This window comes from Sorex fumeus, unplaced genomic scaffold, assembly GCF_029834395.1.
Source record: "Sorex fumeus unplaced genomic scaffold, SorFum_2.1 ptg000009l, whole genome shotgun sequence".
Lineage (NCBI taxonomy): Eukaryota > Metazoa > Chordata > Mammalia > Eulipotyphla > Soricidae > Sorex > Sorex fumeus.
The window spans coordinates 32,190,470-32,334,648 of NW_026606066.1; the positions used below are offsets into that span (position 1 = coordinate 32,190,470).

The window sequence follows — 144,179 nt, forward strand, 5'->3', positions numbered from 1 at the left end:
AGTTGTACAGTTTTTGTAATTAGACACTTCAGGATTTATTTAGCTTCTTTTATGACAAGTTAGATTTTGTTAACAATTGCAATCTGAGTTCCAGGAATATCACTCTGATACCAGGGATTATACTGCCTAATGATGTACACCTTCTTCTCTAACACTTCTCCCCATGAAAACAAAATTTTGACATTATTTTCAAGGTGAAGAAGAGAACAATTAGAATTAGTATTCCATTATTCACAAGTTCTTAAAGATCTAACTTGTTTTTTACAATTACTTTTCATAATAAAACATGCTTAATTATTCTATATACATGCTTACATATAAATTTTCTGGCTAAGATACATGCAACCAACATGAAAAAACAAATATACCATCTTCACAATTCTAAGAATGCCCTTTTAAGTAAGGCACTCATATATGAAAATAGGATATAATCACCAAATTAAATAAAGATGTTTAAAAGAAACCTTTTATTAAGCACAACCAACTTTTAACACATTATCAATACAAATAGAAAAATGTCTTTTAGTGAATATATCAAAGATCTGAAGGGATTTCTTCATATGGACACAATAAAAATAATAAAATTTAAAGAAAAATTATAAAATAAAAAAATGAGGACATCATTGTCTACTAGTAACAGGTTAAGTTCAATCTAAATTTACTATATCACCTGGGGAAGAAGGGCAACCACTTTTTAAAGAGAATTCCTAAACTCTTATTAGCACCAATCAAAGCTTATGATCAGTTGTTCATCTACAAACTGACAGGTCAGATAAAGCTTTAAATCAAATTTTCAGTGCAATGTTTACAGTTCCTTCTTTTAAAATACTTGGAGTCTATGGTCTCAAAGCATATTAAAGAATGATGCCTTGGTAGCTTCAAGGTGTTAACATGGAGAGAAATGTGTATGGAAACAAATGAGGCTTATCCTGACTGTGAAATGCATCTGAAGGTATGGAGGCGGCCGTAGGATGCTGACGACATGCGGGAATATGAGCTGCAGGTCTGGGAAGTGGGCAGTTATTAGCTCTCTGTGGCCATCATCTCAGGATGTCTCAGCTGCTGCCTTTTCAGACTAACCAGTTTCATCCTGTCTCTGATATGTTCTGCAGTAGAAGCCATGTCACTTGGACTCCCAAAATACTGTTCAGTTCTAAAATCCAAACAGGAAAACCAAGTCAAGTTAAATAGAAATCTGGCTATACATCCATTGTCAAATGAAAAGGAAGCAAAATACAACCATTTAAGAATATTTAAGTGGTACAGACTTTGAGAAGAAATTATTTTATCTCAAGTAATTACTGTTTTAGTAGTAAACAGCAAAAGCATCCTTTTTCATGACAAAAAAACTTAAGAAATGCAGAGGAATGTCTATACATGCTAGAAGTATATGATGTATATTTATAATAACTTCAATAAAATAAAATGGAACACTGGAGACATTCTGCTGATCAATTTTTGTTCTACAAGCATACACAAACATGAAGTTTGAATATGTACTTCAGTGCTAACTGTCTGATTGTCACATCAATTGTCTAATACATCTGGCAAGTAAAATGTCCACTTAATGTAAAGATTTAATTTGGGAAATACATAAAAATCATTTAATTTTACCTTATTTGGAAATGAACTATATTGAGAATCACAGAATCTTTTAGGGCAGAAAGGGTTCTTGGAAACTACTTAATAAAAAACTCATTTTTTTCAGATCAGAAAACTAAGGACTAAAAAAATTAAATGACTTGACTAAAGTCACAGAGTAGAAAAAGCAGCATTTGAACCTAAGTCTTCAAGCAGAAAATCCAGAGTGATGATCCATTTCATTTATTTTACTAGGAGAGTATTACAAAGAAAAAAAGCTGAATAAGCTTACTGTCAACAAGCTTTCAAGAGAATATAAACATTATCATACAAGACTAACAATTACAAATGTTAAAGGTAGTGGCTGCGAAATTTTAATTAACTTGTGTTTTTATCTTAAAATAGATGAGGTAACAATACTTGTACACTATTTGTTGCACATAGGAGGTGAAATCTAGGCAAATACTAGGAACAGACATTCTTAGGCTGACCTGAATAGAACAGGAGGCAGTGAAATGTAAAATAAGGAAGCTGACAGTTCTGGAACAAAATACCCATCAGCATTCCCACAATACTATCACTAGAAATTTATTGATTTTGACTTTTATTCTCTTTCATTGTATACATTTAGTATGATTTTTGGTTGCGTCTCATTGTCAAAGTTTAGGAATGACTAGAAATTATTTAAGTATAGGCTGAATAAAAATTGTTCTAAGGAAACAAAATGTTATTTTATTAATATCAATTTCAAATAATCAATGGGAATTAATTTCACAGCAGAATTGATACTATGTGTCAGGTTTGATTTAAAACAAAAAATATCAGATGAGTATATGTACATTTTGCTCATTAAGTTCCTGCCCCATAACCTGAAGAAGTATGAATATAAATAGTGTATCACAATTTTTAGATGAGAGAATTGAAGCAGAGAGTGTAGAATGCAAGGTGTCAGAATTAATAAGTTGCAGAGTTGAGATTTAAACCTAAGCAGCCTGGTTCTGAAGTCACAATTCTATAACACTGTTCTACAGTGAAAGCAGAGTTGCATTCAACTTTTGGTTTCTGCACTGTTGAATTAAACATCCTCTGAGTCACCTCTAAATTACTTTGACTAAAGTTTAGACACATACAGATGATACATCTTTTGATTTTTTTAAAAAATGAATTATCCAAACTAAACTTCAATAGTTTTTAAATATCCTTTTTGAATATTTTAAGTCGAGCTTTTTCTTTTTATTATAGTTAATGCTATTACTGAGCTATCATTGGTTTACAATACTGTGTAAGTTTTAGGTGTATCCTTCTCATTCTTTTACTGGCCCATTTATTTACATTTGATTATTTCATATTTTTATCACTGAATCTCTGAAATGATCAGAATCTCATCATTTTGCAAATAGAGAAATTTTTAGGACTACATAAAGCATCCTGCAAATGGAATGGGGCAAACCTGGGTGTGCATTCTCATTCTCTTAGAAGCTATGAACTCCTTCTTAATTTTTCTGAGCATCTATTTCTGTAAATGAGTAGATTATCCTACTGGCTTGACATTGTTTGGTCAAAAAGTAATGGAGGTGAAGTGCTTTTCATTGTTTCTTAGGATTTCACTAAATGTTAGTTATTTATATTTCCTTAAAGTCTCATCACTATCCTCCTTATAATTATAAGGTTAAAACCTGCTAATGTCAACCTAGTTGATGATTTTCTTTTACAACAAACTGCCAAGAAGCAACACATAGCCAATACCAACTGTTATTGTTGTTAAGAGCAGAGGTCAGAATTTTTTTTTAATTTAAAAAAAAATACTTCTTGGGATTAATGAATGGGGATCGACGCTAATTAACTTGGCTTTTTCAAAAATAGATTTTCCTTTCTTAACTATTTCATTTTAAGCTCTCACTGATAGACAACATTATAGGAACATGCACCATACCCATCAGGATAAACTACAGGAACAGTTAATCTATCCAAAAGTGATTTCCCAACTGCTTCAATTTCATCAAACTGCTCCTCATCATTAATAGCTTCAGGCTCATCTGGACAGTCTTGCAAAATCTGCAACAAATGAAAAGGGAACATCCATCAAGAAATACAGAAAGGAAATCAAGTTCATGGAAATTAAGACTTGAGATGTTTTTGTTTTGTTCTAAGTGCCTCATTTACTCCATTGTACAAGATGTATCATTGGTAAGAACTGATCAAGAAATACAAGCAAAATAAAATATATCTATCTAATATATAATTGGAGCATGAAAAATTTATAGTGATTTCTAAGAGAAAATAAAGCTACACTACTTTTGTAAAATCACTTTGAGATTTAGAAGAATTCTTTTATTAATTAACTACTCGATTTTTACCATATGTTTATTTAGTAGCTGTCTGATATAAATGAAATACAGATTTTTGGCCCCAAGAAACTAACACACTCAAAAATAAAAATAAAATAAAAAGAAATAAAAAGAAAATAAAAAGTATGAAACAACATATATTTTTGTTACAAAAACAAAACTCAGATGATGACCACTAGACTTGACAAGTTATTTTAAAACTGATCTGTTGACCTGGGTTATCTGACATAAATGACTATGATTATAATTAAGGGCTGGAGTGATAGCAGAGTGGGTAGGGCGTTTGCTTCGCAAGCGGCAGTGCTGGCTGACCTGAGTTTGATTCCTCTGGCCCTCTTGGAGAGCCTGGCAAGCTACTAAGAGTATCTCGCCCACATGGCAAAGCCTGGCAAGCTCCCCGTGACATATTCGATATGCCAAACACAGTAACAATTGTCACAATGTTACTGGGCTTGCTCGAGCAAATCGATGAACAACGGGAGGATAGTGATAGTGATAGTGATTATTAAAATGTAGGAAGTTCTAAAGTTCTTGTTAAGATACCAATTTCTTTACTTAACTATTACCACATATTTAAACAAGAAAAACAGAAAATTGGAGGACCTGGAAAGTACTTATTTTTATAACTCTTTCATTACTTAACCTAATCATGTTTATTTCAACATTACTCAGAAAAGAACTTTTTAAATATTTTAAAACTCTATATTCAATTTTAAATATTTCCCAATCACTGTATTTCCCAGTTGGTACACTATATTACATATACTATTACATATATATAAAGAACTATTTTTAGTTCACTGTCACTGTCATTGTCCTCCCGTTTTTCATCGATTTCCTCAAGCAGGCCCAGTAATGTTACCATTTTAGACTTATTTCTACTGTGTTTGGCATATCGAATACATCCCGGGTAGCTTGCTAGGCTTTGCCTTGAGGGCGAGATACTCTCAGTAGCTTGCCAGGCTCTCCTAGAGGGGTGTAGGAATCGAACTGGTCGGCCTCATGCAAGTCAAACCCCCTCCCGCTGTGCTATTACTCCAGCCCATTTTTAGTTGCTTATAGTTTTTTTAAAAGTTTTGTTTATAGCTGTGGTTATGTTTATACTTACTGACATAAAATAGAACAGTCAAGGCGAATTATTACAAAGGAATTTCACCAACGTTAAAGCTGTAAAATAATTTTCAATTGAGTTTTTTCCTTTTATGTGTTTTTTAAATTAGGCCTCCCAAGTGGTACTCAGGAGGTCTGGGGCCCTACCAGTAATTCTTGGTCAGCCAAGTAGTACCTGAATGCCTGAAGATGCTGTGCTGCCTTGACCCCTCAGTACCAGGGATATGTAGGTCATAGCTGCGGGGCCTCCAGAGCCTCATCTGGTGATGCTCATGGCACCCTGTGGTGCTGGGAACCAGCCCCGGTCAGGTGCATGCTAGCTATGCACCCTAACTGCTGTTCTATCCACCAAACCCTGAACTGAGTTTCTTATAAATGTGACAAAAATAATGTGGCTCTCAAAATTAAGCATTAATTTTCTATTAAAAAAAGGGCAACCAGTGGTGGGGCTTAAAAAAATCCCAAAAGATATTAATTCTTATGGGGCTGGAGAGATATAGCACAGCAGGTAGGGCATTTGCCTTGCAAGTGGCCGACCCGGGTTTGATTCCCAGCATCCCATATGGTTCCCTGAGCACTGCCAGGAGTTACTCCTGAGTGCAGAGCCAGGAGTAACCCCTGTGCATCGCCAGATGTGACCCAAAAAAAGCAAAAAAAAAAGATATTAATTCTTATATGATTCTTTAAAAATGTATGTAAAGATTTTAAAGTATCCTTGCAGTAACATTTTTTTAACAGTATACTTAAGAGTTAAAAGTGATACTAGAAGCCCAATAGTCTTCACTCCTCAACAAGAGAGAGGAGCAGCAGAAGCAGTACTACTCAGAGTGGCAAGGGACTGCCACTAATGTACTTTGTCTTGACAAATGCAGATGACTTGGGTATGTTCATGTGACAATTCATCGAGCAGAGCACTCCTGATTTGTATACTCTTTAAGCAACTGTTACATATTCCAATAAAAGCTTTATTAAATCAGTAACTTAACAAAGTCAAACCATTTTAACATTCTGAATTAAAATGCAGATTGTATACTTTCACTCATTATCACTGAGTTCCCTTGTAGCCCCTTTTTTTATTTCCCTGTGCCTGGGGTAAAATTCAGGGTTCAACACATGTTAGATACACACACACTTAGCTCTGAGCTAGGTCTCTGGCCCCCACTGGCCCATTTTGAACTAAAATAATAAACTGCAGAATTCAGTGAACAGCTCAGAATGAATTAACAATAGACATTTCTCAACCAATATACTGCATAATACGGAAATTGCTTAATTCATAAGATTCCTGGAAATGGCTCTTCTGCTCTAAGGAACACAGGATTGAATTCATAATGTAGGCTTCTCCTGCACTGCATCTGAGCCTCTCTCCTACATACAAACTTCTCTTGTAGGGTACTGAAATAGTTAACAGCACAATAGAGTTTTTCTTCAGAATGGAAATCTTAAGACCAGGGTACAATGAATTTTACCTCTGCAGGTAGAAAATCTGTCCCCCAAACACTGCCTATCTCACTTTTTTTTTTGACTACTAAATTCATTGAATACTGAATTCTAGAATAGAATTTCAAATGTAACACAAATGCTTTTAAAAAGTGTTTTATCTTTATTTCTATTCTCGTTATTTTAGCTGGGAAGTCCCTACTTTAAATATTACATCACAATGCGCCTTTAAAATTTTTTTATGGCAAGCAGTAATAGTCAGTGAAGCAAAGCACCATACCCAGCACCATAAAAGGGAGGAGGGTCAGGATGACCTAAAGAGTGGAAAGACGCTCAGGGCCTCAGGTCTGGTGATGGGAGAAGCACTATAAAGGGAGACACTGCACAGCTTTGGGCTGCTCTAACTCCAGGACTCCAGCACTGACAGGACTGAATGCTTACAGAATTTGATCTGGATTCTCTAAAGCAAAATATTACTTCTAAATACAAATTTAGGCTATGGTACAAATACAAATTTGGGGAAACATAGCTGGCTCAAATAAAGCTCTTAAAAATCTTTGGGCCTGGAAAGATAGTAGAGTGGTTGGACACTTGCCTTATACTTAGCCAACCCAGGTTTGATCCCTGGCATCCCATACGGTCTCCTGAGCCAGGAGTGATTCCCAAGTGTCGGCCAAGAGTAACCCCTGAGCACCACTGGGTATGGCTCAAAAATCCATCTCCTCCCCCCACCCGAAATCAACATACTTTAAACACAATAAAAAATATTCAAATGAAATAAATATACAATATTTGTATACAATAAATACTAATGAAAGTGCATTTAAAAACAAGCACACCTTTTCTGCATTTGAGTGAAATGCAATAGCCATCTCTAGTCTATGTACTCGTTCTTCAGATGCTATTGTAAACTGCTTCCATACTCTGTTCAGTCGAGGAAGTGTGTCCCCGGAAGATCGAGAAGTGCAACGCAAAGACTGGCACAACACAACTGTGGCCTGGAGCAACTGTCTTCCATAGTCGTAAGTGCTCTAAAACAGAAAAAGAAAAGTAAAATTGTAATTTAATAAATTCTGAAATGTGGTCTGGGAAAATGTGCAGAAGGACTGAGGTGATGATTAAATGACACTACTAGAGATCATTTCTCAATGACCTCTCAAGCACTCACTGCTGCAAATTATCTGAATGTATAAACAATAAAGGAGAAGCAATACTTTCATTCATCTAGTTGGCTTTTGGGCCACACAGTTGGTGGTACTCAGGTCTTACTCCTTCCTGGCTCTGTGCTCAGGGATCATTCCTAGTGGAGCTGGGAAGACCATATGTGGTACCAGAGATTGAACCTGGGTAGGCTAGGTGCAAGGCAAACACCCCATGTAATATACTATCTCTCCAGCCTTGGGAAGTAATATTTTTAATGCTTCTTTCTTGTTCAACTTGCTCTCTAACACTATTTTACCCATTTCATTCAGCTCAATTCCACAAACCAAAAAGAATGTCTGTTTCCTCATTAATCAAAGCAAGTGGGTGAAAAGAGGCATTTAGAGTTCATATGGAAAATCCTAACTGTTAAACTATAAAGCCAGTTATTAGGGAAAAATATAATAATCTACTTTTCATTCATACAGAAAATAATTTGTACTGCTATGCAGATCTGGTGAGTTGCAAAAAATCAGGAATCTCTAATTTACTTATGGTTAGCTTTTATGAATAAACAGTGGGATTGCTGAAAAGAAAATGCCATATCGTGTAACATAGGTCAGAGGGAGGGAGTCCTACAGACCCTATGCTCAGGAAAACAGAAACACTCTCAAGTTTTTGAGGCTAGTTTTGATATACCAGCTCACATTTTCTTAGTTCTATGATACTTCCGGAATAGCATAACTAAACTGCTTGAACTTGAGGGTTAAACTACATTATAATCATGCAGAGAACTATTCAAACATTGAGCCTCTAGAAAAGGAAGATAACCAGTTCTGCACCTGTGCAACGTCAACAAATTTTCTATGCTTTTCCAGCAAAACTTTGGTTTCCTGAGCATCATCACCCAATCTGATGTGGGTCTTAAGCAGAGCATCCAGAAGTTCACTTAGCCATTCTACTGCCTAAATGAAAATAAGTAACAGTGAAAAAGTTGGAATCATACTCATTATATCAAGACATCATATTTACAAAGATAATACTATCATAAGATAAATTAGTCCATTATTTGTAGCCTAACTTTCTAATAGCATATTTCATTCAAATGTCAAACTACATGAATTAATAAACTCTCCTTCTCAAAAATTTAAATCAAGACATTAATATATTTAAAAAACATTCATTTAAAATTAGATGATTTATGTAAAACATGTTTATATAACTTAGCTGTTATTAGAAAGATCACCGTATTATTTATTCACTATTTAATAGACTTCCTCTGTTTCCTTAAATGATGCTCTTCACTGTTCTACAGAAAGAGAGCAAACTGAGTGACTAGCTAAAAAGCTCTCATGGATTAAAAAACAATGTGTTACACTTGTCTTTATCATGGAGTGTGAGTGACAACAATTCAACAAAATAATTTCAATTTCTGGCTCAATGGAGTATTTCATTGAGAAAGTAAGTCAATTGAGACCAGAAAGGTAACTGGAATAAAAAAGTATCATTTCAACAGAGTAAACTGGAACTGGACTTAACGTTTTTATTTTCTCAAGCACCTCAAATACAATTTTATTTACAATTAAGTGAAATCTAGCTTCTAAGAAAAGACTAATGTGTCAGAATGATTTTTACCTGGGCAGCATCTTCTTCACATTTAAATAACTGCACCATTTGCAGCATCTTTAACCTTCGCACATCTACCATGTCTTCACATCTAATAAACCCAAACAGAAATTTAGGGAATAATTTCAATCTTGTCAGTAATTATCATAACAACATCAGAGAGCACATGTTTCATGGTCTACTAAACTACTTAGCCCTCCATTAGATAAACAAATTATTCTGTACTGATTTGTATTATTTTTTTTTCTTTTTTTGGTTTTGGGGCCATACCCAGCAATACTTAGGGGTTTCTCCTGGTTCAGGAATTATTCCTAGTGGGCTCAAGGGACTATACAGAATGCTGGGCATGATCAGGGGACCAAATGGGATGCTGGGAATCGAACATGGTTGGCCATGTGCAAAGCAAATACTCTACCTGCTGTGCTATTGCTCCAGCCCCTCATTATTCTTATTTTTGCTGCAGAAAGGTTATGCAATAGACTCTGGGTAAGATGATGTGAGATTCCTTTTGATATAAAACTTAAATGTAAAAGAGTCTTTGAAAACTCAGTTTATAGTAATGACTGCAAAATATTGCACCCCAAAGATTAAATACATTTTTGTGAATATACACCCTTTAGCATAGTTGTATGAATTTTCAGATCATTAACAGAACCTTCCAGGAACTTCCCCCTGCACCAGAGAAAAAAGTAATAGTTATTAGGCAGAAGTTCCTTCTCCCCCTTATCTGCAAAGAGTTAATTTGGTTATTCTCACATTAAAGGATGACACAACTCAGCTTTTATTACTTTTCATTCCATTGATTCTTACTCCTAGTTTAATTAACACCTATCATTTAAATATGGAATCAACCTAAATGCATGTCAGCGGATGACTAGATAGGGACTTTGGTATTAGATGCAATGACAATTGCACATATAGTAGTGTAAAGCTAGTCCCCAGAAATTCCATAATGCTGCAATTCAATGATAAATTGATGAAAAAATGAAAATTCAAAAGATAACTTAAGGCAAATAAAAATATCAATGGTTAATGGATTTAATAACAGCCCAAAAGCCAAATTAAATTAGGAGTGCAAAATTTTCAAAAATTTCCAAAAATGGCTTTTCTTAGAAGACAAAAGTCTACAGGCTATGCTGGAATATGGAATGTGAAATACTTGGGTGTGACTAAAAATTTTTCTACCGAGTGAAAGTGAATCTATTCAGAACTGGGGAAGTAATACAGCAGGTAAGGTGCTGGTCTTGCACACAAGTGACCTGGGTTCAATCCCCATCACTTCATATGGTCCCCTAAGTCTACAAGGAGCGATTCTTGAATGCAGGAATGGTAGTAAATGCTGTGCACATTTGGGTGTGACCCACTTTTGAGACACCATTCCAGAAAAGTATCTATTAATTCAATACATTATAATTACTTGTTCATGCAATATATGTGGTATTATTAATTTACTACAAATATGACTGCTGCATAAACAGATGAGAACTGGTACTTTTACGTAGAATAATATATATTATATAATATTATATTTCAATTTAATTAATAAATATTGTCTTAGCAAAAATTAACAGTCAAACTTTGCCTTTGTTTCCTAAGCTGCATATCTTCCATCACTCCTTGGATGTGGTCCACATTTTCTTTATTTTCAATGGTTACATCCTTTCCATAGGCCCAGGATGCCTGATTGGAGATCTGATCCAGAAGACCTTGGCCTTTTTCACGCAAACCTTGCAATCCTACATCTAAAATAAAAGTAACTAGATTTAATCTCTTAATCAATGCAGAGTTCTACCCCCCACCCAAGAAAAACTATAAGCAAATATATAACACTTAGATTCCAAATATTCCAGTATTGTACATTAAACTATCTCAGGAAAGAGTCTTCTAAACATTTAAAGCACCAAAATCTACTTAACATGTGGCTCAATCAGAATCCCCATCATGACAAATTTTCCCTAATGAGAATTGCCAAAGGGTGAAATATCCATATAAAGAATTAGTTATCAAAACTGAGAACAGGAAGAAAGTGTGAAAATTAGTATTTTGACATGATTTTTCCAATATTTTCCTGCCTGCTTTTATGCAGCTTGTTTTTATAAGAACAAGGCAATATATTATTCAAAACAGTGTATGATAGAATGGGCACTGGTGGAGGGATGGGTACTCGATCACTGTATAACTGAAACCCAAGCAAGAAAGTTTATAAGTTTACAACTGTACCTCATGGTGTTTCACTAATTAAAAATAATAATAATAATAATAATAATAAAAATCACTGTCACTGTCCTCCTGTTGTTCATTGATTTGCTTGAGTGGGCCCAGTAACATTGTGAGACTTGTTACTGTGTTCGTTTGGTATATCGAATACGTCACGGGAGCTTGCCAGATTTTGCCACGCGGGAGAGATACTCTCGGTAGCTTGCCGGACTCTCTGAGAAGGGCAGAGGAATTGAACTCAGGTCAGCCAGGCAAATGCCCTACCCACTGTGCTATTGCTCCAGCCCAATGATAAAAATAAAATAAATAAATTAAAAAGATATTTTCAAGAAAAGTATAACTAACAGTATTGCACATCCTGGTGCCTCAATAAAAATAATTTTTTAAAAAGTGTATGAGCTGCAAGACTTTAAATACACAATGAATTTATGTAAAAGGACTATGCACCTTACCCCACCCAATGAGAAATAACACTTGACATGTTTATAGTATCATAAATTGGACAAGTACACAGGAATTCTTTTCCTTTTTAAAGGAAAAGCTGAGACTGAACATCACATCTGACTTTTTGAAATAAATTTGGGAATATTAAATCTGTATTATGCATACTATCATTTAAAATAAGGAAATGCAAGTAAAATTCCAAAATAAACATGATTTTTCTTACCAATTCCTTTAAGTTCTTTTCAATAATTAAGTTGCTTCAATTGCATGTCACCGTTTCCTTACATTTCTGCTCAAAGTTCCCACTCTTTCTTCTCCAGAACCATATGGTCTCGCTTCTACATATCATCCTCTAACACCCTACTAGTTTTTACCTCATTCACTATTCATCTATCCAGTCACTATCTAGGGAAATCCATAGTGCTTCTTATTATAGTAAACCTTAAAAGGGCTTTATGTCAAGTGAAAGAAGTAGATTTTGAAACTTGACCATCCTCCCCTTAATAGCATGCAACTTTGGCAATATTCCCAGTTTGGAAAAATCAAAAAAAAGCATAAGGCCAAACCATTTTTCCACCCCCTTTTCAAAAAACAAGGTTAGGATGTAGCAACAACAAAAAAATCATTGCAAAAAAACACAGTTTGGGGCATACAGGGTTTACCACAGAACACTTCACAGCTAATTACAGCTTATGCATGCACTACGAATAACTTTTTATAGTATATACAAGACATAGCACCTGTAGATATAGCTGGGTAAACAGGAAATTCTAAAGGCTCACTGAAGGAGATTGATTGACCAATGAGGAAAAATAAAAATTTTAGCTAAAATTATACCCTTCAAAGGAATAAAACCTTTAATCATACTAATTTTTCCTGTGTTCCCTATAAATAATAATTAGTTGAGTATAAGCTGACTTTTCTAACCACGGTCATATATTTTTTAAAAGAACGCTTATGTTTCAGCATTTTTAAAATCTGCTTACCAACACTTTTCAGCTTCTCTTCAAGCAGTTTTAAAGTTTGCTGAATCGATGCTCCATCAGCTGGTGCTACATCTACGCACAACATCCCTAATAAGCCATCCAACTGCTGAGACAACTAAAGCAGAGGGACACCAAAGAGATAACCCTGATGTAATCAGCATCTAAAGCGTTTAATGATTAATGAGGTTCATAACTAATGAGATTATCACAATTATATTTGAAAAGGACTATGTTGTTAAAAGACAAGGATGGATAATTAGAATACACTTTATCTGAGAGACAGAACACAGAGATGCATGCACCAGGAAGACAAAGAATCAAGTCAGCAGAATGTAAAAAGGTACTGAAACTTCCAGGTGAATCTATGTTAATCAGCATAAACATGGAGAGAAATCAAATATAAATAAAAAAAATAAAATATAACTACTAAACTGAAACATTCTATTTAGACAATAAAAGGCTTAATTACATGCAGAACGACTGAAAAAATACAAATTTTAATCAAAGAATTTTTATCACATCTCCCCCACCAGTAAACTATTTCATTGTTCCAGGAAAATGATTTAGGAGACATGCAAACCTGCAAAAATTATGTGCAGATAAGGTTCAGATCATTTTAAGAAGAGAAAGGCAACTAAGCGGACACTTACATCTTGGGCAACACCATGAAATTCAAGAGCTGCTTGTAAGAGATTTTGCCTGAACTCCAGTTGACTGGCCTGTCGGTAACAAACATCACTAAGTTGTTGCTGCAGGGACTTCAGCTCCACCAGATCTTCCTCATCCCCAGCATTTAAGAGTGCTGCAATTTGCTGATTAAGTTCTACATAGACTGCAAACCATTCCTGCAATAGACATTATTGAGTTAAAGATCAGATCAATTCTGGAAGGGCTGCATTACAATTCTACTATTTTTCAGATACTAAGTAGCATGCATGAGAACTTTTTAAGACACAATTATGTAAATTGAAAGTGAAAAGTCTCCAAACCCCAACTTTCCCACTATGAGCCCTAGAACTTACTAACAGCCTGCTAACAGCCAAATCTGTATTTTCAGGCTGAACTCTATAGTTCCCTTTCTTTTCTTCGTTGTTTGATGCAAAACCAGTCCACTCTTAAGAAAACAATTCACCATGCAGCTCTCTAAGCCCTATTGTTTCTGCTTGCAGTTAATAGACCGCCAGCCGAAGGTGGGGTGCACTGTTGTTTCTATTACAATTCCCAGACCGTTTCTGTCTTCTCTCAGCAGCCACAGCTCCTTTGAAGTATATGCCTTGTGGATCCCATCTGCCAACTGTTACCTAGTCTCAACTGTGAAGTACAGCACAGGCCAATGCCTTTCTCTTAATGCCAGTCTTCTTACTAACTTCTATCATTGTAATCAGTTTCTTGACTTCCTCCATAACTTTCAATTATTCTGTCCTCAACCCACCTCAGCTCTATTCCAATGAACATAAAATACAGTCATTATCAGATAACCATACAGTGTCCAAACCTCAATTTCAAAGATCTATTCTCAGACCAACTACTAACTCCTCAGGTGATAACCTTTAGTAAGTTTACTCCTATACCTGCCTGAGGCTGACCAATCTACTGACCTTCACATGTTATACTGTGCAGCAAGTATTCATTAAGCAGTCTCAAATGCTCAGTTCTAACTATAGATTGAATGTTACAACCATCTCCCAGCACACAATCAATGCCCAGGTCTGCTCGACCTCATTCAACCTATCAATTTCATATGTTAAAATCGCCAACTTTTCTCTCTACTGATTGTACATCTAGCCAGAGAAGCTGAACATAACTAGACACAACTATGTGACAGGTCTCCTTGGGGTGATATGGCTAAATAACCCCAACTAGGTCTTCAGGAATCTTATTATTTAAGTTAATTCACTCTCCCATTCTCATGCTCACATATATATATTTCATTCCTCAAATTTCCAACTCCGTTTTCACCCTCAGCTAAAAATGTAACTTCATGGTTCATATAGAAAATAAATGAGGGGCTGGAGCAAAAGTACAGCGGGAGGAGCACTGTTTTGCACAGGCCTAACTCAGGTTTAATCCTTGATACCCCATTTAGTCCCCTGAGCATTGCCAGAAGTGATCCCTCAATGCAGAGCTAGGTGTAAGCCCTAAGTACCACTGGGTGTGCCCTCTCATGCACCCACACCCCGGCCCAAAGCAATACATCAGAATGACTACGCTCATCTTCTCACTGATAAGGACAAGGATGCCACTTTGTGGAATAGCAGTTGCCTTGGATATGTGAGGCCCTGAGTTCAGTCCCTGAAACCACCAGAAAAAAAAAAAACCCAAAACACTCATTTACCAATCTACCACTTTCCTTTCTTTCAGTACCCTATATTCTGCCCTCTATACTGTAATGGATAAAGAAGAGCCCTAGGCTTTAATTTTTATTTTTCTAAGCTTCTGCACCTCCAAAGAAACAGTGACCAAAATACAAAGACAGTCTACAGAATGGGAAAGGATATTCACCGAATACACATCTGACAAGGGGTTGATATCCAGGATATACAAAATACTGGTTAAACTCCACAAGAAGAAAACATCCAACCCCATCCAAAAATGGGGCAATGAAATGAACAGAAACTTTCTCAAAGAAGAAATCCGAATGGCAAAAAAGCACATGAGAAAATGCTCTACATCATTAATCATCAGGGAGATGCAGATCAAAACCACAATGAGATACCATCTCACACCTCAGAGACTGGCCCACATTCAAAAGAACAAAAGCAACCGATGCTGGCGTGGATGTGGCGAGAAAGGGACACTCCTTCACTGTTGGTGGGAATGTCCACTGGTTCAGCCCTTCTGGAAAACAGTATGGACGATTCTCAAAAAATTAGAAATTGAGCTCCCATTTGACCCAGCAATACCACTCCTGGGAATATATCCCAGAGAGGCAAAAATGTATAGTCGAAGTGACATCTGCACTTGTTTGTTCATTGCAGCACTCTTTACAATAGCCAGAAACTGGAAGAAACCTGAATGCCCAAGAACAGATGACTGGTTCAAGAAACTTTGGTACATCTACACAATGGAGTACTATGTAGCTCTTAGAAAAGATGAAGTCATGAAATTTACATACAAGTGGTACAATATGGAAAGTATCATGCTAAGCGAAATGAGTCAGAAAGAGAGGGATAGACATAGAAAGATTGCATTCATCTGGGGGATATAAAGTAACAAAGTATGAGATTAATACCCAAGAATAGCTGAGATCAGCACCAGGAGGATTACTCCATAACTTAGAGGCCAGCCGGGTATCCTAGAGGAAAGGGCAGCTTAGATAGAGAAGGGAGCACCAAATAAAGGATGTTTGGAGGATCCTCCCAGGAGGGGAGATGCATGTCGAAAGTAGACTATGGACTGAACATGTTTGCCACTCAATGCCTCTTTTGCAGACCACAACACCCAAAAGGAGAGAAAGAACACAGGGGATTGCCCTGCCACAGAGACAGGGGGGGATGGGGGGATGGGGGTGGGGGGATATTATCCATGGTGGTGGAAAATGGGCACTGGTGGAGGGATGGGTATCTGATCATTGTATAATCAAAACCCAAGCACAAAAAATTGTAAATCTACAAAAAAAAATAATGGTATCTAAGTCACCAGCTTGAAAAAAAAATATTTAAAGATTTCATGGAAACCTATAAAGCTATAAAAGTAATAGAAATTGTGAGTTTTGGTATTAAGTATGGTAGTATTTTAAGCTACTTTCTTTTAAAAATAAACTTAAAAGACATAAGCACAAAATTTAATAAGTATTGAGTATATTAAAGATTTTATATCAGTACCTGTCACTGTCACTGTCCTCCTGTTGTTCATCGATTGCTCGAGTGGGCCCAGTAACGTCTCTATTGTGACAATTGTTACTGTGTTTGGCATATCGAATATGTCACGGGGAGCTTGCCAGGATTTGCTGTGCGGGCAAGATACTCTTGGTAGCTTGCCGAGCTCTCCGAGAGGGATGGAGGAATCGAACTCGGGTCGGCCATGTTGGCCACTTGCAAGGCAAACGTCCTACTGCTGTGCTATCGCTCCAGCCCATATCAGTACCAAAACACTTAAAATTTCAGTATTATAAATACTTATGTTATCAGTTTTCATGGATAGAAAAACCCCACAATTCCAAATTAACAAAAAATACATTGTTATTTATACATTAAGAGTAAATAAAAATCAGTATTTTTCTGAAAGAATATATACTGAAACAACCAACAATATTCCACCAACTTCTTTTTCTTAAAATTCCTTTTAGTAGTCTATAGACCAAACATGATTGCCACTCAATGCCTCTCTGGCAAAACACAGTACCCAAAAGAAGAGAGAGAGAACAAGGGGGAATGCCCTGCCACAGCGGCAGGGTCGGACGGGGGGGGGGGGATGGGGGGTGAGAGGGATGCTAGGACCCGTGGTGGGGGAGGATGGGCACTGGTGGAGGGATGGATACTTGATCATTGTATAACTGAAACCCAAGCACAAAAATTTATAAGTCTATAAATGTACCTCATGGTGTTTCACTAATAAAAAAAATGATTAAATAAAAAAAAGTGGCCTCAGAGCTCTGCCTAGCACCATGTACAAAAGTAAGATCAAAATGGATTAAAGACCTCAACATCAGACCAGAATCCATAAGCTATATTGAAGACAAAGTTTGAAAAAAAATAAAATAAAATGTCATCGCACTGTCACTGTCACTGTCCTCCAGTTGTTCAACGATTTGCTCAAGTGGGCCCAGTAACATCTCCATTTTGAGACTTGTTGTTACTGTGTTTGGCATATCGAATACGTCATGGGTAGCTTATCAGGCTTTGCCATGCGGGTGAGATACTCTTGGTAGCTCTCCGAGAGGGACAGAGAAACTGAACCCGGGTCGGTCGGGTTGGCCACGTGCAAGGCAAATGCCCTACTGTTGTGCTATCGTCCCATAGAAATATTTTTTAATGAAAATTATAGTTGTAAAATCTGTATAACTAAAAATCAATTTAAAATTCAATATAGTATGAACAAATAGTAAACTACCAGTCACATGGAGCTGACTACGCTCTTGAAAATTTCTATCATAGACTTTTACTACAATACCTACTTCTAAATATAAGCTTCAAACATAATTTGTTATTAAACTAAAGTAATTTATATCTTAAATTACTGTAGTCATTTTGATATACTGCAATATTATTGTTTTATTTATCTAGCATTCAGAATCTAAGTTGACTCTCATTTATCAAAAAATGACATGCCAGTAGAATTTTCATTTTCTAGTATTAGCACTTAATATCTTAAAGTTTATTTTTAGCTTTACTTATGAATTATGATTTTGTGAAGAATAGAATAGCTAACACTTGACAGTACTTTTTAATATAAAATGGTATGTAAAGTCCTTTCAAATTCTACCTCTACGCTATCAATATTCGTCATTAGAAAATCCTAAGACTTGGAATATTTCAATTCATGCTATAGAGAGTTGGTTTTGACTTACGAAGAGAAAGGAAAGTTTGTAATATAATATCAGACTATCTTAAACATAAACACCTCATCCTAGAACAACCTAGTCTCAAGGTGATGCAGTGCCACCTATCGGTGGACACAATGCTATTCTCTTTAGCAAAGTTTTAGAATGGGAAATTTCACATCTACTCAAAAGGATAAAGAGCAGTATAATGAAATCCCACGGTATCCTCCAATTCCAATTATTATCAACTCATGATCAACCCCTTTTCCCTATACTCCCATTACTCAGGCTCTACTTATCAATTTTAAAACAAACCACAGGTATCACCGTTAAAAGAATCCACACAAATTCATCAATGTTGCTTTCCTTTGGGAATCATGTTCAAGGAAGCAAACATTAATGTATGCACATTGATTGGTAAGAATGAGGGCTTCGGGAGAGCTCAGTGGGACAGCATTTACCTTACAGGCATGAGGTTTCAAGTTTGATCCCTTGAATCATGTGACATATGAAGTGAGATCTTGGAGGCACTGTTTGAGATCACTGATGTCACTAGAAAGTGTGTGATATTCTTTGCAATTGCAAACAAGTATGTACAAGCACTACAACTGATGTGCACAACCCCTACTCATCACAATAACAGAAGTTATAGGGGTACGGGAAATATAAAAAAATTCTCTCTCTTCACCAGGCACATGAATTTAGTAGTGTTTTTTTTTCTTTTTTCTGGGCTGGAGCGATAGCACAGAGGTAGGGCGTTTGCCTTGCACGCAGCCAACATGGCCGACCCGAGTTCGATTCCTCTGCCCCTCTCGGAGAGCCCGGCAAGCTACCGAGAGTATCTCGCCCGCACGGCAGAGCCTGGCAAGCTCCCCGTGACGTATTCGATATGCCAGACACAGTAACAACAAAGTCTCCAATGGAGACGTTACTGGGCCCGCTTGAGCAAATCGATGAACAACGGGAGGACAGTGACAGTGACAGTGACTTTTTCAAAAGAAGAATGGGAAAGAGGTAGAGAAAAAATGGAGGGGGAGGAAAAGAGAAGGAAGATTTCATCTGAGTATTAAGAAATCAGTATTTTACACAGTCTATCTACTCATTATTCAAAAACACAATCTCCCAATTTCCGCATATATTAAATAAGGTTATGCTATTAGAGTAATTATAAAAACCTTTTCCAACTAAAAAATTCTGATACTGACTTCATGTTTTAAGTAAATTTAAGCACACGGGAAGGGCTACTCATGAGAAAATTGTGTATTTTATTTAAAAACCCTGTAGCACTGTCATGAGAAAATTGTGTATTTTATTTTAAAACCCTGTAGCACTGTCCTCCCGTTGTTCATCGATTTGCTCGAGCAGGCACCAGTAACATCTCACAACCAATTGTGAGACTTGTTACTATTTTTGGCATATTGGCCTGTTGTTACTGTTTTCGGCATGTCGAATACACCATGGGGAGCTTGCCAGGCTCTGCTGTGCAGGCGGGAAACTCTTGGTAGCTTGCTGGGTTCTCCGAGAGGGATGGAGGAATGAAACCCAGGTCGGCAACGTGCAAGGCAAACGCCCTACCTGCTGTGCTATTGCTCCAGCCCAGTCATTTTTTTTAAATGAGATTTTAAAACCCTATAAAATAAAATTTAAACAAGCCATCTTTTGTGGGGTGGGCCACACTTGGCCAGTGCTCAGGATTTACTCCTCTCTCTGTGAAGGGAACTTCTGAAATGTTAGGGGAATACATGCAGTGCTTGGTATTAAATCTGGGTTAGCTGTGTGCAATGGAAGTACCTAACACACTGAACTATCTCTCCAGCACTCCCAAATAAAATTAAAATAAAAAACAAACATGACACAAAAAATCTATGTATACCATTTGCAATTTTACCTATACTACATGCCAATTTAAAATGATGACTTCAATTCCTTTTGTGAATTTTATATGTATTCAATTTCTAGCTACAGTTATTTCTCTTGACATCTTTTAAAAATAACAGATAAGTCTTGGTTTTAGGATCCTCATATATCTCTTATTTAAGGGACGCTGAGGTTGCTTTAACAACTAAACACTCAGATTAATCTAGAACATCCTATAGCAAATACCAAAGGATACTTCGAGAACTAAAGAGAAACAAGTTTTAAGTTATACTAAAGTAATATTTCCTGGAAAAACCTATAGAGTTCAATGTTCAATTACTGACACCAGCTGAACAACCAAAACCCATTCTCAAGAAAAATATATTCAATATTCACTCTTTAACCTCATTTATTTAAAATATGCATTTATGAACACTAGCTAACTCTTAGTGCCATCACTTGGGGAAGCTGATGCAGAAAGAATATGATCACAAAAATATATTCAGATAATCCTTCAACTTCATCAGGGCCAAGTTTAAAAATACTATGCAGTTTTATTTTTTTCACTGTTGTTCATCTGGGTCAGAAATTCTCAAACTTATTCATCCATCCTACCAACCCATTTTCAGAGAATAGAAAGTATCCAGTGCTTCCTAATACATCCAAGGCTACTCTGAACTTCCTGGGCCCTACCAGCATCCTCCCAGACAGGGGGTGTTTGCTATTAGTTATGCGGGGTGCTGCTGACAAAGTTCAATATAAAAGGTCTTTTCAAATTAATAAATAAATCTATTAAAAGTCTATTATAATCATTTTGAGATGCATCTGGGGATAGAGGCTAGCTTATTTCCATATCTATTTATGGGGAAATGTTTTATTCCTCCTGTCACCTAATAGTTGGATAAAATGGAGACCCTGTGTATGTGTATAAATTGATCAATTCTAAGTATCAGTAGCATAAGAACTTAAAAATTAGAATTAGTTTTATTTTTCAACTTTTCATTCAATCTATCCACAATTTAGTAAGAAGTGGTTAAGTTTGCATCAGGAAAACAAGTTTGCATCTGTAAAACAATTCCCTAAACATAAGGCTCTTAATAATTATTCTCCAAAATATGCATACTAGTGAATTTATTTCCCGGTTTCATATCTGTGATGTGATGTTTTGTTTCTTTTAAATCAGTTCTTATACAATGACAAATGCGAACCCTTAAATGTACAAAGAAAGGAAAGAAATCCTACACTCTCCCGACTTACTTTCTGTCAGTTGCATTTAATCAAACAATTCTGGAAGTACTCGCAGGCATTTCATTGTACTGTACATTCCCCCAGAGCAGGGAGGGCCTTCCTCTGAGACCTGCAGAAATTTCAATTTCCCAGGAACCACAGATGAAGGGTCCATATACTATCAGTCTTTCTTTTATCATTTCTGTTGTCACTTGCTTTGGTCACAATTTTTTCATACTGTCCCCCAGGAACCATTCCTACAAAATATATATAATTTAACTGGAACCAAACCAAAACCAACCTATCAATGAGTATGTACCTAAAAGTCAAACTGTACTTGATGACCCCCAAACATTAAACAGACTGCATCTTGTCCTTATACCAATGTGTACTTGGGACTACTCATGCTGCTCATCAAGCACTTTGGTAACAGCGCTGTCACTGCATGAATAAAGCTACTCACACTGTGCTGGCTCTCAATCTCTTCGTGCTTCTGCTGTAGGGCCTGGGAGGCCCGAATGGAGTCTCCAATCCCCCACTGGGCTCGTAGTTGTTCTGATCCAGGCCCTTCAAGCCAGTTTACAACCTACAGATGAAAGTTAACATAAAATCATAAAATGATCAAAAGATTTTCAAATTTTGATCAGAATGGGTTCCCCCTCCCCAACTACCCCCAGCTCCTGAAGTTGTTTAAATTCTTTAAATTCTATAATGTGGGCAGTACGTGTTTCTTTTTGAACTATGGAACTATCATATGATAACTTCTTTAAAACCTAGGTTTGGATGAATGTACTGAGAAGCACCTTAGGCTCTTAGATATCTGATCTACTGCTAGGTTAAAAAGCATTCTGAATGCTCCGATAAGTGAGGACGAAAATGTATGTGGAATAAGAAAATTGGGTTTTGAATTAAAAACTTGCTTAAGGTAACATAATCCATTATTGAAAAACTAGGACCCAAAGTCACATGTCCTGATTCAATCTAATGTTCTTCCTAAAGCACTGATAACATTAAGTAGATTCACTGCAAATCATAAAATCAAATACTAATTTCTCACTCTAAAAACTGTAGAGTGAAGGGACCTGAGGATCAATACATGCGCGCGCGCGCGCACGCACACACGCACACACACACACACACACACACACACACACACACACACACACACATCCATCAGCAGCCCCACAGGTGCTGGTGTACTCAGAATGACGTAATGTGGCACAATTTACCAGGTCAATAACATGTGGCAATTTTCTTTTGCCAAGTCTCTGCAGCAACCCAATGGTTCTGATATAAGAATACGTGAACTACGTGGGGCAGACAGAGGAGAAGCTCTGGCCTCAAAATTTCACATCCACAGGAGCTGTGCTCATTATTCTAGTCACTGAACTCAGGGATACACAAAGCATGCCTCCCATCATGTATTTCTAATTCTACCAATCCAGATACAGAATGTTGGCAAGTAACACAGTTACATTCCAATTTTATCAGGCTTTCTGGGAGAAAAGCACTAGATTAGATAGTGAAGATTAATTCTCAGACAGAACCAGAAATGGTTTTGTGTGAACCTGTTTTTATTCATAAATGTATGCTCCAAAACTACAGACAGTAATTTAAACTAAAAAAAAATTCAATCTGTATTTGTTAATAAATCAGAATAAAATTCAACAACACATGCATGTAGGTTTTAGTCTAAATTTAAAATCAGGACAATTGCCAAGAAGAGCCTAAGTGTCTATGAGGCTTAACACTATAGACCTTTATGCAACAGTGCATTTTTGTTACCAAGACTAAAATACATCATTAAAAAATCCAACAGTACATCAAATCTTTAATTGTATAAAAGTATATCATAGAGAAAATTAGGTATATTTCCTTAATTTTTCACAAGTATAGTAGGTTTTTTTTTATGTTATTCCAGACTTAAGAGCTGCTAATTCTTATAAAAAAGAGAAATTTCTGTCCTGTGTTTTTCACTTAACAAACTAGAATACTAAAATGATTTTCTATGTGGCTACAAATGTTATTAATTCCCAATGACTGCAAATCTCTTTTTAAAAAATGTCTTCCTTCCCCTCTATCAGGCCAACTGATCAACACTTACTAAGGGCTAATTAAGTCATGTACCATATCAAATAACTATTATATGTGTTTTGTTTTGAAGACTGATTTACTATTAGAATGATTCCAATCACTAGCAATTCTAAGTAATCTTATGCTGAACATATGCATATATATTCATATACCTATCAGTTAATAGCATTTTTCCTCTGATTTTTTTCTAATGAAAAACTTTCTAATAGAGACCTTCTTGGGCACAGTGATATAATGTTAGTAAATGTTTGTGTATATATATATATATTATAAAACTGCTCTCTAAAATAGTTTGTTATATTTGAAACATCTAAGTAATGGAACTTTTAAGTGTAGAATAACCTTTGTAAGATATGCAAGCAGATTATTACTTTTAAAATAATTCTGCCAGTTGAAAGAAACAGAAATACCTCCATGTATGTAAGTGCATATATTATTGCACATGTGTACATACATATGCATATATATTATTTTTGTGTTTATTTGGGGCCACACCTGGCTGTAATCAGGGCTTATTTCTTGCTCTGTGTTTAGGGTTACTCACTGCAGCACTCGAGGGAGCATATGTGGTGCTTTATTTCTTGGAGTATTCCTTTTATCTAGTCCCTCCTTACAAAGTTTGTCTCACACCTACCATTTATGCCAAGATGCCTAACTTTCTTAAAGAAATTCTTGAACTGTTCTGTTCTTTTTTCAAGAATAGGGTCCACACCCAGACACTGAAGTGAGTGGGTGAGCCAGGACCTGTCATAGCAATGCTGACTCAGAAGTACAGGAATGCTGACTCAGAAGTGCAGGCCTGAGGGTTCAGGTGCAGTTTCAGGTTCAGTGCCTGGGCTTGGTACAGCTCAAGGGTGATGGAATACCCAGACTGCACCTATCAAATCTAAGGCAGTAGGGAAGGGGTGGGGGGTGGGGATCAAACTCAGGACTTGCTCTACAATTTGGACAATTTACCTGGCCCTATTCAATATTTTCTAAAACTAGAATAAAAAATCAAGTTTTAAAGGACCTTATGAAAACATTCTGAAACGATTTCCCATTTATATTTTTGAGGGTACCCAATGGCTTCACATTACTATATATTATGATATAAATACAAAAACATATAAAAAGTCATTTAAGTATTTTAAACAATGTGATTATTTTACTTGAAATATCTAAGTCCTAAAAGTGTGAAAATACACACACACACACACACACACACACACAAATACACATACTTTGTTATTGTTGTTATTTTGTTTTTGGGCCACCAAGCAATGCTCAGGGGTTACTCCTGGGTCTGCACTCAGGAATTACTCCTGGTGGTGCTCAGGGGACCATATGGGATACTGGAGATCAAATCCAGGCTGGCAGTATGCAAGCACCTTATCCACTTTAATATTGCTCTGGCCCTAGTATATATTTTAAACCCAAGATGACATCATCTAGCACTGTAGCACTGTCGTCCCCATTGTTCATCAATTTTCTTGAGTGGGCACCAGTAATGTCTCCATTCTGAGACTTGTTACTGTTTTGGCATATCAAATATGTCATCGGTAACTTGCCAGGCTTTACCGTGTGGGCAGAATACTCTCGGTCGCTTGCCAGGCTCTCCGAGAGGGGTGGAGGAATCAAACTCAGGTTGGCCACGTGCAAGGCAAATACCCTACATGCTATGCTATCTCTCTGGCCCAACATAATTTATAAACATTTAAGTATTTTGTTTGGGCATACTATGAAAACCAAAGAAGCAGAGTAATAAAAAACAAAACCAGAAAAAAATCATTAGCATGAAGCTTTCAAAAAGTCAAAAATTAAAAAAATGAATTTTCAATTAAGCAAAGCTATCTCACTGATGAGATATCATTACATAGTCAGTGAATATATATTCTTAATGTTAGCTGAAAGTAATTTTCCTTAGTATGCAACATCAGAACTGTAGATACAGTAAATGCATGCTATTTCTAATAAAAATGATGCAAATTGAGGTTGATGCCCCAATAAACAAGTCTATTTGAATGCATTAATGATGGTGGCTTGCCAAGCTGAGTAATAAAACTTAATTTTAATCAGGACATCTCATAGTCAATCTGAATATTAACGTACTGTGCCCAATCCATATCAATGTGACTCCTCAAAGGGTTACATTTATTTGCAAAGTACAGCCTTCATGTTGTGCTCTTACAATCTGTCATGACAAATATTTGCCAAAACTTAAGTGTTATATTTGCTCGAGTGGGCCCAGTAACGTCTCCATTGGAGACTTTGTTGTTACTGTGTCTGGCATATCGAATACTCTTGGTAGCTTGCCGGGCTCTCCGAGAGGGGTGGAGGAATCGAACTCGGGTCGGCCATGTTGGCTGCGTGCAAGGCAAACGCCCTACCCGCTGTGCTATGACTATGCATCATTTGTTTCTAGGCTGGTATCTAAGGAATGAATGAGAGAATACCTGGAAGTATCTGAGGCCACATCAGGCAGAGGGGCATGTTAAACAAAGGGGATGTCAGCTTATAACCAGAAAAAGAAGATGGAGAAATAGGGGCCACTGCCTTCTACAGCTGTGCAATTATACCTCTCAGAGGCTCCATCTTTGGTTCCTTTCTATAATGGGAAAAAACGCACCTGGATGATTCTAGAAATAACACTTGCTGTGCAGGCAGTAATTACATTAAATACTAAGAATAATGATGAAATTTTTCAGTGAAGAAGGATCATTTTCTCCCCAGTGGAGAAGGTTCATTTCCTCCCCAGAAGCATGTAAAATTCTAAGTTTTGTTTGTTTTTGGGTCACGCCTGGTGGTGCTCAGGGTTTACTCCGGACCTAACTCAGGAATCACTCCTGGCGGTGCTCAGGGGACCATAAAGGATGCCGGGGATCCAACCCTGGTCATCTGAGTAGAAGGCAAGCATCCTACCTGGTATACTATTGTACCAGTGTTAGTACTAAGCCAGGACATTAGGACTAGCCTCTGGACGCTGCCCTGCAAGCAGGAAGCAGAACTAATATGCCCCATTTTGAGTAAGTGGGCAAGTTAAACCTGTGAGTCCAGATGATCTGGAGAAGTACAGCATACTCTTTATGCCCACCTGGTCATACATTATCTTGGCAGTACAAGGCAGCAGTTTCCCCCTCTCTTACACATCCTTAACTGCTTTAAACCTTAGGTATCAGTATGAGCCTTCTCTTTGCCCTATGTGTAATCAACAAAAAAGAAAGTGAGGGACATAATTTGTAGAGCCTACGTGTCCACTCCTAATCCTCCTCTGATGTTTTAATCATTACAACATAGCTTTGATAACATAGCTTTGGCAAGACAATGTATACCCTGATGTTCTTTTGACAAATGCTCATCCTATATCTATTAATACTCTTGTTAGTGATTCCTTCTCTGTGATGAAGTCATTAGGATGTAACTGATTAAAAAATAGAATAAAAGGAGGTCTCTGACAGTTGCTCTTCACCTTGAGTCAGATCAACACCTTGGCCCTCCATGCTCTCTACATTCCTCTCGTGTGTCTTGTCTCTGCACCTCCGACCAAAAGAATATTCATGCAACACACCAGCCCCCAAATTTTAATTTTAAATGTAGCAAAAATAGCATGGAAAACCTAGACTAATCCTATGAAGTCTCATGCTACCAACTGAACTGTGAATACTTTTCTTATGTTTTATCAATTACAGATATTGATTTCTCCTATATAATATTTTATTATTTTAAACTATTTTTTGTTTGGGGACCACACCTGGTAGTTCTCATGGTTTACTCCTGGCTCTACTCAGGCTTCACTCCTGGAAATGTTTGGGGACCATATCTGGTGCCAGGGATGAAATCAGGATCACATACAAGGTTTCATGTTATATAGTCACATATAATGCTAGTATGTTAACTTCTATCCTCTCTGTTTTTTATTATTCTTGTTGTTGGTGGTGGTGGTAGTTTTTGGGCCACACCCAGTGATCTTAAGCCAAGCTCACACCCTCGTTCTTCCCTCAAGAATTACTCCTGGCAGGGTTTGAGGGACCATCTAGGATGCTGAGGATCAAATTTGGGTTGGCTACAAGCAAGGCAAATGCCCCAACCCCTCTACTATCTCTCTGTACTATCTTATTTTTTTTAAATTATTATCATTAAGGTAACATGGTTGCAATAGAGTTAATGTTTATAATTTTGATGTACAAAGTCATTCCACCTCCACTACCCAAAGTCTATTGTAGGATAACACTGTTTTGTCCTTCCTCAGGTAGCTTAGGTTTATCGGGTCACACCCATGCCAGTGCTCCTGAGTCACTCTCATTCTTTTGTTTATTTGTAACTACTTCTCTATGCTCTCTTCCCCAAACAGTTAATCAACTTATTCCCCTAATCAGATTCTGTTAATTTGTAAGGTCAGATCTTTCTAAGACACTGAACTTGTATAATAAGTTAATATTGCTTTTCTCCTCTCATGTCTTTTGAATTGTTTACCTTAAGGCAATATCCTTTTGTATAAACACAAGAAGACAATTAGTCTTATGCTTTTGTAACTTGAGATTTAATTGGCTTCTAATATTATTCATTCCCGGGCATCTGCTTTCTCAACTTAAGCCTCAGTTGCCCTCACTTCCTAGCGCCTCCAAAAGCAGGGTCCCGACGTGGGACTGGATGGAACCAGGGCAAGCGGTAAGCTATGTGCTACCCTGGCATAGAGATGGGCCTGGTCAAAGCGCCACAACTCTTAACTATAAGTTAAGAGCTTGATAATGACAAATGCTGTCATAATCCAAAAGTAATGATGAGACTAGGACCCTGCTAGAATAGGAAAGACTAATCTGGCCTGAGCACTGTAGCCTGAGATCAAGATGATCCCAGGAGAGCAATTCTATAAGCTTAATGAATCTCCGACTGTGTCCATACAAAATGATTAATATTATGAATGCTTATATGTTCATTGGACAAGGAGAGGAGAAACACACTCATGGGATTCTGTCCTTGGGTGGGTCATCCTGCTGAAAGAGAATCTGTCCTAGAAGCAGCATCCCCTGAGGGAAATAATTTTACACCTATTGTCTATAACTACACCTGTGTGTAAATCCAGCCCCTCAAGGTTGTGGGGATTTAACTAGACTGTAAGAGTGGGCTTGGGGAGAAGATCAAGTGCGAGGTCATGATCCAGAGTCAGGAAAGAGGGGTCCAGATTGGGGGCCGGGAGAGAAGAAGAGAGAGAGAGAGAGAGAGAGAGAGAGAGAGAGAGAGAGAGAGAGAGAGACAGACAGACAGGAGTGACTGGGAATGAGAATGGAATAAACGGCATCTGATCAATCAACTGGCTTGGCCCTCGTTTCATTCACCATCTGCCCCATGGGCCTGGGCTGCCCTGGCTGGGGGGGGGGGGGGCGGCCCAGGCCCCCCAGACCTGGGTGGCCAGGAGAAGAGCCATCGGGACCACCCCCTGAGTGCCCTCAGAGTATTTTTTTAAAGGATAAGCCACTAAAAAAATTCTACTTTTATAAGTTAAAGTATATGGTAGACTTTATTATATTCACATTAAAACAACAACATCTTTTATGCTCCAACTCCTTCTTCCCTTTCAAGTATTCCTCCCTAAGACAGTCTCATGCTCCCAGCAGACACCAGCACACGAAAGCCTGCAGACCATTTACTTTGTTGTTGTTGTTGCTATTTTTCTTCTTAAATATTTCCTGTGTGGTTTGTCTTCTCAGTCACTGTCCACTGGACTCTGAGAAGGTGTAAGAAAGCGTAGATGCAATCTCAAGGCCAGAATGCTGACACTGTGGAAAGGGACTGTACATCGTGGGGCAGAACCCAGACTTTCTCCAACCATTTGGGCAGTGTTATGGGAGAGTTATTTGCCAGGGTGTTCATACTGAAGTGCTTGATTATGCCCTGCCATTTACCTTTGTAAGTAAAGTTTTATTATGGTGCAGTCAGGCACATTTGCTTATATACTGTCTATGCACTACAATGGCCAAGTTAAACAGATAACTGCAAAAAAAGGTAAGATTCCAAAGTCATAAGAAAGTTTGCAAACAATTAAATTAGACTACTATGCTAGAGACTGGTTCAGTGGAAATGAACATAAAAATTACTCCTAAGTGTTAGGTTCTATCAACAGACCTTCCAAAAGAGATCTCATTATCCCTAGTCTAACTGGTTAAGGAAAAGGGGGAGAGGAACATGAAGAAAGAAAACTCCATGTATAAAAGTACTGGTGGGTGAAGTAAATAAATGGAGGAGTTGAGATCAGATTGGGCTCTCTGCTTACAGTCTGTCTCAAAGGCCAAAATCTTTGCAGAGTTAACTTCTCCTTCTCCTTCAACAGAATTTAGGATTTCATGATGCTATTGTTTCTTCCTCCTCAAAATGCTAGTTCTCTTTTAGAACCTACAAGAGGTCCTAGTGAAATCTTAGACATCCTTGAAAGACAGTGCAATCGCTACATCCTCTACTGTAGATCACTTATGTCTAAGAAGAACATTTGCTTAAAATTTTTAAAAAAAGTCTTTAGTCTCACCTTTGTAACACAGCACTTTCCCAAACTCTTAGATTTACAAAAGTGAAATCAAATAAATCAGGTCTACCTATCTGCTGTACAGAAGGTGCTTGCCTTGTAGGCAACTGGTCCTGGTTGATTCCCAGCATCACCTGTGGTCCTGAGTCCTGCCAGGAATCATCCCTGGGCACAGAACCAGGAATAAGCCCTAAGCATTGCTAGGTGGAGCCCCAAAATGGAAGTGTGGGAAGGAGGGAAGCTCATCAACAAAAATTCCCGAACAAAAGAAACTTGATCAGTGGACAAGGAAGGGAGAGCTTGGAAAGGAAGTCTTGGTGCTATGCAAAAAAAGTGCTGGGAGCTAGTGAGATAGTACTGGGATTAAGAAAACTGCCTTGCATGTGGCCCACTGTTCTATTTTCAGAACTTGCATATGGTCCCTGTGAACCCTGAGCACAGAGCCAGAGTAAGCTCTGAGTACCACCAGGTATAACCTCCAAACCTCTCAAAGAACGAAAAGTAAGCACAATATCTTCTAGATAATGAGAACTTAATAAATAATTATTAGTGGATGAATGAAACTAGATTAACATGCTAGAACATTTTTAGGGGTTTTTTTTTTTGCTTTTATTTTTTCTTAATTTCTGTGCTGGAGATAGAACCCAGGGACTCACATAGGCAAGTGCTCTACTGCTGAGCCACATCCCCTTAATTGGCATTTTTCTAAGTAAAATACTTACATATTTCTTGGAAACCCATAAAATAATCTACCAGAAATAGCTGACTAGTGTTAATATTCAGTATCTCAGTATAAAAATACTACTTAAAGAAGGGTGTTGTGGGGGCTGGAGCAAAATTATAGTTGTTAGGGTGCTTGCCTTGCAAGCGTCAGAGTGGCAGACTCAGATTCAACCCCCAGGTTTTCCCTGAGCTCTGCCAGGAGTGAGTCCTAGGCCAGGGATAAGCCCTGAGCACTCCTGGGTATGGTTCCCACCAAAGAGGTGTACTTTTCTTACAAAAACAAATTTAAAAGACATTCATAAACATCAAAAATGCCTAATTAATAAGCACTGAACATACTGAACAGTTTTTTTCAGCATCACAAAATAATGAGATGCAATATTATAATTATATATATCTTACATAGAAAAACTCTCCAAAAGGGTGAAATTAACAAAAAATAACCAACAAGTTCTTATAAATTAAGGGTAAATGAAAAGATGAATTATTTCTTGTAAGGTAAACTGAGACAACGAATGATGTTCTACCAACTAGGTTTAACTGAGACTCTTTTTGGTAGCATGATTTACAATGTTTTCATTGTACAAATAAAGTCATTTTAATGCAAATTACAATTATAAAAATGAACAATTGAAAATCATTTCATTATTCAACTCAGTATGAACAAGCAGTAGAAAATAACTCATGGAAATTATCTCCAAAACCCTCCTGATAGAGCTTGTTCATCATCCCCTACAAAATCCAGACAGAATTGGAGTATTATTTGATACCTACCTGCATCACCTTCTGTTGAATCTCCTCTAACTGTGTACGCTTACTTCTTTGTCTGCAAACTTCCTGGTAACGGGTATATTGCTCTCGCAGTGAATCTAACAATTTCATAACCTGTGGCTGTGCAAGCAGCTCATCATCCATGGGAGACCACGAGACCCCTCCATCTGACCCATTAAACCGCCGCTGCTGTAATTCGGATAACAATTCATGACCTTTACAAATGAAAGATACTCAGAATTAATATTCATAAAGTAACATATTCCCATTTTTCATTCTAGTTCCTTATTATTATTATTATAATTTGCCATACTCAGCAGTGCTCAGGGATTACTCCTGACTCATGCTCAGGGATCACTCCTCGTGGGCTCAAGGGACCACACCAGGAGCTGGGAATTGACCTGTGTACAAGGCAAACATCATACTTGCAGTACTATCACTCCAGCCCTAGTAGTCAGTCACATTCTGCTTTTCAAAGATAGTCAGATGAAAGAGGCAATATATAGGGCTTAGTAGCATATTTAATAGCTAATTTTTAAATGCAAATTTTAAAATCTTCTTAATTTAATGCCCTAAGGAACTTTCCAAATCTCAAATATAAGAGCTATGATGTGACTTAGCAACAGAGAGAAGGCTCGCTGTATGTGTGAGGCTCTAGGTTCAAGTTTCAGCGCAAGAGAGATACAAAAATCAACCCCCCCCAAAAGATATGAAAAATAACATGGAATTAAAATTTAAATCTAGAGCAGCATTTTTTTTACTAATAATCTACTTTATCTTCTCATTTCATTCTTGTGAATTTAAATAAGATTCATATTAAAAAGGGAAAAGAAATAGAAAAAAAATCAACACAATGAAGTTATTCAGGATTTATTTCCTTAGTCTTCATTACTTTTACAATAAGAACACCTATTTTAAAGATTTATGTAAAGCCTTCATATCTATTCAAGAAGTCATTAAGATCAGAATAAATTCTCTTTTCCTTTATTTCTCCTTCCCCCTTCTTTTTCACTTTTACAAATGTTACCTTAATATTCTCCTATGAAATCACTACCACAGAAAAGCAGAACCACATCATGATAACAAAGAACATAGTTTGAAACTAAACTGTCTTAGTTCAAGTCCCAATGTCAGCATTCAACCACGAATAACCTGAGTTAGTTACTTATCCATTTTATGCTTCAATTTCCTATTTATACATTTGAGGCACCAGAACTAGGATATAGCTCAAATAGCTGAGCACTTGCCTTGCAATTCTGTGGCCCTGGGTTTCAAGTCTTGCATGAGAAGGTCTCTGAACTGGGCTACAACCCAGCCAGCCTCAGAGAAATGTTCAAAATGTCCCCGACAAATGGACACAAAACAAAAACTTGGAATAACAGGAATAAAAATTCCATTGAGTTGTATGAAGGAAATATGCTACCATATGTAAGTGCTTAGTAGAGTACTGTGTACTGGGTACACAGCTGGATTGGAATTGCGAGCAATTACTAGAAAAACTACAAAAAATAATAAATTAAGGTATTTCACTTAAAAATTTCCAATTTGTTTTGCTAGAAACCACCATTAGAGACATTTGGGCTGGAATATGTTTGCCATATAGAACAGACCTTAGTACGTGCAAGGCCACTGCAATGTGCTGTGTGTCTTTAGTCAGACATGACTGTAAAACAACACTGCTGAGATTTGGCATTTATACTCCTGAGCTATGGTGACAGAACTTAGTACTTTATCTTGAATAAGTTATTTTCCATTTCTAAACCTTACAGCCTCAAGTACAAAATGGAGCAAATAATACTTAAGTACTGCAGAATGTATTAGAATAATAAAAAATGAAAATCACTGTATCACTGTTATCCCGTTGTTCTTCGATTTACTCAAGCGGGCACCAGTAACGTCTCTATTCCTCCCAGCCCTGAGATTTTAGCAGCCTCTTCTTACTCGTCTTTTCCCAACGATTGGAGGCTCTTTCAGAGTCAGGGGAATGAGACCAGTTGTTAATGGTTTTGGTCTATCGAATATACCACAAGGAGCTTGCCAGGCTCTGCCTGAGTGGGCAGGATACTCTTGGTAGCTTGCTGGGCTCTCTGAGAGGCATATATTTGTATAGTTCTCTCTATGATTTGTTGCCTACTGTCTGAACACCATCAAATATGGTGTGGAAATTATGGAAAATGGGTAGAAAGTGTCACAGCTGTGTGGTTCAGAAAGTGGCCTGGAGTGTGGCGGCAGTTGGATAGTGGAGGTCGGCTGCAGGGGCTGGGTCCTTTGGGGTGGGGTGGGCTCTCACCCGCCCCACTCTGGGGTGCCCTGAGTGAAAACAGCCTGGTGTAGAGTCCGGTGGCATGGCTATGGGAGTTTCCTTTTATGCTCCTGTCTGGGAGGAGCAGCAGTGAGTTCTTGAGGGTGGCTGATGAGGAGATTATCTGGTGCTGGCAGGGTGTGGCTTATGGATGTGATCCCTGGGTCACTGGAGACTGGGGGAAGCAGGCAAAGGATCTCTGTTCCCGGGAACCTGTTGAGTCCAGATTCCAAGGTCACAAAGTTTCACATTACCTAGGTTCCATGGAACTTCTTTCATGCATGAGGCTTGGTCAGAGTGTCTGGAAAGAGGCCTGGAGCATGGTGGTGGTTGAGACTCTGCGCCAAGCTGTTTTTACTCTGGGTACCCCAGAGTGGGGCAGGTGAGAGCCCTCCCCGCCCCAAGGGACCCAGCCTTGGCAGCCGAACTCCGCTCCCCAAAATATGAAAATATAGAAAAAAATTAAGGCTAGAACATAATGCGTATTAAATAGTCCTCAAAGCTACCACTGAAATATAATTTTTTATCTCCAATTCATAGATAAGGAAATTATACCAGGTATTTTGAGGGAAAAGCCATTTAAATGTTATAATCTTTCAAAATATACTTTAGTATGACATTAGGCTAGACCAAAAAAAGTTTGAAAACTTTCCCTTAAGTGCCTACTACATAATAACATTGTCAATAATCATTTTATGAACCAATCAATGTATTGATTATGACTATCACTAATAAGCATACTTTTCCATCTTACCTGTCTGAAGAACTGTTTCAGGATCAACTGATGGAAGAAAATTTAAATCCACAGACCTGATAAATATCAAAATAATGTAAGAGCTATATTTCTATTCATATAAAATCATTCACATATATATTAAAAAGACAAGTATAAAAATCCAAAAAATGCTATTCAATCAAGGTAATTTCTCCTAATATTAGCAAGAGCATAAGAGATACTAATAGTAGCCAAAGGAGTATCTATATGATGTGACAAAAACTATCTGGAAAATTCCAGCTCATTATATCTGGAAAAATTCCAGTTCATTAACAATTGCAGAACTATTTCAAATATCTCAAATGAATCCATTTTAGTGTTTTTTTCCCACTGAATATTTTTTTAAAAAGGAAATTGATAATTTGGGACTGTAGCGATAATATGGTGGGTAGGGCATTTCACACGGCTACCTGAGTTCAATCCCAGGCATCCTATTTGATCCCTTGAGCACCACCAGTAATTCCTAAGTGCAGAACCAGGAGTAATTGCTGAGCATCACCAGGTGTGATCACCCCCCAAAAATTAATAACTGTATTAATAACCCAGAAATGAACCTTTGAAAATATGAGCAGCCATCTTTAAACAAGAGTTTGTTATCTATAGCTCTATTTGCAGGTTAAAATATTCTCTCTGATATGTGTGTGTGTGTGTGTGTGTGTGTGTGTGTTTGTGGGTGTGTGTGTATGAGAGAGGGAGAGAGTATACGTGTTTTCCCAAGCAGTTGTACTATACTCTATAATAAATTAGGTTTCTTTGACAATTGGGCTATATGGTCTTCCTTTTCTTGTTTTTAGGGCCACATCCAGCTGTGCCCAGGTCTTCCTCCAGGCTCTGTACTCAGAGGTCACTCCTGTAGGTGCTATTTGGACCATCTGTGGTGGTTGGTACCAACACTGAGCTGGTAGCATACAAGGCAAGTGCCCTACTGGCTTTACTGCAACTCTATGGTCTTTGTTTTCATAAACATATGGAAAACAGGGGGCTGGAGCAATAGGACAGCAGGCAGGGTATTTGCCTTGCACGCAACAGACCTGGCCGATGGGAGTTCGATTCCTCTGCCCCTCTCAGAGAGCCCAGCAAGCTACCGAGAGTACCTCATCCGCACAGCAAAGCCTGGCAAGCTACCCATGATGTATTCAATATGCCAAGCACAGTAACAACAAGTCTCACAATGGAGACGTTACTAGGTCCGCTCGAGCAAATCGATGAACAACAGGACAGTGCTACAGTGCTACATGGAAAACAGGAGGTTAAGGAAAGAAAGAGAAGGTATACAGCAAATCGAAGTTCTAGGACTTTTTTTGCTGTTATCAACAAGTCTTGCTCTATTTCACCTTTGCTAACTTATCTAGGTTTCTAAGTCTCTTGGAGCCAAGCAGCTCCCTAAAGATTGACATAAAGGAAGTGATGAAAACTTTCAAGAAGGACCAGCAAGATGGACAAGGCACTTGCTGAGGTTAGATCCTTGAAAACACATATATTGTCCTTCCATCATCCCCACAACCACACCTTGAGTGATCTCATGGCACAGAAGCAGGATTAAGCTCTGAACACCACTGAGTATGACCACCCCACACCATCTCTTGAAAAAAAACTGCGAGAGTTGTTTTTTATCTGTAGTTTAAGGAGACAAAGCAACAATACTTGAGTTTCTTGGGGATGAATTCATATACAGAATATATTATTGATATTTCCTAGAGTTATGTTAACCAGAATTTCCTAATATGTTTCATAAAAAATTTCTAGACATTACTTTTAAGAAGAAAAATGGGGGGTTTCACTGGCAGGTAAATATAGGAAATTCTAAGGAAAGTTCTATGAAACTTAACAGGATTCTTTCTCAGAACATGTAATCTATAAATCTTCACCATGAAGATGAGTAATGGAATAATGAACATTACACTCTAAGATCATGAACTCAGTTCCTGCAGGCATATTCTTACGATGTCTTTCCTGAGGAACAAGAGTTTCAGAAACATCAAGCATACCCTTTTTTGGGGGGGACTATTCAGAATGCACTAGGTTCAACTAATTTTCGTTGTTACTCAGGTGACATTTTTCAATTCCATAGCTTATGTGTGTGTGATACCTACATGCCTTATTTACATTATGCAATTTATTTACACTTGTCGATTTTATGTATCTTTAGGATAATTTTCTCTTAAATGGTTGTTGTAACAAGATTTAGTCACATCAATGAACTTTGTACTCTATTTTATTTATTTTTTCTTTTGGGGGGACCATACCTGGCGATACACAGGGGTTACTCCTGGCTCTGCACTTAGAAATCACTCCTGGTGGTGCTCAGGGGACCATATGGAATGCCTAGAACCCAGGTCAGCCACATGTAAGACAAAAGCCCTGCTATACTATGTCTCCAGACTCTGTATGTGCCTCTTTCCTTATTATCTAAGTTAACTGATATGTGGCAATACTTGGACCACTGAATAAAAAGATACATTTTTATCTAAGTTCCATTTTATTTTTAAGACTGGATTCAAAAGACAGATAAGGCTGAATGCTGATTCTTTTTAAACATCCTAATGAAAATTACTCTATTATGACTCTTGCTATTGAGAAGCCAGAAAGGGTTAATGTGCTTCCTTAAAGTGATTTTTACCTGGAAACAAAGAGAACTGGCATACAAACAGAAAAATAAAACCCCTAATATTATAAAATTCAACAGAAATCTATTAGAATAACTCTAGGGAGTTTAGATATAATACTAATAAACAATTACTACATTTAGTGCTAGGAAACACTAAATTCACCAAGTTGAACTCAAGTATCACATATTTTACTTGGAGGAATCCTAGAAGCTAAATGGTTAACTTTTAATGTATTTTTAGAATTTTGTAATTTTATTTTACGCCATCACCTTTACTATATTCTTTATAAGCAAAGCAGAAGTCTAAAAAAGTAGAAAATTAACAACAGATCTCAGCAGTCTAGCCCTAAAAGAACAAAGCTCTGAGCTTGATACCTAGCAATGTACACGAAAATGTTAATTACATTTTTAAAATAAAAAAGTAGGCAATTGTTTCATTTTAAAGATGTCAATGCAAATGAGTATTTTGCAGTGTAAAAAAGCAATTATTAAGGTAAATATTTTATAAAGAGATTATGTTTCAAATTATAAACAAAGTAAATTCTCCCTAATTAAAAATAATCAACCTTTGTACTTCATTTGTTTGTCTTGTTCTTAGAAACCTACCTTTCTTTCTCTTGTTGATTTCCCTTATCGCTTCCATTGTTTATCATAGCAAGTTCATCTAATAATGATGTGGATTCCTTTGTAAATTTCTCAAAAACCTGCAATGTAAATATGAATGTAATACGAATTATTACAAATTTTATGATGCATATAAGTGTTTGAGATTTAAACTAATAGAAACATCAAACATGATTTCCTTTCCCTGTTATTTAGAAATAATAAATAAAATGTTACTGTGCTTGGCATATCAATGACACCATGGGTAGCTTGCTAGGCTTTGCCGTGTGGGCGAGGTACTCTCGGTAGCTTGCTGGGCTCTCCGAGAGGGGCGGAGGAATCGAACTCCCAATGGCCAGGTTGGCTGTGTGCAAGCCAAATACCTACCTGTTGTGTGTAATAGCTCATTAAATCCAAATCAAATCCAAAAGTAAGTCACTGAATATAATTCAACCACCAGAACATAGCAAAACTGGTCCTAAAACAATAGCTTTGGTGGATTTAAAAAAATACCCTTTTACTAATGTACATTAAACAATTATTTTTATTCCAGTTCAAATATTTTTATTCTTGCACTTCTTTGAGAAACATCAACATTGATAATTTTTAACTACCTTGTTAATTTTTAACTACATTAATCATTTTTAACTACCTTAACATACCTTCATGATATTCTAACTACCAATCCACCTGCTTACATGTAAGGGTGTAAGCATGTAGTATAAACATAAACAGATATTTAAACATATTGAAATTAATTCTAAAATGGGATTTGAAAAAACATAAACATAAATAACAAGGTAGATGCTCATTAGTTGGTCACCATTGCTCAAAAATATGATAGACAAAGAATTGGGTATACATTCTCAAGTAATCATACTTCATTATTTAAAATAAAACTAGCATGGACGGATAGTCCTCACTTAACATGTTCATCACATTCTTGAAAACTACAGATAAACGACTTTGTAAGGAAAGAAAAGCTTTAACTTTGGCCAGGGATTATAGGATTTTTTTTCTCTTTTTTTTTTCCTTATCCATGTTATAACAAAACAATACTGAACAAAATGACATTACAGAGGACCTTCTTTCTCACTAAACCGAGTTAATTAAACTGTAGCTCAATTAAACTCCATACTGACCATGGTTACAGCTTAAGAGCACAATCCTTAGTTTCACCCCCAGACACTCAAGCTGCTGTCTCTGCACCCCGCCCCTCCCCAGGGCTCTGTCAGCTCTAGCCCTAATGGCCAGAGTGGTCCTGGTATACGGGCGGCTTTTGAGAATCTAATTCTTAGACCAGTATCCCTTTGGCTCACTATTGCTGGCAGTGGTTTTGTCCCCAGCCTCAGTCCTTTCCCTCCACTGCTGGATGTGGCTCCTTGTGGAAAAAACAAACAGTCTTATGATAGAGGAGCAGATTTCAAAAGTCAGGCCTGACAAAGGTGATATATTTTCAGAAGTGAAAACCTCAATCTACCAAACTGCTCCTCAACTCAAGTTAAGGTTCAAATTCCTCTATGAAAATCATATATCAACTGGATTATCTCTCTCAAGAAACTATGCTACTCTGTTATTTTAACTAAGGGATCTACAACTGCTTTTTTTTTTTTCCCTCGGGGGGGGGGGGGGATTTAGTTTTTGGGCCAGATATGGTAGTGCTCAAGGAAACATGCAGTACCAGGGATCAAACTTAGGGCTCCAGTATGCAAAGCAAGTGCTCAAACCTATTGTGCTATCTCACTGGCCAAAGGTTTATAACCTTGAAGAGCAAAAGTGCTGCTGATAACAATAGTAACAGATAACACCTGTATGCCACCGTATTTTTTTTTTTGATTTTGTAAAATGAAAAGCAACCTGCATTTTAGTTGATTAAAATAATGCTATTAAAATGTGTAATTCATATCAATGTTATATACCAACCAGCCGCTTATTTAACCAGTCCATGTGATCATAAGTGAGACTCCCACCAAAATCTTCTGTTAACTGGCATGGTTCTATGTAACGAGTCAATTTATTGGCAGACACTAAAATAACCTAGGAAAAGAGATAAGAGGCATAAAGCAAGAGACACAGTTAATAAAAATTTGAATATAATTAATAAGGCAGTAAAACTAGGTAAAACCATATTATACCGGTTTCAATATGATGATATATTTCCATTTATTTAATACAATAGTACTTAATTCAATGAGCTACGGCTAAGAATTAAGCTACCATAAACCATTTTTTTATAATACCATATTTTAAAGTATCAGCATAGAAGCCAAACAGCTAAAATTCATAGGTACACTGGTCTCCCGGCAGAAAACTTTGGCGCATGATGTTATGATCACTCAGGGTCACACACTTCAGTTTTGGTGCTTTTGTACATTCTTGTCATAGTGCTCACTCGCAGTCTCTGTGGCATTTATACACAGAATTGCCAGGGGTCAGACTCCTGGCCCTAGAACTTGCATATATCTTAGTTGCAGTGCAACCTGCATTTATCTCAACAACAGCAGAAGGAAGCAGAAAGGTAAAAACAAAGTTTAGGATTAAAACATTGCCATTTTCAAATGTAGGAAAATGACAAGAGTGGGGCTAGCTGAGTCCTTCCCCTGTAAAAGCTGGGCAGCTTCACCCAGACCCCAGAGCTGCCACCATGTCAATTATCCAACTTCACCACTTCATGATTAATCTCTGCAGAGATGCCAAATCGATGGAAATCCTTGTGGAAAAAACAGTCTTATGATAGAGGAGCAGATTTCAAAAGTCAGGCCTGACAAAGGTGATATATTTTCAGAAGTGAAAACCTCTGTTTCAGGCTAAAACCTCTAGGGTCTTATGGGAGTGTGTGCAGGCAGCCTCCTTCTTACCTCCCATACTTTCAGAACCCCTAGCAGCAACACTCACACCCCATGGTAACTGCCATGTAAACTCATAGGCCCAACTGTACAGATCTTGGAGTTCCTCAAGTACATGTTCCCATAAGTGGCTGTGTGATACCTCCAAATTCCACAATACTAATATCCCAGTAGAAGCACACCAAATTGGATGGGGAAAAAACATAGAAGTCAACTAAGCTCAATAAAGAAAAAAAAAAAAAACACTGAAGCTAAACTAGCAACAAAGAGCTTTGTAAACCCTTAGACATGGACTTAAAGACCCCATAGTGAAATATAACAATTTTTACAAATTTTCTTTTTTTAATACTTTTTGGATCACATCCAAAAAGTACTCAGGGGTTACTCCTGGCTCTGCACTCAGGAATTACTCCTGGCGGTGCTTGGAGGAACATATGGGATGCCGGGGATTGAACAGGAGTTGGCCGCATGCAAGACAAACATCCTACCCACTGTACTATCACCCCGGCCTCTACAAATTTTCTTTTACTGATTTTTTTTAAGTAATTCCATTAGTCATTCAGTTGTGAAACAAAATATAAAATAAATTACTTTGTGCCTACTAAGGGCATAGGCTTGGTGAGAAGGGGGATGGGAAACTTGGAACAATGGTGGAGGGAAGGTCACAATGGTGGTGGAATTAGTGTTGGAACACTGAATGCCAAAGACAACTGTATTATGAACAACTCTGTAAACCACGATGTTTAAATAAAGTAATAAGAAAAAGAAAAAATGAGACCAGGAGCTCAGTTCAATTATTTCAAAATTTTACAAATATTTATAGGTTTTGGTAATAAAAATAATTTTACTTCATACAATGATATATCAGCAGAGAATTTTCATGTGGCTTGAAATTTAGCAGGATATACTAAAATGATAAGCCCAAAGGAAGAGTAAATCTACTAACAAAAATTAATTACATATTTAAAGGTTCTCTAATATTCCTCTGGTTATATATTAACCCTCGAGAACATCATGCGACGACTGGAATGGGAAGGAATGGGAGTGAAGATAGATGGTCGGCAACTACACCACCTCCGCTTTGCTGATGACATTGTTTTAATAACACCAAACATCAGCCAAGCGGCACAAATGCTGGCCGACTTTGACCGTGAGTGTGGAAAGGTAGGACTACAGCTGAATCTTACGAAGACAATGTTTATGAGAAACAGCCTTGTTCCTGATGCCCCACTCGCTGTCAACGGAACGACCATCTCCGAATGCAACAGCTATGTGTACCTAGGTCGAGAGGTCAACATGACAAATGACCTGGCACCCGAGCTGCGCAGGAGGAAGAGAGCGGCTTGGAACGCCTTCAAGAGCGTCGAAGAAATAGCTAAGAGGACAAGAGGACGAAGAACCTCCGGCTCCGGGCACATCTCTTTGATTCCACTGTTCTTCCTGCATTAACATATGCCTCAGAGACCTGGGCCCTACGCAAACAGGATGAGAACACTATTCAGATCTCTCAAAGAAGAATAGAAAGAGCTATGCTTGGAATATCACGTTTCACTCAAATGAGAGAAAGAATCCGGAGTTCTGACATCCGTCGACGATCAAGAATCAGGGACGCTGTCTCATTTGCCAAGGTGTCGAAAATCACATGGGCTGGTCACATAATGAGATTTAAAGACGACCGCTGGACTAGAGCTGTTACCGACTGGATTCCACGGGATGTCAAAAGACCGCGTGGCCGCCCACCTACCAGATGGTCAGACTTCTTCGTCAAGATCATGAACGATCGGTTTGAGGCCCTTCATGTTCCGGAGCGAACAGATGCCATTGGGCTACACTAGCACGCGACAGGGACAAATGGAGACGTCACTGGCGCCCGCTGGAGCAAATCGACGACTAACGGGAAGTTAAGTGATTAAGTGATTAAGTGAAAGTTACATTTGAAAACAACAATGTTTTAATCCTAAACTTGGTTTTTACCCTTCTGCTTCCTTCTGCTGTTGTTGAGATAAATGCAGGTTGTACTGCAACTGGGATATATGCAAGTTCTGGGGCAAGGAATCTGACCCCTGGCAAGTCTGTGTGTGAATAGCACAGAGATTGCGAGTGAGCACTATAACAAGAATGTACATAAGCACCAGAACTAAAGTGTGTGACCCTGGGTGACCATAACATCGAAAACAACAATGGGAAACGAAAAGGAAATATAAATCAATCTTTCATAATGCCTTTCTTAATTTTCTAATGAAACAAAGAAAGAAAAGAAAAGTAGTGGACATGGAAAAATTTTGTGCCGTCAACTATATGAACCTAGAAGTAACGGACAGAAGTCTATAATTAGTATTCTTAATCCAAAATAACAAGACAAACCAAAACACAATCAACGAAGTAAAATGAGATTCCTTCTAATTTTAGCAATCATATAATTAGTGGTAACTTCAGTACTATTCTAAGGTTCTGTTAATGAAGAAAGCAAATGATTAAGACAAAATGTTTGAATTCTTTTTTTTTTTTTTGAGGATTTTGTTATTTCTGTTGTTGTCTGTTTTGTTTTCAGGCCATAAGCAGCAATTCTCAAGGGTAACTCCTGTCTCTGCGCTCAGGAGTTACCCCTGCTGATGTTCAGGGGACTCTATAGGATGCCAAGGATTAAACCCTGGTCAGCACGTGCAAGGCAAATGCCCTACCAGCTGTACTATATCTCCAGCTCGTTGAATTCTGTCTTTTATAAAAAGGAATTCTTGACAAAGAAAGGGGAGAAAGTTATGCATGATCCCTTATTTGGAAAGATCAGTTTAAACTCATGGGTTTTCTCCTCTTTTTTTGTTGTTTTTACTTGTTTGTATTCAGTTTGTTTCACCTTCAATAAAATTACACATACTTACAAACAACATATCGACAAGCCAGACACAGTAACAACAAAGTCTCCAATGGAGACGTTACTGGGCCCGCTTGAGCAAATCGATGATCAACGGGAGGGCCTTTTACAAACAACATTTTCTAGTTCCATCAGAAGACTTGGAAATAATGTCAATTCTATAGTAAGATACTACCCTACCATTCACACTATTATCTCCAAAAAAACACTTTCCACAAAAAGGGATCAAGGCTCCTTGGAAAAATAGCCAATTCCATGTCTAGGGCTGGAAACAAGCACGATGAACCTCAATGAGATATCAAGAAAGGGTGTGCTAAAAGGCTTCCACTAGACAAATGACGACGATTTTCATATCAATTATAATAAATGCCATGGATTGAAACATGAAGTACATTAATGAATTAATTCAATGAGCTGATAGGTATGTCACTAATACAATGAGCTCATAGGAATACATACAAAATAAACAAACTTTCACTATTTATCCTAAGTAGAACTGCCATTGAACTGTCAGATCAGTAAATGAAAGGCAATATACCCTTTAAATAAACTGTGCCATTAGGTAAACAAAAAGAAGGTGAGTCTCTGAACACCGAGTGTTACAGTTAGTAAATGAAGACAGAATAATGTTATTACTTAGTAATAATAAAATAACAATACATAGAATAATAAGGGATATAGAAACCATATGTCAATCCTAACATCACAAAAAAAGAAGAGAATCAACTATCATGAGCCTTGTCCTTGAGGATCACATAACCATTCATTAATAGCTTTGGAGAAAAAAGGCAAATCTGAAGCATAAAATCAAATCAACAACATAAATACAACCATCAACTTATGAAAACACAGAGATTTAAAAAGCAGAGGAATATGTGAAACTACATCAAGGGGATGCTTTGCCGCAATACACAGACTACTAACAAAAACCTCCAACACTTTTAAAGAACAAAAAACCCTGGACTTATCAAGGGGATAAAAATGTGTAAGAAAAACCGTGAAATTTGACTAAAAGACTTCATTTAATGGACAAACTCAGAATCCATTTAGGAAATCATTTCCCTAATAAGAACCCCAAGGTCAGCACAATCCCTTGGGAAAACCCAAGCATAGTACTGTTCGATTTTCTCGAGTGGGCCCAGTAACATCTCCATTGGAAACTTTGTTGTTACTGTGTCTAGCATATGGAATACATCACGGGGAGCTTGCCAGACAATGAGTGATGCAAACCTGCAGATCACAATTACAATGACATCAATGTTATACATTAAAGATACTTGCTGATTGCGACTTAAATATTTTGTACATAATCACTGTCTGTCACTGTCCTCCTGTTGTTGATGAACAATTTGCTCAAGTGGGCCCAGTAACATCTCCATTGTGAGACTTGTTACTGTGTTTGGCATATTGAATACGTCACAGGGAGCTTGCCAGGTTTGCCATGCGGGCAAGATACTCTCGGTAGCTTGCTGGGCTCTCTGAGAGGGGCGGAGGAATCGAACTCGGGTTAACCTTGTTGGCTGCGTGCAACGCAAATGCCCTATCCGCTGTGCTAGCTATCGCTCCAGCCCATTTTGTACATAGTGCCTATGTTAATTTGTAAAGAATGGTCCTCATGATGGGGGAAGGGGGAGTATCATGCCTAAATTATATAAATAAGCCAAACCGCCCCTTGCAGGTAGGAGTGGGAGTCTGTAGAGGCTATTTTTCTGCCTGGACAGTCAATGTCTCATTCTTTGTGACCAACTCTGCAGGACTGAGCTAATGGTGCTGGTGCAATCAACTGGTGGTGATGATCCCTTACAAAATCCCACATGCAGTTATGAAAGAAATACATATTTTTGCTGTGCATATGCTGCCAAACCGCATGTATCGCCCACATCTTCCCTCCCGAGATGTGCATTTTCAGAACTCCATACAGTAATGCAGGAATGTGTGCTGCAGCTCTTGCTGCTTTTGAAGACGCCTGTGTTCTCTCTCCAGTATATTACTCTCTCTCTTTCTCTCCCTTACTCAAAACTTCCAAACAACACCCGTTTTTACTTCAAAAAAATGAGAAAGAAATACATATTCTTTCAAGCAAATATAAAATAGTTTTAAAGCCTCAGTAAATTTCAAGCAACGCCTTCTTGTGCCACAGCAGACTTAAAATAGAAATCAAAATTCAATTCAAAAAATCAAATTAAAAAACCCAATAGACTTGAAAAGGAATCAATCTGAACTTTAAAAAAATACAATGAGATTCCTAAGTGGAGTCTTTTCTCAAAAGGACTCCAATAGCTTCAATAAATCAAATAAATCCCACATATCCAACTGAAATTCTATGACAGTGTTGGCTGTCCCCCAAATGATATTATTTTCAATGGTCAGTTAGGAATCACCAGGTTAGCACTAGAGGCAGTATGACCCGTCATCTCATAAAGGATTCAAAATAATTCACTTCTGTGTCTACTGTAACTTTCTAGTTCCAGAAAGTCTTTTATTTAGTACAGCTACCGGGTGCTTCTTCCTACTTTGCTCTTTCTGTTTTGAGGCGACCAAATCTACCCATGCTCGGGGCTTACTCTTGGTTCTGTGCCAGTGATCACTTCTACTACAGCTCAAGGTACCACATGTGATACCAGGGATCAAACCTGGATGCGCTGCGTAAAAGGGAAGTGTCTTCACCCTTGTCTCCTGCCTCCCCATGGTGCTCCTTTCTATCTGTTGGAGTGGATAATTAACTTGAATTATCTATGTTGATTTGCTCGATCTATAAAGATCTTGCTGTCTATATGTTGAATATAGACAGCAAGATCTTTATAAAATTTACTCACCGAGGGACCAGAGACACAGCACAGGGATTAAGGCACATGCCTACTATGAGGCCAACCCCAATTCAACTTTCAGCATCACAGTCCTATGAGTATTACCAGGCTTAGCCTTGGAGGCCCCCTACGCAGTCAGCTGTGGTTCAGAGGCCAGGAGCCTTGCCTTAAGGTGGCCCTGGTATTCCCCAGAGTCTGAGGAGCCCCACACACTTGGAAACTCTCCCACTGAACCACTCACGGGTCAGTTTGTTAAGAATTGCCAGGTCAAGAATCCTCAACCCTGAGGAGAAACGTTAGAGACCCCTTACTCATGCTAAAAAAAATAAAACAATTCAGTTAAATTTTAACACAACCAACAAATATATACACATAATTAGAACTGTGATACAAATAAATCTGCAAGCATACACATGCTTTATATATAAATATATGAATAGGCAAAATGATATTATTTGTACCTAATACTTAAACCCTTTAGAATACTATCAATTATAAATTGAAGCCAACATGCTCTTTTATATTAAGGAACTATTATACATTTTAAGGCATAGTAAAAATAATGGGTAATGTTTTTTACAAAAGGAGTCTGTTTTTTGGAGATACATAGTAAAATATTTATAGATGAATGGAAAATTCTTTATTTCTTTCACACTAACATCCCCAATCTTTCTTGGGGAAAGTGAATAGAAGTAGGTGTGGGTGTTAGAAATGTTAAAAGGATACAAAGTTACTTATTTTGTCCATTTGTGTATGATAACAACTTTTATAATAAAAATATTTTAAAATTAAACATAAAACAATTTTAAAAATCTTCCCCCAAAGAAAACACCAGGTCCAGAAAGAATATAAAAGGGTTTTTAAAAACAATGACCATATCATTTCCGTCTTAAATCTTTCCTGAGAATAGAAAGTCAGAGAAAATTCCCAAGTCATTTCATCAGACTAGAATAACACCAATAACCAAAGACAATGTGAGAAAAGAAAAGATCATAAGAACTTATGCACATCAAATATTAGTCTAAAGAATTAGCAAAGTTGGATAGCTGCAAGAATTTTATATACTGCAACTGGGTTTTTTAATTAGACTCCTTCTGTGAAAGCAATTTGACATTATCTTGAAATTTTAAATATTTCCATAAACTGTGCCTAGATATTCTATTTTAAAAAATCTTATATATGTTTACCAAGAGACTCCAGAATGTTTGTAGAACTTCATTCTTAATGGCAAGAAAAAATGAAAATGATCAAAATGTCCACCAACAAGAGAATAAGTAAATTGTTTTTTATTTATACAATGTAAGAATATTCAGCAGCGAGACAGAATCAACTACATCTGCTGCAATTCATGCATAAATTTTTCACACAGAATGACAAGTGAGAAACAACAAATCAGTGAGGATTCAAATAACAATTCCATTTTTATAAAACTGAAAGATACATGAAGCTAAATATATTGTTTAGGGATAAATACTCTCCCTAAATGATAACTATAGATATAAAAGAACAATAAAAATAAAGACTCCCCATTTTTTTCTTAACATTTAAAATTTTAAAAATATAGTTGGACACATACATAATGAATAGAAAGGATATACAAACACAGCTAAATAAGGGGTTAAAAGGCCAGGTGAATGAGAACAAGGGCGAGCATTATTTCAAGGTCAAGATATTTGGGTTCCCAATTTTTTACTGACCTTCATGTGCTCATTATATTTTTAGAGAATATGTACCAAATACACTATTCAAAAACTAAAACCAGAAAGGGATCAAGAGAAAAAGGCAAAGACTAACAGGAAAGGCACAACCTGATCTTGACCTCAGGAGTGAAGAAAGTGAAACCCTCAGAGAAAGCAAGTCAGGATGCTAGAGAGAGAACAAAGGAAAATAGAGACAGGATGATGACAGCAAAGCTGAGCAATTTGACAAGTTTTTTTCCACTTAAAACATGAGAGAAATAAGATACAGCACATCAAATTATATTTTTAATTTAACAACAGCAAACTTATAGTATGCCTAGCTATTCTAAAAGGCAATTTAATGTTATCTCCTGTGAAGAGTTCAGTATTTCTCAATTTTACTGTTTTCCTATCACTGTCACTGTCCTCCCGTTGTTCATTGATTTGCTCGAGTGGGCCAGTAACGTCTCCATTGAGAGACTTGTTACTGTGTCTGGCATATCAAGTACATCACCGGTAGCTTGCCAGGCTTTGCCATGCGGGCGAGATAGCCTCCGTAGCTTGCCAGGCTCTCTGAGAGGAGCGGAGGAATCAAACCCAGGACCTAACGTACAAATAAACAACTTGGAATGAAAAGGACCCAGAAAACAATTGTCTTCTAGTGAAAAAAAAAAGGTCACAAAGAGCTTTATTCTCTTTTCAACTCAACTTCAGTTCTTAGAGCTAGGCATGATGTTCATCATGAAACAATTAAGCGGAGTTAGGTTACAGAAGCCATTTTTCATCTGCCACTGGATTCTGGTTGTTATCAAGACAGACACTTCCTTATAAGAAAGTGTAAGCCATCAGATCCAAGGGAGGCGATCTTCTTTCAAAAACAAATGTTGAGAGGGTAAGGAAGATCACACAAAGATTAGTGCACATGTTTTATATGCATGAGACCCTGATGTGGTCCTGGTACCTTACAGCCTCCAGAGCACTGTGTCCCAGGAGGTGCCTGAGTAGGGCTGAGCATAGTGTCACAGGTCATACTAGCAGCACCACATGCTCCATTTCTCGCACTCAACCCTGGCTTAGTGATGCCCAGATTGGTCCCCTGAGCACTGCTTGAGAGCCTCCCTGCCAAAAATTAAATGAAGTTTCAAAGACAGCTAGCAATCTATTAACTAAATATATGCTAGCAATAAAACTAAGAAATATGATTTTTTTCCTGAGGGAATAAAGTATTTGCTAAATTGAATGTTAATTCACATCTGAAAAGATAACATTTCAGAGCTTGCACTCCTGAAAAGACAATAGAATAGGAAACACAGTAAGTGTAAAAAGAATGTTCTTTTGGCTCTTTTGTTGTGTCTTATTTGTCATAGTATTCTACTGTATTATTTTAAAAGTATCACTTAAAAGGTTCCTCTCACAGCATTTATGTTACAGCACTGCGACTTGATTTTTAATAATGTGTTATGCATTTATATAACAATAATTATTTAATAAAAAAATACATTTATTAGAGGTATTATCTGCTAGAAGTATAGCACTGGACATCATATAAGGATTAAAAAAATAGGTTTTCAACAAGAAAACTGCCTTTTGCTTTCACAGTATTCCATAGTGTAACATTTTAATAAAAAGAAATAGATGACTTTTCTGATTTGTTCATAAAGCTTTTGTTAAAAACTCTCTAAATAAATCTGAATGTTTGACCCTTCTGGTCATGACCACAGAGGAGCAAAGATTTTACTAAAGTGCCCCAAGTGATTTCCAAAACCTTTTCCTATAACAATGGTGTCATAATTAAACACCATTCAATTATAATTCGAAGGATAGAGAGTGAAAAGTCAATTATTCCAGGTCTATGCCTTAATCCTGTCACATATTCATTGACTTTGTAAAAGTCAATTTAAAGCAATTCATTCCAGCCTTATTTCCCAATCTGTCTAAGAGATCAACAACAATGAATTACCCATGACATCTGTTAGTTCTAAAGAAACAAGAGTTCCAGTGAATTGAAATTCTTTACTTTTACGTTGGGCCAGATCTCAAATCTATTACCTCTCTTGCCCAGGGAAGAGTACTTGTCATGTTCTACCCACTGTAATTCAACAGTAAATCTCTCCCTCCACTGTGTGTGTGTGTGTGTGTGTGTGTGTGTGGTGTGTATGTGTGGTTCAAATGAAGTTTCAAAACAGCTAGCAATCTATTAACTAAATATATGCTAGCAATAAAACTAGGTAAAGGTAAGGTAAAGGCCCTCCCGTTGATCATCGATTTGCTCGAGCGGGCCCAGTAACGTCTCCATTGGAGACTTTGTTGTTACTGTGTCTGGTATATCGAATACGTCACGGGGAGCTTGCCAGGCTCTGCCGTGCAGGCGAGATTCTCTCGGTAGCTTGCCAGGCTCTCCGAGAGGGGCGGAGGAATCGAACTCGGGTCGGCCGTGTTGGCTGCGTGCAAGGCAAACGCCCTACCACTGTGCTATCGCTCCAGCCATAAAACTAAGAAATATGCATTTCTTCCTGAGAAAAGTATTTTCTAATATGTTTGTGCATGTGCAAGCAAGTGTGTGTTGTGTATATAATATCTTTTTACACTTTGTTTCTAAATTATTTAAAATCACTGATGACAGATTTCATGTTGAATGAGTAAATGGGAAACCATGCAGTAATGTACTTAGATATAGGAAAAGTTTATTGAAACCCAATTATTTCTCTTAAAAGCGTTTGTTTGCCTAAAATCAACATAAATGTAAATAACAAATGGCAGAGCTGGGTTCGATTCCTCTGCCACTCTCGGAGAGCCCAGCAAGCTACCGAGAGTATCTTGCCCACACAGCAGAGCCTGACAAGCTCCCCTTGACATATTCAATATGCCAAACACAGTAACAAGTCTCACAATGTTACTGGGCCCGCTCCAGCAAATGGATAACAATGGGAGGACAGCGCTACAGTGCTACATTTGTATGACATAAAATAATTTAAGTGCATAATGTTGCTAGAAAGCAGGCTTTGCACAGAGAAAAAGCTGCCAGATTATTTCTATTATGATTTACCTACACATAAGATATGTTAATAAAGAAATCTAAGAGTTATAGACATCACATGAAATTCTCTTTATCTGTCATTTGAAGACATTTTATATAATCCATATCGTATAAAATTAACTGCTCAGTGAAAACAGAAGATCTGCTATGAGAATACAAAGAACTGCATAAATACCAAAGATATCTCAAAACTAAATGATAAGCTGGCTTAAAAAAAAGCAATAGTTTGAAAAATCAAGACTCAGATTTGTAATATTTCAAAGAACAATTCAGGGAATGTCCACTACAGTTCAGTCTCCTTTGTGATAATTCAATTTTCCTTCAGTGTGTGACAGAGAAGTGGCAGAAGCACTGCAATGTAGCACTGTCCTCCCGTTATTCATCAATTTGCTTGGGCGGGCCCCGTAATGTCTCCATTGTGAGACTCGTTGTTACTGTGTTTGGCATATCGAATACTTCAGGGGTAGCTTGCCAGGCTTTGCCGTGCTGGCGAGATACTCTAGTTAACTTGCCAGGCTCTCCCAGAGGGGTGGAGGAATCGCAGAAGAATGGAACCTGGCTTGACTGGCCGGCCGTCCTCACGCAGGCAAGGCAAATGCCCTACAGCTGTGCTATCGCTCCGACCCTAGTGGCAGAAGATGCTTACAAAATAGAATAGTTGTTTGTATTTCATTCAATTTTATTAGATAATGAAGGGGAAAAGTATTAAAGAGTTTACACTTTGCTGGTGGTGAAGGTACAGTAATTACACCAAAACCCAACCCTTTTGGAAAACAGTATGGACGATTCTCAAAAAATTAGAATTTGATCTCCCAGTAGACCCAGCTATAGCACTCCTGGGAATATACCCCAGAGAGGCAAAAAGGTATAGTTGAAGTGACATCTGCAATTGTTTGTTCATTGCAGCACTCTTAACAATAGCCAGAATCTGGAAAAAACCTGAGTGCCCTAGAGCAGATGACTGGTTAAAGAAACTTTGGTACATTTACACAATGGAGTACTATGTAGCTGTTAGAAAAGATGAAGTTATGAAATTTACATACAAGTGGTACTACATGGAAAGTATCATGTTAAGCGAAATGAGTCAGAAAGAGCGGGATAGACACAGAAAGATTGCATTCATCTGGGGAACATAAAGCAACAAAAAGGGAGACTAACACCCAGGAATGGCTGAGATTAGTACCAGGAATTTTGCTCCATAACTTGAAGGCCAGCTACACATGGTAGGTGAAAAGGAAGCTCAGATAGAGAAGAGAGCACCAAATAAAGGGTGTTGTGCGGACCCTCCCAGGGTGGGAGAAGCATGCTAAAAGTAGTCTATAGACCAAACACGATTGCCACTCAATGCCTCTCTTGCAAAACACAGTACCCAAAAGAAGAGAGAGAGAACAAGGAGGAATGCCCTGCCACAGAGGCAGGGTGGGACGGGGGGGTGGTGGGGGATGCTGGGACCCGTGGTGGTCAGGATGGGCACTGGTGGAGGGATGGGCACTTGATCATTGTATAACTGAAACCCAAGCACAAAAATTTATAAGTCTATAACTGTACCTCATGGTGTTTCACTAATAAAAAAATTTAAAAAAACCCATACAATGTTAACCTCTTATAACTATTACCCAAAATCTAATAAAAATACAAATTATATTTTTAAAAGCTTACCTAAGTAAGAAAGAATCTTACTTATAAAAAATGTTATCTAAGAATCACCATTTTCAGAAAAAGTCAGTGGAGGTATATTTATTTATTTTTGAAGTAAAACATTTTATTTGGAGGTTTTTAAGGAAAAGGAAGGAGGGAGAGAAAGTGAGAGAGTGTAACACGAGCAAGAGAGAACACACGCTCCTCCAAAGGCGGAGAGGGCCACTACATACATTGCAGCATTAGCTCTGGAAGCATGAAAATACGCATCTCAAGGGGGAGATGCGGGTGACACATGCTCAGGCAACACATGTGCTCGGCCACTTGGGCACAAGCAGCACACGAGATTGGGCAGCATACATGCCAGAAGAGTTATCGTTACAAAGGAACAGAAATTTCCCTTCCAGTGCCCTTCCATTTTCCTATTCAGGAAAGTCCACGGGCCTTTGGAAAAAGACACCACTTGCCAGAATACTACATAAGCTACTGAGAGCTGCTTCTAAGAACACAAACCAAGTTTGAACTGACAATTCAAGTCTACTTAAATGATGGAAACCTAATGAAGGTTTCATTAGGTTTTTCAGACTTCATACCAAAAAACCCAACAGATTCCAATACATACATAAAGATAAAAAATAAGGGGGCACGAAATATTTAGCCTGAAGTTAAATTGGAGTGCTAGAAAAGAAAGACTAATGAAAGGGATTTCTGAGGAGTCAGAAAAATACAGATTTTTTTTTTAAAAGGCAAATAAGGGGACTGGAGAGACAGCACAGTTGGAAGGGTGCTTCTTTTACGTGCAGTCGACCCCATATGGTTCCCAGAACCCCACCATGAGTGATAACTGACCGCAGACCCAGGAGTAAGCTTACTCCGTGTGTGGTCAAAACCACCCCCCTACAAAAAGGTAATTTAAAAAATTACAAAAGCAGATAAACTATGTGAAATAAGAGATTAAACACACATTTTGGAGTTGCGATTATAAAGCCAATCAAAATACCCAGATTATGTGGGGGTTTTCTCTGAACTGTTAGGGCTTCTCTAGTTAAAAAATACTAGTAAGGTTCCTTACATTTCTTTTCTTATAGTCTTTAAAGAGAACACAAAAACAGTGAACCAGTATGAAAATGTTCAAATACAAAGCAATGAAATCTGGAGTCACTTATTTTTTCTTAAGAAAAATGTTTTATTATCTAAGAAGAAAGAAAACCAACGCTTTTTTAAAAACAGGGATCCAATTCCCCAAAGCAAACATCATTTAACTTAAAAGAGAATATAAGGGTCCAAAACATACTTGTCACATGTATTATATCTGATCCCTCTTCACCTTAAAAATCTAAATATGAAAAGACAGAAATAAGGTCTAACTGCAGAAAATTCTCAGGAAGCATTTCCCAAAGCTACAGATAAAACTTTGAGTTATCTAGTTTAAGCAATTAATAATAAAGATTATATCTATTTTTTCTATTATTTTTGAGACTATTATCACTCTGACTAAAAATATTAAAAATTAGAGAGAGGGCCTGTGCAGCTAATATACCATTAGCACTGAACCATCAATCTAGTTGCACTAATATGGCAGGGCATGGTCCTTGGGCCCTCTGAACCTTGCATCAGAGGCCCTTATAGAAAGTATAAAATTAAAAAATACGCAATATACATAATTTTATTAAAGTATATTTTATTTGAACATTAATTTACCCACTGCAGTTTATTATCTTCCAACAAACTGTTCCTCTTGGTCAACCAAGCACTGCCTGTTAGAGCTGGGAGCAGCCTCTGAGCAGTACAAAAACAACCCTACACTGAGCCCCAGCACTGCTGGATGGAACCCAAAACACAACTGAAAAAAGGAAAAAAAAGACCTCTTTCAAATATTTAGTGACATAGTGACATTATAATCCTTCTTAATTAAATAATTTCTTAACTATGAAGATGAACCACAACTCAACATTTCATTCACTTCTCTCAATACATTTCTCAAAATGTATTGAGAAAATTTACAAAACGTAAACTTTATCAAAGTATTAAGCTTTCTTCAGACAGGCCCGCTGCATCACTCTAAAGCAATGTTTCTATATAGTTATGCAAACCTCATGTAAAACTCTCCACGTCAATACGTTATTTTGTGATTTTTTTACCAAACATGCTAGAGTCACAGAACAGAAAAGCCTTGGGAGTTTACTAAAATAACTAAAGAAAGTATACTAAATTACTAATATAAAATAAAGCATTATATCAAAGATCAGGGCAAGAGAGATAACTCGGGTGATGAGGTGATTGCCTTGCTGTGATCAATCCCAGTTAGATCTGGCAACACATATGATCCCCAAAGCACCACTAGCAGAATTACTGAGCACAGAGCCAGGAGTAAGCCCTGAGCACTTGCAGGTGTGATCCAAACCCCTAACTATCAACCTCTCTAAAAAGAAAGACTAATTTTGACTTTGCCAATCTAGTGGTATTTATATGACCTTTAATTTTAAAAGATAAAATACAGAGAATAAATTATCAAAAAATTTATAAAATAATCAACCATAATCTACCAGGACAAGAGGATTAACGGATGCCATAAACAATGTTCTACACTTTAACTTTCACACCTGGCAAGCTACCCATGACATATTCGATACGCCAAACACAGTAACAAGTCTCACAACGGAGACGTTACTGGGTCCACTCGAGCAAATGGATGAACAACCGGGTGGGGGGGGGGGGTAGTGCAGTGCAGTACTTAAAAAACAATAACTGGCTTATTTTAACATTTTTTTCCACTTATGTTTAAAAAATTACATATAAGGAAACAGTCTGTAAGCATGGCCCAGGAAACAGTTCTTTGATTCCACAAATGAAGATCCAGTGTGAAATTAATCACACTATGGCACACCTTTACTATCATAATTTTTACAGTATTAATGTATCGGGCTGGAGCAACAGCACAGCGGTAGGGCATCTGCCTCGCACACGGCCGACGGGGCCGACCCAGGTTCTATTCCTCTGCCCCTCTCAAAGAGCCCGGCAAGCTACCAAAAGTATCTAGCCCGCATGGAAAAGCCTGGCAAGCTCCCCGTGACTTATTCGATATGCCAAACACAGCAACAACAAGTCTCACAATGGAAACGTTACTGGGCCTGCTGGAGCAACTCAATGAACAATAGGAGGACAGTGCAGTGCTATTAATGTGTCATGCGATGTGCTAGAAAACAATTTGTTGATAAAATGACTACAATTTGTAGACATCTGGAAAACATCTTTAGGCAAGTTTTCAGGATCGGTATTAATTTAATTCCTTATTAAGTTAAACCACTTAACGTAAACCACTATCTTGATTATGGTTTCCAGCTCACTATAAGTCTGATCAACTAACACATCTCCCCACTAAGTAAGCAACTAATATCAGTAAGACTTCCAAACAATATATTTTAAAATTTAAAAGCTTATCTTTATAAAGAAGAATTTTTTTAAAAACTTCTTCTTAAAGATTTAGTAATTTAAAAAATGTTTTGGAAAAACCTTCAAAAGCACTGTTTCTGTCATGGAATAGAAAACTGAAAGAAATTGATAGGATAATCAAGTATCAAAAAGTAGCTTCTGTTGTGACAAAGTAGATTCTGTTGTGATATACAATTATGTCACTAATGTCCAAATTCAAATTTTACTAAACATTTACTATATTTAACATCATCATTGCTATTAAATACAAATATCAAATAGTCTCAATCTTAGGAATAGGCAAAGGGCAGTACTCTTCTATGCAGTGCTGGGCTTTCACCTCAGATTGGCTTTTTAAAAGACCTGTCAATACATATCAGTGTCTGAAGGAACAGAAGTCAACATGCAGATTTTGTCAAAAAGAATTCAAGTCCACTGACCTGATAAACTTCTATCCAATGAACTAATAGATAACCTCAGGTTTATACTTTTAGGATGTGCTACCATTATTAGTTTTTTGTATCTAAGTAGACCATCTTACTCAAAGAGCTGGAGTGCCTTCTTTGCATTCTGATGTCCTGGTTTGACCTCTAGCTCCACATGGTCCTTAGAGCACTACCAAGAGATGATCCTAGGTGCTGATCCCGAAGTGACCCCGAAGCACTGCTGGGTTGAACCAGAAATAAACCAAAACCAAAACCAAACCAAACACCCTAGTTTCCTCTACAGCTCTTTCAAACACATCTCACAAATTACTGAAACCCTCATTGCTAATAAGTTACATAATACGTTAGGCTTACATTCATTTCATATGTGTATGGGATGATGATTTTACCTTTATGAAAATTATACTTTAATATATGCTTTATTTAGGAAACTGATGGGGATCATAATATGATTTTATCTAATTTAACTGTGAAATAATTACTATTTTCAAATATCTCTGAATATTCTAATATACATGAACATCATTAAATTTTTAAAGTTTATCTGGTTATATTCATAGCAGGTAATATTTTACTAAGTAGAAATCTAATTTTCAGATTTCCCCCCAAGGAAATGAGAAAATTAAGAACAAGCATAAAGGAAATCACAGCAAAACAGAACTACAAAAAAGGAAGAAAATACATCATTACCAACGTAACTATCAAAATTTTGCTATGTTCTATTGAGGTAAACAAATACCATGGAAAAGTTTTAATAAAATCCTAAATATACAATAGTTTTTCCTTTATTTTAGATACATTAGCAAGGTTAAAAGAATACAAATGAAATGACTGCACTACAGTATTTTAGTTACTACATACCATTATTCAAAAAGTTTGACGATATTTACTTTATAACCTATTATTATTTGGGGGAGGGTAAGAGATTCACACCTGGTATTGATCCAAGGCTAATCCTAGCTCTGTGCTCAGGGGTCATATTCTGCGACACTCAATCAAAAACATTTATGAAGGTTTTCCTTAAGGAGTCAAAATTTATTTTTCCTTTACTCCCACTCTCCCATCTGTACCAGCACACTTATTTTTTCCAATTCTTTATAGTTTTAAAGAAACTAACACCACTTTATTATTTTACTTATGTTAAGAATACATGTGCAAAATCTGAAATAAAAACATGTCTTTGCATGTATTTAATGATACGCATTCATGTGTGTATGTGAGATTATATACACACTATTTCAATGTATATGTATGATTTTATCTGTTTTCTTTTTTGTTTGATTATTTACTAAGGGGTAGTAGCAGTCTGTAAAAACTAGGGGAAAAACTCAGAATAAATGAAGACAAAAGAGCAAATCTCTTTTTTGGGAGGTGGATATTCTGTTTTTCCAGAGGTTCCAAGGAGTATGGGGGTTTGCCCTGAGATATTTGGCCCCTGAAGTGCTGGTAATTTGATGCTGCCTGTATCTGGCAGTAGAGGCGGTCACCAGGGCAATTTATACAATTTAACGAAGAATCATAATTCATTCAACAAGCATTTGAATGCCAACAGAATACTAATCACTGCTTAGCACAAATCAAGTACTGGTCAGCCAATACTGCTTAGTACCCAATGTTTAATAAACAAAATCCAATGTTTAATAAACAAAATAATATCAGCATAATACTATTTTAAAAGATCCAGGACATTCCTATAGCTTAATAAAATATATTTACCTCAAAGCCAAGTCTATCCTTTTCTTTCCAAAAACAAAAATGTGTTACTTTCTTATCCCAGAATTCATCTGGTTTCACTACACAAACAAGGGACACTTCAGCTGGAACAACATTCTGTAAAATAACAAAGAATAATTATAAATTGTACATGTAAAATAAATAATTTACTACAGTTACGAATCACTAGACAATTGTGATTATAGGATTTATTTTGGAAAAGAATAAAAACAAAGTAGAAGGAACACTTTCAAATGTTCATAATAAAAATAGCTAAAATATTTCAAATAATGTAATATGCACAGTATATATGAAATAAATGTTGTGTTTTAATCTCTCTAACATGAATACGTTTAAACTGCAAAATAATTTTTAGTTAAGAAATTATTAATTTTTTTGTAATATAATATTTTTCCTAGCACAATCATGTTATATATATATTCATCAAATAACTTAAAATCAACATTCTACCAAAAAATCAGCATTATACTGTTAGAATTATGCATGATTATTAACTTGAAGAAAAACTTATATTTTAAAAATATAATTTCACCTTCACCATATGGATGATGTATTATCTAAAATGACTGAGGACTGAGATTTATTGAATTAGTAAATATTACACACATATTTTATTATTAAGCCCTGGTAAGCCCTGTACTACCTACTTTAAAATATATATTAAATCTAACTATTTCTACTACCCACATTGCTGAACATCCCCAAGCTAGCTGTCTTTTGAAATACCCTCCGACTAGGCTTCACATTTTATCATCCTCAGAATAAAACAGAAATCTGTTCCTAAATTGAAAGGACCTGCAAGCTCAATGCCCTACCGACAGACCAGACCTCCCTGTCTTAGCAGAGTCCTCGGACACAGGTCAACTCACTGACCTCCCCACTGCTTCCAGATCTGACAAGCCTCTCCTCAAGCCTTTGGCCCTTGATGTTTCTTCTCTAGAAGGAGTGCTTCCTCCCTTTATGCAGGATTATACTCAAACAGTTCCTTCCCCAGGGAGGTTCCTGACCACCCGGTAGAAAACTGCACCATTTGGCTGAGACTCCTTTTATGACTATTTTTCTTCACGGCATGGATCACTATCTGATGTACCATTATCTCACTCTCCCAGTTTTTCAGAAAAGTACACTGAGCTTCAGAAAACTTAAGTTACTTGTCTGAGATAACAGAGTTACAAAGAGACTACACTGAGGGAAAAAAAAAAACAGGTCTGTCTCTGTAGTTCTGCCACACCATTTCCTAAGTTTAAGACCAGGGTCAGCAAACTTGTTGGAAGGTTCAATAAACAGTGTAGGCACTGCAGATTATGCAGTCTTTGTGGAAACGATTTCAATCTTTTGTCACTGTAGCGTGAATGATAAATAAAAGGGTAGAGCTGAGTTTCAAAAATATATACTTTATAAACTTGAGGGGATTACCACTACTCTAAAACACATATTTATGGTTTAGATGACATAATAATACTTATTAATAAATACATAATGGTATTACTTAGGAAAATTTGTTACTTAGGAAAAAAATTTTCTGGGTTGTGGAGGGGGGAGCAGTCACTAGGCCATACAGGGCTGTGCTTAGAGGTTACTCCTGGCTCAGTACTCAGAGATCATTCCCAGTGGACTCAGGGGACCATATGGGATGTCAGAGATGGAACCTATGACAGTCATATCCAAGACAAGCACCCTACCCACTATACGATCGATGACTCTGGCCTCGAGAGAAAACATCTTAATTTAAACGAGCCATTGAATACATCTCAAAGGCAGTGCCCACCTCCCACAACCTCACCCTACAATGACGGGCTTGTGAATAAGTAAAATACGCTTTGTTGTGTCTTAACTTTTATCACAGTGACTGGAAAACTTAGCATAGGGTGAGATTTTTCTCATCTACTGACTTGTACATGATTATTATTTTTTACATCACTGAGTATTACAACTGTGAGAAACAAAAGAAAACATGTAAGAAGAAACATATTAATTAATATATTAATTTAAGAGAATATAAACATATTAATTTAAGAGAATACTGTGTGAGAGGCAGCACCAGCACTGACTTCCAAGCTCCCAAATAACTGGTAACGAGCACATTCTGAAACAAAAGCACTGAACAACCTTTTCTTTAAAAACTGTTTGAGCAGGAGTAAATGACAGGCCACTGTAACTTCTGAGGATGTTAATAATAAATACAGAAGTTGTTAAAATACCTATCAGAAAATAAATCACAAGAGGAGATTGATATCATCCACTGATTGCTCTTCAAAACTTCCACTGATCCAAATCCCAAACAGCTCACCCATGACACACAGGAACATTAGGATGAAAGGAAGAACACAAGGTCATAAATGATGGACTTCTCACCTAATAGTTACTTCAACAACTTTACAGGGAAGATATCACCCTCTGGCTGGAAACAGACCTGACAGAAAATTGATGTGACACTAATCTCGACACCCTTAAACACTGATCCTCTGGAAGCTGTGGATTTTCCAACCAAAGGAATCATTTTAGTAATGAAAAATTTAAGTCAAAGATTTATGAAGAATGAAGTAAAGAGTGTACATAATTTAGGGAAAACCTCAGCTGCATCTACTGGACAATAAACACTCTGTAATGAATAAAGCCAAAAACTTAGGACTCACACCAAGCAAAGATCCAATCCTGGCTCTTTCCCACACTCTATACAACAACCTTCCTAAATTCTTTAAAATCTTTCAGTCTCGGTTGATCTTTGGGAATAAAAGTACTTCTCAAGATCATGATAAAATAAAATGACATAAGTTAAATTGTGAGCTTAGCAACATATCTGAATATTAGCACCTGATTATCCCAAATGAAACATTAACCATTAAAATCGTTTCCCTTATTTAACATTAAGCACTGTAAGTATGGGCCAGTGAGACAGTACAGTATGGGTAGGGTGCTTGTCTTGCATGTAGCCGTTCTGATTTGATCCACAGAACTACACATGGTACCCTAAGAACCTCTCGGAGTGATAAGAAATAAGCCCTGAGCAATACTGGGTATGGTCCTAAACCAAACACAAAAAAACAACAACAACAAAAAGGTGGTTATTTATTTTTTAATTTATTTTTAAGTATAGGGTCCAGGGAGATAGTTCTGAGGTCGAAGTCACCTAACTTGCATGCACAGGCACCTGAGTTTGATCTCTGGTACTGTATGGCCTCAGTCAACTCCAACATATCCAGGTGTAGCCCTGGTAGCCTCTAACCTCTGCAGGGGTGGCCCCAGGGACCTTTGTACCACTGAGACTTAACAATGTGCATCTCTGGGGTCTTAGCATTGAATTGGTTCAGCCCAGGTGGCTGAGTATCATCAGGGGTGTCCCCAGGGACCGTGGACATTGATTGGAACAATCCCCAAATAATAATAAAATCCATCATCTTTCTTCAAATATTACTATTGTCAAAACTATTTCACGTAATTGCCAAATTTTTCCCAAACTGGCTTGACCTTTACTCTTTTCATTATATTTGCTTCATTGGGGGAAAAGGGATATTGGGTCACACCTAGCGATGCTGAGGAATTCCTGGCTCAACATTCAGGAATTACTCCTGGAGGGGTGTGGGGGACCATATAGGATGCTGGGAGTCAGCTGCATGCAAGGCAAATGGCCTACCCTCTGTACTAGTTCTCTGGTCTTCATTTGCTTCATTTTTGAATAATCACAAAGTCAATACCACTGCCAGGAGTGCTTTTTTTCACTTACTTTTGTTGAAAATAGATAATCTCTCCTATTCAACTCATTTAACTTAAATTTTCCCATAGAATCTTCCTTGTAGAAACCCTATTTAGGGTTGTTTTTTTTTTCCATTTCAGATGATAACCTTTTCAATAATATTTTAAGAAATCAAAACTGTTTACTAGGTGCTATCGACATGCAAGGGACCACAAGATAGTTCCATGAGGAATACAAGGAAACATAAAACACAAAATTGTGATCCAATCAAAGATTTGCAATTATAGGGGCTTATTGAATGTTAGTCAACTGCTAAAATCCCTGAAAACACAGTTCTTCAGTCAACATCTGGATTGGATTAGAAATGAGTAACAGGAACATCAAAAGTCCTGGTGCTTTGAGGAAAAAGAGAACACATGGGAGAGACCATTAGAACGACCTGAGCAGCTCTCTGATTAGGTCATCAGTGTCACTGTCCTACCAGCATGGGCAGAGCTTACTACCTGTGTAAGCTTACAGTAGTGTATGATGGTAAATGCCCTCATGCTATCAGATCCACTGGCCAAAGAGGTAAATTAGTTAAACATGGCATATTATCTTCAATCATTTCCAAACCTTTAGAATAAACTTCATTTACCCACTAAATTCAATCTATAAGAATACACTGAAACAAGAGTGATCAGCACATTTCCCAACTCAGGTCACCCATGAGAAGCTAGAGCACAGCCCAATCAACGAAAGGCATTTGCCACCGGGATCTGTTGCTGCAAACTGAAACCATTTCCTGAGAATCAAAAATAAAATTACCTGAAGCATTAAGACTACTGTTTTCACCACATTCCACTGTGATTTTCTGCCATCCACAATCACTGTAAATCCTCTAGCTTTACACTTCTCACTGAAATGAAACAAAATTATAAGTTATAAGACATCAGAACAAGCCTCATATTTAATACTTCATGGTACTAAGAAAATTTACAGCTTTTTATCATTTATAAGGAAGCATTAATTTTACTTTATTTTTACATTGTCAATAAATAAATTCTCTTATTTTCCTGATAAACTGACTTTTATCATTTTGGGAACTTAACAACATGCAATCTAATTTGGCAAGAAAAGTATTCTAGAGCCGAAGAGACTAATTATAGGGGTTAAGGCTGATGCCATGCATATCACTGTCCCTGGTTCAATCCCCAGCACCATGCAGTTCCCTGAGCATTGGGCACCATTGGATATAACTCTTAAGCACCTCCTCCCGCCACCTGACATGTCTTATGCCCACCCCTGCAGCACCAAGGTGACTTGGCAATCCCAATTCCTGGCATGGCAAGGGACAAAACAACATTACAGGAACAGAGCAGCACTATATCCCTGGGCCCAAATATTGTACCACTAGCCTAGCTGACCAAGAATCACAGGAATAGGGTGGCAGGCAAATAAAAAAGAATCACTATTAGGGCCCTTCAGGCCTCCAAAACACTGTGAGTCTCTCTTTTGCCCATCCAAAAAAACCTCTAAAACATGGAAAGTCAGTGTTTTTTTTCAAAAGAGAAGAAATCAAAGCAGCATTCAAATAGTCTCTCTAGCTTCCCAATGTCTTCATCTGTACAACAGGATATGAATAAAAAAGATAACTCATGACAGCCAAGAATGAATGTACTTGTTATCTCTCCTTCCTGTCAGAAGTATAAGGTTTGGAAAGAGGCTACTTAAACAGGCTACATATATACTAAGTTATTATTAAGCCATTGGAAATTGGTGCCTTGGTACTCTCCTGGAGAAACACAATGTGTCGGTGAAATGACACAATCTTTGGTGTATATACTTGTCAAAACTTGAATACACTCTGAATTAACTGCTCTCACATTACATTCTCAATCAGTTCACTAGCAAAATATTTAATGCTAAAAATGTATTTTGACATTTTTATATTTTTTATTCAAGTGCTCACTACTTCCTAACTACTTCCCAGAAATCTACCACAGTGAAATGCAACATTTAAATAGAAAACCCCATCCTATAGACCAAAACCACATAACTGTCTTACTGCTGTTATTTTACTGTTTTAATAAAAGCAACTTAATGCAAGGATCTCAATAGGTTCTCCTCCAAATGGAAGAAATGGCAGTCTGGGGCGAAGCAAGGATTCGATAGTGAAAGGTAAATTACATACAGTATACAAAAAAAGATAAACAGCAGTTCTTTTCTGGGAATTTAAATCCAACAGTTCAGGGAATTTCACTAATCCTTCCTTACTTCCTTCAAGCATCCACATCAGTATCGAGAGTTCCTGAGGAAGTAATATTCAATTCTAGTGAGAAGCATTAAAGTCATCAGAATAAGGATACTACTGCTAAAAAATCTGGAAGACACAGAGGTATCTCTATTGGCAATGACAGAGGTTCAGCTTCGAAAGAAAATAGAAAACATATTCAAGAGGTATATTCAAAATAAAACATATGCCATTACAAAAAATATATATAACATTACAAAAAAAAAGTCTACACAAATGTCTGGAGTTGTATAATAAAGTCAGTAGTAGAAGCAATCCAAATGTCCATTAACTGAAGAATGAAAGAACAAGATAAGATATACCCAAATTACTGTACATTACTCAACAAAAAGGAAAAAAGTACTGATACATCCTACAACATGAAAATACCTTGGGGAAAAAAAAAACGATGACAAGTAAAAAAAGTTACAGGCAAAAATGCCACACATTGTACAATTCCATTTCTGTGTAATGTTTGGAACAGATAAACCCACAGAAGCAGAATGTGAATTTGTGGTCACAGTGAGTCGGAAAGGGGAAGAATGGGAGTGACTGCTAATCAGTGTAGGATTTCTTGGCCACCTGATAAAAATGCTCTGGATTTTAGAGAAAGATACCCATCAAATCTCAATAATGACTGGAAAACACTGAATCATTACTTAATTTAAAAGGATAGCTTTTGTGATATGTAAATGATCTAAAAAAAACCCCACCTAATTGCCCTATTTTTGAATGTTGCAATATAGCACAAAGTACTGTTTATTTGGGGCAGGCACTGAGGGGTGTGATGTGCCAAACAGCTCAGGGCTTATTCCTGGTTCTGCACTTCAAAATCAATCCTGACAGGACTTGAGGGATGATGCGGGGTGTCGGGAATCTCAACTGGGTGGCCACATGCAAGGAAAACATCTTTTCTGCTGTTCTATCTCTCTAGCTCAAGTGTTGTTTACTTTTTAATAGGTACTTTTTTAGGAGAAAAAAGGTGAAATAATCAAATGATCATTTCTGGATGAGTACTAGCCTATAAAATCTTGTTAGAAGTAAAGTTGACTCTGATGGCTAGCTATGGACTCATCTACAGAAAAAAATATGCTGGAGACCCCCCATCAAGACTTATAGAAAGGCCCTCCTAAGATTTAAGGGTGCACAAATCTGGAGAAGAGCTGACTTGGCAGCCCAGCTGGCCGTTGAGTGGCTAGTGGTGAGGAAAGTGGCAGCAGTTCAGGCATTGTACAGTACACCAGGAGAAGAGCAGCCAGGAAAGACAAAGCTGTCCTCCCTGAGAGGAGAGATTTTCCATGCTGGGACTAGAGCCAAAAGCTGCATATCATCCCCCTAAGGGGGATACTCTAGTCATCAGTATTTGCATCGCTAAGTCATTGTTCACACAATCATTTTGTTAAACAAAAAAGTTTTACAGGCTTTTATCTCTCAAAGCACAGTCTAAATTAATCTATACATTAAGGCAAAGAAAGTAATGAGGCTTGCAAATGCCATCTGCAGTAATCTTAAAGGCACGAGATCCTCTAAATTTATCTTTCAGGGCACTTAAAATACCCTAATCATAATTTCTCATGGTTTAGTACAATAGACAATAAATATAGAAACAATCCAAAAATACTATTTCAAAACTTCAAGTTTTCTTTTAGTAACTCAAAAGGAATGCAACTTCTTTTTTACTCCATTTTTATAAGTGGAGCAATGATTTAAACTGTTTTTGGTAACACTTGATTTAGAAGAATGTTGTTATACCCTTTATAAAGGGAATTTTGAAAGAGTTGTGTTGCTATTAGTTATAATAACAAATTCCCATATTATTCACAAGTTTATAATCATATCTTAAAAATAATATACAATTCTACGAAAACCCTCTCTGTGTTCATACTCTATTAGAACCTCTTTTATTTATTTATTTATTTGAGCCACACTGGCTCATAAGATATTTGCCTGCTCAGTCTTGGGGATTTGGTTTCTCTGGGACCATGTGATACTGGAGATCAAACCTACATACGAAGTATGAAAAACATGTGCTTGTCCTTTGCTGTCTCTTATATAGAACTGGTACAGGGTGAGGTGCTGAATTTGAAAGTCTATGTAAAAGGTGATTTTTGACAAGATTGAGGTTGTGCTGATATTCCATGACTCTATAACTGGAAGATCAACATGTTCCCTTTGAACTAGAAGTACTATGATTTTAATTCTAAGATGAATGCAATGCTGGAAATAGTGTTAAAATATTTTCAAGGTTCCCCTTAAAATATATTGTCACAAAATTATTTTCATATGGCAATTTTCTACTGTGACATATATATGCATGTAAAATGTGAATGAATAAAGTTATTAATATACGGGGCACTGTGATTTTATCACAGGTAACTGAAATACAACCGGACAGGTCTGAAAGTGCAGGACCAAACCTCCCCTTGTTTTTTAATTTTTTTTAATTGAATCACTGTGTGATCGATCCTTACAGAGGATTCATGATTAGGTTTTAGTCATACAGTGTTCCAAGACCCATCCCTCCAAGCAGTGTACATTTCCCAGCACCAGTGTCCCCAGTTTCCCTCTAATGACCCACCTACAAGCCTGCCTCAATGTCCAGTTTCCCTCCCATCACCCCCACCCTCCAGCCCGCCTCAGTGGTAGGCACTTTTCTTCTCTCTCTCTCTCTCTCTCTCTCTCTCTCTCTCTCTCTCTCTCTCTCTCTCTCTCTCTCTCTCCCCCTCCACCTCTTTTTTGGCATTGTGGTTTGCAATATAGCCAAATCTCCCCTTGAATCCTGGTTTGCTACAAGCCATTCTTATGCTTCAGTTCCCTTGTTTGTGAGGTAGGGAACATGGGTGACAGTACTCATCTTAAATGAATTGGCAATGTACTTAAATGTACTATATTCTACTACAGCCCTCTTAATAGCCGTCATCCATAAGCACTAAGGTCATTCAGTATTCAAGATACCAAAAGAGGGCTGAGGACATTGTTCAAAGGGGTGGACTGCTTGCTTTCTGTGCTTTAAGCTTGAGTTCCCAGACACCACATGAGCCTGAGTACTGTGGGTGTAGGTTTGGTGACCACCTGCAACTGCCTGACTTGAGCACCAAACCAACAGGTTTCTATTGCTAGGTCAAGTCAAACTGGGAATGGTCCTTATCCCCACCCCAGCACTGCTAGGAGAACCACACCTCAAAATTAACAAAATCCTAAATGAAAGGCAAAACCAGATAAGACAACTGTCTAATACATCAAAGTTTCTACTGAATTAACAACTTTTGCATATTTATATGAGCTTCCCACAAAATGGAAGATGCTCTATATTCATGATTCATCAGTTACCAAGTCCAGTCAACCCATGTTTTATTAAACAGCACTCTGAAGAAACAGTAGCAGTAAAAAAAAAAACTTAGAAGGCAGAAATCCATACACTTTGACGACTGATGACTGACTTTGTTGGTTGTACCGTACAGATATAAGAAAAATATAAGATATTCAAGATTTTCCCCCAATGAAATAAAAAAAGATAAAAAATAGGGAGAAAAGTACTTTAATTAATATCTACCTTACGTTCACAGACATTGCCTTATTTAGCATTACTAGGGTAAGAGCATACTTTTAAAAATTAAATTTTAAAAAAATGACTAAATATTTTAAAGATTAAGCATGTTGTGATTAGATGCAGAGTCAGAAACAATAGTGTGATATTTAAGTATCCAGAACTAGAAACATCTAGGAAGTAACTACAACTTTAATTTAATGTGAAGGAGAAAGAGAAAAAGCAGGAAGAGTATGAACAAGGGCTCCAGAGTAATAATATAGTAGTGAGGGTGCTTGCCTTGCATACAACTGACCCGGTTTCGGTCTCTAGCACCCTGGAGCCCAGCTGGGAATGGTCTCTGATACTGGTGATAGGATTGGTGTTCAAAAATTGTATGCCTGGAATTTGATGATGAATGATTTTATAAAATCGTGGTAATATAAATAACTTTGTAAATCACGGGACCTCAATAAAGAAATATTTTTTTAAATATGAGTAAAGGAACCAGTTATTAATCAGAGAATGTATCTTCCCTTTTCTGCTTTTACTTTTCCACCTATAATATTAGGGTAGTTCAAAATGATATTTTGAAGATTAAATCAAATTTAAGTACTGAAAACTAAATGTCTAGCAATAAAAATTATTTTAGAAATAGTAACTAAACAGGGTGTCAAATCTTATTCCTTGTCTTGACGTGTCAGTTAGGGAGTCAGAAAGACTGCCCTTGAAAGTAAAGAACTAGTTGTTTCAGTCTTATATGCCATGGTCTGCAATGTCTGCTTGGGAACAGCAAAATAAACTGCTTCTAAACTGAATTCACCATGCAGAAACAGAGAGTCGCCCTCAGAAGACTGAGGGATGGTGAAACTGTTGTTTTTAATCCTGCACTCATATGTGAATGGAGAGTAAAGTAGGGGCAGGGAAATGAGCTTGGTTAACACTATACTGGTCCAGCTTGAGAACTCAGCCAACCTTCTGTGTGGGCCTGGAAATATGAGAAGGGAGCAGAACGGACAAAAAAAATTCTGAAAGTGCACGGCAGAGAGAGGAAATACTGTTTTCACTGTCACATCATAAAATGTCGATGGGTATTTGTTAAGGGGGTGAAATGAATATTAAAAGATCACACAGCAATAGCATAAAGCCTGTTTATAGAACTAAGCTATGGCAGCTTCTGAAGGAACTCCAAGGCCAACACAATTACAGCTCTTCCATCAGCTAAAAGTATATTTATTGAAGAGAGAAAGGAAGGCAGCAGCTCAAATTTTCTTGGAAGCCTGTCCACTAAGAAAATACACCACTGAGGTTACTGACAGGAGGAAGGGATCAGTAAGGCTGGGAGGAATCAACATAAACACTAATGCAAAACAACAAAAAAGAACCCACATTTTTTGTAATTCAAAAATATCAGGGTACGTGGGCCAGAGCATTAGTACAGCGGGTAAGGTGTTTGCCTTGCATGTGGCAGAACTGAGTTCGATCCCTGGCATCCCATATGGTTCCCCTAAGCACTGCCAGGAGTAATCCCTGAGTGCAGAGCCAGGAGTAACCCCTGAGCATCACTGGGTATAAAATAAAAAGGAAAAAAAATAATAATAACAGAGTGGGCCAACTCAGTCACACCCTACTGATAGTACCTTTAAGAAGAAATATCAAAGATCAATTATGTTATAGTCATAGGTTTTTACAGACAAGCGAAGGATGGGGAGAGGCCACTACAGTGTAAGTGGAATGAACGGAAATAAAAGACGGGAATAAGCAAAAAGGGCTGTGGCTCTTTATGGCCAAAGGTTTTATATGTCTAAATTCTGAGTAAAGCTTTTTGTGGACAAATTGTCCATAGAAAGCTTTACAGAATAAACAGTTCTATAGGACATAGACCCGTAGAATATCAGCAGTTATATAAAATATAAATATGGAAATTAAGATGATAATCTTACCATTTTAGAGAATTCTAGAAGAAAAATTTTCTGTTTCCTGACATATCTTTAAGGTGATTTTTATGACTTTGTTCTACAATTCTTTCATTCTACCCATAAATATGCATTTCTGAACACTTGAAAGTATCCAGAATATTCATAATGTGAATAATCAAGGATCTCATAATCCCATAACAGACTCGGACCTGTATGTAAATCCAGCAGAAGGAACAGGAAATTTTATATAAGAAGGCTCTCTCCCTTCATGGGTCGGGGCTTCGCAGTCAGGAGCAGGACTGACCTCTAACCCTGACACCACAGCCAGGTGTGCCTGGTGCTAGAGGCACTCAGTGCAGCCGGCCTGGGAGAGCACTGCACCTTGAGCAGCACTGCATTGCTGGGAATGAGCATTAAACCATCCAGCCTGGGGCCCGAGTGACAGTTCAGGGGTTAGGAAACACACCTTGCATGTGGATGACTCTGGTTCAATCACTGGCACCATATATGGTCCCCTGAGCATGACCGGGAGTGACCTCTGAGCAGAGCCAGGAAAAAAATGTGAGCACTACTAGGTCTGGTCCAAGCCCCAAAATACAACATCCAGCCTGATGGGCCAGTATCAGTAGGCTGAGTGGCCAGAGCACTTCACAAAGGGTCCCAAAATAAATTAATAAAAAGGCTCTTTACAAAGGAAATACTGAAGGGGCTGGAATGATAGCACAGCAGGTAGTGCCCTTGCCTTGCATGCAACTGACCTGGGTTCGATCCCCAAAAACTCATATGGTCCCTCAAGGCGACCAGGAGTGAACCCTGAGTGCAGAGGCATGAATAAGCCCCGGGCACAACCAGGTGTGACCCAGAAACCAAAACAAATAACGGAAATACTGAAAAAGAACAAGGTTGAGAAACACTAACGTACATGTCTTGCCCCATGAGTTTTTTAAAAGTAAATCATCTCTGTATAAAAAAATAACATTCTGTCTCTTTTGCAAACCACAGCACTCAAAAGGAGAGAGATAACAAAAGGGAATGCCCTGCCACAGTGGTAGGGTGGGATGGGGGAAAGGGGGTGGGAGGGATACTGGGACTGGTGGTGGTGGAGGATGGGCGCTGGTGGAGGGATGGGTATTCGGTCATTGTATAACTGAAACCCAAGCACAAAAATTTGTAAGTCTACAACTATACTTCATGGTGTTTCACTAATAAAAATTTAAGGAAAAAAATAACATTTTATGCCATAGTATTTTAATTGTATCACTTATAAAAGGCCCTTCCGTTGATCATCGATTTGCTCGAGTGGGCCCAGTAACGTCTCCATTGGAGACTTTGTTGTTACTGTGTCAGGCATATCAAATACATCACGGGGAGCTTGCCAGGCTCTGCCGTGCGGGCGAGATACTCTCGGTAGCTTGCTGGGCTCTCCGAGAGGGGCGGAGGAATCGAACTCGAGTCGGCCATGTTGGCTGCGTGCAAGGCAAACGCCCTACCGCTGTGCTATCGCTCCAGCCCGTATTACTTTTATAATGTTTTATATTATGTATTATTATATGTTTACTTTATGACATTTCATGTCATACTTATTTTATTCTGTGCATATTTTAAAATGTTAGAATTATATGAAATAAAGATCTACTTGTGAGATTTTGATGACTGATAATCTCAGCATTTATGTTTTACTTTTTGGACCATTCACGGCTATATTCAGAGCTCACTCCTATTTCTGTGCTCAGGGATCATTCTTGGTGGTGCTCAAGGAATATATGTAGTGCTGTATATCGAACCAGTATCGCTGTATGCAGGCAATAAATAGATTTACCTCTGTACTTTCTTTCTGACATCATTTACTTTCTTTAATGAAAATACTTGCAGCATACTTAATATTTCTTGTATCTACCTCCATAAGAAAATCTTTAATTTAATTTTCTATTATATAATAAACTCACAATTTCTAATCCTGCTATTAAGTGTAAAATGCATAGCAATAACTGGGAAGACAGATAAAAATGTCCACCATTTTCTTTTACCTCTCCTTAATGTTAACACTCAGGCTGACCATAATTTCTCTTAAATGTCCTTTATTAATGAGTATCACTAACCCTTCAGGAAACAGCCTTTGAAAAGCCCTTTAGTGACCTTAATATCAGAACTGAATCCATAAGGTACATAGAGGAAAGCATAGGCAGAATTCTGTATGACACTGAAGTTAAAGGCATCTTCAAAGATGAAGAGGCATCATTGACCAAGCAAGTGGAAGCAAAGATAAATAAATGTGACATTAAAAAAAAACTTCTGTACTGCAAAGGAAATAATGACCAGGATAAAAAGATAACTACTGAATGGGAAAGATTATTTATTAAACACTTAGTGATAACATCAGGGATACATAAGGCACTGGTCAAACTTTACAAGAAAAATACATCCAACCCCATCAAACTATGGAAGAGATGAGTAGACACTTCCTCAAAAAGAAATACAAATGTTTAAAAGGCATTTGAAAAATGCTCTGCATCATGAATCACTAGGGAAATGTAAATCAAAACAACAATGAGATAGATATCACCTCATATCACAGAGAAGAGACTGGCACACATCAAAAAGAACAAAAATCACCCATATTGGAGTGGATGCAGAAAGAAAGGGATTCTCATTCACTGCTGGTGGGAAAGTCAACTGGTCCAACCCTTCTGGAAAACAATATGCATTTTCCTAAGAAATCTAGGAATTGAGCTTCTAACTGACCCAGCAACTCCATGCCTTGGAATATACCAAAAGGACCCAAAAAGAAAATGGAGAAAAGACATTTGCACACTCATGTTCCCTGCAGCACTATCCACAATAGCCAAATCTGGAAACAACCCAAGTGTCCAAGAACAGATGACTGGATAAAGAAACTATGGTACAAATACACAGTGGGATATTACTCAGTCACAGGACAAGGAATCTGCTGGTACATGGAAGGATGTGGAAAGAAATATGCTGGGTGAAATTAGTCAGAAGGACAGAGAGCAACACAGAGTTATCTCTCTCATATTTAGGATATAAAGAAACATAATGGGGGAATCACAAATACCAAAGGCAATGGAAACAGAGCACACGAGAACCGGTATTCAGTAGGAAACATGTTACTTGAAGGGGGTGGTAAATAGGACAGGGAGGGGGCAACATCTCCAGTGAAGGGAACTGTCCAAAAGAGAGGAAGAGGCGGTGCTGAAAGACAGTCAAGTGTTACCGTTTGAAAGCCTATCAGCAACAGTACTGCAAACCATATGCAAAAATGTATTGAAAAACAAAAATAATTTGCCTCTCATAAAAGCAGGACGGGAAGCAAATGGATAGGGATGGGGAGGAGCCCACTGGTGAAGGGATTGGTGGTGAAACATGGCGTGCCTAAATTTGTAATTTCATGGTGACTAAATTAAATAAACAAGCAAAAAAACTTTAAAAACATTAGCAATAATGGTTAGTATTGAACTACAGAGAAAACTGACTGGACATTGGGAGTTCCTAAACAAACTCAGTGACCAGACACAGCTAACGTGACTCTCTTTCTTCACCCCATCTTAAAGAACCAATGTGAAACCTACATTAAGCCTAGGGTCAATCTGTGAGAAAAAGAGTCATTAGGCTAGGGACACAATGCATGTGCTACATGTGGAACCCGTAAGTTTAGGTTCAAAGTTTGGCACCACATGGTCCCCTGAGCATTATAGGGGATGAATGGTCCAAAAACTGAAAAAAAAAATCGTCAGAAAATGTTTCCATTTTCAACTTTATTACATTACTTGTTTAAAGTGAATATATATCCAGGGGTCAGAAAGATAGTATGGGGATTAAAGCACTTGCTTTGCATGCGGCTAACCTTAATTCATTCCCCAGTATCACATATGGTCCCCCAGCACCATACATACCTATAGTGAGTCCAATACAATAGTGTAAACTTAAACACAGTTCTGGGTGGGGCTGGAAAGATAGTATACAGGGGTTAGGATGCTTGTGGGCCTGTGGAAGACTATAGTCCAATTCCTGACACCACAGGGAGTGACCTTCGCCAAAACATCATCAGGTGTGTTCACCCCACAACCCGCAAAAAAAAAAGAAAGAAAGAAGGAAGGAAGGAAGGAAGGAAGGAAGGAAGGAAGGAAAGAAAGAAAGAAAGAAAGAAAGAAAGAAAGAAGAAAAACAAAACTAAAAAAACATTCTTGGGTGTAAAGAGGAAGTAGATAAATGAAGAGATGTGATCAAATGCAATGTTAGTTGTAGACTTCTCAGTGATGGGACACTGAGAACTGTTTCCAGCTCTTTTATCCTTTTTATAGCTTTCAAATTTTTCATAGTGAAATGCTGAAGGGCAGTTCCGGGTAAAGGCAGTTTTGAATAGAGATCAATCTGAAGAGGACAAATCCATTCTTCAGACTGCAGAAAGTAAACTGCTCTCCTGTAATGAAGAGCTGAAAAACACTGCAGTTCTCTAATGAAATGGCAGGTACTGACAGACCTGACACCTACATTTTAAATGTCAAAGTCAAGGAGGCTGATCTGAGAAAGCTAAGAAAGGAGGCTAACGAATTCCATTTTCACAAATATTTGAGACATTCCAGAGTCAGCAAAACAATGATCAAAAAAGGAAGCGTCCAGTTATCTATTTTGCCTTGTTAGAAAAAGCTCTTTCATCTTGCTTCAACTGAAAGCTTCTCTCCCAGTTGGCAACGTGTAGATAAACAGAAAATGATTCATAATTTACACTATTGTAACTGAGGTCCCCAAATTTATCTGGCCTACTACTGCCTTTTTAGGGAAAATAAAACTATTCAGTACCCCTTTCCCCCTCCCCCAACTCTACCAACTCTACCTTATTTAAGCAAACAAGCAGAAAGGGTCCCTCCTTCCCATTATTCCAAGGCTGTCACCAGGATTCCCCAAGGGAGTGGGTACCAATCACTCACTTTTAGTAACACTGAAGATTTCTTCGTATAAGAGTGAGGGGAAAAGAGAGAGAAAAAAGAGGGTTAAGAGAAAAATAAGAGGAAGGAAAGAGATTGGTGGCAGAAAAAGCATTGTAAGGTGGTTTTCCCTGTGGTACACTCCAGTTTGATATCACAGACATCACAAACGGTTTCCTGAGCACAAAGCCAAAAACAGCCCCTGTACTACACTAGATATGGCCAAAAAACACCTCCCCTCCAGAGAGAGGGGTGGGAGGGAGGGAAGAAAAGAAAGAGGAAGTGAGACAGATAGAGGGTAAGGAGGAAGACACAGGAAGTAAGGGCAAAAGAGAACAGGAAGAGGAAGAGGAGGAAAGAAAATGCAAGGGAGAGGGAAGGGAGGCTAAGAAAGAGAATTCTAATAGTGCAGGCAATTCTGCCCTCCATTCTACCCTCCATGCTTCCTGTTGCATACCCAGATGTAGAGACAAGACATGAGTGAACATGCTCGTCCCCCATACTCTTACGATGAGAGCATTCCTATGAGCCGCTAGCATACACAAGCATGCAGGGTCTCTCTCTCTTTTAAATTTTGTTTTGGGGGTCATAACCAGCATGCTCAGGGCTTACTCATAGCTCTGTACTCAGAGCCAACACCTAGTGGGGTTTGGAGACTACATGTGGTACCAGGAATCAAACTGGAGTCAGGCACATGCAAACACCTTGACCACTGCACTCTCTGGCCCAAACATTCTCTTTTAACCTAGCACAAGCCAACTGTGTCTTCTGAAGCTTAGCCTCAATGACATATTTCAATGTTAGAAGAAGACATCATTTTCATGGAAAATTTGTGTGAATCTTTAATCCTTCCTTAGACAGTTTTAAGGGGATTCTACCAGTAACTCCCTTTTATATTCCAACTCCAGAACCTCTTTTTACCTAAGAGGCAAGGACGCTGTACTCCAGTACATGAAAAGTTCTTGATTATATCAGAAATTATAGATTCCAGTCCTAGTTCAACACCTAACTAATCATATATCATGAGTAAATAACCCTGAGTCTCAATTATAAAATAAGGTAATTTGGTTCAGATTGTCTCCAGGTTCCCTGACACTTCTATTTTTAGCTTCTTTGTTTTTCTTAAAATTTATTTTTAAAATTGAATCACTGTGAGATACAGCTACAAAGTTGTTCATGATTGTGTTTCACTCATATAATGTTCCAACACCCATCTCTTCATCAGTGTACATTTACCACCACCAATGTCCCTATCACCTCACACACACACATACACACACATACCTCCTATGGGAGACACTTTCTCTCTCTCTCTCTCTCTCTCTCTCTCTCTCTCTCTCTCTCTCTCTCTCTCTCTCTCTCTTCCTTTGCAGATTATGGCTTGCAATACAGATAATGAAAGGTTATCCTGTATATCCATTAATCACCTTTCAGCACTCAGTTCTTGTCTAGAGTGACTCCTGACACACTTGACATCTATACAACCATGAATAATTTTTCAGGCTTTCTCAAAATGATCAGTAACACCTATTAGCTATCAGTTGATCAAAGAACTAACAAGGCTATTCAAAACTAGTATACCAAACCGTGCAGTCTCCTAAATGTCCTTTCCAGAGAAGTAAAAAATTTGAAAAATTAAAGACATATTTCACTAACACTTAAAAAATAAAAATTTAAAAAACTGAGTAGTGGAACCAAAAAATGACAGAACAATATTAGAAATAGGTATTCATCAACAAATACCCAAAGACAATGGAAACAAAAAACATTAGAAATGATATTCAGTGGGAAACATGCCACACACATACCATACCATATATACACATATACGTATACATATACATATATATGTATGTAAAATACAAAGACTGATAGGTGGGAGACAAATGGGAATTGGGAGGAGCATTGGTAGACAGAAGTGGACACTAATTAAGGGATGGGTGTTGAAACACTATTCCTGAAACCCAATCATGAAAATCTGTAACTTATGGTGACTGGAGCGATAGCACAGCGGGTAGGGCGTCTGCCTTGCACGCAGCCAACATGGCCAACCCGAGTTCGATTCCTCCGCCCCTCTCGGAGAGCCCAGCAAGCTACCGAGAGTATTTGATATGCCAGACACAGTAACAACAAAGTCTCCAATGGAGACGTTACTGGGCCCACTCGAGCAAATTGATGATCAACGGAGGGCCTTTACTTACTTTACTTATGGTGACTAACTTGTTTCTTTAAGTAAGAAATAGGTGTTCCTATCACAGCTCTTGAAGCACATACACATTATTGACATCAAAGCCTTGGTTCTTGGTGCTACTGATAAAGGCATGCAGTTTTCAGCTCTTTATAGAGCTGAAATAATACTAGTAGAACTAGAAAGTAATATTTAGCTTTTCTGATATGGAAAATCAGGGGGGAAATGTTATTGGAAATAATTTCAACCTGCATTACAAAGGTAGTTTAAAATAAAATAACCTATTATTTCTCCCAAATACAAAAACCGATAATGGATTCAAAGAATAACTTGCTCACTTTTTTTTTTTCTGTTTTTTGGCCACACCTAATGGTCCTCAAGATTTCTTTTTTTTTCTTTTTTTTTTTTTGCTTTTTGGGTCATAGCCAGAGATGCTCAGGGATTACTCCTGGCTCTGCACTCAGTAATTACTCCTGGCGGTGCTGGGGACCATATGGGATGCCAGGGATCAAACCCAGGTCAGCTGCGTCCAAGGCAAATGCCCTACTCGCTGCACTATCACTCCGGCCCCAAGATTTATTTCTATCAGACTTGGGGGATCATATGGAATTCTAGGGATCAAACCTGGGTTGGCTGCATGCAAGACAAGCCCTCTACCCACTGCACCATTGCTTCAGCACCTTTACTTATTCTAAATAAGAATTATTTTTAACTCTATATGACAACCTCTGGAGGTATGTAAACCTATAGTGAAAAAACTTTCTAAAAAAAGCCACTTTCTTCTAAATTCACTTCTTTAAGTTTTCATAGTATACAGATGCTCAATATATGTGTTTTTTAAATGCTGACGGTACGTACATTATGGAACTCCATCATATTATCCAGCATATCAAGAGCAAACAATAAGCGCTTGTCTTATCTATTTGATATAATAAAGTTTTAACTAATGCTTTCAAAATTAAGTTCTGCTAATAAAAGCAGAAAATATATGATTTTAACAATAGCAAGAATCACCAGTATATGAATGAAAACATTGAGATAGAAGAAAAGACACCTTTAGAGTCACCTTGGAATGCTGAGTAGGTAGTCTAAAGTGACACTTAGCTCATCCATATTTGTCTGTTCAAGGCATAAAGGAATTGTCAGAATGAGGCCACTTCGTCTGTCCTTTCCTCCTATTAAAGAAAAATATATGAAAATTTACTATGCAATAGATATCAAAGCAACAAATGAACAATATTTGGCTCCAATGTTTCTACAACAATCATAAGTTTAAGACATGAATTTTTAAAAAAACTGCCTAATGACTGTTTATTTTACATATTGTAAATGTTTATAGTAGTATAGTAAAATTATAGAAAATTTAGAAAAATAAAAGGTAAAACATTCACGTTTAGAATCTTCCTTCACCAAAAAAATCACAATTATCATTTAAATTTTTTTAATTTAGTATGTCTCAATATAAACAACTCATCAGTATCTGCTGTGTGCCTAGCAAAAAAAGTAAAATAAAATAAATTTCCAATCAACCTATGAAGAAATGCTTAATGTAAGACATGATGACATATTACTGTTTTTTAAAGTGCTCTATAAAATAGTAAAAGTAAAACACAGGGAACTGGAAATCATAAAAAAATAACATAAGCGATGATAAATGTGAAAAGTTTTAAAGGAAAGTTAAGACTGCAGAAAAACAGAATTTATAAACTAAGTAATAAGTAAATACTGAGAAGGAGTATTTTAGGATGAGGAATGACCCAAGTTAACTCAAAAAAGTCAGAAAAGCATGCTTTGCTGATGAAAGAGAAAGCCCAGTCTGGCAGAGACTGCTCAGAGACTGCACAAAGACTGTGCATAGACTGTGCAGAGTCTAATAGCTAGGTAGTGAAAAATACATTTCATGGAGGTTGAGTCCTCATCAATTTGTCATATTTGTACTAGAAATAAGCAAGATAATAATGTTAAAGTAACCTTAAATACATACATTATAGTACCTTTATAAAACAAAGCATACATAAATGACCAAATATTTTACAAAATCACTATGACCACTAATAAAATATTTGTTCTCTTTGAATCTGCTTAGGTAATGTAGATTTTGGATTGCTAACTAAAGATAAATTCAAGCTTGTATAATTATGCTTAAATGGTTAAAAGTGAAAATCATGTAACACGTTTCATAACACCTCCAGTGTATTAAAGCTTTCTTAAAGGAAGATGGAAGAACAAAACCAAAATACAGGGTATCTGTCACTGTCCACCCCTTTTTCTTCGATTTGCTCAAGTGGACCCAGTAACATCTGCATTATGACAATTGTTACTGTGTTTGACATATCGAATACGTCACGGGTAGCTTGCCAGGTTTAGCCATGCAGGCGAGATACTCTTGGTACCTTGCCGGGCTCTCCGAGATGGGCAGAGGAATCGAACTCAGGTGGTCCATGTTGGCTATGTTGGCTGCTTCCAAGGCAAATGTCCTACCTGCTGTGCTATGGCTCCAGCTCAGAGGGTATCATCAAAACTAATTATTCTGTGCTGCAGAAATAATTGCTTGGATGCTGATTGGTCAACTATCTTTAAACTATATAAATTATTGCACTTCTATATAATAAATAAGACATTTAAGCATCTTTTATGCATGTCATTTTCATCAAATTACAAAACAAAATAAAAACTCATCTGCTAATTACCAATAGAGATAGGGTCAGCTCAAAAAAACAATGCATTTTGATTAAAACAATGTCTTAGAAAAACATATAAAACAAAAATCTTTGTGAAACAACAAAATGCATAAGCTTATTTATCAAACACTTCCAATTTCAAAAGAAAACATACCTGAAAGGAAGGCTAGTTTTTTCTTCAGAATCGGTAATATAACCGAGGCCTCCATCTTACACCGGAAAACTTTCTCACTTCTGAAAAGACAGAACGTTAAATGTGAACTACAAGATAATAATTCATCAGTGAGAAAAAATTTACAGTACCCTTCCCACTTTTCTTTATCTTAGCACTACTGACATTTTGAATAAACATTTTTACCCTATTTTTTACCCCAAGATATTTCCTGAAAACACTCTTTCTAATGTACTTACATAATTTTTTTGTTTGTTTGTTTGTTTTTTTTAATGTGTGCACTTACATAATTTTTTATTGGAATTTTTGAATTGAATTTTTATTCATTTGACTTACATAACTTTTTTTTTGTTTCTTTGTTATTTATTTATTTATTATAATTTATTTATTTATTGAATCACTGTGGGAAAGGTTACAGAGCTTTCGGGTTTAGGTCTCAGTCATGTAAATATCAAACACATTTCCCTTTACCAATACTTATTTTTAACCCCGAACCCCAATAGACACCCACCTCCCACCCCTCCCAATTCTTGTGAGGCAGATGAGTTCTAGTTAATACTCTATCTACTTTGACGAGATAGATTGTTTCGATAGAAGATGCACAATTATTGTTTAGAGTTTACGACCCACCCCCCACAATCAGACATGCTGAAACAGCGTTGTGAAATGATTTGCTTTCTACAACTTAGTTTAAGAATAAAATGATGTCGCACGGCTCGATAGCAGCCGCGCGGTTTTGAATTTCTGCTATTTTACTTATTGACCCTGGAAGAATTTCTATTAAAAGTTAGCTAGTTAAGAGATTGGTTTCTGTGCCCTGGAGTCGTGGCCGTGCCAGAGAGCCGCTCGTGGGGGGCAGCTGGCGACCTCGGTGGGGCGTGGGGGATGGCCCACAAAGCCCCCCTTCCCATGAGGTCCCTGCCGCTCCCGCCAACCCCGGCTCAAACCTGCTGTCCACAAGGCTCCCGTGCGGCCGCCATCTTTCTTTCCAGAGAGCACACTCTTTCTAATGTTACCCCCAAAATTTTTGTGGGTGGGGAGGCACACCCTGTGGTGGTCAGAGCTTCCTCTTGGTTCTACTTCCCCTCAGCGATGACAGGGAGTGGCTGTAATCAAACTTTGGTCAGTCGTGGTCAAGGCAGGCCCACTGCCTACTGTATTAACACTCTGACCTCATTATCTCTACTCTTAACTGTCTCCTTATCTTCATATTTTAAATTTTTTAATACTCCAGGGAAAAATCTGATCAGTCAAGTTGATCCCTTTTGATCAAATCATTATGTGATTATTTGATTTAGTTTCATTTAGTTTTCTTGGTTTAGTATTCTGTAGTTTAAGAGTTATGGGCTTCGAAAACAGTGGTGGGACATAGTGAGAAAACTCAATGAAATAAATGCCTCTCCAAAAATACTTTACCCAGCGAGACTCTCATTCATAATAGAAGGAACAACACACAGTTTCGCAGACAAACAGCTCAGGAACTTCATTGACTCAAGACCATGGTTACAAGTACAACTAAATGGGCTACTTTAAGACAGGACAGGCCCCTCAAATACACCTAATTTCAACAGAACAATGGGACAAAATCCCATAACAATAATCTCTCTCAATGTCAATGGGCTAAACGCACCAATTAAAAGACACAGAGTGGCTGGATGAATTAGAAAATTGAACCCAACATTCTGCTGCCTGCAAGAAACACACCTTAATAGTCAAAGCAAACACAGACTCAGAGTCAAAGGCTGGAAAACAATCCTACAGGCAAACAGCTCCCATAAAAAAGCTGGGGTAGCCGCCTTAATATCAGACCACATTGATTTCAGAGTGAAGAAGGTCATAAGAGACAGTGAAGGCCATTTCTTAGTGATCAAAGGATCTGTACAACAGGAAGAACTTACAATAATAAATGTATATGCACCTAATGAGAGACCAGCAAAGTACTTAAAACAACTACTCATAGATTTGGAAAAAGACATCAATAGCAACACAATACTAGTGGGAGACTTCAACACCGCTTTGTCACCTCTGGATAGATCAACCAGACTCAAACTTAGCAAGGACATACTTAATCTGAGGGAAAAAATGGAAGAAAGGGACTTATTAGATATATACAGGACACTTCATCCTCAAAAGGCTGAATACACATTCTTCTCAAGCGTACATGGAACATTCTCCAAGATAGACCACATGCTGAGCAACAAAACATATCTCCATAAAATTAAGAAGATAGAGATTGTATCAACAATCTTCTCAGACCACAATGCGCTTAAATTAGAAGTAAATCACACACAAAAACAGAAAACTAAATCAAACACCTGGAAATTAAACAGTGCGCTATTGAACAATGAGTGGCTTAGAATGGAAATCAAAGAGGAAATCAAAAGATTCCTAGAAACGAATGAAACTGAGGACACGAGTTACCAAAACTTATGGGACACAGGAAAAGCTGTCTTAAGAGGAAAGTTTATAGCTCTACAAGCATTCCACAGAAAGGAGGAGCGAGCCCACATAAATAAACTAACCTCACAGCTTAAGAGCTTGGAGAAGGACCAACAAAAGGAGCACAACCCGAACAGGAGGAAGGAAATAATAAAACTCAGAGCAGAGATTAACGAGATGGAAACCCAAAAAACAATCCGAAAGATCAATGAAACCAAGAGCTGGTTCTTTGAGAAAATTAACAAGATCAATAAGCCTCTAGCAAAACTCACAAAGAAGGGGAGAGAGAAAACCCTAATAAACCGAATCAGAAATGAAAAGGGGGTCATCACAACAGAAACTATAGAAATTCAAAGGATCCTCAGGGAGTACTTTGAGAAGCTTTATGCCACGGAACATCAAAACCTCGAGGAAATGGATAAATTCCTAGACTCCTACAGACTCCCAAGGCTGAACCAAGAAGACCTGGAATACCTGAACAGACCTATCACCATCAAGGAAATTGAAATGGTAATAAAAAGTCTCCCCAAGCACAAAAGCCCTGGCCCGGATGGATTCACTAGTGAATTCTTCCAAATCTTTAAAGAAGACTTACTCCCAATCCTCTTTAAGCTTTTCCACGAAATTGAAATATCAAAAACACTTCCGAATAGTTTCTACGAAGCGAATATCACACTGATACCAAAAGCAGACAGAGATACCACAAAGAAAGAGAATTACAGGCCAATATCCCTGATGAACACAGATGCAAAGATCCTCAACAAACTACTAGCAAATAGAATCCAACTACTCATCAAAAAGATCATACACCATGACCAAGTAGGATTCATCCCAGGGATGCAAGGATGGTTCAACATTCGGAAATCAATCAACATAATCCACCATATCAACAAAAGAAAAGATAAAAAGCATATGATCATATCAATAGATGCAGAGAAAGCATTTGGCAAGGTCGAGCACCCCTTTATGATGAAAACCCTAGCCAAAATGGGTATAGAGGGGACTTTCCTCAACATAGTTAAAGCCATCTACCACAAGCCTACAGCAAGCATCATCCTCAATGGGGAAAAACTGAGAGCCTTCCCTCTAAGATCAGGGATGAGACAAGGATGCCCACTCTCTCCACTGCTGTTCAATATAGTACTGGAAGTACTTGCAATAGTGATTAGGCAAGAAAAAGATATTAAGGGCATTCAGGTAGGAAAGGAAGAAATCAAGCTCTCACTATTCGCAGATGATATGATACTCTACTTAGAGAACCCAATAACCTCCACCAAAAAACTCCTAGAAACAATAGACTCATATAGTAAAGTTGCAGGCTATAAAATCAATACCCAAAAGTACGTGGCTTTCCTATACGCAAACAGTGAGAGAGAAGAAAGCAACATGAAAAAAACAATCCCGTTCACAATTGTGCCCCAGAAAATCAAGTACCTAGGAATCAGCTTAACTAAGGAAGTAAAGGACCTGTACAAAGAAAACTACAAAACGCTACTTCAGGAAATAAAAGAGGACATGAGGAAATGGAAAGATATCCCCTGCTCATGGGTCGGGATACTTAACATTGTCAAAATGGCAATACTACCGAAAGCATTGTATAAATTCAACGCAATCCCTATAAGGATACCCATGACATTCTTCAAAGAAATGGAGCAAACACCCCTGAAATTTATATGGAACAATAAGCCCCCACGAATAGCTAAAGCAATTCTTGGGAAAAAGAAAATGGGAGGAATCAACCTCCCTAACTTCAAACTCTACTACAAAGCAGTAATAATTAAAACAGCGTGGTACTGGAACAAAAGCAGAACTGCAGACCAATGGAACAGGGTTGAATACACTGACATCTCCCCTCAATCATAAGCTCATCTAATCTTTGATAAAGGTGCAAGAAATGTGAAGTGGAGTAAGGAAAGCCTCTTTAACAAATTGTGCTGGCATCACTGGACGGCTACATGCAAAAAAATGGGCTCAGAACTCTGCCTAACACCATGTACAAAAATAAGATCAAAATGGATTAAAGACCTCAACATCAGACCAGACACCATAAGGTACATTGAAGACAAAGTTGGCAAAACCCTCCATGACATTGAGGCTAATGGTATTTTCAAAGATGCCACACCACTGGCCGAGCAAGTGAAAACAGAGATAGATAAATGGGACTATCTTAAACTAAGAAGCTTCTGCACCTCCAAAGAAACAGTGACCAAAATACAAAGACAGTCTACAGAATGGGAAAGGATATTCACCGAATACACATCTGACAAGGGGTTGATAACAAGGATATACAAAATACTGGTGGAACTCCACAGGAAGAAAACATCCAACCCCATCAAAAAATGGGGCAATGAAATGAACAGAAACTTTCTCAAAGAAGAAATCCGAATGGCAAAAAAGCACATGAGAAAATGCTCTACATCATTAATCATCAGGGAGATGCAGATCAAAACCACAATGAGATACCATCTCACACCTCAGAGACTGGCCCACATTCAAAAGAACAAAAGCAACCGATGCTGGCATGGATGTGGCGAGAAAGGGACACTCCTTCACTGTTGGTGGGAATGCCGACTAGTTCAGCCCTTTTGGAAAACAGTATGGACGTTTCTCAAAAAATTAGAAATTGAGCTCCCATCTGACCCAGCAATACCACTCCTGGGAATATACCCCAGAGAGGCAAAAATGTGTAGTCGAAGTGACATCTGCACTTGTTTGTTCATTGCAGCACTCTTTACAATAGCCAGAAACTGGAAGAAACCTGAATGCCCAAGAACAGATGACTGGTTAAAGAAACTCTGGTACATCTATACAATGGAGTACTATGTAGCTCTTAGAAAAGATGAAGTCATGAAATTTACATACAAGTGGTACAATATGGAAAGTATCATGCTAAGCGAAATGAGTCAGAAAGAGAGGGATAGACATAGAAAAATTGCATTCATCTGGGGGATATAAAGCAAGAAAATATGAGATCAATACCTAAGAATAGCTGAGATCAACACCAGGAGGATTACTCCATAACTTAGAGGCCAGCCGAATATTCTAGGGGAAAGGGCAGTTCAGATAGAGAAGGGAACACCAATGAAAGGTGTTTGGAGGGTCCTCCCAGGAGGGGAAATGCATGTTGAAAGTAGACTAAGGACTGAACATGATTGCCACTCAATGCCTCTTTTGCAGACCACAACACCCAAAAGGAGAGAGAGAACAAAGGGGAATGCCCTGCCACAGAGGCAGGGTGGGAGGGGGGGGGTGGGGGGAAATGGGCACTGGTGGAGGGATGGGTATTTGATCATTGTATGACCGAAACTCAAGCACAAAGATTTGTAAATCTACAACTGTACCTCATGGTGCTTCACTAATAAAAAAAAAAAGAGTTATGGGCTAAGACTTACTCCTATAGTGAGGGTTAAAAACAAAGAAATTTCCCTTGAAAGGGGGCACCAGCATAGCAGGAATTGGAGGTTAGTTGGGTTACCCAGTCTAGTATACCGTCATCAAAACTGAACTTTAAACAGTCTTTTAAAACTAAATAAAAGAGAGAGAGAGAGAGATAAGAAAGAAAGAAAGAAAGAAAGAAAGAAAGAAAGAAAGAAAGAAAGAAAGAGAAAGAAAGAAAGAAAATCAGGGATCCATCCACATTATCTATCTCTATGTGTTTTCATGACTGAGAAGGCATTCTCCATCACATTTATCTCTTCCTCCCCTGTCCCACCCACCATCATAGGACAGTGGCAGTTCCCAGAGTGCACTGTAAGATTATGCCCAGTGATTTCAGAATCTCTGAAAAAGAATTTTCATGAGCAGCAATCTGACTACATAAAAGTCTATTAGTTAGGGGCTGGAGCGATAGCACAGGGTGTAGGGCGTTTGCTTTGCATGTGGCCGACCTGGGTTCGATTCCCAGCATCCCATATGGTACCCTGAGCACCGCCAGGGGTAATTTCTGAGTGCATATCAAGGAATAACGCCTGTGTATCACCAGGTATGACCCAAAAAGCAAAAAAAAAAAAGTGTATTAATTATTCAGCAAACACTAAGAACTAATCCTATTTCTGTCACTGTGCTCCAACAGCTGGAGCCAAAAATTCAAGCCACAGTGCAGCCCTGAAAAATAAAATATAGTTTTAAAAAGGTATCAAATCACTGTATCACTGTCATTCCGTTGCTTGTCAATTTACTCGAGCGGGCGCCAGTAACGTCTCTATTCCTCTCAGCCCTGAGATTTTAGCAGCCTCTTCTTACTCGTCTTTTTCCCAACAATTACAGTCTCTTTCAGGGTCAGGGGAATCAGACCTGTTCTCATTACTGTTTTTGGCATATCAAATACGCCACGGGGAGCTTGCTAGGCTCTGCCCATGCGAGAGGGATACTCTCGGTAGCTTGCTGGGCTCTCCAACATATATATATATATATATATATATATATATATATATATATATTCTATGATTTGTTGCCTAGGGTCTGAACCCCATCAAATATGTGTGGTAATTAAGGAAAAATGGTAGGAAGTGTCTTATATTGTGTAGCATGGCCGCAAAGAAGCTGCGGTCTGGAAAGCGGCCTGGAGCATGGCGGCAGTTGGGTAGTGGAGGTCAGCTGTTGGAGCTGGGTCCCTCAGGACAGGGAGGGCTCTCACCCACCTGTATCAAATATTAAGAAAAGTATTAAATATTAAGAAAAAAAGCTGCTTGATATTTATTAGATATTGGTTAATTAAGCAAGTATATTATGTGCAGTTTTTGTGTATACAAAACCACCACTATCTCTCCCTGTCTTAAAAAAAAAACAAATTGTCAAGTTAAATTTATATAAAGCATAGTAAAGTATTTATAGTTTCCCAATTTTCCATAAGGTAAATACTAGTATAAGTACCATTTTACTGAAGTTTAGCTGAAGTTCAGAGAGGTTGAATGTTGTTCAATATCTCAACTAGTAAGTAGAGACGTGAGGACTCCTACCAAGGGAAAATATTTCCAGTAACAATGTTCTCATACCTCACAATCAGATTACCAGTAAAACACTCTGAAAATTCATTTTCATTCATTTCATCATCCTGTTATTCGTCGATTGCCTCGAGCAGGCCCCAGTAACGTCTCTTTCATCCTAGCCCTGAGATTATATTCAAGGCTATTTAGGAGAATGAGACCCATCATTGTTACTGGTATTTGGCATATTTGGTACGCCACGGGAGTTTGCCAGACTCTGCCCTGTGGGCAGGCTACATTCGATAGCCTGCAAGTTTGTCCAAAGTAGGAATAAGACAATAAGATGTCATAAAAAAAAGTTCTGTTAAGATGTCACGCGGCCGCATTCCGGGATCTGGATTTTATAGTCTCTGAGTCTTGGCCGCTGATGGGATTACACGGCGCCAGGGGGCCAGGTGGTGGGTGTGACCCCCGCCTACTGGAATTTGGAGGATCTGGGTGGAAGATGCTCGACTCCAATTCGAGTAGGCTTGGAGGTCTCGGCCCCAGAACCCGCGTGGCTTCGTCCCTCTGCCAGTACCTTCATGTGTGCGGAGAGTGGTCTCAGCATGGTGGTGGCTGGTCCTGGAGGTCTTCGGCTGCCGGAGCCCTGGTCGGGGTGGGGAGGAAAGCTCAACCTGCTCCCCTCCAAGGGACTCCGGGAAGGAACACCCAGGCGCGGGGGCAGAGACTGCACTGTTCTCGTCCGGGATCTGGATTTTATAGTCTCTGAGTCTCAGAGACTCTGAAAATATCCAGTGATATATGCCCAACTAAATACAACAGAGCTCTAAGACGAGAGTTAAATAAAAATTATATAGTCTCCTTCTACCCTCTTGATTCATACTAAAATGCCAGCACTTTTGCTCACTACTGCTTTTACATCATCAAAGGGAATGCTAATAAAATCACAGTGAAAAGGTCATAAAACAGTAAGATTATAAACACAGACTTGACTTCATAGAACCCATGAAAGCTATAAGCAAGAGCGACAAATCTACACTGTCAAGGGGCTGCATCCATAAAGCAGCTTCTTAGTTGGCCCTTTCCTATAATATGAGCACAAATTCTCAGTTGCTTTTGGTTCCTTCCAATTTTCTAAAGACTGTTCCTCTCTTTTTCATAAATTCTATGAGTTATACATCATCCTACCAATAGACTGCACTATGCTAAGGTTAGCTCGTGTAGACTCCTCTTTTACTCAGTGAAGAAAAATTACGTAGGAAGCAAAATTGCAATTTAGAGCTTGTTAGATTCTATCTGCAATCATTTAACACTTCTTCTTTTAATCTAATGCCATTTATTCTGAATGAATACTTCAATACATCAAGGTTTTAAGTCTTACTATAACAGAATCTGATTAACCAGCAATGAAAAGAACATCTGGAATTCCTAAGATCCCACAAGGAAAATGATAGTTGCAGGTGACCCCTGAAATAATAGCTGTGTTATACCAGCTACAAGTCAGTTATTTATTTTTAAACCAGAAGTGCCAAATTTTCTCCCTGGTATTCTCCACATATTTAAAGTGAAAAGGGACAGGATTTCTGTCTCCATTCTGCATTAACTTGCAAACTATGATATCCAGAAGCAATTGCACATAAAAATCACTGTCTCCTAGAAAGCAGATGTTTCACCCAAACCTTCCATTACTATACAGAATCACCTTAACACAGCAAAATATTAAACTTTCTTTTTAAAAATTTGCTTTTCTCCCAAGAACATTATGAGAGTGATTAAATTTTTTTTAAGGTACAAAACTCTTAAGTATTTAGGTAAGTGGGTCAAGATCGAATTATCTTTTTTTTCTTCCTTTTCTTTTTTAAAAATCTGGGGGGCACACTGGACAATGCTTGGGGTACTCCTGCTTGTACTCAGGGACCATATGGGATGCCAGGAAACAAGGGTATGTGCAAGGCAAATGCCTTACCCATTGTTCTATCACTCCAGCCCCTGATCTTTTTGTTTTGTTTTGTTTTTAAAAATAAAAATTGCAGATCAAAACTACAATGAGATATCATTTCACACCATAGAGACTGGCCCACATCCACAAGAACAAAAGCAACCAATGCTGGCGCATATGTGGTGAGAAAGGGATACTCCTTCACTGCTGGTGGAAATGTCGACTGGTTCAGCCCTCTTGGAAAACAGTATGGACGATTCTCAAAAAATTAGAAATTGAGCTCCCATTTGATCCAGCAATACCACTCCTGGGAATATATCCCAGAGAGGGAAAAATGTATAGCCGAAGTGACATCTGCACTTGTTTGTTCATTGCAGCACTCTTTACAATAGCCAGAAACTGGAAGAAACCTGAATGTCCAAGAACAGATGACTGGTTAAAGAAACTTTGGTACATCTACACAATGGAGTACTATGTAGCGGTTAGAAAAGATGAAGTCATGAAATTTACATACAAGTGGTACTACATGGAAAGTATCATGCTAAGAGAAATGAGTGAGAAAGAGAGGGATAGACATAGAATGATTGCATTCATTTGGGGAACATAAAGTAACAAAATAGGAGACTAACACCCAAGAATAGCCGAGTTAAGTACCAGGAGGTTCACTCCATGACTTGGAGGCCAGCTGCACATGCTAGGGGAAAAGGCAACTCAGATAGAGAAGGGAGCACCAAATAAAGGGTGTTGGGAGGATCCTCCCAGGATGGGAGATGCATGCTGAAAGTAGACTATAGACCAAACATGATTGCCACTCAATGCCTCTTTTGCAAACCACAGCACCCAAAAGGAAAGAGAGAACAAAAGGGAATGCCCTGCCACAGAGGCAGGGTGGGATGGGGGGGATAGGAAGGGATACTGGTATCCATGGTGGTGGGAAATGGGCACTGGTGGAGGGATGGGTACCTCATGGTGTCTAATAAAAATAAAAATAATAAAATAAAATAATAAAAAAAATTTTTAAAATAAAAGCCAACTTTGCTCTCACACTCTCCTCCCTTTTAGAGTCTCTTTTCTATCTACTTCTTTGTCATAAACAATGACAAAGGATCATTGTACCTCCAGTTCAATTAGGTGAAAACAAGTTTCTCTTTCTTAGAGCTTACCTTACAAGACTGAGAGTAGTTAAAATAATTTACAAAGCACAAAAAGTAAAAGAAAATATTACAAAATACAACCAACCACTATAATTAACAATAAAATGTTAATAACACAAAGGTATCAGCTCATGTTTTTCCCCAATGGGATACATTCAATCACATGAAGTCAATGAAGGACTTTTTCCTAATATGAATTAAAGAGAAGGAAAATATATTTTCTTTTTTATTTTTTAAAACCTATTAGATATTTATTATAAAATGTCATAGCCTTTTATTTTTTTAGTTTAAGATATTGATTTTATTTATTTATTTTTATTAGTGAAGCACCATGAGATACCGTTGTAGACTTACATATTTTTGTGTTTGGGTTTCAGTTATACAATGATCAAGTACCCATCCCTCCACCAGTGCCCTTTCTTTACTACCAATGAACCCAGTATCCACCCCCCATCCTCCCCCCCCCCCACCCCCCCACCTCTATGGCAGGGCATTTTCCCTTTTGCTCTTTCTTTAGGGTGTTGTGGTTTGCAATAGAGCTATTGAATGACCATCGTGTTCGATCTATAGTCTACTTTTAGCGTGCTTTTCCCATCCCGAGCGAGTCCTTCAAACACCCTTTACTTGGTGTTCCCTTATGAGAAGGAAAATATATTTTCAATAAAACCTGATTAGTAAAGATTAAGAAATGAAAGGTAAAGGTAAAAGGTAAAGGCCCTCCCGTTGATCGTCGATTTGCTCGAGTGGGCCCAGTAACGTCTCCATTGGAGACTTTGTTGTTACTGTGTCTGGCATATCGAATACTCTCGGTAGCTTGCCAGGCTCTCCGAGAGGGGCGGAGGAATCGAACTCGGGTCGGCCATGTTGGCCGCTTGTAAGGCGAACGCCCTACCGCTGTGCTATCGCTCCAAGTAGTGAGTGGTCGCAAGGTCAACCTAAAGTCAACCTGCAGCAAACTATAAGAAATGAAAGAAGTATAAAAATTCACTACATATTTAACAAGATGTCACAAGTTATATATGGTCATTTAGTTTAAGTCACAATCTAATAAATATAAAAGGGGCAGGAAGCAAGAATTCATAATAGATGAGGTACCTTAGAGATTGGCATATGTTAAGAAAATGTGTGCACCTACAACAGCACAAAAGACAGAGTGCCAAAGTATATCATTATTCCTAGATGCCAAGTAAATTCTACAAAAAAAAAAAAAGCACAGCCCTTTTGACAGCTAAGGATGAAGTTTCTGGGGAGAAATATTGTGCTATTAAGCTTAACTAGTATTTATATCCATTTCCCATTCTGAACATCTTTCCCATCTTTCCCAATATATGCAAGAGTTAAAAGAGGGCAACCAACTTAATACCCGCATTGCAGACCACAACATCCTAAAGAAGAGTAAGAGAGAGAGAGAGAGAGAGAGAGAGAGAAAGTAAAAGGGAATGCACCTGCCGGGGGGGTGGGAGAGGCTGGGGGAGCTGGGAGGGGGTGATTGGGAGGGCTACTAGGAACACTGGTGGTGGAGAAATGGGCACTGGTGGAGTGATGGGTACTCGATCATCATATGACTGAAACATAAGCATGAAAGTCTGTAAGTCTGTAACTGTACCTCATGGTGATTCATTAAAAAAATACTTTTTTAAAAAATTCCTACTTAAAAAAAAAAAGATGGCAATTAGGGTAACCAAGTTAAATTGGCATCTTGTCTGTTCCCAGCAGCATTCCTACCCCCAAAGCAGATACTGATTTATCTTTGTATTCATTAATTCATTCAATAAACATAACTTATATTCAAAAACCATTTGATGAATGGATAGATAATGGAGCCTGTATATGGTAAAACAGTAAAGCAATATACTTACCCTAGCAATTCTAACATTATCACAAATACCAGGACACCAAAACCTTGTGGTACAATCATAGGATTAAGACACGCATGGATTTTCCTCCAAAGCAACTTCTCTACCTTGCTAACTTTCATCTACCAGGTCAGCCTTCTCCAATCCAGCAACTACATAAATTGCTAAGAGTGAGAGAAAGGCAGGTGATGATGGTGGTGGACAGACATCAGTGGGCGCTACCCACGGGCAGCCATTAGAGGGCAGCAGAGAATGTGCTGAGCAGCAGGAAAGACAATTGCCAGCCTTTTAATCAAGACTGGACAAATCACACCTCACAAGAGACTGTAATTGGTGATATGAATGGGTACACTGGAACTCCTCTCTCTTTAAATCTAAATCAGCCAGTTTGGAAAATTCAGTTAGAGGATTTAGAGAGCATGTTTTAAACCACGGAAAATACATTAGGATAGCCTAAGGCTAACTAAATCATTTCTAATAAATCTACATCATATTGATTTATAACAACAATGAACAAAAGCAGAATGTAAACTCCTTAGTGTCAATTTTCAGAAAAAAATACTAATAGCTTTCCTTAAATTCAGATTAGAAATACCTCCAGTAGTTCTTATGACGTACCAAAAGCACCACCTCAGAGAGCTAAAAACAATCACATACACAGGTACTTAGCACCACCTGAGTTTTATCAATTAACATATATAAAGCAGATCAAGTACTACAGTTTTATGTGCTTTTTTGGTTATTGCTGCACCAGAGCGTAATTGTTAATCTGGTTTTACAACAATTTCTGACAATTCTAAATGAAAGACCAACATTTATTTTTGAATAGACTTTAAATGAAAAGGAGAAAGCAATAACTAACTTTCAGTACAAGACAGATCCAACTGAAAACAAAAAGTTAAAATATTACTGTGCAAAAACTATTTCTATGTAGGACCTAGTATAATCAATGAGAAAAGCAGGAAGGAAGACCAGAAAGATAAAGAATTTAAGTTCCAGGGCTGGAACGATAATATAGCATGTAGGGAGCTTGCCCTGCCTGTGGTTGACCTGCGTTTAATCCCTGTCAGCCCACATGGTCCCCTCCTCCTCCCAGCATGGCCAGAATTCCTGAGTGCAGACCCAGCAGTAACCCCTCAATATTACGAAGTGTTGCCCCCTACCCCCAAAAGAAAAACAAAATTGAGGTTCCTACCAAAATATCCTCTACCTTAGGAGAATTCTCTATTAAGGAGTTTGGCAGGGCATTAAATGCCCTATACTACCTTTAAGTTTTAACAATTCAAATTTTTTGCCAATGATTATGTCATCCCACTATTCACCAACTAATAAAATAGCTACTGGATACTCATTAGAAAAATCCTTGAAAAAAATTTTCAAAAATGACAATATAAGCAAAGTACCCCTACATCACCTCTCCTTTCTACAGGAATTACCCTGCCAACCTACAAAGTCAGAAGCAGAGGGAACTCGGCCTCATTGGGTTCCCCTATCCCGATCTACTATACCAAACTCTTGGCTGCTACAACCTTCAAGCTTCAAACAGATAAGAAACTTCAAAATGTTCTTATATATATTAATTTTCTATGCTTCTACTGGGTTGTCGATCTGTGAATTTTGGAGGTGTTATGCAGCCATTTACGCGAATTTGGGTCATTTCTCTGGCAACGACAAGAGTCAGATATGGACGGTTGGAGCCCTGGGCCTTTGGCAGAATAGTGCACACATCCCACTAAGGCTCTAGAGATCTAGGTACGGCAGCGGCTGGGCCCACCTGGGATAACAAAACGATCGTTCCAGAAGCTGGTATCACCTGTCTTCATCTCACAATGCCTCTGGGGCACCACCAAGCCACTTTTCTCCTGACCTCTAAGCTAGAAAGGAGCCATTTCCTTTCTCACTGGCAAAGAAAGACACACATACCTTCTGCAAGTGAACACAGATGAAAGTCTATATTCTAGACACAGAATTGCCTAACAGATTTGAACAAGGTTTCACAGGTATTATCTGCTCGGTATTTTCAAATTAATTACCTTGCAAATTAAATTTTGTAACCAATCATTTATAAATGGGATACTATGCATCTACAATTGTATACTTCAGTTCGAATAAGAAAATATACAGATGACATAAATTAGATTTTAACATTTTTTAAATATATATATATAATACAAACATTTGACTGATAGCAAACACCACAATGGGGGAATAATAAAAAGTCATATAAAATGGCTCAGAGATCAGAGGTACAAGTTTCAAATCCCAGCACTGCATATACATGCCCAATACATACAATACATACAATTTATTCACTGGGGCAATGAGATAATATAGGAGTTAAAGCACAGGCCTTGGACACAGTGAAAATAATTTACTACTACCTAGGCAGAAACATATGAATTGTTTTCACATTCGACTTAAAGTTCTATTTTTTTAAACAATATAACTTAAAATGTGCTTCTTAGGTAAAACCAAAACAATAATACTGAAGATACTACAAATCCTTAATTTAATCAGAAACCAAAATGTCATTTTACTATCAAAGAGAATAATGCAATACAAGACACAGAGAAAACTATTCAGAGAACAGTCACTCCTTTTATTTCTCATAGGGCTGTTTGCAATACTATTGCACCAAGCAAAAAAAATCTCCCCCTCCACCAAAGGCCTCAAGGACACAGGATTCAATTCCAAAGAGCTGATCTCAAAGTTTTAGTGCAACAGAAAAGCCTTGAATCCAGGGTGTGGTTCATTTATTAGCTCACTTTGGGCCATTCTTTTTATTGCCTTTACTGCATAATCAGTAAACCTAACTCTGTAACAGAACAGGATTAAACGAAACTACATGAGATGTTTAGTATATTCACAGATAGTAAAACTCAATAAGTGGCATATATAATTTGTCACAAAATGTTCCTCCCCTCACTCATTACTGGTTTATTACTACTGTCCACTAATGCTTTTTGAGTACAACACACTGAAGAGATCACAGTACAAGTCACTTAACACTTCTTGGAATTTCATTATGTTCCAAAAATAGCATTTCATCCTTGGAGCTATGTACAACTGTATTAATGACTCCATTTTTCTGAGGAGAAAACTGAGTCAAAGAGAAGACAAGTAATTTGCATGTGGTGGTACAGAAAAGTAACAAATGAGAAATCAGTCTGGGGACTGAAGAGAGCTCAAGAGGCTAAGTAAGTTGCATACTCTGCATGCAGGAGACCTAGGCTAGAACCATGGTAACCCCCGTCTCCCCATCATAACCCACCCCACCCTGAGTACTGTAGCACTGCACCGTCCTCCCATTGTTCATCGATTTGCTCGAGCAGGCGCCAGTAATGTCTCCATTGTGAAACTTGTTACTGTTTTTGGCATACCAAATATGCCACGAGGAGCTTGCCAGGCTCTGCCGTGCTGGCAGGATACTCTCGGTAGCTTGTCAGGCTCTCCGAGAGGGGTGGAGGAATCAAACCCGGGTCAGCCAGGTCAGCCGTGTGCAAGGCAAACTCCCTACCCACTCCAGCTGATTTAGTATCTTTGGAAATTGAATACATCTCAAAACATTAAAAATAAAACAGCATATAATCTAGTAATTTCACTCCTTGGATCTTCCCCAAGAATACAAAAGCACTAATTTGAAAAGATTAACAGACACCCATATTGATTAGCGTACTAATTATAATAGCCAAGATATGGAAACGATCTCTAACTGCCCAATGACAACAAAGTGAATAAAGAAAGTGTACTAAGGCCAGGGAAATAGCGAATAGCTCCACTAGACTGGAGTGTGAGCTTTCTGTGCAGAAGCCCTGGGCTGGATAGTCGGCACTACATGTCCCCTGAACAATGGCCAGTATGGCTCAAAAAACAAAAGACAAAAAGAGAGGAAAGAGGCAAGGAGAGTGCAGGAGGGGAGGAGAGGGAAAGGGGAAAGAAAGGAATTGTGCTATTTACATGCAATGAAATAGCATGGCCACAAGAAAAGAAGAAATCTTGCCTTTTTGTTACAACATGGATGAGATTGGAAGGTATCATGCTAGATAAAGTAAGTTAGAAGGAGAAAAACAAATACCAGATGGCATCACTCATAAGAGAAATGAAGACGCAAACAGAGGGAGTCAACCATACGCAATGAAAACAAGCCATTGAAAACTGAAAAGAGAAATAAGTTACCCATGGGGCAGTGAAGGGAGTGAACAGAGAGAAAGGTCCTGTTGACAGTGAGAATGGGTTACCAGCACTTTGCGGGGGGTAGGTGTGATGTGGCACATACTACCTCCAAAATATATAAAGATTGCTCTCCTGTAAACCACTGTTGTTGCCTCTTCTGGGGAAAAAAGCAGTAGGTAACAAAATCAAAATAAAAGCATAGACCTAGAACCAAAAACATCCTCTTCTCCAACTTTATCACTTTGCTGATGGGGAAACTGCCTTAATTTATTCAGGCAGTAGAGCAAAAATATAGCCTGGGTTGGCTTATGCAACAGAAACTGGATTCTCCTGGTTCTATTCTAGCTGCCATAACAAAAATACCAAACATAAGTAGCACAGAAATAACAGAAATTTATCTGCGGATGGAAAAATCAAGGCAGAGGCCAATTTGGTGCCTGGTAAGGTCCTCATGCTCAATCACAGAGGCCATCTATGTGTCTCAAAGGACAGAGGGGCAAAGGAAATCTCTGAAATGTCAAGAGCATCTGTCACTACCTGGGGCCGAAATACCAGATATCAGAGAGTTCAGCTTTCAAACTATCAATGTGGAGGTGACGCAACAGCACAATCTCAAGCAGAAACTGATTTAAGACACTGATTAACTCTGAGTCTGCACAGGAAATAACAGGAAGTCCAGGAGCCTAAACAGAGTAGTGTTACCCTCGACTATATGATATTGTCACAGAAGCTCAAACTGAATAATTCGGGCCAGAGAGATAGTACAATTTGTAAGGCGCTAGCTTTTCATGCGGCCACAGGTTCAACCCCCAGCACCACATAAGTCCACCGAAACCCCCTCCAAGAGTGATACCTGAGCACAGAGCCAGGAGTAAGCCTTTAGCACAGCCAGGTGTGGCCTCTCCCCACCCCTCACGCTTCAGCCCCCTCCCCCCGACACACAGAGAGTTTAAAAAAAATGAACAATGCATGAGTAATTGCAAAGACACGATTTCACACATCCTAACTTTAAATAAATGTCTCCACAAAAACTTAGACATCAATGATCCTAGCAGTATTATTTATAGCTCTCAAGACCTGGAAATAACCCAAATGCCCATCAGTTCAGAATAGATCAACAAAAGGTGGTATACCCATAAATGGAAAACTATTCAGAAGTTAAAAAGAATGAAATATTTACTGACACACTACAAAGCAGATGAACCTTAAACCACCATGCTAGTTGAAAGAAGCTAACAGAGGTCTTATGTTCTATTAATTCAGTTTACATGATACATGCAAAATGATAAATTCAAAAGAGACAGTAGTATGGTAGTTGCCTAGAACTGGGGTAGGTATTAGAATAATTTGTAAAGATCTGAGTATTCTCTGAAGGGGGAGAGGTATAAATGTTAAGTCAAATTGTGATCACAGTTATGTAAATCTTACAAAAGTTTAATGAATTTTAAATTAAAATTGGATGAATTTCATAGGTAAGAATTTTACCTCAATAATATGTCAAAAAATAATTTAAGAAATAAGGGACTGTCATTTTATAAATCCAAAAACTATAGATTAAAATATCATATATTTTAAGTATTAAAAATAAAAATATGTGGGCCGGAGTGATAGCACAGCGGGTAGGGCGTTTGCCTTGCACGCAGCCGACCTGGGTTCGATCCCCGGCATCCCATATGGTCCCCCAAGCACCGCCAAGAGTGATTCCTGAGTGATTCCTGAGTGCAGAGCCAGGAATGACCCCTGAGCATCGCTGTGTATGACCCAAAAAGCAAAAAAAAAAAAATATGCAAGAAATAAGTTCTAGAAAGTTTGTAAAATAAATTGCATGTACCGAGCAATTTATCCCTCTGACTTCCACTATAATTAGAACATACTTCTATAAAAAAAAAAACTTCAGCTGCAAAGACAAATTTCTTTCCATACTATAAGTCTGGATGGGATAAAACAATAAGACGAAAAGATTAAATGAATTAAATAGAGGATGGAAAGGACAGTACAGGAAATAATGTTGTCACTTTTATGTTTATAGATCATCCAAACTATCACTTTAAATAAACTGGCAGTACAGAGAGAACTTAAATTTGCTTTTTATTTGACCACATGGAAAATTATAATTGTCTTTATCTCTTACAGTATCTCAAAGTTTTTATATCTTCACAAATGATATTCACAATTTAATTAGATGTTAAATATTCATTCTTTTCCATGGTATTATACATTCTAAAAAAAATCAAGTTTGCTTTTGAGAAGTGTATAAAATATGCCTTTGAATTAAAACAGTAGTAGAACTTTTCTGTATTCCCTTAAAAATCTGTATTAGGGTCACTAAATGCAAATCAGTTACAAATATCACCTACACTGAAACATAAAATTGCACGCTAATTATCTGTATATTTTTATAACTCCAAATAAACAATGACTTACATTATTGAGAATGCTCTAATGTATAAAGCTCTATCCTAACCACTTTGTGTGCTCTGTTTTAATTACAACTAACAATCCTATTAAGTTAGAGTTAATGTTGTCAACATTTAATATTTGAGGAAACTGAAGCTTGTGAAAGTTTCCTCAAATGTTATATGTTGACAACAGTATCCAACCTACCCAATAGGTCCTAAAGCTTGTAAGGAGAAAAACTATCATTTAAACTTAAGGCTGAGTCCAAGACCCCACTCCCCTACACTAAGTTATATTACTCTTGTTTACCACAGAAACCTTCATTTAAAAAAAATGAACCAATAAATGTTTAATAAACATCTATTCAGTAGAATTCTTCATTATTCTGGATATCCTGGTATTAAGTCTATGTTTATTTAAAAAAAGTCCTATATCTTTTAGTGACAAGTAATTTACCATGTATAAATGAAATATACCAATAGTGAAATGAAGATATTCATGAAATTGGATTTGCCACATGTTGGGAATTGTCGAAGTAGATAATAATGTGGTTCATCTTTTAGTTTTCCCTCTACTTTCCTATCTTTGAAAAAGACCAACTATAAACATGCCAATACTGCGAAAGATGGAGCTATAATCCTTTAATCCTTTTGCATTTAGCAATGTGTTCTTCATTTAAAATTCAAAAGCAGGCAGGAAATTGAATGTACATAACCTTAAAAGTATTCCATATTCTCTAGGCTAAAAGTCTTTACTGGGAAAGATCTGCGTATCTGATCCTCACTTACTAATGCTAAGGAGGAAAGAGATGGAGTCCCACAAAGGCAGTAATCAGAAGAGAAATGCTGGCAGCAGGCATAGTAGCACTTTTGTCACTGTTGGCACTGGGCACCTTTGTTTCCCTTCTCCTTGAATCAAACTCATTTTGTGACTATTGTCATTTTCTCAGCCATCCCCTTCTCATTCTACCAAATCACCATCACCTTACCATATCTCCTTACTTATCACTTTTTCCCACCACCTATGTCCCTGATTTCCCTCCCACCAACTCCACCCTCTGCCCTGCCTGCCTCTAGGGCAGACATTTCTTCCCTTTCTCTCTCTCTCTCTCTCTCTCTCTCTCTCTCTCTCTCTCTCTCTCTCTCTCTCTCTCTCTCTCTCTCCATTCCTTCTCTCTCTCTCTCTCTGCTTTTCTTTCATTTGGGGCACTATAGTTTGTAATACCAGTACTGAAAAGCTATCATGCATATCCCTTTACCTCCTTTCAGCACTCTGTTCCTGTCAGAGTGATCATGACAATGACAGTGGGAAATGATCACTCTGGATCAAGTGGCTAAACTGCTAAGGAAAGCGAAACCTTATGTTCACAATATACATTCAGCACGATGTGTGAACAGTACATGGTTCATTAAAAAATCAGGCAGACCTCCTAGAGGAAGATTCAATTAAATATCACATTGTTTAGCCAGAAAAGTGATCTTTTAAAGATTTTCCAAAGCATCAGAGCAATAACAGAGCAAGTATAGGGCATGTGACCAACCCAAGCTGGATCCCTGGCTCTCCATATGGTCCCCCTAGCTTGTCAGGTGTGATCCCTGAGTGTGGAGCCAGGAGTAAGCCCTGAGTGTGGCTTACTGGGTGTGCCCCCCCCCAAAAAATAAAGATTTTTCCAATGAAATAAATATTAACACATAAGGACATGTCCCAAGTTTAATAGCAATTTACTTAAGTATACAGCGAATATAGGGAAAAAAGTTATTTCTGAAATTTTAAAATTGGTGTTGATTCAGACGCGTGAATATATCTATTTGCTGGCACATGACCAAGGCACAGTAAATACTCCTTGAATAAACTACCTTCTTATCATCCCGCTGACCTTCTCATTTAGGTCCTACCAGGGAAAATAACTAGGAAGCAGGAGACAAACAAGCTTATCGCATTTTAAACCTGACAAAGTACTATGAATAGAGCAAGCATTTACTTTGTGCAGAATATTAAATTACATAGTGCAGGGCCCTTTACTGAAATATCCTGGGACCTGGCCCATCGGCATCATGAATGAAAAGAGATGCTTTATCAGCCTTCCTTATGCTGAGCCAACTCTAGCTTCTGGCGTTTAGAAATGGCTTATTTAACTTTTTCACCTCTGTTGCCGAAGTGAGTTTTTGATATCTGTATTTCTACACCAGGGGAAAAGTACGATTCAACACAAATAATATTTCCATTTTGCGAAATTAAACCTTCACTTTCATTACACTGCTCACCGTCACCCCCTTCTCTACCTCACTTTCTCACTTTAATATCTATAAATATTCCCAGACCCTGGTTCTTTCTTGTAATGTTTAGATGGCTCCTGACTCTCGTATCCACCTCTCGGTTGGCAAGTTGATCTGATTGATTTCTACAAAATCCACAAAAAAACCACAAAGGAAACTTCGGGATTTTGCTGCTAGACAGTCAGAAATACGTTATAATAGCAAATATTTCCAATAATCTAGGGAATATGATTTCTGTCAGTAGAAAAACAGCTAATACTGTATTAGTACTCTGGATTAGAATCATTCCTGCATTAGTACTCTATAGGAATACTCTTGAAATGAAAGTGGGGTGATCAAAATATTAGTTCTATGGAACAAGCAACATCAAGATAAAAATTTACAAGAGAATGTATGAAGATTTTACAAAAAAGTGATATGTTTTAAAAAGCGTTAAGTTTTTGTCCTGTTGCTTTTGAGATTTGACTTTCTTCTCTTGAAAACTCTCTTAAACATGGGCCAGGGACATAGTACAATGGGTAGGGCATTTGTCTTGCACACAGTTAACCCAGGTGTGATCCCCAGAATCCCTTATGATTCCCTAAGGGTTTAGTCCTGGCAGGGGATAAAATTTATTAAAATTATACCCCCTGCCAGTACTAAACCCTAGGCACTGCCAGGTGCCCGCCGCCCCCCCCCCCAAAGAAAACAAAAAATAAATGTCTTACACTCTTTTTTTTAATTGATATAACACTGTTATACAAGAGTAAATGTGTATACCTTCAGGGAAGAGTGTTACCCTGCCAGGCTCACCACCAACATGCCAATATCCCTCCACATAGTCCAGTGGAGCCTTTCAGCTCACACCCCAACACTCTAGTGACCTCAGTTCCATCAACAGTCTAAGAAACAGTTTTCACTGGACATTTGTCTATTCCCTTGATTGTTTTCTTTTTTCCTTTTCTGGTGCTTTGTGGAGGGGAGAACGCCAATTCTCAGCACAATGATCCAGGATCACTCCCAATAGTGCTGTGGGGACACCATACAGTGCTGGGAATCAAACCCAGGCCACATGCATACCACACGCAGCAGCCTCTGAGCTCTCTCCAAGACCCTCTTAGTATTTTTACATACCACATATGAGTTACATCATTCAGTATTTGTCTTTTTTTCCTTATGACTTATTTTTTCTTTGTCTGACCCTCTACATTTCCTTCTACGCTGCAGCTGAAGGTGAAATTTCTTTTTCTAACAGCAAGCAGTATTCCACTATGTGCATATAGTGGTTCTACTATGTGTATATATTACTTATCTGTAATTTGTACTTGGATTGCTTCAGAAGGGGCTTTCTTAAAGTGAAAAAAGTCTACCTGTTAATTATCAAAGCAGTAATTCCCATATTTAATTATTTCTATGCTGCTGTGGAACCCTTTATTGTTTACTGTTTATTCCGAAACAAGCAGAGGAGGCAGGGTGTAGGGTATGAACTTGAACCACAGTGAAATATGATCAAATCCTAGTTCTGGCCTTGTTAGTTCTGTGATCTTAAGCAAAGTACTTTACCTCTTTATCCTTTAATTTCAGTAACTCAAGGGAATGCATGTTTTTTTACACAGCATATGACAGAATTCTTTCATTAAATCTTCCTTTGAGCTTAAGCTCATTCTAACTTGCTATAGTCCTTAAAAGGGGGATAGAAATATGTCAATCACCCCTTCTTCCTTAGGAGTCCTCTGAATAGTAGGAATCTCAGTTGGTATCTATCAACTACTGAGGCAGAATTCTCTTCCAGTCTTCTGTTCTCCATACTGTTAGAAGCCAAATGCTGGCACATGCACTGCCAAGCAGCCTGTTTCAAACAGACATCAAATATGCTCAGAGTTTGTACGGTAAATGAGAAGGACCTAACAGTCCTGGTAACAATTACACCTTTGACACTCTGGAGGGCTTTTTCTTCTTTCCAACAAAGACATCCATTTGAGAAAGAGGAGTTAGGTAGGATTCTATATTAGGTTCTGTGAAGACAGTGATAGGAAAGAAAAAAAAAAGATATTGCAAAGATTTTGTTTTAAGATATGGGCTTGCTCACACACGCGAGGGGAAAAGGCAGCTCAGATAAAGAAGGGAGCACCAAATAAAGTGTGTTGGGAGGATCCTCCCAAGATGGGAGAAGCATGCTGAAAGTAGACTATAGACCGAACATGATTGCCACTCAATACCTCTTTTGAAAACCACAGCACCCAAAAGGAGAGAGAGAACAAAAGGGAATGCCCTGCCACAGAGGCAGGGTGGGAATGGGGGGATGGGGGTTGGGAGGGGTACTGGGATCCGTGGTGGTGGGAAATGGGCACTGGTGGAGGGATGGGTACTTGATCATTGTATAATTGAAACCCAAGCACAAAAATTTGTAAGTCTACAACTGTACCTCATGGTGTTTCACTAATAAAAATTTAAAAAAACATACAGGCTTGTGAAGGGACTAGCTCTACAGCTGTTTGACGAATAAAAACTAGACTTTTGGTACAGATCATATACCTAAATTGTGGATAGTTACTAAATTCTTGAATTGTGGATAGCTACTGCATATGGAATCACATAACAAGTGAAAAATATTGCAACAGTTAAAAGTACAATGCACAATGACCAAATTTAAAATCAAATGTATAATGAATCAAAGTATTTCTAACAGCGCTCAGCCATGTTGTGTTTCTTCGCTGAAAAGGGACCATGAGTGGGCAAAGTTTAAGAAGCCCTGATTTAAGACACTGATACTAGAAGACAATGGTATATAGCTGAAATCTATGTTATAAACCAACATAGATTTAATGTAGCTTTAATAAAACCTACAATTTAAAAAATGGTATACCTCCTAAAGTAGACATGAATATTGACCAAAGAAAGTGATTTTCTTAAAGTAAACTAATATATCTGGCTATGTAGAAAAATATGAACACCAATCAAAAAATAAAATAAAACTGGGCATAACAAAATCAATAACAAAAAAAGAGTATCTAGCCCAAATAGAAGACTCTATAACGTGCCTCTATAATGTGAAGACCTGAAATAAGGAGGTCAAAGAAGAAAAAATTAGTAAGGCAGACCCTCCCCAACTAACAGAGGATTCAGCCTGTTAATTAAAATTAAACTAAAAGACTACAAACTGAAATTAAATAATTTCTAAAATATGATACGAAACTAATAATTGAAAGAGAAAAATTCATCACCTTGAACATTTATATTAATAATCATATAAATTGTCATTGTCACTGTCCTCTCATTGTTCATCGATTTGCTTGAGCAGGCTCAGTAACATCTCCATTGTGACAACTGTTACTGTGTTTAACATATCGAATACATCACGGGTAGCTTTAACCAAATAAATCACTAATTTAAAAGGAAATAATAGATAACAATGATCAATGAGGGTGAAAAATGAATTTTAAAGAATATCTATGGGATCAGAGCAATAGCAAAGCAGGTAGAGCATTTGCCTTGCAAGCAGCCAACCTGGGTTTGATTGCCAGCATCCCATCTGGTCCCCCAGGTGCCATCAGGAGTGACTCTCAAGTGCAGAGCCAGAAGCAAGCCCTGAAGTATGGCCCAAAATTTTTTTAAAAATCTAACAAACTGAAATTCTGAATTTTTAAAATTAAGAAACTGGAAAAGATTAATTCAGAACAAAATAAAAAGAAATAACACACAAAAAAATAAAATAGACAATCATTTTCAACATAAAAATGTAACACAGGAGGGTTGGAGAGATAGTACAGGAGTTAATGTGCTTGCCTTGTATGCCACTGACCCTGGTTCAATCCCCATATGGTTCCCTGAGCATATCCAAGGATACTCTTGTAGACAGCCTGGAGTAGCCCCTCAGCATCACTGGGTATGGGCTCACTACTCACTGCTATGTTTTATAAGATTGTTCAGTGAATATAACTGGAATTGAAATTAGCTGAATAGCTGAATCAACAACTGAAAATTCCTCACAATCTTCACAGTGGAGTACTATACAGCTCTAAAAACACATGAGGGCCTTTTGGAGATAATATGGTATCCCATATTATACAATCTACGTGGGAAAAGCAAAGAGCAAAAGAAAGACTGCACTGCATTACTTTATGTGTAATAAGGAAAGAACATACACATATCGTTATGCACAGAGAGAAACATAACAAAGGGAATCAAGAAACTGGTTTGAATAAATGCCAAAGTAGATAAGGGAGAACAGATATAGTGTCAGAAAATGAGAAGAGATGAACAAGATAACGTACACTTTCTAGAGTATGACTTTCTGTATAGGTCTGTCTTTAAAACATTCTCAAAGAAAAACAACACAATAAATAAGGATGAAAGGATATGCGTGTGGAAGGGGGGGGAACCCTACACTAGAAGCCAAAACAAAAAGAAATGTCTCAAATGTTATTTCAAATAATAAAGGGTCTATGCCGATGAGAAAGGAGGACCAACACAAGTACCTTTTGAATACATCATTTTTGCATACCCCTAGATGCAAACAAAAGAAAAATTGCACATAAATATTGAATTCCACTATATGGGCTGGTTATTTTTAACAGTGTTAAGGATTAGCAGTTTGGAAAAGGAGGAAGGTAAGTTAGAATGAAATGGTGCTTAGAATACAAAAATTAGAGAACCAGAGCTATAGTACGGAGGGTAGAGTGCTTGCCCTGCACATGGCTGACATGGATTATATCCCTGGCACCAAATATGGTCCCCCAATTCCTGCCAGTTAGCCCCTGCAAAAGACAGAGAAAGTATATATATTTAGCAGGTACTCATAATTAGCAATACATATTACTATATGTCTCACGATGGAGACGTTACTGGGCCCGCTCAAGCAAATCAATGAACAACGGGAGGACTGAGACTGTGACTGTGATTATTACTATATGTAAATACAGGTTGTATATGTTATAGCTCTGTCCACAGAGGTCTATTTCTTTTTTTGTTTTGTTTTGTTTTAGGGTCACACTGGCAGTGATCAGGGATTACTCCTAGCTCTGGACTGAGGAATTTACTCCTAACAGTGTCTGGTACCATATCAGGTGCTATGGATCGAACCCAGGTTGGCCACATGCAAGGCAAGCATCCTATCTTCTGTACTATTGCTCAAGCTCCACTGAGGTTAATTTTAATCCAATTAAGGTTAATTTTAAGCTTCTCTTATATTAATTTTAGGTTAATTTTAAGTTCATTTTAAAGCCACATCTGGCAATATTCAGGGCTTACTCCTGTTTTGCACTCAAGAATCACTCCTGACAGGGCTGTGGAGAACATATGTGATGTCAGAGATAGAAATAAAACCTGATCATCCACATGTATGGCAATCACCCTACAGTGCTATCTCTCTGGCCTCTTACTTTTTAATTCATGGCTAATCTGACATATTACTTTACTACACCACACCATGCCCAGATATTCTGAGTATTTCTTCCTGAGTCTCTTTGAATGAGATTGGTATTTTAATCTGTGAAGCACATTGTCTCTATAATGTGAATTGGCTCTATAATGTGAAGACCTGAAATAAGGAGCTCAAAGAAAAAAAAATTAGTAAGGCAGACCCTCCCCAACTAACAGAGGATTCAGCCTGTTACAACTGTGCACAGTAGTTTTTAATCTTTCACACAAACATTTTGGTCTGAAAGGTACTGGACCACAAACTATGCTAAAAAAACACTGCCTAGTAGACTTGCCTTCAGACTTAACCTGCAGTAAAAATTCTTTCTTCTCCTTGGTCTTCACCCTGTTGCAAACTGCAGATTAAACTCCATAATCAATTAATTCCCAATGATGAATTCACACACACACACACACACACACACACGCACACAAACACACATCTGGGTGTGTGTGCTTGTATACATATGTATTAAAGAGAGAAAGATGGGCAGATGGATGAATAGAAAGGCCGGTTAATGACAGGTAAGATAGATACTCTTGAGAACTCTGGCTAACACATTGGCCAAAAAATCTAAACTCACAAGCAATGAGCCCAAGTACATAGATCACACTTGAAAATTTTCTTAATTTTTCACACTAAAAAGCACCTGTGATAAAGTGGCAAATTCCTAGACTAGATAAGGAAAGCACCAGAGGACACTTTTAACATTTTACTGCTAGAATATAAGTACCTCAAAATTTATAAGAAAAGGAGCACAGAATGATTCAGGTAAGAATCACTATCGTACTGTTAAAACTGAAAGATATGTTTTGCCATAATATCTACATAGGGTATCTACGTAGGCTCAAAGTATCCCACCAAAATATATTCAATTACAAAGGGGAAAAATGGTGACTTTCAGTGTGGAAGGAAGCCTGAAGGACACCACCCTAATCAAAGTGCTAAGTGATTACATCACCGGCAATGGAACAATAACCTGTCCTCTTCAAAAATGTCCTATTATGAAACATGAAGAAAGACCAAAGAACTTTTCCAGATTAAAGGAGATTAAAGAGCTACAGCAATGAAAAGAAACATATGCTCCTGTAGTAGACCCTGTGCCAGAAAAAGCTTCCCTCAAGACATTAAAAAACTTTTAAATTTTTTAAATAAAGTCAATGTAATATTATATCAATGCTAATTCCCTGATTTTGACGTTGCTATGATTACATAATTTTTTTTCCTTCAGAAATGCACACTGAGTACTTAAGGGCAAAGACATAAAGGCTACAAATCACTCAATGGTTTTTTAAAAATGATAATTACTGACTCTGAAAAAAGCAGATGTGGTATATAGTTAAAATGTGGAGAATACGTAGTGAAGAATATATGTAAATGTCCTGAATTATTATTTTGAGGGAATTCAGGCCACAACTATCTGTGCTCAGGGCAGACTACAGGCAGTGCTTGGGGATCAACCTGGAGTTGGCAGCATGAAAGGCAAAATGCCTGAACCCTATGACATCTCTCCAACCCCTCATTATATTATTTCTTCAGATTTTTCTGCTAGACTGAAATGATGTCAAAATTTGTTAGAAACATTTTGAAATAAACTCCTCTGCCTTATTCCCACCATGAGCATGTAACCACATTCACACATAAAACTCAAAGTAAAAAAACTGAGTTTTTCCCCCCCCACTGGGCCTGCTCGAGCAAACTGATGAACAACGGGAGGACAGTGACCCTCTATCAGATGGTTATGTAGCCTGCTGACTCCCCATATTCTCCTCAATGGCACTATACCCTGTATCTTTCATATCTTCAAAGAATCCCCCACTTCAGGCTCCTCTTCACACACTTACAAAATTAGAGTCTCCCTACAGCCCGAAGAGTCCTGCATGGCCATCTTCTACAAGACTTAGGCATTTTCCACAACATACCTTCCTCTCTACACATCACACCCATTTCTCCAACAAGAGAACAAGTATAGTCCATTTATCTTGAAATGCTCTTTCACTGTCTGTATCTGGCATATATTCCTATCACTCCTGAAAAAACATTTTACACAATCCATTTATCCTCTGAGCATAGTCTTTACCTTTCCCTTTTAAACTTTCTCTGACATAATACTCATGAAAGGGTAAAGATTCCCTCTGTAGTGCTACTATTTTATCTCCGACTTTCATTACCTGATGGTGTTGTTTTGCTGCTGTGCTGCTGCTGCTATAGTACTAGGACCAGAGACAGCTGTGTGTGGGGTGGAGTGGGGTGGCAGTGGGGTTAGGGGTATGTGTGTGTGTGCGCGCATGGCAGCATCAGGTGGGTATTTCCAGGGATCTAACCCAGGGCCTCACACATGTAAGGCATGCAATCTACCACCAAGCTTCATTCCAGGTTCTATACTATCTCTATTATGCTTGTCACATACTCATTCTAAGGTAAATGGGAACTCACCAACAAAAAAGACCACATCATAACATATAGTGAATCACTTAGAAAGCCTCAAGTAAAAGCTGAAGCAATAATACAGCAAGTAGGACCTTTGCCTTGCACGTGACTGGCCTGAGTTCAATCCCCAGCATCACATATGGTGCCCCAAGCCCACCAGGAGTGATTCCTGAGTGCAGAGCCTGAAGTAAACCCTGAACACCACCTGGTGTGGCCCAATATGAAAACAAAAGCAACAACAACAACAAAGGAAATCCTCAAATAGCACTTATTAATTGTATATAGACATAATTATGCATTATGTAAATAATTACACAATTATTTATGGTGCCATGAAATCCCATCAACGGCCAAACCCAGAGACTATAAAACCCAGCTCCTGGATGCGGCCGCATGACATCCTATTATCTCATTCTTACTTTGGACAAACTGGCAGGCTATTGAATGTAACCTGCCCACACGGCAGAGTCTGGCAAACTCCCCGTGGCGTACCCTACATGCCAAATACCAGTAACAATGACAGTTCTCATTCTCCTAACCCTGAAAGAGCCTTGAATATGGCACTTTTTAAAAAATCTCAGGGCTAGGACGAAGGAGACGTTACTGAGGCCTGCTCAAGGCAATCGACGAACAGGATGGTCATGATCGTGATGGTAAATAATTAGTGGATGGCAGAAAAACTTTAAGAAAACTGCAATCGTGTCAGCTGATCTCAATTACAAAAATAAATATATAAGTATGGGGGTTAATACACTTGCCATGCATGTAGAAAACCCTGATTCAGTCTTGGTACTCACACAGTTTCCGTACTCCCAGGAGTGATCCATAATCACAGAACCAGAAATAAGCCCTAAGAAATACCACTGGGTGTGGCCTAAAATATCCAAAAGGAAGGAATAAAAGCAGCACATCACAAAGAAAAATTTATTATGTACTGAAAGTTAAAACTAAGAAAAATATAATCCTAAGGCTATAAACATTTGATAAGAGAAATGACACAAGCATTTGCTACTTTCTGCTTAATATAAATTAGAACAAGTGCAAGCCTTAATAGTTTTGCACTACCTTTGGAAAAAAATGTAGTTTTGCAATTTTTAATTTCTGTAGTTTAATGATTAAGAACAAGTTAATATCATAGGCTTTTAAACTATGGACTGGACTAAAATAATTTGTATGCATAAAATAACACAAGATCAAAAGTAGTTTACTTAGAGAATCTTTTTTTTTTTTGGTGAAAGAGTTTTTTGTCTTTTTTTTTGTTTTTTTTCCTCTTTTTTTTGTGTGTGTTTTGGGTCACACCTGGTGATACACAGGGGTTACTCCTGCCTCTGCACTCAGGAATTACCCTGGCAATGCTCAGCGGACCATATGGGATGCTAGGAATCAAACCCGGGCCAGCCACGTACAAGGCAAATGCCCTACTTGCTGTGCTATTGCTCCAGCCTGGTCAAAGAATTTTAAAAACCATAATTACAGATTTAAACTCAGTTCTATAAAAAATCTAATCACCACTTCAACTTTTATTTAAAACAATTCAACTATATAATACTCTAGGGGGAAAAGAAAGCATTGCAAACATTGCACCAGCTGTCTTTCTTAATACAAACATTACAGAAATAAACTTTTTCTAATCTCCCATATACTTATATTGATGCCATTACAATCCATGTGAAAGCTTCCATGAGATAAAAAATGCTATCATACGCAAAAATGCAATTTCAAAACCACAAAAAATAGGGGCTGGAGCAATAGCACAGCAGATAGGGCGTTTGCCTTGCACGCGGCCGACCCGGGTTCGATTCCCAGCATCCCATATGGTCCCCTGAGCACCGCCAGGGATAATTCCGGAGCGCATAGCCAGGAGTAACCCCGTGTACATTGCCGGGTGTGACCCAAAAAGCAAAAAAAAAAAAAAAAAAAAAACCACAAAAAATAGAATTTCTGTTGATATCTTCAACTTCTACTATCCATATATTTTTTTTAATATAGGAGTATTGCTATTAATTCAGCCATTGATTAGGCTGATTGAATTGGGCATGAACTCCACTTATGCTCGTTTTTTAATGATCATTTTCACAAACTCTCAGAGGACCATGCATAAAGTATTTACCTAGTGTATCTTTTATAGAGTATATTTCCAAGCACAAAAGTTGGCCACCACTAAAGAAGTTTATGCTTCAGAAGGTCGGTAAACAAGCTAACTTGACTTTCTATTGGATACCTGGTCCTTTCCCTGGAAGTATCTGGAACACAGACAGAACTCAATGAATATAAGACAAAAAGAATGTCTGCTTGGGAATGTTTTGAATGAAATTTTTTATAAAGATCTCATCTATTTTCTTTAGTGACTGTTTCTTCAGAATGAGCATGGGTGACCAGATATATGTGCCAAGTGAGGAGGCCTACTTTTGGCAGGATAAGGGTCAACTTTAAAAATCCTGCATCAAAATTAGGAGTACAGACACTTCTACCACCCCTGCTCACCAGAGACAAGAATCCTGCAGGAGGTGAGCAATTTATCTCTTCCTGAAGATACAGAGACTCAAGGTATTATAACGAACTTGAAGTAACTATAATAACAAGCCTCTAGAAAAACACTGGCATCAAGAAAGCCTTTTCTTGATCTCCCTTAGAAATCTTATGATCACTAACATCCTTCAAATTTCATATATTGTTACAACATTCAATAAAACATTAAATTTGTAGCATATACACTTACAAAAATACAACGGGGCAGGGAGGTAACTCAAAGGGCTACAGCACATGCCTGGAGTACACAGGGTCCTAGGCTCAATCACCCGCACTACCAGGCCTCCCCAACACTTCCAGGGGTACTTGTAACAGTCTCTAGCACTGCTGCAGAGATCTAATGTATATGAATTGGTTAACTAATTAATGATGAATGCCTTAAACAATATTTGACAAGTAATTTCACAATAATCCAATAGCCTCTTTAACATCATTCATTAAAATTAACCATAAAAAGTACTAGCTCTGCTGAAGTAGTCCCCTCAGTCATGCAGGCTGCTATATAAAACTATTACTTATACAAATGGTAGAAAGAGTCACATCATCTTACAATCTGTGTATTTTACTTATAGAGTTAATATAAGGTAACTGAATAAGTGTCCCAAAAATAAAGGACAAACTAGAGCACCTATTTCTTCTTCCTCCAAGGACTTTGTTGTCACAAAAGTTAATTGAATTCTTGTCTCTGACCCTGTGTTTTTCCTCTCTGTTCTCTTTTAGCTGACCTCCTTTCTTCTTCCTCTAACTTGCTCTTCTTTTATAACCCAATTCCTTGTACTATGATTGAAACAAAAACCTCTTAAATTCATTTTTGAGAAATTCACTAACTACTGAAATGCAAGATATCTAATAATTTCACCTCAACATATTCAAGAGTGCCATATTTACTAATTATCACTATGTACGATGCTGTTTTCGGAGCAAATTCCTTTTCTATAGTCAGACACTCCAAGTTTTTGACCACTATTTGTCTTAGTGGTCAACTTTATGACTATATTTTCTGCACCTTTCCTATAGCCATCTTGTTATTAGTTCTCAATAAAAATAAACTTTTGAAAGACTAATCCCGCCTAAAGAAATATTTCTGCAAAATGTTTTCTCTTTGGAAACCAGATCATGTTTCAGGTAATCCCTTAAAGTGGTGTGAATCACCCAGGTACCGCCAGCCATGGCCAAAAAAGCAGCAATGATACTGTGTTTGTATCTAGCGGTGTGGCTGTAGGTATCTGTGGATATATAAATGCCCACTCCAGTTCAACTGATTCTTATTCTCTCTAGCCAGAAGACCGGGAAGCTACAAGGCAAAACAGAAATGTCTTAGTAAGTAATAGCAGGATGGCTCTGTGACAAAGTGTCGTCTTCTCCAAGTATGAGGTTCAGAGTTTGATTCTGGCACTACTTGGCAAGCACCCAGTGGGTTCTACCATTTGGATTCCCAGCACCACAACAAAATGTGTGCAACTGTCAGCAAGTGTATATGTGAATACTGCAGCCAAGCACTAAGGCAAGCACTGTGCCCAAGTGTGTGACCTCCAGACTTCATCAGAAAACAGAAACCACGAGAGATGGGAAGGGAAATATCTACTCTTGTAAGTCAAAGAACATATAAAAACTGCGACCCTAGGGGCTGGAGAGATCATACAGGGTTAAGGCACTTGTCTTAGATGCAACAACCCTAGTTTTGTCTCTGGCAATGCATGTTTCCCTCAGCACTAAGAGGTGTGGCCCATTTCTCCCCAAAACTGTGACCCCCAACATATCCATGCCAACAAAGGTTAAACAGGGCTACAATACTTATATTTTCATAAGTCTGTTAGGAAGCGCACCAATGGACCTCATGTAAAGCCAAGAATTCACAGCTTCCATCTGATAATGATCCCCTCCAAATAGTGAAACCCCATCCATGCAGTGTGAGTGCAGACCATGCTGAGAAGGGATGACTCAGCAGTCCTAGAAAAATATGAAACGAGAACTTCCTCAACTTAAAAAAATGGTTTATAAATATGGTTAAAAAATGGTTAATTTTTCTACAGAAAAATAGAGACAAAAAATTACACCTTAATGATAAAAAGACAAGTGTTGGAAAGGAGCTAGATAAAGGTACACTTGATATGTTGTTATCAATGCAGCTTCTGCGGAAAACAGTACAGAGACTCCTTTAAAAAATTTAAAATGGAGGGTCTGAAGAAAGAGTTAGGTGGGTAGGCTACTTGCCTTTTATGCAGCTGACCCAGGTCTGATCCCCCAAACCCACATGCTCCCTCAATCCCTACCAGGAATGATCTCTGAGCGCAGAGCCAAGAGTTAGCCCTGAATGCAGAGCCAGGAGTTAGCCCTGAGCACCAGCAGGAGTGGTCCAAAAATGAAAATAAATACAGAAAAATAAAAATGGAAATACCATATGATTCAGTAATAGCACTCCTAGGCTTCTATTCAAATATACAAAAACATTAATTCAAAAGAGTACATGCACCACTATGTTCATGGCTCATATAGTCAACCTAATGCCCATCCACAGAACACTGCATAAAGAAGCTCTGGGATATAGATGCAAAAGAATACCACTCTGCCACTTTTCTTAAAAAGTATATCTCCTTGGAGATGTACAAGATGGCGAGCCCTGAACCTGGCATGGCAGAGTATCTCTTTGACAAGCAGGCTCTAGTCTAAGACAAATTTTACTGTCCTTACACCTGGGTTTTCCTTCATTGAACTGCAATAAACTCTTAAAATTAGCAATCACAGTGTCCAGAACATTCCTGCACAGAAAATGTAATTTTTTAAAGCTCCCTTTCCTTTTATATCAACATTCTCATTTCTTAGTATTTGATCTCAGCCAAGCATCATAGGGAAAGTGACAAGTATTGGCTTAAATGTTTAATACTAAAAGTAACAGACAGGCTTAAATATTCTCATGAAGTGAATTAATTACCCCATGACATTTCAACAGAAATCCTATGATTAAAAAAAAAAACATATAGTCCAAATGTTGTCATAGGCTCCATTAAGAAGCTGTAAGAAAATTTACTCCTCATTTCTAATCTTGGGAGTCCTTGGGGGTGCAGGTATCTTGGAAGAAAACTGGATAAAACAAACAAACAAACAAACAAACCTAAATTACAATATAGTAGATAGTCGTCTCACTACAACTCCAGCTGTCCCGAGAATTTGCCTTCAATAGAAAGGAAGTATTTGGAATAAATCTTTAATTTTGACTTAGTAATAATGTAGGACCTAGACAAATTGTAAAACTTTGTCTTCTCAGTTGCCTATAAACTTCCCTTTCCCAAGTATTCTGGATTCTTTTCCCGAGGGCAGTCTTCAGACCTCCTATGCCCAGTGGCTCCTAACCAGACAGCCACTGACTCCACTTACCACAACAGAAAAAGACTAACACAAAAAAGACTCGGTCTTTTCACAAAATCTTTTGACTTCGTAGCTTCAAGCAGGTATGAGAAAATTTCACCTTCGTTTGGACCTGGTCTGATTAAGGGAGTGGGAGCTTTGTTTTTGATTCTTGCTGAGTCCACCAGAAAAATTGCTTTAATATTTACAGCATGCCTGAGTCAGAATATTTAATAGGTCACTTGAGCTCGTCTTTGCCCTCTCCACAGTTGTAAACTTAATTATTTGTAAACCAAGAATCTCAAGTTCCAAGGATCCAGATTCCATTTTCAGAGTTTCTACCTCTGTCTCCTGATTTGATACACTCGCTTGCCTGCAGAACAGCTCTTGAGTTCTTATAACCTTGAACTTGTGAGAGGAAAAGAACTCCCAGGAATGTTGGGGGTGCAGGGGAGGAAGTTACGTTCACGAATTCCCAAACATAAAACACAAACTAATAAGCATCACTCCCACCCCCAACTCTACCCAACCAACTAATGTAAGGTGAGATCCAGCACTCAGGAGTGGGGGAGGGAGGAAGTCTATTTAACAACAAACACTCACCAGTAAACAGCACCTAATACCAGGTAAAAACTACAGTCTGGCAATGATTAGATGCAATATGGGATACAATAATAAAAAAACTACTACTGGATATTAAATTTAAAAATAGTTATTCACATAAAAGTATCACATTAAGTGAAATGAGTCAGAGAGAGAGGGACAGACATAGAAAAATTACACTCATCTGTGGAATATAAAGTATCAGAATGGGAGACTAACACCCAAGAATAGTAGATAAGGACTAGGAGGTTTACTCCATGGCTTGGAAGCTGACCTCAAATGCTGGGGGCAAAGGCAGCTCAGATAGGGAAGGGAACACCAAGTAAAGGGTGTTTGGAGGACCGGCTAGGGTTGGGAGATGCATGCCCAATGTGGACTATAGATGGAACACAATGGCTACTCAATGCCTCTATTGCAAACTACAACACCCAAAAGGAAAGAGAGAACAAAAGGGAATGCCCTGCCCCGGAGGCAGGATGGGGTGGGGGTGGTGGGAGGGATACTGGGATCATTGGTGGTAGAGAATGGGCGCTGGTGGAGGGACGAGTAATCGATCACTGTATGACTGAAATGCAAGCATGAAAGTCTGTAAGTATGTAACTGAACCTCATGGTGATTCACTAATAAAAAATTTTTTTTAAATAAAAATAGTTAAAATACCAAAAAAAGAATAGTTATGCATATATACTTAAGAATAGTTATATGTCAACTGCTTGCAATTACTACTCAATGATAATGCAATATAAATTTCACATTATAAAAGATGTCTTTTTGATTATGGTTTAAATAACATGGTTCTAATAGTTCACGGTTATGACTTCAATGTGCTAATACCACCACCAAAGTGTCGAGACTCCCCCCCACTGACCTTAAGTGTGACTCTGCTTTTCCCCTTTATGCACTCCCCCAATGCTTGTATTCTCAGCTCTTCTTCAAAGGACAGAGGTTTATCATCATTTGATATTATCTATTTCCTTGGCACAGATGAGAGAACATCAGGAATTTACCCTTCTCCCTCGAACCTATTTTGCTTAACAGGATGCCCTCCAGTTCAAAAGAAAGTGTCATTATTAACTCTGAGTTTCACTTTAATACAAACTGTACCTTTTCCTCCTCCCCCTCTCCCTTCAGTTTCATTCACAGTTGACAGCAAATGTATGAGGGTGATTCCTCTGAGAACTTTTTTATGAGGATGGTCTTGGGATTGTTCAGGCACAAAACCACATGATTTGCAAGCAACAGGTATTGAGTTTGATCCCTGGTGTGCCCACAGGTGCAGTATGGTCCCAGACACTTTGTTGGACACGCACACACCCACAAGGCTACAACAGACTGTGTAGCTTCGAGCAGGCATAAACCAGGTAGATAGGAGCACCATTAAAAAAAAAAAGTATGTGACTACCTTAGCACCAGAGAGATGGCACAGAGATTAAGGTACTTGTCTTGCATTTCAGGTCCTAACGGAAAGGGACACCACCCAAGGACACCAGCTGTGAGTTTCAAAGGAAAAGTGCAGGGCACACAGGACTCGAGCATTCAGTGGCCTAAAACCATTTCCCTGGCTGGCCCACAGTGAAGAACAAATGAAGAAGGGGGGAAGAGTGTGGCCCGGGGAAGCAATGGAGAAACAGGGCCCCAGGTTGTTGCTAGTTAGTTTATTTCCCTCTCCTTCCCAGCATGGTCCCATCTGCCCTTACAACACAATCGTAGTTGTAGTTTTGGGCATAGTCCCAGTCATCATAGTTCCATCATCCTGTCTCCTTGTGACTTCAAAGTCCACTACCTTGTCAAATTTTCTTCCTCATCTCGTCGTAGTCTCATCCTCTACTTCCAGTCATCACTGTCATCTAGTCCTCCTTCTAGTCCCTCACAGATCTTTTAGTCCTCAAAGACTTCAAAGTCCCAGAGTCATCATCCTTCTAGTTCCCTCTTACTCCACACAGCATAGTTATATAGAAATCATGAAGGGTGGGGACCAAGCTGGGGTTGAACATTGTCATAACAATAAACATAGGTAAAGCTACTCCTTCAGGGGAAGTTCTAGGAAATTAACTCAAGGACAAAAATCTCATCTGAGGGTTCAGCACTCCAGATTACTAGGAGATCGGGTCAAGGGTGGGACTGCATCCAGGGTGTATTGCTTTCTCCTTTCCTCAGCTAGTAATCCATTTAAACAATCATAGTAAATTTACTTCTTACAATATTTCTAGAGATTTTGTATGAACACAGTAAGGGATACATATTAAACTTAAAGGTTGGCTCTTCCTGGGAACATCTCGCTATATATCCCAGACTATGGTCCTCAGGCCAGGTTAGTCTTTCCTAACCTCAGCAGGGGTCCTTATTCAGTTACTTCTTTTTGGGTCATGACAGTTTGTCCATGACCATGCTCTCAATTTACTACACTTCTGGTGCTTAGCTTGTTTTCCTTTTGATGCCAGAGTAGCTTACAGCTTTCCCTGGGTCCATCCAGTCCCTTTGTCGGGACCCTGCCCTTGGAGTGCTAGGAATTAAGGGCAACTGAGACTTAAGTCAAATAAATATGGATGGATGCCCAGAAGTAAATATTATTTGGAGTCAATTAACTCTCATGTTATAAAAGCATGACATGAACTGTCTTTCTGTGTCTATACAAAAAGGAGATAGTGAAACCATGCAAGTGACATAAAGGAAAGAGAAAAGCAATATAGGATTATTTGTGCTTGATGGATTTGGGTGTGCCTCAGGGCACTGTTGTGTGAGCAACTCAATAAACCTGTGGGAGGAGCAAGGACAACCCAACGTTACCCAACAGTGACCAAGCTGGATTCAATCTGTAACACAACATTTGGTCTCCAAGCACTGCCAGGAACGATTCCTGAGCACACAGGAAGAAGTACTGAGCACGACCAGATTTATCCCCCACCCAAAAAGAAAATGACAATACTAAATAACAGTAAATCATAATAATAATAAACTTTTTTTTGCTTTTTTGGGGGAGTCACACCCAGCAATGCACAGTTTGATCCTCAAAACTGCATGAGCCCCAAGCACCACCAGGTATGCCCTCACCCCTCAAAAACAAAACTCACTGCTTTGAAAACAATTACCAAGACACCATAAGAACACCCCAGAAGACAGGTCAACAGCTCGATGGCCCACTTCTCAGACTGTCCATCTTGTAATCAGAGTAATTCTAGTCTTTCCTGAGTCCAAAATAATCCTTACCCACTTACTAAAATGAATCCACTAAAATAATATTTTAATGGGGTCAGAGTGATAGCACAGTAGGCAAGGCACTTGTCTTGCACATGGTCAACCCACCTTTAATCCCCAGCATCTCATATCATCTCTCGAACCCTGTCAGGAATGATCCCTGAATGCAGAGTCCAGAGAAAGCCCTGAGTACCACTGGATATGGCTCCCAATCCAAAATACAAAAAAATAAAATAACATTTTGGTTTTGGTTTTTGGACTACACCTGGAAACACCAGGGGGTACTCCCACCTTGATGCACCACGGATGCTCTAGGCAGTGCTCAGAAGGCCATATGGTGCCAGGGATCTAACCAGGGCCTCCTGCAGCTGAACCACATGCTTCGGTCCACTAAGCTATCTCTCAGCCACCTGAAACATTTTTCAGGAGAAATCACAAATAAGTTCCCACCAGCAAAAGTAAAAAAATAATAGTAATAATAAAAAACATTTTAAATGAAAACTTTTTTTTTGAGCCAGGGAATCAGCTCAGTTGTGAGAACATATGTCTTGTATTTATGATGCCTTAAGTTTGATCCTCAAAACTTCATGAGCCCTAAGCACTACCAAGCATGCCCTCACCCTTCAAAAAAAAACCCACTTCTTTGAAAACAATTACCAAGACACCATGCGGACACCCTATAAGAATGAAACCTAAATTCCTACATGGATCAATAAAAAAATCACTGTCACTATCACTGTCACTGTCCTCCCATTGTTCATCAATTTGCTCAAGTGGGCCCAGTAACACTGTGAGACTCGTTGTTACTGTGTTTGGCATATCGAATACATCACGGGGAGCTTGCCCGGCCTTGCAGAGTGGGTGAGATACTCTCGGTAGCTTGCTGGGCTCTCCAAGAGGGGCGGAGGAATAAAGGTGGAAGAATCGAACTTGGGTCGACCTTCTGCAAGGCAAACGTCCCACATGCTGTGCTATCACTCCAGCCCAATAAAAAGATACCCAAATTAATTTATGATCAAAGAAATGAACTTTCCAACTGGCAAAGATAAAATAATTTTCACCCATTAGATACAGGGAAACAGTTCTCATATATCCCTAGGGCACAAGCAAAGCGGTATTACGTCTCAAGAGGAAAGTTTGGAAATATTGTCAAAATACAAATGCAAGCATTGCTAAAAATTTAATTTTCATACACGTTCACCTATCCCAACACAGAACATGAAATGAGGTTATTTGTTACCTAACTATTGTAACAAACTGTAATAGAATAGCCGACACTTATCTAGTACCAACTAGCACTGGGCAAGGCTCTAAGTACACCTCTCACTCACACACTCACACACACACACACAGATACACATTCACACACTCACAGTCTCTCTCACACACACAACATACTCTCTCTCTCTCTTTATCTCTCTCTCTCTCTCTCTCTCTCTCTCTCTCTCTCTCTCTCCCCCCCCCCCCACCCCCATAGGATTTCTAACATACTTTGAGATAAGGGCTGTTAATACCAGCACTGAACATATGGAGAAACTCAGAGACCAAGGGATAGCAGCCCAAGACTGGTGGGCAGTCAGATTAACTGGTGTGGAGTCACCCTTAATGGTGTGACGTCAAGATATGAATCCAAGGAGAGGTCCAGCGCCTGTTCTATTCATTCCTCCAATGAACTAAACCACAGAAATAATCTATCAGTTGAATACACCCATCTGAAGAATGACTTTACTTTTAAGTCCTTTAATTCTCTCTCTCCCTTTGAGGACAAGCTGAACTTAGTGACTTGCTTCCAAGGACACAGTATGACAAAGACAAAACAGTGAGCCACAGTAGAGACCCCTGACAAGCACCACTTTAACGGAGTTCTCATCGCCAGTGCTGTCAGGTAAACATTAGGTTCTTCCCTCACATCTCCTGATGAGAAGGGCAACGCAACTCTGTGACAGTATTTTCAAAACTCCACAGTCCATTTCTAATCATGAGAAAAACATCAGACAAATCCAGACTGAGAGACACTCCACAGACTACATCTAACCATTACTGTCAAAGTTACCAAAAGCAACAAATGGAAAAGACTGAAAAACTGTCAGAGACTGAGGAGACATGACAACTGAACAAAAAAGTGTCTTCCAGAGGAGATGCTGTGATAGAAAAAGGATATTCATGGAAGCACGACTGATAACCCCAGTAAGATCTCTTAATTCTCACATACGGGCAATCCAAGTTTTGACAAATGTGCCACAGTAAGAGGATCGCTTCAGGACAGAATGAAACTGGATGAGGCACACAGGTGAATATTTTTTGTGCTATTTTTTGTGGCTTTCCTATGGAGCTAAAATTATTCCAAACCCCTAAAAAAATTAAAATTATTCCAAACTCCTAAATTTTTTTTTAAAGGAGGGGTGGAGAAACAGTTCAGTGTTACAGTGCTTGCCTCAATTGGGTGAATGCTTGGGTTTGATATCTGGCAAAAATAAAATTTAGTTTAGGAGCTGGAGAAACAGCACCATGGGAAAAGTGTTTGCCTTGCTTGTAACTGACCCACGACTCCCTGGATACAGTGCCAGGAGTAAGCCCTGAATATAGCTGGGTATGACCCGAGAACACGCAAAAATAAATAAAATAACATGACACGATAAAATGTAACCCAAAAAAAGCATAAATACATTTCTGTGTACAGATACAAGAAATAGATGCGGAAAAAAGGAAGGCACAATATGTATACAGGTATAGTAGTGCCATTTGTGTAACATGGATAGGAAGCACATGAGCACATAAAAGTATTTCTGGAAAGAATTTCATGATGTTGGATATGAAGGAGTAAACTCATAGTCATCAAGGAACAGAAACAAGAAGCTTTTTAATGTATGCTCTTATAACTTTTTAATTGTAAAACATATGTGTTATTCATTCAAAAAATAATGAACATTTAAAAATGAAAAAGATGACAAGTACCAAGTCTAAGATACAACCACTGGAAAGAAAGAAATTTGATGGGAAAGAATTTTAAAAGATAAAGGGAAAAACGTATTTCTTTCATCCATGTGTTATGGCTCCCTAGACATATACCCTCCCTTACTTTTCTTGCCAGCCTTATTTTCCTCAATGCAATAAAAGCATATCATTCTAGCCAAATCAATGTGACTGCCAGCCACAAGCTACAATCTTGTCTGCAAAATCCATATCTTCTCCAGCAAAATTAGCTCTAAACTAAAAAATTATCCAACTTGAATCATTCAAATATCCTGTACCTTTTATGTACAATGGTCATGGCAAATACAGATACTCATGCCATTGCCTCTCCTACACTTAACTTTGTCAGCAACCTCTCTGCATAGGCCAGACACTGCCTCCAACTACTTCTCAGTGCACTGTCCTAAGCAGAGACCATCAGCAATCAAAGCTGAGCCGTGAAATAAAACCAATGTGCTAGATCGGATCTGTACTATATTTATCTATATGATTTATTCCTCCATGATTTCATGCAACTTATTATATTAGGTGTGTAGAAGTATCCAGTAGTTGAGCCAGTTTGATCCCTCACAAGGCATATGGTTTCTAGAGCAAGGTTAAGAGTAAGCCCTTAGCATCACTGGCTGTGGCCCCCAAACTAAAATTATCCCATCCCCCCAAAAATCTCTAATCCGAAAATAGGAATTCCTACTCCTACCAAAAAAAATAGTAACTAAAGCTTTAAAAAATTCCTAAATTCCTAAAGATTCCTGAATTTTGTTTGTTTTGCACATCTCTAGTACAAGGCTTACAAAAATGGTAAATCAGAACCACTGAATCTCTTCAAGCAAAATGAAACTGAAGCAAAACTCTGACAACCTCAATCAAAGTAAAATAAAAATATATTGCTATCTTTCAATAATATAATCAATAGCTCTTTACAAATCAGCTGACAAAGGCAGGTTTATTTTTTAAATGACTCTGCAAATAGAAGACAATGAATTATAATGCAGATTATCCCTGGCAAAGATCTGTACTTCCAGCTCTTCCAAATCCCACCCCCATAAACCCACACTCCATCATACAAGCTTTATGACCTCTCGCTACCCCCTTTCCTTTACCTTGTCAAATGGGAAATGGGATGAAGCTTAATAAATAATTTAGGTAAAGAGATTACGAACACAAGCATTTAAAAAACCAAATTACTCTTAAGCATAAGCATTAGGAGACATTAACAATCCTCTACTTGTGCTTTAGTAATGGGAATCATTAATAAATGAGTAGTTCACCCCCTACATTGGTTTTGCTTTTTCACAGATTAGCATTTCAGTCTGCTTCATGTTTCATTCTGTATTCCCTACACTTAGGGACATGCCCGCTCATCCCCAGCAGGGAACAGTCGGAATGAAAGAACTTGGACAGGACTGGTGGGCCCACCAACTAGATCTCAAAATAACTCTTGAGCCTGCGTTTCTTCCTCTATTAAAATAGGAAATGACAATCTGATATCTCTGTTAAACTGCAGTAAGATTAAATCAAGCTAAAAGGTCTTTGATACATATTCCTACATGTTGGTTCTCCTGTTCTGTTTTCACAGGTCAGGAGATAGAAGCTGAGCAAGTGATTAGTCTAAGACCAATGTCTTTTGATTAAGGGTAATACAACATAAGTTAAAACTGACTTAGGGTCTAATGTTCATACAGCATGCAATCTTGAAACAACAACACAGCATCTCATATCCACCCCTGCTGGGCATTCATTGCAGTTAAAAAAAATAATAACAAGCTGAACATCTATTATAGACCAGGCCCCACACTCATTTCTTTTCTCCTAACAACCATACAAAGTAGGTGCAATTATTCCAATTTTATTGAGAGAAAGTAACTGGTCCAAAGGCACAAGGGTCACCAATGACAATACTGGACTAATACAGGCATGTTTACTCCACTTTCCCATATCATCCTGCTTCCAGAGTATTGGTATTTAGAAATCATTGTCTTCCAGAACTAAATTCTAAATAATGTGGGAACTGTTACAGGGCTTTCTAATGTGTTAGTGAAAATAATTCCTAGTTCTATACTCCTTTCTCTTTATATCTATTCTTATCAGGCTAAAACAACTGGCTCCAAATTTACAAGTATAAAGAACATTAGAGATTAGTAGGATTGCCTATATTTTTTTTCATTTTTATCAATTGTATTGAAGTTTATCATGTATTAATACACATTCTAATGCTTTCTAAGATTCCTAAGAGGTAATAATCATCACATTTACAGATAAAAAATTTTTTTAAACATCCAGAAGCTTAAATAAGTAACAGAACTTTCCAAAGTTTATGTAACTAGAGATCTAGGACTCTATAACATGCCCATATACTGCATCTACTGAGTCATTTAATCATTTGCTTTTGTCAACTTATTCATTAACACTGAAGAATGTGAAGTGTGTAAGTGGAAGGACTGCCTTCAAATGAAAAAAAAAGGAAAAGAAAGAAAAAGAAAGAAGGAAAGAAAGAAGGAAAAAAGTATGGAAGGAAGGAGAGGGAAAGAAAGGAAGGAAAGAAAGGAGAAAAAGAAAGATGAAAAAGGAAAAAAAATTTAAGAAATAAGTGCTAAAAATTGACCAAAAAATAAAAACAGGAAAAATAAGAAGAGACCTCTAGTGTTTTTACTTCCCAAGGTTGCTAAGTGACTTCTAATAAATGTTTACAGGCCATTTAAAGCTATTCCAGAGAACAGAGGAAAAGAAAAGTTTCCTAACTCAATCTTATAGGTTTGATCAATTTTGACACCAAAACCAGACAATGATAGTTAACTGAAATAACTAAGTATATATTATCCTCCCCTTTGGTGACTATAGATACAAAAGCCTTAATTTGTTTCAGTTTAAAGAGATATGTGTGGTATGATTCCTTTGCAAAAGAAAAACCACTGTGAATACACACAAGTGGCAAAGTTAAATATGTGAATGCACACCGACACATAATACACATACACATATATAATACAAAATACAAAGATACAGGTTTGGAAATACAAACCCCAAACTATTCAAGGGTAACCTAGGACAGAATTGGTTAGTCTTCAGTAAAAGATGAGTTGAGAAGCACTAAAGGTAATTGTCAAACTCTTTATATATACAAATCAGAATTAGGGCCTAAATACTCACTTGCTGACTCTCCTCTACTTTAGATAGTGAAATTGAAATCTTTTACTCATTCTTTGGGAATTCCTTTCAAAAACTTTTGTGATACCACTCTGAGGTGTGGAGCTTTAAGTACTAATGCTAGTTATCAGCCACTCCTCTGTTAAGCTGCTTTAAATCAAGTTCAATTTTTTTTTATCATTTTTTTAGGCTATATGCCAGGGATCAGAAATATTTTCTTTTCCTATAATGTGCATTGCCTTTATTCTCAAAAAGCACTCAGTAGTCATCCAATAATGGTAGTTGTTTGGGACACTGTGCTGGACATGGACAAGTAGAGATGAGTATGTGAATATTGTCTCTACTTAGCCTCTAAGAATTAAAAATTCTTGCATACCTGTTGTATCTGATATGGGATAATATAAAAACTGAAACATGTACCTAAGAAATCCTGGCCTTCAAGGTGAGACTGGCAAACTACCCTATTCAAAAAAAAAAATAATTTAGCAGCAGAAGAAAAATCTAATGAACATGTGAAAATTTTGATACTAAAGGGAATAAATTAGTAGGAAAAAAACAAAGTATGGAAGCTGCAAGAGAATAAAAAAGTGCTCTCTGAAGAGTGAATAATATGTCCCAGGATTAGCTAGGTCACAGTCTCTGTTATTAGGTTCAATCCCTCTGTTTCCCTATATGAAATATGTAAGCCATATCTAATTTATTAGGATAGGGAAAAAATCATAAATACCACACACACACACACACACACACACAAAAAAAAAAAACCTGGTGCATATGAAGTAGTGTGGCCATAAGACCTACAACTGTTGTTACTTGGCTTAATGTTTTATTTTCTCCCTACTTTGCCCATTTTTAACCTAGCAAATTTTCAAACACGATTTAATTTTATTTTTAAATTCTTCTCACAAAGTAGGAAGAACGCAGGGAACAGAATCAGAAGACCAGAGTTCCTACTCAGATCCAACATCTTACTTAGAACTAATTATTTAACATCGTTGCACCTTAGTTTCCTAGTAGTAATATGGGCATGATCCCTTATACCGTTATTCAAAACACTAAATGAGAAAACACATAAAAGAACAAACGTAGAAACTATTATAAATTAAATGAACATTTTCCCAGAGATGACATACAAATGGTCGATAAAAGCATGGAAAGATGCTCAACATCATTAGTCATTAGGGAAATACAAATGAAAACCACAATGAAGTAGCACTTCACACCACTTAGGATGAATCCCACCCAAAATAGACAAGCAAGTAGTAGAGAAAATTAATCCCTCACACTTTACTAGAGGGAATAAATATGGTGCAGGAGCTAAGGAGAATAGTTTGACGAGGCTTCAACAAATTAAACAGTGCTACCATATGACCTAAGAATTCCATGCCTCAAAGAACTGAAAACATATGTGTACATAAAAATGAACTGCACATAGCAACATGACTCATAATAGCCAAAAAAGTGAAAACCGAAATGTCCAACAATTGATGAATGGATAAACAAAACATGGCCTAGCCATCAAAAGGAATACTATTCAGTCATAAACATGAAACAAGTACTAATTCATGCAAAATATGAGCTGATTCTGCAAATGTTTTGCTAAGTAAAAGATAAAATGAGAAGCATGTTAAATGGTTATGTTGCTGTGAAATATCCAGAACTTGGTTACCCTGCAAGACAGAAAGTATATCAGTGGGTATCAAGTAAGAAGAGAGAACAGGAGTGACAGCCAATGAGTAATACTGAGGCTTCTTTTTTAAAATTATGGAAATGTCTTTGAATAAGTGAAGATGTTTGCCTTATTCAGTAAATATACTCACCACTAAATCATACTCAAGAGTGGACTCCACTTGATGTATTATATAGCAAATAAAACTATTAAAGAATTTTTTCTGCTACATTTCACAAGTAAATATTTGACTTTTCTCGACATTGCCGCTGTTTGACTGTGACAATCATGCAAGCTCTTTGAAGTTAGATGTTAGACTGACGAATGGTGTTTTTAGTAAAGCACAACTATTAATTATGTCAGAGAATCTTTCTACAGATCAGATTAATTTGGTATAGCTTTGTTTCTTCAAAAGAAAAGTCCTTATTAATTAAGTCCTAATTAACCGTTCATTTGGGCAGAAGAAAAGGGCACCAAGGAGAATTTATATGTGAAAATATAATATTTTCCCTTTAATTAGTGGGCATTTCCTTTTCAGAAACACCCATCACTCAACTAAAACCCAAGAAACCCAACTCTGAAACTTCAATTCCCTACTTTCTACAGTCTTCTTCCTGGTCTCAAGTACCTAGGCCCATCACTAGCTCTTCAGCTCATGGATCAATTATTCTTTCCAAATATGATTCACGGGTTTAAATGAGGGTCAACCACAATCAACTCATTTTTCTAACACTGGGAACTTGAGAGAGTGGGCCCAGTTTTTGAAGGTTAAATTTAGTCCTGATGTCTGAACAAACATAGAATAAAATTATTTCCTGGAATTGGAAGGGGTATAAAAACAGTCTATACAGTTGCGTAATGCTTTTATAGGCCCTTCGGGAGTTTTTTTTCATGTATTTGGTCACAAGTAAGTCACCAACTTAGGTCCACACTGTGCTACATATAAAAGCTTCCTGGTTCTAGAACAAAGAAGTATTTTACTGCTCAAAGCAAAATAAAGCTATCTTCCTTCTATTTAGTATTGTTACACGAAAATAGCATTCCGACCAAACCAGCTAGGGAACTGCAGGACCCAAGGTAAGGAAACAAAGATAAATTGTTCCAGTCTGTATTTGAGTGTGTGCGTGTGTGTGTGTGTGTGTGGGGGGGGGGGGGGGGGGTTGGGGGGTGTATTTTCTCTCATACCAAAGAAAATAAAGTTGGCAGGGCCAAAGAAAACCTGGCGGGCGAAGGTTTCCACAATCTGGGGGTGTTGTAGGTGGCAATTTATTTTCACTTGAGGGTTTCCCAGTTCCTGCTTTGAAGCCTGGCGGGTAATCTCGGCACAGAAGGAGGGGAGAGGAGGAGGTGACCTGTCAAACGGTCGCCACGGAGCTGCTCCAGCAGCAACGCGTGTGCAACTTCTCGGGGACCACAGAGGGCTGCACAAAGATGTCAAAGCACCAGGAGGGCACAAGGGCTGTCCTGGCTGCGCCAAGTCCCCACGGCGTCTGCCCCGGGGGGTGCGGCACGGATCATCGCAGAGGCTCTCTCCTCGGCCAGGTGGAGCACCCGGCATCCCGCTCCCCGTTTGCTGGCGGATTGGGTGCTAGGCCTGGAGGACTGGGTGGCACCGGCGTGTCCTGCGGCCCACGCGGGCGGCGCCAGGCAGGGAGGACGCGGCCGGCCGGGGCTCTGCCACCCGGCACACAAAGGCGGCGGCGGCCAGTGCGGCAGCGCGTCCCCGCACCACCCGGGGGAGGGGGCGGGCGGGGGGCGCGACCCAGATGGAAGGGTGGACCGGAGCCTGACCTGTTGCACGATTCGGGACCCCCGCGAGCAGCAAAGGTCGCGGGCGCCCGGCCCGGGGGAGGGGAGGGACCGCCGTGTCCCCCCGCCGCCCTCCTTCCCTCCTCACCCCACCCCCGCCCCGGCTCCGGGGCCAGCGCGCGCCGGGCCGCGGCGGGCAGGCGGCGGGCGCGGGGGCAGGGGCGGCCGCGGGGCTCCCACCTCGGGCGCTTTGTCTGCGGCGGCGGCGGCGGTGGGGGCCGGGCCGGGCCGGGCGGGCGCGGAGGAGGGGACCCCCGGCCCGATCCGCCAGCGCGCGGCCCGCAGAGCCGGGCCCGGACCCGCCGCCCGCGGGGCCTGCGCGCGCTCCTCCCGCCCGCCCGGGCCGCACTCACCTGGCGGGCGCGGGCGCGGGCGCGGCCGGCGGGCTCCGGGGCTCCGGGAGGACGCGGGGACTCGAGCGAGGCGCGGGCGGAGGCGGAGGGCGAGGCGGGAGGAAGGCGGGCTGGGGGCGGAGCGGGCCCCGGCGGCGGCGGCGGCTCCCGTCGCTCGGGCAAATCGCGTCCCGGCCCCTCCGTGCGTCAGGCGGGGGGCGGCAGCGGCGCGGGCAGCCCCGAGACCTCCCGGACCCGCGCCCCGCGACCCGCGTCCGCGCGCGCGCCCGGGGCTGGGCGAGGCGGGTGGGGGGGGGGTGCGTAGTCGGGGGCGGCGATCCGGCCCCGCAAGGGGAGTGGGCACCGCGCGGAGGAGGGAGGGAGGGAGGGGGCGTCCCCCCACCCCCACCCCCGGGCTGCCCCGCGGCGGCGGTGGAGCGGGCCTGGGCCCAGAGTCTGGACCCCCGCGCTCTTGGGGGGCCCCCCCACCCACGGCGTGACCGTCGTGGAGGGTCGTGTGCTGTCGCCGTGCGCCTGCTTCCAGGAAAGGGGGGTGGGCGCATAGACTCGACTCTACGCGCCCCAAGATTTTCAAGAGGCTGAACGTGCACGGGACAAGCGTCATCGAGATTCCAGTGTTCCCAACTGCACCCTGTTCCCAATGCCTGGCAGGGGGTGGGGGTGCGGGGCGCTTCTCACCCCGGGGTCTCCGCACCCTGGGGTGCGAATGAAGCTGGAGAGAAGCCTGAGGGGCGTGATGGGGTTAATGGTCTGAAGTTAAGGATGGTCTCGGGATCTTTCTCTAGGCCTCTCCAAGATGTGTCCAGTAATCATCCATCTCCCATGATGGCCAATGCGCTATCTTCCCCAGCTCCTGGTTCTTTTTTCCCCTCCAAGTGCACTGACTTCGGAGTCGTAATTGTAAATCTTTTCTTGCGCAAGTCGTTTTGTGTACCAGTTCTTGAATTTGGCACGACGAAGTAGCCAGCGAACCCCGGGCACCCCACCTGTGAGGTCCAATCCCAGGCCTTCCCGTTGAGTCACTGGGCCACACATGTTCCTCTCATTTAGACTGGGTTGATCTAAACCAGCCATTTCCAACATTTGGGCAACCTGATTGTTTGTTTCTTTTTTTCGGGTCACACCCACCAATGCACAGGAGTTATTCCTGGCTCTGCATTCAGGAATTGCTCCTGGGAGTGCTCAGGGGATCATTTGGGATGCTGGAAATCGAACCAAGTCGGCCACATGCAAGGCAAACGCCCTACCCACTGTGCTATGACTCCAGACCCCAATCTTATTGTTCTTAACTTCTCTGATTTACTAGAGGATCTGAAGTTCCCTGATGTGAAGTCCCATGGATAAATTCTTCCTCTTAATTTGTGACTCATGTGTTTCAATCTCGTGTCCACGTTTTAGGTCAAGCCTTGAATTTCACTTCTGCTTCTGATCTCTGTACCGACCGGAAATGCTCCCAAAGCACAGAGCCTCCACAAAAATTCTTCTCCGGTCGTCCAACTTGACAATCAGGTTCAAAGTAATTGCCATGGTGTGGAGATCATTTACTATCTGATCCCTACAGTCTTCAGCAAGGGTGCTAACTCCCACCACCTAGATTCAACAGGCTGTCTCCATGTGTGCGGAAGTATAGATTTCATTACAGCTGAACCAGAGAGATGAATTTCAGGTGAATTTCAGATGAATTTTCTCATTTGATCCTACTATCTAGGAAAATAGTTCTAAGTAAAGTTAATACATCATTTCCTTTTTAGAGTCTTACCATACTCGCATTCTCACTCCACACACTTAACACTGAACTAAGTCCTCTTTTTCTGCATTCATAGAACCAACCATAACAATCCTTGGTACATTCCTTCGAATTTCCATTACTTTGTTTATGGTCTTTGGAGCACTGGCCTTGCATATTGAGAGGCCTTGAGTTCAATTTTTGGCACCACCCAAAAAGGAAAATTAATAATATGATAGATTGTATTTTCCCAGAAAAGATTTTTTTTTATAAATTTTCTTATTCTCTTGAGAGAGAGAGAGAGAGAGAGAGAGAGAGAGAGAGAGAGAGAGAAAGAAAGTACCTGCCATAGAGGCAGGCAGGGGGTGAAGGGGGTGAGTGTGGGAATGATGGGAGGGAACCTAGGGACACTGGTGCTGGGAAATGTACACTGATGGAGAGATGGATGTTGGAATACTGTATGACTGAAATCAAATCATGAACAGCTTTGTAAGGGTCTGTCTCACAGTGATTCAATAAAAAAAGTTTTAAAAATTGTCTTATCACTTTTTTTGAAGTACCTAGATACACAATACTGTCAACTATACTTCTCATGCATACATCATTCCAACACCACACCTTCATCAGTACCTGCTTCCTTCCACCAGGATCCCAAGGACCCCTCCCAGCCAGCATCCACCCACTCCCCATGTGAGTTCAGTTCTACACACAAAATCTACAGTTACAGTGATTTTGGCCTTTTGTTACTCCCTTACTATGCTTCTTTACTTCTCACGTATAAGAGAAATCTTAAATGATAGAGATTTTTATCTTGTTCAGTTTTATCTCCCATACATAGCATTAATGCTCAGCACAAAGGTTTTTCTTTAACTACTTGATGAATTATTATTATTATTATTATGGTAAATGGATGTTGGCATAATAATAATCTCATCGACTCAATGAGAGTGCAATCAATAGTCTCTGCATTCCTTAACTTGCCATAATAATCTGTTCTTCCTTTCTCTGCTCTCTTTTCCAAACCTTCTACTACAACTTGCATTCTTTGCCTATTTCATCGAAGCAAGAGCATGCTAAGAATTCTATTAGCACTTCACAAAGCAGCCCTCCCCCTTCCTTTTTCTCACATGCTCTAGATCCACACTGTAAAGCCTACTTACTAGATAAGGGATAACTGCTATAGCTGAAAAATATTAAACTGTAAATTTTGGAGCTGAAACTTGGGTGTTGTGTTTCCTAATAACTACTGAGAATTGCTTAATCATTTCAATTCACTAGGCCTCACTTCTGGAGTTTCTTTGGTGATTTACATTATTAATATGCTTTAAAAGTGAATGTATCCTTTATATATAATATATGTAAATATATAATGATGAACTACTAGATCTTTGCAAAGTAACTCTCCAGCTTATGCTTTCTACCACTGATATTCTAAGTGATAGAAAAACTATTTCACATATTCATCAGTGAACTATCCTGCCAAACCCTATATTGAACTGAACCCTATATTGAAACCCTATATTGAACCCTATATTGAACCCCGAAAATTGAAAGATTACTGTGATTTGGGTAGAAATATATTGGATTTAAACTCAAAGCTATATAATTACAAGTTCTGAATTCCTAACTCTGAACCTTAGACAAGCACAAAATTGCTCCAGATGAGTTTCTCACCTCTAAAAGAGGTAGAAAATAAAGTAATTTAAAGTAGTATGGAAGTGCCCAGGGAGGGCCAGGAAGATAGCTCAAAGATTAGGAGCTATCAAACATCTCTGATAATGACTCTAGGCAGAACAATGACCCAGAAGCAGAGGAAACACCACTGGGCATGCTCCAAAAAATAAAACAGTACCCAGGAAAGGTCCACAGAGATGGTACAAAAAGTAGGATGCTTGTCTCACAGCTGATGTGGGTTCAATCCCCTTATGGTGCCCCAAGCCCAACAGATGTGATTCCTGAGCACAGAGCCAAGAGTAAGTCTTAAGAACCACACCCCACCAAAAATAAATAAGTAAATGTGCCGAGGGGAGGGGAGGGGAGGGGAGGGGAGGGGAGGGGAGGGGAGGGGAGGGGAGGAGAGGAGGGGAGAGGAGAACTGAGACTTTGGAGACTTAGGGACTAGAAAGATGATTGGAAGTAGAGGACTATGAGACTCTGATGAAAGTAGGAAGGCGATAATGAAGGAGAGGACTTTGAGGTCTATGAGGAGAATGAGATGATGGAAATATGATGACTGGAACTACAACCAAAACTACGACTATAACTACACCATAAAGGAAGAGATTGGACTACGCTGGGGAGGAGAGAGAAATAAACTGTCAATGGACCAACCTGGAACTCGGTTCCTCTTTCTCCGTTCCCCTGGTCCGCTGTCCCTCTGCGGCAATCATCCGGCCCTGGGAAAGGCTCTCGGCCAACAAACGCTCGAGTCTCTTGTGTACCGGCACCTTTTTCTTTGGAAATTCAACTGTATTGAAAAAAAAAAGTTTTGAATTGGATTTGAGGCCACACCTGGCAATGTTTAGGGGCCACCCCTAGCAGTGGCCCCCACTCAGGGAACCATGCAATGCCAGTGATTGAACCAGGACCTCCTTCATTCAAAGTTTGCACTCAGCCTGTTGAGTTATGCCTTAGAGCCCTCCTGGGATAGCCTTTTAAACATTTTAAATCAGCAACTGTATAACATGTGATTTCTCACACCACTTTTCCTTCACTATCCATTCATCTCCTCTTCACTCTCCCGACCTCCGACCTCCAACGTGTTCGACATTCACCCCACACTGTTGCTAAATGTTTTTGCCAACTAGAAGCAAACAATACCCCAAATTTTAAAAACAATGTAATAAATGCATGCCTATAAAACTACCTGTATCTTCAATCCTATATTCTTGTCATTTTTTGAGACTTCAGAACTTTACATTAGTTTATCTTAAATATAACTTTGAAGGCCTGGGGCAATAGCACAGCAGGTAGGGTGTTTGCCTTGCACGCAGCCAACATGGCCGACCCGAGTTCGATTCCTCCGCCCCTCTCGGAGAGCCCGGCAAGCTACAGAGAGTATCTCGCCCGCACGGCAGAGCCTGGCAAGCTACCCGTGACGTATTCGATTTGCCAGACACAGTAACAACAAAGTCTCCAATGGAGACGTTACTGGGCCCGCTCGAGCAAATCGATGAACAACAGGAGGACAGTAGTTTACCTATCACTTTGAAAGTATTTACAGGAGCCCCTGGCAAATAGAAATCAATGTAAAATGAATTTCAAAAAATGTTGGGGGAGAGGGAGAAGAATCCCAAAGTAATAAATTCCTAATTCCCAATTTCACCTTACAACTTTCCTTAGGCTTTCTATTTAAAAAAGCCACATTTAAATGCCATGTAAAACGTTGTGAGCTGGACACGTGGCTTAGTGACAGAGTATGCTCCTTGAACTTCTGAGGCCCTGGTATGATACTTAATACCACAAAAAATTAAAATGATATATTCTTATACTACTCTTATTTTTGCAATGTCAACATTGAAAATGCCTTTTGTGCTCATGTGTTTGCCATGTGTTGTTCATGGGAACTTGTGAAGAATCCTCTGAAGTAAAATGGATTGAAACTGTAAATGCCATTTTACTTAAGTTCTCCACTGTTAGATCATTTGCTAAACACTCACCTTGTCCCCAAATCTGCTTCTTAAACAAACTTCACTACTCTAGCCCCAGCTGAAGAGGGGACCCCAAGTAGCTGCATTTGTGCTGTGTAATCTTTTAATCACTGCTACTGACCCCTCAAACAAAGGCATGCGGGTCCCGGGGCTGAGATCTCCAAGCCTGTTTGGATCAGGGCTGAGCATCCTCCACCCAGATCCTTCATATTCCAGTAGTCAGGGGTCACACCCACCAGCTGACCCCCTGGCACCGTGTAATCCCATCAATGACCAAGACCCAGAGACTATAAAACCCAGCTCCTGGAAGCGCATGGCCGCATTCATGGCCGCACAACATCTTATTATCTCATTCTTACTTTGGACAAACTGGCAGGCTACTGAATGTAACCTGCCCACATGGCAGAGTCTGGAAAACTCCCCGTGATGTACCCAATATGCCAAATACCAGTAACAATGATGGGTCTCATTCTCCTAACCGTGAAAGAGCCTTGAATATGGCACTTTTTAAAAAAATCTCAGGACTAGGATGAAGGAGACATTACTGAGGCCTGCTCGAGGCAATTGACGAACAACAGGATGGTCGTGATCATGATCATGACTGACCCCTCCTCCACCTCAGGAAAGCGCTGGTCTAAAAATAGCCAGGATAGGCCATTGAAAAATGACCTAGGAAAGGCCTCAGAGCTTATTGGAAAGCCAGGTATGAGCCAGCGGTGATGGTGCAACTGTAGTCTCATGGGAAGAGGGGTGGTATTGGCTCATCCTTCACGCTCTACCGAGGTTAGGAGTTGCCCCCCACAAGTGGCTTTCCAGCACGGCCATGACTCCAGAGGCAAAAGGACTAAATCCAAAGCCCGGCAGCTTGCGGCAGAAAAGTAAATGGACCATGCGTTAAACTACGGCACAATGCCTCCCCAGGAGGGAAAGGGTGTTGCTCCCTTCCACCTTTTTCCCCCACCGGCAGCAAGGTGACCACTGCCTCAGAGCTTATTGGAAATCCAGATATGAGCTGGCAGTGACAGGGCAACTGCAGTCTCATGGGAAGAGAGGTGGTACCGGTTCATCCTTCATGTCCTACCAAAGTCACGAGTTGCCCCCCACGAGTGGCTCTCCAGCATGGACATAGCACCAGATGTACAGAAACCAATCTCATAATTATCTGGCTCTTTGCAGAAATCTCTCCAGACTTATCTAGTAAAATATCAGAAATCCAAAATCGCGCAGCCACAATATCGGCCGCGTGACATCATATGGTTCTCATAACCAGCTATAGAAATCAAACTATTTCACAATGCCTTTTCAGAAATTCTGATTTTGGGGGAGAAATTCTAAACAATAATGGCGCATCTTTTGTTGATATAATGAATGTTATCAAAGTAGAGAGAGAGTTAAGTAGAAATCATCTGCCTCAAAGGCATTGGGAGGGGTGTGAGGGGGGTATATTGGGATTCTTGGTGGTGAAAAATAAGTACTGGTGAAGGGAAAGGTGTTTGATCATTGTATGACCGAGACTTAAACCTGAAAGCTTTGTAAATTTTCCCACAGTGATACAATAAATAAATATAAGAAAAGAAAAAAAATAAACAGAAATAAAAATAAAAATAAAATCGTTATTAAAACTGTTAAAAAGAAAAATGACCTAGGAAAAACCTCAAGCCCAGACAGTCAGAGAAACTAGATCTGAAAAGAGGTGCAGAACGTGGCCATGGTCAAGTAACCACTGAAGGGAAGTTCGTGTCAGCCAATGACTAAGGAGAAAACATTCATTCACACATTCTCTTATCAATGTTTATGAGAAACAGTCTCATTCCTGACATTCCATTCGGTCTCAACAGAAGGACCATCTCCAAATGCAACAGTTATGTGTACCTAGGTCGAGAAGTCAACATGAGGATTGAACTGGCACCTGAGTTGTGCAGGAGAAAGAGAGTGGCTTGGAACGCCTTCAACAGCGTTGAAGAAATAGCTAAGAGGATGAAGAACCTCCAGCTCCAGGCACATCTCTTGAACTCCACTGTTCTTCCTGCGTTAACATATGCCCTGGAGACCTGAGCCCTATGAAAACAGGAGGAGAACGCTATTCGAATCTCCCAAAGAGGAATCAAAAGAGCTATGCTTGGAGTATCACATTTCACTCAAATGAGAGAAGGAATCCAGAGTTCCGACCTCCATGGATGGTCAAGAATCAGGGACGCTGTCTCATTTGCCAAGGCATCAAAAATCAGATGGGCTGGACATGTAATGAGATTTGGAGACAACCACTGGACTAGAGCTGTTACCGACTGGATTCCATGGGACGTCAAAAGACCATGTGGTCACCCACCTACGAGATGATCACACTTCTTCGTCAAGATCCTGAACGATTGGTTTGAGGCTCTTCGTGTTCCTAGAATGAGCAGATGCCATTGGGCTACACTAGCACGTGACAGAGATGAATAGAAATGTTACTGGCGCCCGCTCGAGCAAATCGATGAGTAACGGGATGTCACATGATCAAGTGATTCTCTTATTATCTACGTATTAAGCAAATCCTCTGTTTTAGGTGCTAGGAATACACCGTAGACAAAAACAGGTACAAAGACTATTGTAAACAGTGCAACTATCAGATGTCATTTCAACTATACTTTTTTGCCTCACGGGGATATATTCCCAGGAATGGTATTGCTGGGTCAAATGGGAGCTCAATTTCTAATTTTTTGAGAATCGTCCATACTGTTTTCCAAAAGGGCTGAACCAGTCTGCATTCCCACCAGCAGTGAAGGAGAGTCCTTTTCTCTCCATATCCATGCCAACACCTGTTGCTTTTGTTTTTTCTGGATAGTCTCTGTGGTGTGCAACGATATCTCATGGTTGTTTTGATCTGCATCTCCCTGATGATTAGTGATGTAGAGCATTTTCCCATGTGTCTTTTAGCCACTCGGATTTCTTCTTTGAGAAAGTTTCTGTTCATTTCAACCCATTTTTTGATGGGGTTGGATGTTTTCTTCTTGTGGAGTTCAACCAGTGCCTTGTATATCCTTGATATCAAACCCTTATCAGATGCATATTGGGTGAATATCCTTTCCCATTCTGTAGACTGTACTTGTATTTTGGTCACTGTTTCTTCTGAGGCACAGAAGCTTCTTAGTTGAAGATAGTCCCATTTGTTTATCTCTGCTTTCACTTGCTTGGCCAGTGGCATGTCATCTTTAAAGATACCTTTCGCTTCAATGTTATGAAAGGTTTTGCAGACCTTGCCTTCAATGTACTTTAAGGATTCTAGTCTAATGTTGGGGGTCTTTAATCCATTTTCATCTGACTTTTGCACATGGTGTTAGCTAAATATATGAGTCCATTTTTTTTGCATGTAGCTGTCCAGTTTTGCCAGCAGAATTTGTTAAAGAGGCTTTCCTCGCTCCGCTTCACATCTCTTGCTCCCTTATCAAAGATTAGATCATTATATGTGGGGGGGGGGTTGTCTGTATATTCAACCCTGTTCCTTGGTCTGCGGCTCTGCCTTTGTTCCAGTACCATTCTGTTTTAATTATTACCACTTTGTAGTAGAGTTTGAGGTTGGGGAGTTTGATTGCTCCCATTTTTTCCCCAAGAATTGCTTTAGCTTTCGTGGGCGCTTATTGTTTCATATGAATTTCAGAAGTGTTTTCTCCATTTTTTTTAAGAATGTCATGGGTATCATTATAGGGATCACATTGAATTTGTACAATGCTTTGGGGAGTATTAACTTTTTTGACAATGTTAATTCTCCCAATTCATGAGCAGTGGATATCTTTTCATTTCCTCTTGTCCTCTTTTATTTCCTGAAATAACGTTTGTAGTTTCCTTTGTGTAGTTCCTTTACCTCCTTATTTAAGCTGATTCTGAGGCACTTGATTTTTTGAGGCATGATTGTGAATGGGATTGCTTTTTTCATCTCGCTTTCTTCTCTCTCATTATTTACATATAGGAAATCCATGGACTTTTGGGTATTGATTTTATAGCCTGCAACTTTACTGTACAAGTCTATTGTTTCTAGGAGTTTCTTGGTAGAGGTTTTAAAGTTTCTGCACTGTTTACAATAGCCAAATTCTGGGAAAAAATCCGAGTGCCCAAGAACAGATGACTGGTTAAAGAAACTTTGGTACATCTACACTGTGGAATACTATGCAGCTGTTAGAAAAGATGAAGTCATGAAATTTACATACAAGTGGTAGGTAAAAGGTAAAGGTAAAGGCCCTCCCGTTGATCGTCGATTTGCTCGAGCGGGCCCAGTAACGTCTCCATTGGAGACTTTGTTGTTACTGTGTCTGGCATATCGAATACTCTCGGTAGCTTGCCAGGCTCTCCGAGAGGGGAAAAGACCCACTCTGCGTTGGCCGGGAATCGAACCCGGGTCAACTGCTTGGAAGGCAGCTATGCTAGCCACTATACCACCAACGCCTCCTTGGTGGTACTTGTGGTACAAGTGGTACTACGTGGTACTTGGTGGTACAAGTGGTACTACGTGGAAAGTATCATGCTGAGTAAAATGAGTCAGAAAGAGAGGGGCAGGCATAGAAATATTGCACTCATCTGTGGAATATAAAGTAACAGAATATTTTGCTCGAGCGGGCCCAGTAACGTCTCCATCATGAGACTTGTTGTTACTGTGTTGGCATATCGAATACATCACGGGGAGCTTGACAGGCTCTGCCGTGGGGCGAGATACTCTCAGTAGCTTGCCGGGCTCTCCGAGAGGGGCGGAGGAATCAAACTCGGGTCGGCCATGTTGGCTGTGTGCAAGGCAAACGCCCTACCGCTGTGCTATAAAGTAACAGAATGGGAGACTAACACCCAAAAGCAGTAGAGATAAGGACCAGGAGGTCTGCTCCACGGCTTGGAAACGGGTCTCACATGCTGGGGTAAAAGGCATCCCAGACAGAGATGGGAACACCAAGTAAAAGATGTTGGAAGGATCCATTCAGGTTGATAGATGCGTGCTAAAAGTAGACAATTGACTGAACGTGATGGCCACTCAATACCTCTATTGCAAATCACAACACTCAAAAGGAGAGAGAGACCAAAAGGGAATGCCCTGCCACAAAGGCGAAGTGGGGTGGTTGGGAAGGGGTGAGGGTGGTGGGAGGGTTGCTTGGACCATTGGTGGTGGAAAATGGACACTGGTGGAGGGATGGGTACTCAGTCATTGTATGACTGAAACACAAGCACAAAAATTTGTAAGCCTGTAACTGTACCTCACAGTGATTCACTAATAAAAAAATTAAAAAATTTTAAAAAGACGTTTTGAATCATCTTGTCTGCTGAATAGAACAGGCAATTAAAAATGAATCAAACTATATATAAAAGGTATTGAAAGTTAGGTAAAAGAAATTAGGAATTGGGTAGAAAGGACATCTATCTGAAAGACTGATAGAGCCAAGGAGATGAAACTCTAAACTAATGAAAATCAGGCAACACTTTTTTTATAAAACAATTTTTATTAAAGAACTATAACTTACAAAATTATTGATAGTTTCGTTTTAGATGCACAACATCTTAGCACCAGTCCCTCCAACCATGTCAATTACAGTTCTTCAGTATTCTCAGGTATGTTTTCTCCTTTCTCCTCCAACCCCATCCCCCAAAGTCTATATACCATATACAATATTTATACCATATACCATGCATATACCATGTCTTTATAATCCATTTATCTACTGCTAGACTGTCCTCCCGTTGTTCATCGATTTGCTCAAGCGGGCCCAGTAACGTCTCCATTGTGAGACTTGTGAGACTTGTTGTTACTATTTTTGGCATATCATATTTGTGACGGGTAGTTTTCTAGGCTTTTCCTAGTGTGGGTGGGATACTCTCAGTAGCTTGCTGGGCAATCTTAGAGGGGCGGAGGAATCAAACCTGGGTTAGCCACATGCAAGGGAAACGCCCTACCCACTGTACTAGACACCTGGGTTTATTACATCTCTTAACTATTGTGCTAAATGCTGTAATTAACAATAGAGTACATAAGTCCTTTTTGAATAAATGTTTTTTGTGTCGTTGGGGAAAATACTCAGAAATGGAATTGGTGGATTGTCTGGCAGCTCAATTCTTAATTTACTGAGAAATCTTCACACTGTTTTCTATAGAGGTTGAACCAATCAGCATTCCCAGCAGTTGATGAGCAGTCCTTTTTCACCATATCCCTGCCAATACAGGTTGTTGCAGTATTATTGACATGTGTTATTCTCACTAGTGAGATGACATGTCATTGGTGTCTTGATATGGATTTCCCTAATTAAAAGTGATGATGAGCATTTTTCATATACCTATTGGTTATCCATATATATCAGAAAAGTAACTATTTATTTCTTATCCCCATTTTATAGGGTTTTTAATTTTTTAATTCTTTATGATTTTCTTTTATTTTAAATTTTTATTGAATCACCATGTGATAGCACTACGAAATTTTTCATGGTTGTGTTTCAGTAATACAATTTTTCAACACCCATCTCTCCACCAGTATAATTTCCCAGCACCAGTGTCCCCAATTTCCCTCACACCCCTTCAAGCCACCCCCACCCCAGCCTACCTATATGGCAGGCACCTCTCTTTTCTCTCTCTCTCTCTCTCTCTCTCTCTCTCTCATTTTAGGTGTCATGATTTGCAATACTGATGCTGAAAGGTTATCTTGTATATCCTTTCACCTGCTTTCCAGACTTAGTTCTTATCCAGAGTGATCATTTCCAACCAGTATTGTCATGATGGATTCTCCTCTGTCTTAACTCCCATCTGTGTCCCACAACATTGACCAACTATTGACCAGTCCTCCTGGACCATTTTCCCTGGCATTGGGTATTAGTGTCATACTGTTTTTTTTTTGTTTTGTTTTTTTGGGGGGTCACACCCAGCGATGCTCAGGGGTTACTCTTGGCTCTGCACTCAGGAGTTACTCCTGGTGGTGCTTGGGGGACCCTATGTGATTCAGGTATTAAGCCCGGGTTGGCCGTGTGCAAGGCAAATGCCTGACCCGCTGTACTATTGCTCCAGCCCCCATACTGTTTTTCTAATATGCCACAAATAAATGCAGTCATTATACTGCTGTCTCTCTCCTTCTGAATACACAGCATGGTACTCTCCAGGTATATCCATTTATAGGCAAATTTCATAAGCTCATTTTTCCCAACAGCTGCATAGTTTTCCATTGTGTAGTTGTATCATAGTTTCTTTATCCATACATCTGTTCTCAGGCATTCAAGTTGTTTCCAGCTTCTGGCTATTATGAATAGTGCTGCAATGAACATAGAAATGCAGATGGTGTTTCTGCTGTGTGTCTTTGGAATATATCCCAGGGTATATTCCCAGAAGTAGTATTGCTGGGTCAAATGGGAGATCAATTTCTAGTTTTTTGAGGAATGTCCATATTGTTTTCCCAAAAGGTTGGATAAGTCGGCATTCCCATCAGTAATGAATGACGGTTCCTTTCTTTCTGCTGGTTGTTCTTCTTCATTTGCATGTGTGCCAGTCTCTGTGGTTTGAGATGTTATTTTTTTGTTGTTTTGATTTGCATCTCCCAGGTGATTAATAACGAAGAGCATTTTTTTTGTGCTTTGTGGCCATTCAAATTTGTTCTTTGAAGAAGTTTCTCTTCATTTTTTTCTCCCCACTTTTTTTTTGATAATTCATTTTTATTTTTTTAATTTTTTTCCTTTTTTTATTAGTGACACACCAAGAGGTACAGTTATATGCTTACAAATTTTGTGCTTGGGTTTCAGTTATACAATGATCAAGTGCCCATCCCTCCACTTTTTGATGGGATTTTTTTTTCTTGTAAAGTCTATGAGTGCCTTGTATATCTTTGGTATTAAACCCTTATCACATGGGTATGGGGTAAATAGTTTTTCCAACTCCCGGGGCTGACTTTGATTCTTGGTCATTGTTTCTCCTGAGGTGCAGAAATTTCTTAGTTTAATGTAGTCCCATTTGTTAACCTTTCCTTCCACTTGAGTGCCTAGCAGTATTTCAACTTTGAAGATGTCCTGAGCTTTAATGTCATGGAGGGTTTTGCCTATGTTTTCTTGCATGTATCTTATGGAATCAGGTCTGATGTGGAGTTCTTTAAACCATTTTAATCTGACTTTTGTGCATGGCATTAGGCAGATGGCAGAGTCCATTTTTTTACATGTGGCTGTACAGTTTTCCCAGCACCACTTGTTTAAGATTTCCTTGCTCCACTTCATATTTCTTGCTCTGTCTGTTATCAAAGATTAGGTGATTGTGTATTTTAGGGTCTGTTTCAGGATATTCAACTCTGTTCCTTTGGTCTGCAGGTCTGTTTCTATTCCAATACCATGCTGTTTTAATTACTAATGCTTTGTAGTAGAGTTTAAAGTTGAGGAAGGTGATGCCACCCATCTTCCTTTTCCCAAGGATTGCTTTAGCTATTCATAGGGTTTATTGTTCTATATAAATTTCAGGAGTGCTTGATCAATTTCTTTGAAAAATGTCATGGGTAGCCTTATGGGGACTGCATTGAATCTATATCGTGCTTTGGGGAGTATTGCCATTTTGACTTGTATTTTCTTTTAGTTGACTTTTTTTTTTATTAATTGAAACATCCTGAATATCAACCTGTTATCTGATGTGGTGAGTGGAAATATTTTCTACCATTCATTTGTGTCTTTTAGTTTTAGCATGTGTTTTTTGTTTGTTTGTTTGTTTGGTATTTTTTTGTAATGCAGAGATCTTTGATGTAGTTTCATTTGTTTGTTTTTTATTCTGTTGCTTTTAACAATGTCATCCTATCATTAAAACACTGTTGAAGTCACAATCTTGGAGCATTCTTTCTTTATTTTTTTCAATGTGCTTTACATATTCTGGTCTAATCTCTTGATCTTTGATTCACTTTGAATTGACTTATGTGTAAGGTATAGGATATGAATGCAGCATTAACTTTTTACACGTTGTTATCCAGTTTTATCAATATCATTTGTTGAAGAGGTAATTTTTACTCCATTTTGTTCTTTCAGCTCCTTTGCAAAAATTAGTTGAGTGCATATGTGGGGATTCACCTTTGGTTATTCTATTCTGATCAATTGGTCTAAGAGTCTGTCCTTATTCTGGTACCATGATGTTTTTATCACTATAGCTTTTTAGTACAGATTCAAGTACAGGCTCATGATTTCTCATTTTTCGGTATACCTTTGGTTATTGGGTTTTTTTAATAATTCCATTTAAACATTATTATTAATTACTATAATTGCTGAGAGAATGTCTTCTAAATTTGTCTGGGGATTGAATCTATACAGTAGTTTAGGTAGAATGGTCATTTTCACAATATTTATTTTTCTTATTCATGAGCATAGAATATTTTTCCACTTCCTAAGGTTCTTGTTCTATCTCTTTTTTAAATTATTTAAAGCTTTCATAACATAGATTTCCTGCTTCTTTTGTTAGATTGGTTTCTAGATATTTGATGATTTAGACACTATTTTAAATCGGATTTATTGTTTGATCTCTTTATCCTCTGATTCACTATTTGATTTAGGAAAGCAACTAATTTTTGTATGTTTGTAATCGACCACTTTGCAGTATTTTTTATTGTTTCCATGAGTTTTTTTTCTGTGAAACTTTAGATTCTGTGTATAGTATCATGTCATCTGTAAACAGTTACAATTTGCTGATATTTTGTCTAATTTATCTATCTAGTGGAGTGTTGAAGTCTCCCACCACTATGATGCTTCTGTCAATGTGTTTCTTTAGGTTTGTGAGCAGACGTTTTGTGAAGTCTCGTGATCTTTCATTTAGAGCATAGATGTTGATAAGAGTTAGTACCTCTTGGCCTTTTTTTAGTGTTGGACACTACTTAACCAATAAGTAGTGTCCATCTCTATCATTACCAGCTTTTTTTTTCAGGCTTAATGCTACTTGACCTGATATAAGCATGGCTGCACAGGCTTTTTTTCTATCTACTATTGGCTTGCATGGTTATTTTTGCTCCTTTGAATCTGTTTTTATCCTCTGAGTTTAGGTGTGCTTCCTGTAAGCAGCAGATACGTGGATTTACTTTCATGATCCGTCTATTTCTTTTGATCACTCGTATCACTTGTCATCCCGTTGATCTTCGATTTGCTCAAGTGGGCGATTTCTTTTGATAAGAGAGTTTAGTTGACATTCAGAGAGATTATTGATACAGTGTTTTGTTGGCACTTCTGTTGTATGTGTGCAAGTGTATGTATGGTTCAGTTATTTTTATGAATAAATTTTTGCTTTTTAAGGTAACTTTTCAGTGATTCTTGTAGGATTAGTTTGGTTGTTGCAAATATTTCCAGCTCTTGTTTGTCTGAGAAAGTTTTTATGCCTCCCTCAAATCTAACAGCTTTGTTGTGTAGTGTACTTTAGACTGAAAGTTTTTTTTCATTCAGTATTTTGAATATGTCATTCCAAACTTCTCTGACTTTTATGGATATCTATTTTGATTTTTATGCTATTTCCCATGTACTTAAGGATTTTCTTATTTCTT

The 144,179-nt window shown here is 38.7% G+C and overlaps 1 protein-coding gene and 1 non-coding gene across 2 annotated transcripts; both read right to left on the bottom strand.

Moving 5' to 3' along the window:
* Positions 1-446: 446 nt before the first annotated feature.
* On the bottom strand, positions 447-79,775 carry SESTD1 (SEC14 and spectrin domain containing 1). The gene is made up of 17 exons (XM_056110213.1): positions 79,699-79,775; positions 77,930-78,038; positions 62,823-62,913; positions 58,304-58,417; positions 39,754-39,867; positions 37,834-37,931; positions 34,599-34,654; positions 31,546-31,757; positions 21,922-22,044; positions 13,543-13,737; positions 12,893-13,007; positions 10,828-10,987; positions 9,255-9,336; positions 8,462-8,584; positions 7,319-7,510; positions 3,515-3,636; positions 447-1,153 (listed from the first exon to the last, which is right to left on the bottom strand). The coding sequence occupies exons 1-17, from the start codon at positions 79,751-79,753 to the stop codon at positions 1,024-1,026; spliced, it is 2,091 nt and encodes a 696-aa protein (XP_055966188.1). The 5' UTR covers positions 79,754-79,775; the 3' UTR covers positions 447-1,023.
* A 58,274-nt stretch (positions 79,776-138,049) lies between these two features.
* TRNAG-UCC (transfer RNA glycine (anticodon UCC)) lies at positions 138,050-138,121 on the bottom strand. The gene has a single exon. It is a non-coding gene; the product is annotated as a tRNA-Gly (tRNA).
* Between the last annotated feature and the right edge of the window lie 6,058 nt (positions 138,122-144,179).

Bases quoted from the DNA above. Each gene is read 5' to 3' on its own strand.
- SESTD1 (XM_056110213.1), bottom strand. From the start codon at position 79,753: ATGGAGGCCTCGGTTATATTACCGATTCTGAAGAAAAAACTAGCCTTC. The intron at 39,868-58,303 runs GTAAATATATTT...CTCTTTTCCTAG, and splicing joins AGGATAGACTTGGCTTTGAG to GTTATTTTAGTGTCTGCCAA. The intron at 31,758-34,598 runs GTAAGATGGAAA...TCATTTGTAAAG, and splicing joins TGAAACAGTTCTTCAGACAG to GTCATGAATTGTTATCCGAA.